A 144,179-nucleotide genomic window follows, 5' to 3' on the forward strand; every position below is an offset into this window, starting at 1 on the left:
TTTTGTACTTTTGACTACTCAAGTTGATGTGTCCCACGACTTAAGAAAACTTGATGCATGAGCCAGCGAGCCTTTGATGGGGCCTGTCCCTGGTCAGCATACTGCACAGTTTCAGACCTTCAGACCTGCATCTACTCTACGGGTAATTATAAATGTATGTGAAAATTCCAAAATAAAGCAAAGAATTACATTTAACGTGTCTTGAGAAAACAAGTGGGGGGTGTGAAAATTGGCAAAATTAGCTGTGCTCAAAAAAAACTAAAAGGAAATGACTGGAAATGACTGGATTTTAGTTACTGTCTTTGAAAGACGTAAAGATTACGAGGGAAGGAACGTTCTGACAGCCATCCAAATACAAAGTACATAACAGCTCATGTGGCGTAAAAGTGATTAAATCAGTGATGAATTTGTAAAAATCAAGTCTCAGTGCTGCTCCAGGTAGCTGTTCTGCTGCTCACTGGCATTCCTTAACACCCTGATATGAAACTAAAATCTTTTTTTCCTATTAAAAAAATAAAAGAATGAATAAAAATATACACTGATCAGCCACAACCTTAAAACCACTGACAGTTGAAGTGAATAACATTGATCATCTTGTTCCAATGGTACCTGTCAAGAGGTGGGATATATTAGGCAGCAAGTGAACAGTCAGTTCTTGAAGTTGACGTGTTGGAAGCAGGAAAAATGGGCAAGCGTAAGGATCTGAGCCACTTTGACAAGGACCACATTATGATGGCTAGATGACTGCATCAGAGCATCTCCAAAACGACAGGTATTGTGGGGTGTTCCTGGTATGCAGTGGTTATTACCTACCAAAAGTGGTCCAAGGAAGGACAACTGGTTACAGGGTCATAAGCGCCAGTGGGCCAGTGATGTATGTGGGGAGCGAAGTCTAGCCCGTCTGGTCCGATCCCACAGAAGAGCTACTGAGCACAAATTGCTGAAAAAGTGAATGCTGCTTAATAGAAAGGTGTCAGAACACACAGTGCATCACAGCTTGCTGTGTATGGGGTGTGTAGCCTCAGTCCGGTCAGTGCCCATGCTGACCCCTGTCCACCACCGAAAGTGCCTATAGTGGACACGTGAGCGGCAGAATCGGACCATGGAGCCATGGAAGACGGTGGCCTGGTCTGATCAATCATGTGGATGGCAGGGATAGGGTCCGATCGGATCGCGCATCTGTGGGATGTGCTGGAACAACAAAACCGATCCATGGGGGCCCCACCCCGCAACTTCCAGGACTGAAAGGATCTCCTGCTAACGTCTTGGTGCCAGATTCCACAGGACCCCTTCAGAGGTCTTGTGGAGTCCATGCATCGGCGGGTCAGAGCTGTTTTAATGGCACGAGGGGGACCTCCTCAGTATTGGTAGAGAAGAAAAAAAAAAAAAAACAGTCTTTATTCATCACGCAACACTACAACACAACACATGCTTGCACACACACACGCTTTGATGGTGGCCGGTGAAATGGATCCTCTGCTTTTGACCCATCCTGGCTTGTCCTTCCTCCGGGGGCACAGCCAGGATCAGTGGGCAGCATACGTGGACGCGCGTCCATCGCTGGTCAGACGATGATGGTGCATGTTTTTGGTGGGGGTCCTTACTGACGTGAGGTGGAGGAAACCCCATGTGGGCACGGGGAGAACATGCAAACTCCACACAGAAAGGCTCGTATTTGGGAGATAACATGCCCGGAGCACGGGGCCAACAGCGCCCCAGATGGGAATCGAACCCAGGACCTTCTTGCTGTGAGGCAGCAGTGCAATGCACTGCGCCACCGTGTAGTAATTAGTGATGGTTTTATAGTTGTGGCTGATAGGACTATATTTACACTTTTGTTTTTTTTCTTCTGCGCTCCACTTATTTTGTTATTTGATAGAATACAGCTCTCGCCTGGGGCAAATTCTAGCTTAGTTTCCGCCATAGCATAAATTTGTGCGCTGGGAAAATTGTGACAGCGTTACCATAATGCTTTGTTACTGCAATTAAAACCAATAAGATGGGTTTTGTGTTTTGAGTGTTTTATTATGATTCAATAAAATGCAAGTGACATAAATTAATTTCACTGCCTATGACTTAACTGTGACTTTGAAACAACTTCATAAATGTAAACATTTAGCGTATGCCATCTATCACAATAAGTGTTTGTTATAAATACCCTTTTATTGACATACAACAGAGCAGGTGTAACACCATACAGCACCTTCAGTGACATCAATTTCAAGCATTAAATCTCTTTTTAGAATACGAGAAGGTCACAATATAGTCAGACAGTATCTATGTTAATCCAGGGTGGAGAAGGCTGTTTATTTCTAGACTCTTACCATTTTGGCTACATCAGCACCAACGCGCGAGACTAGAAACAGGATGTTGTGCCGCTTCCTACTGGCAACCAACTGCAGCCAACCTCAACTGGAAAAAACAAGTTTAAAATAAATGTGATTGTTATCGTTCATGAATATAATATGAGTTTCCCAATTTTTTGTCAGCAAGTCTGCACTATGATCAGTTCAAAATGATGGGGAAGCGACATTTTAATGAGGCCATGGTTGAAAAAAGGGCCAACCTAGCCTTTAATGAAGATGAAGGCTGCCACACTCGTCGCTTCATGATCTCATTCCTCTCTGTTTCTTTCCATCTCCCTCTCCTTCCTCTCTTTCTCTCCCTCTCTCCTCTCTCCCACTCTCTCTCTCGTTCCTCCACCGTTGGTTGATGCTAAAGCCATTTCGCGCCCTGGCCAGCCCGTCCCTTTGCAGCTTTTATGTGTCTGTTTGCTGGCCCCCCGGGCGACGAGGAGGCGTCTGTGCTTAAGCGCATGGGGAGACTGAGACCCCCCTCGCCTCCTCAGATCTTCACACCCGCCCCCAACCCCCCCCTCCTCCTCCTCCTTGGGTCTCCCTGCGTGTGGTGCACCGCCACCGCTTCCCCGAGTCATCACAGGCGAGCTCTTTGTCCTTCTGTGAAGTATCAACCCCGCCCCGGGTCCCGCTGCTGCCCGCCACTCGCTTACTTCCTTGGAAATCGCACACCGCCCCAAACGAAAACGTCTTCCATTTTACCATTTCATCACGACAGCCCCCCTTCCTCCTCCTCCTCCTCCTCCTCCTCCTCATCCTCCATGTGTTTGGCACGTCGCACCCGGGGATGTACGGAGCTTCCCTGTGATGTGGTGGGCCAGGGGTGGGGTGGGGTGGTGGGGGTGGGTGTAGGGACTATGTGTGGATTTCTTAAACGTGCTTTAATGCAGGGGTCTCGAAATCAAATGACCTGGGGCCCCCGGGCCAGGTCATCGTCTCCTCATTTTTAACGGATGTCCCCGCATTGAACATCGGGGGACATCCGTTAAAAATGACACGACACTTGACCGTTAAATAAATTGTTATGTTGTCTACAATATTTTATTCCGTTTTTATATTTGGACAACATTGAGCATTGTGTTGTTACATTTTTTTTGTTGGACAGATTCAACTATGAGTTGAAATGAAATGTAAATATTACAATTAAACATGTGAATCGAAGATACACAGCTTTTTGAAATAACCATCTCACACATTGGACAGGTGGTCAATCTTCATCTTGTTTTTTTAATTTTCTTGGGACTATATTGGAGAAGCCTATGGTGTCCAAACTGGTGCCCACATCACAGACTGCTTAAGGGCGATGGAGAGGATGCGGCGCTCCCATTGGCTGCGGGCTCACTAAATGCCATCCGCTGTAGTCCAATGGCAAGCAAGATAGGGGCTGGAGGGAGAGAGAGAGAGCGAGAGAGAGAGACGGGGAGAGAGAGAGAGAGAGAGAGAGAGAGACCTGGTTTCCCCATCACTAATCTCTTCCTCCGTGCAGAGCAATTAGATTCAGTGCAATTTACAGTTGCGTCTGCAATGAGTCACTGAACCCCCTCCCCCCCGCACGCACGTACCCACGTACGTAGGACTTCCATCCATCCATCCGTCTGGACTGCGCTTCACTTTGGATTTTCTATTTATTTTTATTTATTTATTTTTAATTGGGGGGAGGGGGGTGGCGGAGTTGTTGGGAGTGTTTTTCTTTCAACCTCCTCCTCTGTGGCGTCCAGTGTGGGTGAAGTGTAGACCTGTAAATCGCGACAAGGTAAGTCTGCTTTTTTTTTTGGGGGGGGGGGGGGGGGTGTCTTTCTCTTTGGTGAGTCTGTCGCTGAAACGCGCGCCGCAGAATATTATCGCCCCTTTGGAAATAAGGTTTTCAGACGCGCTGCCGGGTCCGGACATTTTTACGAGATGTGGGACGTGATCATCCGTAAAAAAAAAAAAAAGCAACGACTGAGATCACAACGGGTAGATGAAAGCTACGGGATCGAAATAACATCTGACCGAGCTGACCGGGGGGGGGGGGTGTGTGAAAATAAAATAAGCCCGCAGCAGCCTGTCATTACTGCGCACTTTAAAAACAGCTTCATGCCAGCCCACTTTGGAATATCATGTTTCTTTTTTGTTTCACCTTAAAGGTTTTTTTTTTTTTTTTTTAATAATGCGAATGGTCATCACAGCCAAGCGTGACCTCTCGTCTCGGAATGTCACACATCGTTTCCCCTTCGTTGCATTCGCTTTGTTTCCCGTGCGCGCAGTGTCTTCTCTCCTCCTTCGTTCCGGCGGAGACCAGACCGGACGCCGACGCGCAGTTTCAGCAACAGCTCGGTGGAACTTTGATGCGACAGGAGGACAGTGCAGGACCTCTCACTTATGTTCTACCACGCCCCCAGCCCACACACCACACACACCCCCACCCCCACCCTACCCCACCCCAAAACCCCGCATATTCTTTACTCTCGAAATGGTAAACGTTTTAAACACCATTTCACACCTGTCTGACCCCCCCCCCCCCCTGCTCCCTCCAAACGAGGTGCTGCAGGGACGTGCGAGGCATCCTTCCTTTCCCCAGTCTCAAAATCATCTCTATCCAGTTCCCAAACAGCCACAAGATGGTGGTGTGGATGTCTGACGGGGTGAGGGGGGGTTTAGTCATGTCTTCAGACTTGCTGGGAGAGTGGGAGAGAGGAGCTGAACTGAAGGGGGATACTGGAGATTTGTGGTCTGCTGGCCGCCTGGGGTTTGGAAGTGACCTTGTGTGTGTGTGTCGCGGCTTCACATGTGATCATGAAGGCAATAGCCTGAGACCGAGGAAGACAGGACCCGAGGAAATTAATGTACGAGAGGTGTTGGATACTGGGTGTGGGTGTCTTTTTTTCCTGGGGTGGCGGAAAGGTTTGGAAGTCATTTTCCAGGTAAAAAAAAAACCCCTCCAATATGTCTTCATGGCGCCTGTCTGGTGTGTGTGCGTGTTCGTGTGTACTACACATCAATCTTCAAAACTATACTTATAACTTGCCTCCGACCAGCGATAGGTATATATATACATTTCGGTCTCCAAAATGGCTTGTCGTTGTCATCATCTTTGGCCAAGAATGACTTGGCTCCCCCCTATAAATGATTCCATGCTTAAAGGTCCTGTGTTTTCTGATTCATTCTCCAAATGCGGTGTCAGAAAGCAGCCGGGTGATGCAAGGAGAAGGCTCTCCCTTCCCGTCACGCGCCGTCAGTCGGCCCGTCAAAGAGTCGTGGTGACCGCTTTATTGTTCGATGCTGACAGTTGGGAAACCAGCAGTGTTGATTTGGGGAATTCTCTGGAGCGGTGCATGGGCCGAATTGACAATCGCTTAACCTTGAAGCCTCTAATGTCTCTTATTTTTTTGAAAAAATGGGCTATCTCTAAAATCCCTTTTAAGGGATTTGTCTTTTAGAATTTTTCTCCCAAATGGGGCTTGCATACGTTCAGGATGTAATGCAGTGATTCAATTGATTTATCAATTGAAAGCCATAGTCTTAGATGTACAATATACCAGAAATATGTTTTCTTGCTTCTTGGGTGTCAAGAAGAATTTCAGACCTACTTTGTGTGAGGTGCTAAACTCCCGCCTAAACTTAGTTACAAATAAACTCGGTCTACAACTCTAAATACAATAACACAAACAATATTTATTGAGATCTCATGAGAGTTTCTCACGAGTCTGCGGAAAGTCAGAACATTATAGGCAAAAAAGTTGGTTATACAGAAGAGGCTCCTCCTTTGGGGAAGTACCGGTGTGTGTGTGTGTGCAAAATGTATGTCTTGTTTATGTCAAAGTATTTCATTGTGCAGGCCAAAGGTCAGTCAGGTAGTTTTAGTGTACAACTAACTGGATGAGTAAGACATCACCTTGGCATCTTTTCGGTTAAATATTTGTTCCTTTGAAGACCAGTGATTGACCTGTGTTTACAAGTCTAATTTCAGGTATTTTCTTCGGTTCTTATGTCCGCATAAGGGATTGTACTTATATGAGTCGTACGTGCTCCAGCTACCTACCACAGTAGTGTGTTAGCAGTACGTCAACCCATTCTTAAGACACAGCGAGAGTGCTCCATGAGGGCACTAGCGAGCATCTGTTTGTTTAAGGAGCCGTGCAAATCCGCGCATGGAGAACAGTGGCGGAGTGCATCGGAATTAGTGGAAAAATAGCTCCATTTTGAAGCTCACGGGAAGCAGACGATAATAGCGGCCATAGCGCGACACAATTTCTCCTCGTAGCAACCACTTCAAACAAATGTTTCAGACGCCTTTAATTCGATGGGTCAAAATAAGCGTTTGGAGTGCTTTAGGGTTGTAAAGGAATTGATTGCGTGTGTCACTCGAGTTCGCCACAAGATTAAAGGAAGGCTTAATTTTGGAGGAGGCTCAGCGGAATGAAACTGGACTTCAAACCCCAAACTTACCTGAGTATTAGCGGAAAGTCAGCATCAAAGATGGCACCTGGCAGTTGGATTTGCGCTAGCTGATAGGGTGCCACGTTCACTTTGAATCAAATTAAGGTATTGTAGAGCCAAATAATGCCGCTCCTTTTTCATAGTCACTCAAACTCTTGAGTGATGGCGAAGCCCTTCATGAGCATCGCTAGGCTGTCAGAATTTCTGTTTGGAAGCTGCACGCTGTGAAGATCACAGCGCTGTTACAGTTTCTGTTGTTACTAAGTGGCTGCATATATATAGACAAATAAATCATGGATCATATAACCAAAACTGCACATCCTACACCTCATATTCACTGAGGATGACAAGGTAAATTCAGTTCTAGGTTCTAGAAGAACTACAAATCCACTTCACCCAAATGGTCTTTGGAGAGTTCACCAACTTTAAAGCAGATCTTTTATTTATGTAGGCGTAAGACGAGTAGACATATGTTTTTAAAAATATATTTTTGTGTTATTTAAGATGGCCTTGTGGCTCGCATTGAAGGTAGAGCAAAATGTGTCATTGGAAGCTGCTTATGAATCAATAACAATGTAACACTGGGACTTGTTTTGAAGAAACACCATCGATGGGAAACATTGTAGTGTCAGTCTGGACCAAAGCCCACATGGGTTTAAAGAAAGATCTTTTGAAAAACGCAAGAGTTGACGATTACAATCTTTTGCTTGTGGCAAAAACTTTTCAAGAATCAGTACTATTTACCAGCGTGGCCTGAATATCTGATCCTATTACACAAAACAGGGCCCTAGAATTGGGATAATTCTGGTATAATATGGTGTCGTAGAGTCTTGCATTTATTGGCACTATGTGCTATTGATGTTTCATTTCGTGTAAGAGAGGCCTCTGGCTTTCTGATGGAAGGGATTAGCCTGGAGTAAGTGGGCCCATTTTGTTTCGATCCCGTACTCCCACGCGATTCCACGCTCATTACTCAATCATTTATTCCAGGCTTGTGCGTTTCTTCCCCAGTAACTAGCAAAGAGCTTGTAGACGCCCTCAAAGCTGTGTTCCAATCACTGTGGTGATTCAGTGGACTAGCTCGCCAAATCCCCTGGTGCTCAAACATCCATATTTGATTTTGCGGGGGGGCCTGTTGCTTGTACCATCACCTAATTGGCTTTCAACCTCCTTCCCCAATCAAACAAAGGGGCACTTTATTTTTAAGATTCTGTAGAATAAGACATCGATATGTTGTGCTGTTGCTATAGGCCAGAGCCATTCAAGTGGCACTCTGCAGGCCAAATGTGACCCACGTACTGTATTATTGCAGTTTGGCCATTTGACTACATTTGAAGGTCAGTTACCTGTTGTTACATTAATTTCAGATACACTTTTTGGGCTTAAAGTACCAACCACCACACAAGTATGCAGAATTTCCATGCATCTAAGAATAACACGAGAAGGTCACTACCAATTTTGTTCCGTCTGTCCCGATAGCGACTGGCTGCAGGTAACTGTGTTAGCTCAATTGTGAGGCGGCAGAGGGGGGCTCCTGTGAAATTTCCCAAAAAACTAGAGTGTCCCTTCAAGGTTATTTTTTGGAAATCGAAAAAGATAATTAGAAAAATATAAGGGTGGTTTTGCCTCTTCTTTTTCTCGGTTCTACAAGTGTTTGTCAGGGTCCCTGAGCTGGGAACACGTTGAAAATCTGTGCTACAGTATAGACTTATCTGACTCACTTTTGATGCCTGCCGCAAAGATTGCCTCTATGAAATGAAATAGTTTGCTGTCAAAACCTCCACTTACACCAGTTGTTTCTGTGAAGATTATTATTTATTTTTCCTCTCCGTGACACGTACACTCTGAACTTACCGCTGGAAGGCAGTAATTGTGTGCTTCGGTCGACCCTCAAGCGTAAACTCAGCGGACTCCAATTGACAAGCTTTTCCATCCAGGCTGTCAGCATGATGCTCCATGAGAGCGGTGGTTAGGTGCGAAACCCGACATCCACGGGTTTGCCCGGCTCGACCCCAAACCTTGCCCTTGTGAGCCGGGGTGTTAGATGTTCCTGGTAATAAGATGAAGATTCAAAGAATGGAGCTAAAGGGATCATGAGAGGTACGGTGAACACAAACTCTTTAACGGAAAATCATCCTTATTCCTCCTCCTCCTCGAAAGCTTAGCGCTTTAGAATTGTTATACATTCAGTTAGCCTTGAGGAAAATATGTCTCAAAAGATCTTACGATGAAAAATGAAATATTGGAATTTATTTAAGTGAAATACGTAACTTTTCTTCAAATACATCCTTATTATAACCTATTAACTATAACATCTATTCCTATATATAACATTTATTTTTTAAATAAAAATGTACTCATTCAATAGCATATGCTGTTGCTAAATTGAGCATTTCTTCCCCCAAAAAATTCAGTGTTATTTATAAAAAACGATTATAGGAACAAATTGTATAGACTATATAATTTTTACGAAATATAAAAATATCTTTTGGATTTCAGATTTATTATTCCATCATCTACTTTATATATATATATATATATATATATACACACACACACACACACACACACACACACACACACACACACACACACACACACACACACACACACACACACACACACACACACACACACCGATCATATGCACACAGGTCCATATATGCATAGACACACTCAGATGAACACTGCATAATAGCACCTGCAATAGTTCAAAAGTGTCAGTGATGTTCTTCTATGCCAGGGGAACTGGGAGCCTGTGACGGGATCATTTTATTATAATTGAAATGCAAATGACAGAGACAGCCTTCATTGATATTCAGAAGCCTTATCTCTTGTAATTATTAAGGGCCAGAACAATGTCCCCAATCTTCCTCGTGCTGTCGCCAAGGAGAGCCTGAGTTCTCCTTTGCATTCAGTCCAGAGCCATAGGACGGGCGGCTTATCATAAGCCATCCCATTGGCACTCAAATCAGCGGTACTGTGCTTGGTTTTATCCCAAAAAAACATTTACCGTTCCTTTATTTCCGACAAATTGTCGGACATTAGCGGGTTAAAGCGGCCACCCCATTGGGCCGTTCTGTTCCATTGTTTCCCCCATGGCTTTCAGAGGAACATTAAGCCAGCATAAAATGTTACATCTATCCAGGCAAACAACCAACGAAGAATAATGTCAGATTATAACTGCACTTTGCCTGGCCATTAAAAGGAAAAAAATAATAATTTGTGCGGGTTTGTGGGAAGTTTGAGTGAGTGTGAATGTTAAAACAAATCACACACTCGCCAATGTTGTTGCTCAAAGAGCGATTAGTAACGGTAGTCTATATAAAGATTAATCCAAGTAAAGAAAAAAAAGCTTGGTTCTTACAGTACCTCCTTCTGAACATAATGATAATGAATTAACAGCAGTGAACTTCTCGACAAGCGCTGTGGAGTTGTAAGCTCATGTCGGTAGAAGTGTCCACCCACTTGGTCCAGAGCAAAACTTTAAACCAGTGGTTTACACAGTAGGTCACAAACTACCCCAATTTACAGAATAGTGTGTTGGCTATAATCTGGCGATATATATGTATCACAATGGAGGGGATTTACGTTTCACAACTGGCTCTGAAACCAGTACCACATGTTTTGTAACACATTCTGAAACTAACTACTTAAATGTCAAAGTTTGGTCTGCAGACTGTTTTGATACACATTGGGTCACATTTTGATTAAGGTTGCTGTTCTTTTTTGGGAGTGTTTGTAGCACCCACTAATGAAATAATTTTCTGAAAATGTAATACAATTTTCACTTTACTTGATCAAAAAAAGTAATAAAACCCAATATTGTAATAAAATGTCCTGACTGTGATTGTCATAAGATTTTATTGGAAATTTTCAAAACTGATGATATAATAATTTTAACGAACATGCAACTTTCAAAACATAGCATGGGCATCAAGCACACTTACACTGATTTTTTTTCTTACCACATCTAATTAAAAGGCAAATGAAGGTATGTTTTGAGCTGGCCCTTAAACTTTAGGGCCCGTTACACACCCTAAGCCACAAATGATACACAGTTTGCGTGACCTTGCGCAACTCTTCAGCTAACATATTGTACAAAGGTTTTGGGGCCCGACTGGAGTCATAAATGGCTAATCCTCAAGGGGACACCAAAATTACTCATTTGGTAGGAGGAGGCATTGAGCGGGGTATTTACAAATGGCTACTGAGGAGAAATGTATAATTCTAAATATACTTAAACGTCGCCGAAAAATAAAAAAAAGAGAAGATGCTCAGTGCACAGCGGTTCAAAGTTTGAACGCGTGCTTTTGCTTTCACAAGAGTGTTAGAAACGCCCCCTTGCATTTCTTATTGCGTCGTTGTGCACACTGTCTTGCGTAGGGTATGCAACCGGCCCAGGTGGAATGTGAGGAACTCTAGAACAGAACCTCTACCTGTACCTTTCAGACCCTCTTACCGACTTTATTTCTAATAAGCCACTACACTTGGCTATTATTGCCTGCCCTGCCAGGCTTTCTTATCTATGTACTCTAAATTGATTTGCATTATGGATATCGTCTTTTTGCGTGAATTTATACCCCTTGAATGAAGAAGACGAGATTTAGCTCTTTTTTCAAGGGGTAGCAGTGTAGAAGTTAGTGTGGAAGTGAGTGAATAAGTGGGTGTCATTTTCAATAACCATAACAGCACAAATAATTGACATGGAAATGGATTATTGAGCTAAAAAAACTGTTTTTTTGATGTTTTAAAATAACAGCCCAAATATATGTCAAATTGTAGTAATATTAATAAGTAACTGTAATACAAACTAGTGGATTGAGTTTAGGAGATAATGACGAAATTACCTTTTTTTGACAAATACATCGAAATTGATAATTCACAATATTTTGGGGATGGCCATTGGTGATTCCTTAAGATATTTACTCACAAGAAATATTTGTGAAGCAATTCTTAGTAATGTGGATGTTATGACCAAGCAGGTAGCAGCGTTGATTAGAACAGCCTATGAAGTTCAGAAAACTGTGTTTCTTTACTGTAACGCTGCCTTAAAGACAACTTAATTTTGCGATTTAAGTATATCGCGATATTACGATTACCAAAATCCTAGACGATATCTAGTCTCATGTCACGATATCGATATTATATCCATATACTATATATCACCCCAGCCCGAGAATGGAGGCAATATTGTTAAGGCAAAGACAACCAAACTGTGAAGAATAAAAGAATGAACAGGGAATTTCCAACAAAACCGATTTGATGCTCCTTACTTGGCAGCTGAATCAATAGATTAAGTTATTGTCTGCCAAACCTCCACGGTAATCCTCAACCTGGAGATTTCACCACACCACAACGACAATGACAAACAAGGACAAAAACAACAACAACATGAAAGGTTGTTCACCACACGAATGAGGAAAATGTGCGATTATTGATAGGGTACTCCCTTATGCTGCTGTCATGGCGTTGATAAAGCTGCTCTCACATGCTGTGAAAGAGTTGCCACACAAGGACATCAGATTATTAGTTTTGCCTCTTTTGTGGATTTTTTCCTGCAGATAAATCAAGTCAAATTTATTCATAAACCCCTTTAAAGAAATCGAAACAAAAAACGTTTGTCACAGAGTGCTTTGGAGCGTGACGGCGGAGTGACTGCTGCTGTGTGTGCGTGTGTGTGTGTGTGTGTGTGTGTGTGTGTGTGTGTGTGTGTGTGTGTGTGTGTGTGCATTTCTGTGTTTGTGCTTGTGTACGTTTGCACAAGAGCTGAAATCGTAGGAGTAGTGCATAAAGCTGTGGGGTAAAATTAACATAACATAACAATATTACGGGTTGGTGTGAAATGCCTCCCACAGAAAAACACTGAGGGGTGAATTCACAAAGAAATGCGGCTGCTAGTAGCACCATGAATTGCGGATCACTTGCGCCTGCTATCTGCAGTGTTGTGGCATCCGATTCACAAAAGATATTGCGCTAATAATATTAGAGCAAACATGTCCTTAACATTTTGCATCTGATTGCATTTATCCGTGTGGCAAAGTAAGTAATCCATGCATCCATGCGCCGGAGAGTCATTACGCATTTACACCACTGCTCTACGCTTGCCTGTTTAACAAATTATCAGTCTTAAATAAATATACTGCTTAAAATATTTGGGGGACAGTAGTTATTTTGATTTTAAGTGTTTCATGAAAATGTAAAATTGTAAGGAAATCCTTGGAGGGGCTGCGCCGGGGCTCTGCACAATCCGATAGGTAATTGGTGAAGTTCATCAACACAAGAAGGCAGGACAACGTGGTCTTCCGTGCATCTTGCATGCACATACTCCGGACCGGCTCTGCTCCCACTCCCTTCCTGGTCCTCTGTAGTCCAAAACCACATTATTTGTGTTAAAATGAACATGTTAAAATCAATGTGTTAAAATGACTTTTTACACCGTTAACGGTGCACCCCACCATATGACCGTGACATGCCAGATATGAGATGAATAACCCCCCCCTCCCTCGCCAACAATGTTGTTTTGTGCCACCCCAACATTTTCTGTCGTACCATCCAGCCCGCCCTTATGAAATTTGTGACACCACTGGTAGAACTGTCCATGGTCCTATGAGGCTCGATGCCATCTGTGCTTCAATGTCATTTTTGACCACTTTATCACTTTTCCCTATAACTTTTAATAGTTTTTTTTTCAATATCTTTTGAGTTTAATACAAATTGTCTAACCGTTTTTGTCAACATTTGTAACACCTTTTTTCGTACGATAAATTATTCAAACTTTCAAAAAGTTGCTTTTGGAGTGTATTTTGAAAGCCACCACAGGCTGTATATAGGGGCTGTGACATATGAAACGTTGCTTTTCACTGTGGTGAAAAGCAACGTGAGGTTTACTGACAGGGGGGGTACATTTTTTTATCGTTTGTCAGTCAGTGTGCATTACAATAACAAGATAAAACAGATAGAAATGTACACAATGCACAGGGATTACATTTCAATGTGAATTATAAGCAAGGGGAATCGTAAATACATATTTTATATGCGCTAGTAATGTGAATTAAGGCTCTTTGAAGGGAACTGGATCTTATGGCCCAGTTAGTTTCTGAGAGCTGTTCAAAATAATGTCTCTTTAAATAAATCATAAATAACATGTAAAATATATGATACTTTCCCGAAGTATGTTATTTATCCATTTTTTGTTAATATTCATTCATTTATTAAAAAAATAATAATAATAACAGAACAACTATAGTTAGTTGTTTTTGTGTGGAACAGGTATAAACAGTATTTTTCACACATAAATAATAATAGTAAAATAACTTTACAGTCAGACCAGTGTGTGTGTGTGTGTGTGTGTGTGCCTTTGGTTGTGAACCTGATGTGACAGTGGGTGCGCTCCTTTTCAGGCGCAAACGGTGAAATGCACCGCTAACTGTACTGCCACGCAAATAGCGACTCGGTGCACTGGTGCTATTTGCGGTGCTTTGCAACCAGGAGGCGAGGCGCTAGGGGCATCGAATGCTAACGCGTTGCAGATAATGTACACAATTGATGCACAATTCATGGTGCTATTAGCGGCCGCAATCCATTCTTTGTGAATTTGCCCCTGAGCATTCCAGTTATTTTTCACAAGTAACTAGTAATGCTAATGCTAATGCTTATAGTAATGCTGGTGAGTATTCTTTGCTGTTTTCACGATGACCTCACACATGAGAGACATCGTCGGTGTGTGAAACGTTCGCCGGGACATGGCCTCAAAAACACAAGTACTTTTACACTTACTGACCCAAACAGGAAAGTGATGCATCACTACTTTAAAATCCAGTCAACATCGAGAAAGGGCCGTGGAAAGAGACGGATCGCAGTGGCTGCTGTGGACTCGCTGACGTGGGGAACAAATTGGTTTGATTTTGCTCGTTTTCAGGCAGCTGGTGGCAAAAAAAAACAAAAAAAATTGTAATCAGTGAGTCTTAAAAAAATCTGGCACTTGCAAAGATTGGCATGTACTTTGACTCCATTAGTCTGTCGTTTATTCGTTTTTCTGTTCATTCATATTTGATATCAGTGAAAAGTCACTGACGGTCAGCATGAGATTTAATAATTGATTTAGCCGCGACTTTGAGTGGCACGCAGTGTTATTCAAGCGGGAGGATAATTAATCAACATTTTGAAGCACGGAGACGCCACGGCCAAGATTTGCTCAGACTAAAAACCAGTCGAAATAAGAAGAGGGGAAAAAAATTGTCTCAGGACCTCGGGGCAGTGAAATGAGGCAACGGTTCCAGCAGGAAATTGAATTAAGGGCTCACTTGCCATCTGGTTTTGACGCAAATGGCCAAATACACAGGCCAGATCTGTAACTCATGGTACTTCCCGTCAGCTCCGCAGCAGAGGAAACTTCAGGGTTGATTAACATCAAATCGTTTCAGCCTAATTGCAAGACAGAATGGAATCATTGTTGTTAAAGCTGATATTAGTGGTTGAGATTGACGGGGTTTTAATGCGGCCAAGAGTCACAGTGTTTGAGATAAAGGTTGAACTCACTATAAATAGGTTGCACTGATGTTGGTTGATGTGCCATGTAGATTTTTTTAAGACGCCATGAGAGGCTCGGGCACTTAGTAGTCATGAAAAGTTTGTCTGTTTTTGGAGACTTTAAGAGTGACTCAGTAAAAAGAATAGTTAAATTTACGACTCCTTGTTTGTGTGGTTCAGTTGGTATAACTAGAATCAGGAGAGTCAGTTTGGCTCTGAGAATCTCCAGAAACAGCGTACATTTTCCCTGTTCATTGTAAGCTTTGGCGGAATGAAAGATTGGTCGCTCTGAATGAATAGCGAACAATCGTTTGCAAGTCTTGTATCACTCGTGCCTACGTCTGCAATTTCCAACACAACTTTCAATAAATGTTTCTGTTTCCCGGCGTCATACAATTGAAAGTGGAGGTAGTCACAACTACTTAGGTTTCTTCTTCTGCGATTATCCGTTAGGGCCCGACCGATATATCGGTAGACCGATGATATCGGCAAACATGTTGGTGCAAATGAACTATCGGTATTGGTTAAAATCTTACTGATAGAGTGGCAATAAAGGTTGTATCCTACCAATGGTAACAGTGTCACTAAATCTTGAATCAAGTCAATATTTGTCTGTGGACATTTAATTTTAAAGAAGATTAAATGTAATCTTGTAGAATATTAAATAATCATTAAAGGATTGTCAGTGTGCATAGTAAGCTAACAAAGACTGCGGAGAAATGGACATTGGGGATTAACCTACTATAACATTGTATTCATCCTTGCTGAGGTTTTTAGCCTAAAATGTAAATTTTGACATACCTTAATCATTTGTTGAAAACAAATTCCGTGTTTGTGTCCTTACACATGGAGTTTACTTGCAGCTCCAGGGCAATGGGTCTGAATAGTCCGTTTTTGTTTTAGTCCCAAATGTTTATAAAGTTGATGAAATGTGAAAAGGGAAAAGGGCCTCCACATGTAGTGTTTAGTCCGTTTGAATGGAACCATGTTATTGGGAACTTCCACCCTGAGTGATTTCCTTCCACAGAGACAACGCAAGGCAGTACTCTTTGGACAGCTATGTTCTAACTTTTAGAATAAAGTAATAACGCACAACAAGTGAATCGGCTCTCATCCGCGATGTCGCCGTCATCCTCCTCTTCCACTCTCGCCATGGCTCCTACATTACCCACAATGCAATCTCTTAAGGTGATAGGCCCCATCGCTACCGATCTGTGCTGGAATTGTTTTTGAAAAGATAGGCAAAAATACAACACTAAAAAATTTCAATGAGGGATTACATTTTTTTTTCTAAAATGCAATTTTCATTTTAGATTCATTAAATAAATGTGTGCGTACTATGCCATAAAGGACACTGGACAGGGTTCCAGTGTTTTTTATGATAATAGTCATTTCTGTTACTGTTGTTTGAGTTAATTATATAAACCGGTCAAACTGATTTTTTTTGAGTTAAGCTATTATTAGAAATATTTATTATGTTATCATACATTTATTTTTATTGTTCAATAAAGCAATTTTTTTCCTCATCGGCATCGATGACAAAAAAAATCCATCTTGGTTAGACCCTACTTTACATATGAATATATGACTATCTAATACTTTAGTAAAGGGGGGAAACTGAAGCTCATCTGATATCTGTAAATCTACCATTGCACATAACCGGATTCAAGCTTATTATCACTGAAGCTGCAGTGGATCAACTCATGGTTTATCACTGTGTAATGTTGTTTTGTTTATTTTATTTTTTTCAGGATTTTCCATCAAGCTGGAGATTTTCCCCCGGGCAACCAAACACCGTCTGGGGCTTTCTCCAGTTCCGCAGAGGACCAGAGGAGGGTGGAGGAGGGGTGCAAAGGGAGGCGAGGAGTCCCGTGCCGGCACACTGATCTTCACCACAGGCTCTCCGGATGGGGGGCGCTGAGCAAGCTGTCTTGTTTGGCCGGGCCTCCGTGTCACTTCCCCAGGCCTGAGGAGGAGCGAGGAGGCCAGAAGGGGTGGGGGGGTGGGGGGGTGGGCGGGCTTCGCCGAGTGACCCACCCGAGTGCGGACGCTAACCGCAACCTGCCAGGCCCAGGCCCGGGAACTGGCCGATTCCAGTGGGAGCATGTCCGTGTACGGAGCCCGTTTGTGGATGTCTTGTGCGAGGGCTGGGAGGGCAGTCACTGCAGTAGGGGCCGTGGCCACGGCTAAAACCATTCTTTGGATAGGTCTTGTGTTCTTCTGTCTGGCTGGCGCTCAGGCGCAGCAGCACCCCGTGGTCACCACTAATTACGGGAAATTGCGCGGGGTGAAGGTGACGTTACCCAACGAGATCCTGGGACCTGTGGAGCAGTATTTGGCGATTCCATACGCGTTGGCCCCTACGGGGGAGCGGCGGTTCCAGCCGCCGGAGCCGCCCATGTCCTGGCCGGGCATCCGGAATGCTACCCAGTTTGCACCCGTTTGTCCTCAGTTCTTGGAGGACCGTTTCTTACTCAATGATATGCTCCCCGTGTGGTTTACCGCCAACTTGGATACCGTGGTGACTTACGTGCAGGAGCAAAGTGAGGACTGCCTTTACCTGAACATCTACGTCCCAACAGAGGATGGTAGGTCAAATCAAATCGAATCTTCTGTCTTTTCAACTGCTGCGTTCTGCTTCTGAATTTTCTCTTGTTATACCTTCTTTGTTTTGTTTTGCTCACATCCAACACCTCTCTCTGCAGGTACAACTTAAAGGTTTCATCCAGCCAATTTTACTTCCTGCTTTCCCCCTCAGCAGACAATGTCCCACTCAACAGACAAAGTGAATCTAGAGACCACTCAAAGATCTTGTTGATAAAGGTATAGACTTCATCAAGCGGCCAATGTAGCTGAGTAGCAAAGAGGCAAATTAAGTGAAAATAAAAGGTTTTATTTCATGATGAGTGAGTGTGCCAGGGGGGATATTCATGTGTTCCGTTTTCCAAGTACCATTTCAAGAAAAATATTGACCATTTTTTTACATTTGGAGCTTAAAAAGTCTAGAGCAGTGAGTGGAATCAATGGTATGTACATGATAGTATGTGTCGAGTGGAGAAAACGGCAAATTTTATATTATTATAAAAGTTGACATTTGGACACATTCGGACATGGATAATAAAAAAAAAACCTTGTCCACTTTTTTGCAGTCCTACTTTCAGAGCACATTTAATTTTTTGGTAGATAAAGTCAGAGTAGAACCCCAGAGGCTTTCACTGAATGCGTCAGCTTTCAGCAAAGGACATAATAATGGAAAGATAAATAATTGGTTCCGCTGCAGGTCAGGTCCTACCATAGTTTGAAAAAAAAGAACTCAGCCTCCCTTATAAATCACTGAGAGCTCGTGCAAAAGTGCTCGGAGGGCTGTTGGGTAACCGTTATGTAAAATCACCGAAAAGGATGGCAGATCTTCGTGAGACCCTTTTCTAAGGTTGCTTTCTCTGCAACGTTTGGCGAGGGGCCACGTCTTTGGAGTGTGCCCTCCTGACTCGAAGTAGGTGCGAGTCTCACCGTACAAGTTGTACAAAGAAGGCATCCCTCCCGCCCCCACCTTACCCGTGGTCTTTTAACAGCTACCATGTACGGAAAAGCGTCTCAGGTATGAGCCCGCTGCGCTTACTTAACCCGGTATTTTTTTTCACTTTTTCTAGTGCTATTTCAAATGGAGATGGGGAATCCATGTGTGTGTGTGTGTGTGAGTGGGGGGGGGGTAGCTTGTTGGCGCTGGCTGTAAAAATTTGACAGCCTGATGCTAAATTTAGCCGGAGGCCATGGCACGCACAATAGGTTAAAGAGTGCACAAGGATAGGGGATTATCATGCAATCCCCTGGGGGCGGCGATGCACACACAGCCGTCATTACGAAATGTTTCCTTATCTAAATCAAACGGACAAAGCCGTGCTACGTCCTCAGCCGCAGACCCTGGGACGCTGGGTTAGTGTATAGAGATATAGATCAGAACCCCCAAACTTTTTTGGAGGAGGGGGTGGTTGGGGCGTTAAAAAAAGGTCTATAGGCCTTGGCTAAGATCTGGATAAAGCTTTCTTATTTGAATGTATTTTCAGTGGCTTTTAATTTACTTTTCCATCCTTAATGTTTTGGTGGTAAAGGCAACAACAGAAACAATCAATACGACTTAATTACTTTACGTGGAATTAGCCAAGCCAGCCTCCTTAATGACATCCATGTAGAAGCTATTCAGTAAAGTATCTAATCAGAGTGGCGACACTTGACTTTTTGATCATCATATGAAGGCTCTTGAGGTTAAGAGCGGTGCAGGGCACTTTCCACAGAAATATATATTCATATCTTTACATAAATATTGTATCTGAATTGATTAGGATGTAATGTTGTGTCATTATGTAACCTTAACCATATGACCACTCATAATCTAATGGTAGCCGAGTCACATAGGCTCACACTTTACTTATGTAACTCAAATATAAGTAAGTTGGGTCTCTACAGACACTGCCCAGAAAGGTCGTTCACCTGTTCAAATGGCGTCGCAGATAATCATGTTGCTTTGAATTGCAAATGGCAAAAATAAGCTGCAACATGGAATAAAAAATGGACACCCTGCGCTCTGCCCACGGCAGCCGTCAGCTTTGCTACCCCCGGAGGTCGGCCTTGATCCCGCTACCCGTATTCATGCTGTAATTTATTTTTACGGAAGGAATGTAAGATCCTTGGAGGACTGGCGCGGTGCGACGCAGATGGTTTAATGCCAGTTAGGGACGAGGTGCTGTCTGACCAGAGGCTGCTGGAGACCCTCAAAGCTGCTTCTGTGTGTGTGTGTGTGTGTGTGTGTGTGTGTGTGTGAGAGAGAATATGGGAGGCTGTGTGTGAGTATGTGAAGGTGTGTGTGAATATGTGAAGGTGTGTGTGTGTGAGACAAAGAATTATGGAGAGAGATTCTAAAGCACACAGAAAGAGACTATCAGACAGAGCATACCTCGGTGTGTTGAGGATTGAGTTTCACGAGTGTTGCATGACTGTGTGTGTGTGTGTGTGTGTGTGTGTGTGTGTGTGTGTGTGTGTGCGTGCGTGTGTGCGTGCGTGTGTGTGTGTGAATGGAAGATGGAAAGGGAAACAGAAAGAACAAGATTCCTTATTTTCCTTACTTTCCTTATTTTTATTTTTTGTGTGTTAGAGAGCATAGAGTCATATTGGGAGAGAGACAGCGAGAGAGAGAACATTATTATGTAGATGTGGTTTTCTGAGGGAGGTATGAGGGTTGATTTGTGTGTGTGTGTTTGTGTGTGTGTGCACGTGCGTGAGCGCCTGCAAATGAGATGAATCCAGAGAGAGAGTCAGAGAGGGAGAGAGAGAGGGAGAGAGAGAGAGAGAGAGAGAGATGGAGAGAGGGAGAGAGAGATATCATGTGTGCACCAAGGTGCGTGTGCATGTGCGCGGTGGAGCCAGGCTGTATCAGCCTCTGCAGCGAGCACACGGACCTGCTGGGGTGGCAGCGGCGGTGGTGGCGGCGGCAGCGTGCAGCTGTAGACTGAATTAATCAGGGAGAAGATGTTTCCTCAAGGGGGAGTGGGGAGGGAGGGTGTGAAGAGCACTGTGTGTGTTTGTGTGTGTGTGTGTGTGTCTGTGTGTGTTTGTCTGTTTGTGTGTGTGTGTGTGTGTGTGTGTGTGTGTGTGTGTGTGTGTGTGTGTCTGTGTGTGTGTGTGGGGAGGTGTCTCTGAGCAGGTGAGACAATGGCACCAGTCGCTCGTCCTCCATTTTTTAATTGTCCACGTCGCTCTGTCGTTCGGCGATATTACACCCTGTTACCTTCACATACCCTTTGCCTGTGTGTGTGTGTGTGTGTGTGTGTGTGGGTGTGTGTGTGTCTGGGTGTGTGTCTTAAACGGCGGCCGTTATTTACTTCGGTAAGGTGCCAAAGAACATTGATGCTGCTCATTTGCTGGGAAGGTTGAATCAGGCAGACATCTCCATCTTTTAAAATGCATCACGTGAAACAAGGGGGGCCGACTGCGCTTAGAATGGCTATCGGAGCCGGTGCGTCCGCGTTGCTGCGAGGAGGGAGGGAGGGAGCGAACGGTGAAAACACTCCACACCAAACAGGAGATGACACATCACATCAGGAGATGAGCAGTAGCTTTTAGGTGAAAAACAACCACCAGTTTTCCTTTCAGGGAAGTTGGACTTGGCCTCAGTTGAAAACTGCTCAATTAAAGACATCAACGGGTGTCGTTTGAAAGCAAAGAAACCACTTTAATCCCATAATATACTTCTAGTCCACTATGTTTGTGAGCAAATATCAAACTTTTTACTCTAATGCCTGCACCTCTAACACCTGCGAGCACAGGTACTTTCATTGAAAGACTTTTTGTGTTTACAGTTTAAATTTCAGCCTGCCAACGATACGAGGAAACCATTTTGATCCGTGACGAATGTACATGCAAACTCCTTCTGTCTCTATTAAAATCCAACGAGGAGCGAGCAGATAAATAGGCGTGTTTTTTACCAATTTTGGGATCTATAAACATCAAATGTAATAATAAGAGCTGGCTACTACCTGCGTCCATATCCTACGTACGTGAGAGTCCTGACGGCTGCCTTAAAGGGAAGACATGACATTTTAAACACTTGTTCGAGGATAGAGACAAGACGTATTCTTCTGTGTTTTGCAGCCACCGCTCCCTTCTGACCAACCAACGTAGCTGTCGAAAAAAAACCCCAAAAAATTGCTTGTTTGTTTTTTCAGATAAACGAGGTTTGGATAAAAAGGGTACACTTCCTACTACTACTACTACTACTACTACTACTACTACTACTACTTTTCCTACATGTTAATATGATCAATTGTGCTTTCGTAAATAGTCATTCCTCAGCCAGTACAGCATCAACATGTTGCTGTTCCAGACAGGCACATACTGTGGAAAAAGGGCCCAGACAATAGACAATTTTCAAGAATGGAAAGCAAGAGGCCTCTCCTTCGGGCGGATGCTCTTTGGAACCTTAAGTAGCAACAGTCCTAAGTGCTTCCGCCAGTAGCTGCCTCTCTGCCCCTGCGTCATTAGGCCTTCAGCTCCCACGGAGGGGCAGAAGGAACCAAGTTGGGGACAGGTCAAGACACTCAACGCTTTCCTTTAGACAAAACAGGCAAAGGGGGAGGGAGCGAGATCCCCTTTCGAAAACTGCCCACGGTCCCTGAACACTCTTTTGCTGCATCAAAGGCGGCCATTAAAGGTCCCCGGGCCCATCTCATTAAACTTCCTTCCACCAGACGGAAAACAGCGGTGCCAGTCAGTGATTGAGCGCCGCGTCTTAGCGTCGCCGTGGCAGCCAGCGATAAACAAAGCAGATTCTCACTGACGCTGGGCTACTAGCTACCTTTGTCAGTACTGGAGTGGAGTGAAAGCGAATGGCACGACCACTCCAAAAAAGCTGTCGTCTCTCACTCACAAATGGTTGTGGAGAAATGGTTTTATTTCATGGTGAATGAGCGTGGCATCTTGGATAATCGCTTTTCTGTTTAAGCACCGTTGTGCCGATCTTGACACTTTTGACTTTACCTGATAAAATCAGTTATTTGCTAAAAACGTATGATTTGTCATGGAATGGCATAGAAAAGTATGTATTGGAGTGTAGGCGTGCATATATCTATCTATCTCTATAGAGCATTAGAGATGGTGTGTGTGTGTGTGTGTGTGTGTGTGTGTGTGTGTGTGTGTGTGTGTGTGTGTGTGTGTGTGTGTGTGTGTGTGTGTGTGTGTGTGTGTGTGTGTGTGTGTGTGTGTGTGTGTGTGTGCGTGCGTGTGTTCACGCGCACATGCACGTGTCACACTCTGCCCCAGTGTAACCCACATTCCTCCGGCATCTTGATTCTCACTGCTTTGTGTCCATATATGAGCAAACGCACCATCCATTCCTTGCATCATGGCCGACTGCTCCACTCTGCACATTTCAAATGAAAATCCTTTTAGGTGACTTAGCTTCGGCATCCTGCCCATTTGCTCACGTCATAATAAAAAAAATGACAACCTTGAAATGGACTCGTTCTATACATAGCCGCTATGGTTATTGCCTTTACGAGAATCGATCACGGCGAGTGTCTGGAGGGCCGGTGCTGAAATGAAATACCCATGGATGCTGTGTTCACGTGCTGCTGGTATTTGTTTGGTCAGGATATGTGTTTCCTGGGGAGTACATCTTTATGTATTTGCTCTGATTGCGAAAAGTTGTGACCATAAACGACGAGTACGTTGTCAGGCACGAGCAGGGAGGACCTCGACAAACTACGACCGAGTGTCTTCAGTGAGGTCTACCATAGGTTTAGCCAGCGTTGCCTATTTCCTTTCTGTCTGGAGAGCTGGTGTTGAATTTGAATGCCGTCTCTGTCTTATAGAAATAACTGCTTTCGCGCCCGACCGATGTCACGCATCCGGTGTCGGGGAGTTAAACACTGTCGCACTTGAGTCATACCGCTGTGGGAGATTCTCGGCACTCGGCAGGGGGAAGAAAAAAATGTTGCCGCGGTCAAAGTCACTTACATTGAACATGATCCTGTAACATCTGACGCTGGCCTGAAGACAGTTTGGTTATTGCCAGGACTCATAAAACCTGTTTTCTAGGACATTCAAGCTCATTTGGCGTCCTTTGGGGCGGCCATTTTGAAACATTTAAGAACGGTCACACCATGGCCCACAACGGACAAATCTCCTGTCGCCTCCTTATCCATATCTTTTCATGATATACCTATACAACTACATCTGTGCCAAATGTGGTGCCTTTTCCCAAAATGAGGAATTGCTATCGATATTTAAACCTGTCTGCAGCAACTACCAGCACTGCAGCAAGTCTCCTGTAGCTTTGAATGGGAAAGTCTTCTCTATCTAAAGTTCTGTCGTACATTTCACCATATTACATTTCATATTTTCGCCAATGAATCGTTTCCAGCACCACAACATCCAAGCGCGAAGGAGCGCCATCGGATCGTTCGACACAGTTTGAACCGGGCAGCGTGATGGTTGGATTTTCTTCACCGTACGATAGACACATAACAAAGTGCGCCGATTGGCCACGTCTTATGCTGTTTTTAGCTTTTCAGATTTTCCCTGCTCTAACAACACTGTAATCGGTTGGGTCCCTACCAGGTCTACATGGTCCTTGGTCCTCGTAAGTGTTTTCACCAAAGTACCAACCTTGTTGGTACAATTCGAAGTGCAATGAATATGTCCAATTTCATTTTTCTTCCCAAGCCTATTCTTAAGCAGCCCAGATTTTCAGATTTTTTCAAATGCATTTTTTGATGCCTTTTTTCCTTTTTATTTTGGGGTAAAACCTTTTTTTTCTAGTATCATTTCTCTTTCTAAATACTTTTTTATTTTTATTTTTGGTGAACCTGTTTCCCGCTTACCCGTTGTACTTTTCTCCTTTCGTTGACACCAGGGGCCAACACAAACAGACAAGGCGCAGATTTCGACAGTAATGATGGTGCCCATGACAAAGGTATTTTTAACATCTTTTTTTTTTTTTTTTTTTTTTTAACCTTTTTTTGAAAAAAAAAAAAAAAAAAAAAAAAAAAAAAGAGCGAGAAATACCAAAAAAAGCCTGACATTCGTGCATGAACGAGAACCTTTTTTGGGTTTGCTTCCTTTTTGACCCTGCCACCTTCCCTCTTTCCCTTACTTTTTGATCCAAACCCCATCCCCTTTTTATCATCCTCTTTCCTCTTTGGAGATCCCAACCATTGTGGTTGGTCAGCGGCCCCCCTAAATAAGGGCTTTTCTAAACAGGAAGGAAGTGGAAGTCAACGTTCCACCAATCATCGTTAACCAATAGGAAATAGGGAAGCAACCATGACCCACCCCCCCCCCCCCCGTTTATTTTCTATATTTGCTTTTTTTTTTCTCTTTTTTTTTATATTGAGATTCCACTCGACTCTGCATGTGATATTGACTCCTTGGATGAATGGAAAAAAAAATCCTCCTCCTCCGTTTTCTTCCATTCGCTCTGTATGGCATGAGCACCACTAACCCTAACCCACAAGCCTTTTTGTTTTTTCTTCTTTTTTTTTTTACGGTGGCAAATTGAGTCATTGTTGGCGCTATGAAAAAAAAGGAAATCTGTCACCTACCTTCTTTTTCTTCTTATTAAAAATTCCGTTCCTCAAATATTAACACCTTTGCTCTTGTGCATGGTATTAACCTATGGGTTAGGATGCTTGGATGCTTGGTGGACAATTCGTCGGTGGAGGGCGTTTTGGGTTTGGCAGTGTGGTCGCCCGGTTGTGTGTGTGTTGGAGGGAGGCATTGTAGTGAAAGGGCACTGTTTTGTTTTTTTTCTCTATTCAGAGTTTTTTGGGGGGGTTGGGGGGGTGTGGTGGTGGGAGAGGTGGGGGTGGCACTGACATTTCCTGATTAAGTTGTTGTGGAGCGATCGATTCGTTTTGAGTGATACTCGAAGAGGAGGTGATGTTTTGACACATTCCTTCGGTCAATTGTTTTATTTTTAACACACAATGCAGGTTTTTGTGACCCCCTCCAGGAACCTGGTTTCACCCGATGGTTTGGATTAGTTGGAGGCAAATAAAACATGACGTATAGGAAGGGTGAATAGAAACGGAAGACATATGAATTGGGAGGTGAAAACAATAACTAAGCTGTGCGGGATGAAAAAAAACATCCTAGCCCAAGTACGAGGCATCCAACATGAAGACAATTGAAATCAATATTATATCGCAGTGCAGACAAATACATAAAGGAACCAAACGAAACATAAAAAGTGGAAGGAAAAGAGAGGTAATGGGAGATAGAAAAGGAAAGGAGTCGACTTAATTGCCATTTGTGACTTGATGGACTTTCCGTCGAGCGCTGAAAGGTTTTACTCATGTTTCAGATTCGGTTCCCGGTGAGTCGCTCCGTAAAAAAAAGAGTCGTTCCATTTTACGACTTTTACTTGGTTTTATGTAGCCGGTGAGGGAGAACTCGGTAAGAGTCAGTTTGGCTCTGTCCGACGCGATAATAAAAATACAACACTTAATTCCGTTGAAATGATTCGATTTAGGCAGAAGAATGTAACGTTTGGATCTCAGGAACCTTTTTTTTTGCCTTGTTCTCTCAAAGAAATATAACGTGCTATTCACAGAAACAATTCAGCTCAGTGTGTTCATTTTGGGGGAGTGCAGTGTCTATCGTTTGCCTTCATGTTGGCCTTTTTCAACAGTCCTCTGTGATTGATCTTGGTCTGCGAGTCGGAGACCCTCTCACCCGTCCCCCTCGCCGAATCAAAAAAATCAAGGAATTCCGTGCGGGTATGTTGTTCTTTTCATTGGCGAATCGAGTTTTAGTCTCTTCCAGAGTTGTTCACCATGAGCGAAGCGTTTGCAGCTCTTGCCTTGTCCACCAGATGCTGTTTGCTGTGTGGGAGGGTTTTTTTCTCCGGGGTTGTGAGTTGTGCTACGTTGGGTAAAATAACTTGGACACTGGTCAATGACGCCCCGTGTTCGCCTGATCCAGTCTAAATCGGACATTTTTTCCAACGATTCAGAATCCATTCGGGATTTTCTAAATGGATTGCAGGAGTGATTCTACATTCTAACGTAAGTCTTGTCACCTGTTTCTTTTTTTAGAACAAAGAAGAGATTTGGGATAAGGGGACCAATCGTGGTGGGACTGCCCCTGACTCTGGCTTATTGTAATTAATTCGACCACACGGATGAAGACATCGGCTCTTTTCCCGGTTTGAGGGCAGGGGGCTGTGAAGTGACCCTCTCTGGGACGGCATTAAGGAAAGTCACACCGGGGAAAGGATCCACCGGGGATTTTTTCTTTAAAGGCCACAGCTGTAGTCTCTCAGTATTTTATAACCTTAATTTGAAGAGAGAGATCTCCTTAATTGGTGTGCATAAAGAGAATCCTCTCTCAGCGCTTTTTTTTTGTGTGATACAAATGTATTATTCAGCCTCACCATTAAGTAGGTTACTCTCTGCCTCGGCGCTTAAATATTATTCGCAACGGTTCCCTTTTCTTCTCAGCTTTCGCTGGTTAGTAACTTCCATCATGTGTCGGATTAACCCAAACCCTACTCGAAGCACAATAGGCATCTAGCCTCTTACACTGCAGCAAATGAAAACTGAACAAACCAAGAATAGCCGAACATTTTTCATTCGAGATAAGTTAGATTCCAATTTGAGAAAAATTGGGATCTAGCATCTAGGATCTTTAATCTATATTAGAATAAATAACTTAATTATAATTCTCTCCGCTGTGATGGAAGAAAGTTCAACACCTTTCAAGAATATTTGAAGAATGCAATGTGTCGCAGAATGTTCTCTAAGATAGAAAATAGTTCATTTTTCTCGTTTAGATTTTTTGGTTTTGTCTAAAAGCAGCACTATTTAACTTTGGGTATTTTGGATTTGGCGCCCCTACAGTTTCTGAGTGCCACAAGCTGCAGGAGCTGGAGCTCAGCAGGAGCGCAGCGTATGCGTTCTAATAATTTAAAGAAATTGTTTAGTGCGATTCAATAAAATATGATATATTTTACAATATGTCCAGTTGACTTGTCCACTTCAGAGGGCGGAACAGAGACAAGTGCCGGTAGGTACCTGTACGCGCTCCAAGAGTAGTTAACCTTATGGATATGATTTGGATTGCGATATCACGAATAAGATGATAATGTTCAACGGAACATGTTGAACGGTGGGCGGAGGAACAGAGACGCATTTGTAGTTTGTTGAAAGGTTTGTCTCTGTTCAATGAGCCGGACGATCCAGCTCATTGAAGAGAGCCGCCTCCTACGGCTCCCAAGCATTTATTTTATCTATGAAATTTTATAAAATTTTTTGTTTATATTTATTCCACCACAAAAATATAAAATTATTGATAATGATTTAATGTGACTGGACTCAAAGTGACTTACTGAAAAACAAGTATTTTCTTTACAAATCAAACTCGATAGGGTTAGTGCTGAACAAAAATACATGTCTAAATCCAATCGAATAGTGTATTGAGAGATACAGACTTCTCTACAACAACGACTGTACCTCGCTTTATTCTGAACTGGTTTTCATAAAATTTAGTTTGTTATAAACGTGATAAATTGAACATGATACTGGTTACTGTTACTGTAATTAAATTCAGTAACTGGGGGCGGATCTAATCATATATTTTTTAATTCACTACCATGTTTAAAGGAAGAAGGTATCATGGGTGCCTCATACTGCACTTTAATTTAACAATTAAGTATTGAAACATTGGACATCTTGAATTTGGTTTTCATTTAAGACCATGGGCTAAATTTCCGTGCTTTAAGTGATTTACAGAATAAATGGAAAGCAAAGTTACATTTGTCTCCCTTTTTTTTTTCTTTTTTTTTGCCAACCCGAAAAATGAACCATGGGTGTTGTGATCTGTTGCACCTCCACCTCCACCACCTAGGTTAGAGTGTCCCTTGCACTGACCTTGCCGCCTCACAAAGCTCCGGGGGATCTGCAACGAGCAAGTGCGCGGGGGCGGACTGGGCTCCCTGCTACCGGTGTAGGTACCAGATGTGCTCAGCCTGCCAGATCGGCTCGCAAGCACGAGTCAGAGGGAGAAACAAACCCCGAGGCGCAATGAAGCTGAGGTGAGGTGGGATCCCGGCCCTGCGGGTGTCGGGAGCACCACTGGCCCGTCTCGCCTGCGCTGTCGGGGAGGTGGAGCGGCTACGTTTTGTATGAGCATTACTTCTGGACATTTTGACCTGCACGTTTATAATAGATAGGTTTTTTTAATGCATTATACCAGCAAGTGACACAGTGCCATAAAGCATATCCCACTTTTCCTGCAGTTTCGAACCCGAACACCAAAGTTACATAGTGCGAGAACAGGTGTTCAGGGGGGTGGGCGTGAATGAAAGAGGTGCCATTCGTTAGTCTACCATCATTTTTTTTTTGAAGCTGTTATTTTTTCAGGTTAAAAAAAGTTACATAGTGTTGCTTTGAAGCATCAAGTAAAAACATTTTTCTTTAATCCTCTCTTTTTCGACTTGACTTTGCAACGTAATGAGAAACAGCACGGTACATTTTTCATCAAAAATGCATCTTCTCAGGAAATTGATCAGACCAATGCAAGAGACCGCTGCATCCCGTGCCCTTGGTTTGTTCTCCAAACGGAGGCGGAAATTCACATTTCAAGGGCCGTGAGCTGCTGCTGCTGCTTCTTTTTCTTCTTCTTCTTCTTCTTCTTCTTCTTCTTCTTCTTCCTCTTCTTCTTCTTCTTCGTCGGGCGGGTCTCGTCTGGGGTGCGATATGGATTTCTTGTCAAAGTGTATACAAGGCAAAAAAACAAAACAAGCTGCCTGTAATTTTTTTATGAGGCTTTTTTTTGGTCTGTTGGTTTTCGTTCTTGGTTCGTCCTCCGTGTACGATATCCAAACCCTTAGAGGAGGAAAGATAAGTGTGCGTGCGTGCGTGCGTGCGTGCGTGCGTGCGTGCGTGCGTGCGTGCGTGCGTGCGTGCGTGCGTGCGTGCGTGCGTGCGTGCGTGCGTGCGTGCGTGCGTGTGTGTGTGTGTGAGGTCTTAAAAAAGACAAACTAACAGTATTTTTGTCTTTTTCCCAGAGACCACCACAGTGGCGATCGATGCCTTCGAATGTTCCAAACATCTGCAGTGGCAATTAATTACATCCCCACTCCCACTCGCAACCCCCCATCCCGCCCCCATGTGGCTCACCTAGATCCAGATACACCCCATCCCCCCCCCCCCCCCCCCAGCTCCCTTTCAGCACTGCAGACAACCACCGCTCATCCTCTGCTCTCGTACGCCACGTTATTCCTGTTAAATGAGTGCAGATTTTGTGTTTTCTTTTTTTTTCTGACAAGATCAAGATCTTATTTGTTTTGGGGTTTTTTTGGAGGAGGAAGTGCTTCTCTAAAAGGACAGGGCAGATTTTTAATTTGGGGACGTTACATCTCCTGAATGAAGGCATTTTCTAGGGTATTGCTCCAATTGCTTTTCAGTCGATTTTTTTCCGCCTTGATTTCCTTGGTTCTCCTGTTCTGAACGGTAACGTATTGCTTGGCCACTACGTTTAGCTACTGTCTCGTCCGAAAAACCAGATTTAGCCAGAAGAAGAGAAGACCTCCGTCCTCCGTTATCTGTTGATGGTGTCGCGGGGTAAGGGGTGGAGGGGGGGGGGGGGGGTCTGTTGACAGACACGCATTACGCCCACTCCATCCCCCAGCCCCCAGCACCAAAGCCCTCCATTAGCTTCCATTTGCATCTGTCCCGGAAAAGCGCTGAAAGCCACGGGAAACTCGCACAAGGGGCACGTATGAAGATGAGTGATGCGGCCCCATTGAGGAATATATTATCCCCCCGGTTGGGCAGTGGGTGGGGGTGGGGGTTGGCACTGATAAATGTTGGGTATGTGGTGGTGCACTGCCGAGTCACCCAGGCAGCTCTGGTGGAAGATAGAGAAAGACAGAGAGACAGAGAGAGAGAGTACTTGAAGCACTTTGGTTTCTTGGGCTCCTAAGTGCACTCCACGGTGACAGGGCTGAGGTGCGGTAGCCGGCGACCGCCCCATAAAGTAAGTAAAGTACGACTTGGGACCGCCACATCAAAGTAGCCCTTCACCAATGAAATAGGAGAAGGGGGCGTCTCGGTCCAGTTTAGTCCCCCCAGATAGGTACCAGTTCCCAGGATCCCGGGCGACTTAATGGCTGTCCTTTTAGTATGTGAGTTCTCCTCCCCCGGTCAAGCAAGGTCGTTTCCTACTGTCCACCTTCCCGCCCCCTGCAATAATCAGGGGCCATATTTAGCCAACTTGATCCATCCACAGGGTGAGGGCATTGGACCCCCCCCAAACCTCCCCTCCCCGACCACCTGAGCTCCCTGTTATCGAGTGCCGGCTCGGTTACAGGTGAGGAGTCATGAAAAAGATGCGGGCTTCTAAGCGAGCACTAGGCACCCACTCAGAGCGCAGCGGAGATTAATAACCTGTCATCGTGGGTTGCGTTTCCTAATTAGCGAACACTAGATGGTTGACTCAAAACACTCAGGGCGTAGTGGGTGGGTGGGCGGGAGGGTAGATAGTCTCCCCTGAACGCCAGTGAGGGCAGTGCACAGGGCGAGAGGTATAGTGAGTGACACTGTATGAAATGCCTGATGCATGAAAAGGTCAACAAAAACAAAGCTGAACTTCTCACGTGCCGCTGTGCAGAGAACGTTCTATGTGATCCTCACTCTTTCGCACCACAAATGCTGCCTGTTTCAAAGCAACGTTGTCCCTCTTTCCTCCAACGTTTTTATTTATTTATTTATTTATTTTTTCCTTGGGGATGCTCTCATCCCCTCGGAGACATTTAAGAGAGGGTCCTCTGCGGACCCGGCCGCACTGTGGACAATGGCTTTGCTCGGCATGTTAATTTCCAAGGCAGCCGGAGCCTCCGTTGCACCAGTTGCAGATCTGACGCAGTGCCACACACGACGATTATTATTATTATTTTTTATTATGAATATGTTATTTTTATTATTATTATATAAAAGTAAATTAGAGTTCCATGGCCGAGGAGAAAGAAAATTGGCTTGGCTGCTGCAGGCTGATTTATAGTTCGCACTGGCTGGCTGTTGTGAGGAATTTATATCTTCCCATTCCATCTTCTTTGATGCTAAGCCCCCCCAGCTCCTAATTTATAATAACCACCTACACATGTACTAATCACCGGGCTTAATCACAACTAGAGAGCCTCGCAAACAAGGTATTCATCTGCCCTAATTGCAGCCTTCCCCGCATTTTCCACAAGAACAAACGAAGTGGGTTCGCGAGTTTGGAAAAAATATAAATAAAGAAATACAAATCTTCCGTCTGGAAAATTCAGTAATGTCAGCTTGATGGCGGAGCTAATGTAAACAGCTGTGTGTTTGCTTTGGTAAATGGTCATTTTCTCCATATCCCGCGACGGGCCATGTTTTTTAAAACAATCACCCGAAGCAGCACCCCCACCCCCACCCCCACCCCGGGCGCCCCGCTGCGCAATTTGAGGGACGAAGATCACAAGCAAATCCATTTGTTTTGCAGCGCCACAAGCTTAAAAAGGTCAATCTAATCTTCATGTAATCTCATGCGCAGACATTGATATCCGCAGTGCTTTACAGTCAAGTGATTATTAAAATGTCAAGAAGGTTGCTTAACATGGAGGGTCACAATTAAGTGCACAGTAAAAACAATCGGCTATCTCGGTTACAGCTGTTCCCCGGTGATGTATTCATGCTGATCTGATTCTTGACGTCTCTTGTTCTGTCTGTCTCATTCCAAACAAAGAGCTTTCAGAACTGCCAAATTGTGTTTATTAATAGATAAATGAATTTGCTGTCGCTGATGATGTCCCCACAAGGACAAGATGATTTCATTGTTTTTGAGCCTTTGTGTGTGTGTGTGTGTGTGTGTGCGTGTGTGTGCATGTGTGTGTGTGCATGTTCGTGTGTGCGTTGCGTGTGTGTGTGTGTGCGTGTATGCTCCACTTCACAGACATCCATGACGAGAACGGGCTGAAGCCCGTCATGGTCTACATCCACGGAGGCTCCTACATGGAAGGGACTGGAAACATGATCGACGGCAGCATCCTGGCGAGTTACGGAAATGTCATCGTCATCACCATAAACTACCGCCTGGGAGTCCTGGGTGAGTCTGCGCTGAGCTTCATCCGACCCATGCATCGGAAAACTAATCGATCAGTCAACCGATTGTGCATGGGATTCAATGAGCATTTAAACGAGCGATTAATCAATTTTAATAATCAATCGATTGGATGGAGTGCTGATGTCATCACAATCAACTGACTCACCCTGGAGTCCAGGGTGAGTCAGAGCTAAGCCAATAATTTTTTTTGGTAAAATAATTGGCCCATTAGCCGATTAGGTGTGGGAATTGAGCATTTAAATGAGCGATTAATCGATTTTAATAATCAGTCGATTGCATGGACGTCATCGTCATCATGATCAACTACTGCTTGGTTTACCCTGGGTGAGTCTGACCTAAGCTTCATCCGACCCATGCATCGATAAAAAAATGTATCCATGACCGATTGTGCATGTGATTCAGTGAACATTTAAACAAGCGATTGATTTTGATAATCAATCGATTGGATGGACGGCTGACTTTGACACACCGATGAGCAGGGTGATTTGTTCAGTTTGGTTGGGTAAAAATGCTTGATGTCATCATGGATATGTGAGGCGAGGGAGTGTGCTAGCCAGCGGGCAGAAATGTGAAAACTACACTAAGCTCTTTTTGATTGCATTTTTAAAACCCTACCCTCAGAGGGTGCTAATAAAACTAATAGTCCGATCTCACATTGGCATTGATTACCGGCCCTGCACATTTAATTAACACAAGCTTGCTATGTATGTACGTACACTTTTTCCCAGCCTGGGAAACAGCTAGAACTTTAACAGTAACTTAAAAAAAAAGGTCATCAATAATACCCAGGTACATTTGCAGTGGCCAGAGTTTCAAGAACATAGCAGTAGGCTGTTGAGTTTTGTTCTTGCCTTTTTAATGTTGTGTTTTACTTCTTGGAAAAGTAGCATTTATATGCAATCTTGGACTGGGCCACTGCAAGAGATAATCACACGCCCAGGGACAGAAGATCCATCTGCTTCTATTTTAATGGCTTCAGTCATTTTGCCGCCTCTGTATTAGGAAAATAGAGGTGGGGAAACACAATGATTGCTGCAACGCAACCCTATAGGGTGCATCATCAGATAGAAAGGTAGATAGATGGATAGATAGATAGATAGATAGATAGATAGATGGATGGATGGATGGATGGATAGATAGATAGATAGATAGATAGATAGATAGATAGATAGATAGATAGATAGATAGATAGATAGATAGATAGATAGATAGATAGATAGATAGATAGATAGATAGATAGATAGATAGATAGATATGTAGATAGATATGTAGATAGATAGATATGTAGATACCTAGATAGATGGATAGATGGATAGATAGATAGATAGATAGATAGATAGATAGATAGATACGTAGATAGATACGTAGATACGTAGATGTGTAGATAGATAGATAGATAGTTAGATAGATAGATAGATAGATAGATAGATAGATAGATAGATAGATAGATAGATAGATAGATAGATAGATAGATAGATACGTAGATAGATAGATACGTAGATAGATAGATACGTAGATAGATAGATAGATAGATAGATAGATAGATAGATAGATAGATAGATAGATAGATAGATAGATAGATAGATAGATAGATAGATAGATAGATAGATGGTGATTTCACGCATGGTGATTGCAATGGTGGCCATTGTTGTGGTGGTGATTTTGACTGCCAGTACACGTTACTCCTCTTGCTTTAAACATTTAATTCTGATTAGAGCTGAATAATACTGAAATAAATGGAGTTTATCTACAAAAACAAATGTCCTTCCAAATCCTCAGAAAATTGCTTTTGCTTGCTACTAAGGCAATCGTCCTTTCCTGGGCAAACAACGGTACATTGGTAGCTCTCGTGGCATGGCTGAACAGATTCACAGTAAAACAAGACTTCCAACCTTTCTGTGTACTCCATTATTCTTTTGAAGTAACAAGGGTTAAGGGAAACTATAGCTCCTCCTTAAAGGGATTGGAAATAGCAATACTCCATGTCAATAATGTGATTTCTGTATGTTGTACGTACCGTTTCCGAGTATGGAACGAAGCAAATCTGGCGAGATAGCTCACGGTACATTCTTATTCACACGCCAGTACCTTCGCTGCTCTGCTCTGCTTATCATTTGTTATAAGGCCGAGCTGTCTGCACCAGTCACTATATTTAGTTGCCTGAGTGCCAGGGGGGGGAAAGGTGTTCTAGAAAAAAGTGTGCACTGCGGAAAGGGACTGAGAAAAAAAGAAAAAGAACTGCACAGGCAAGTGAGAGAGAGAGAGAGAGAGAGAGAGAGAGGAAGCCAAATACAACAAGAACAAGAACGAGTACAGAATGAGATAGAGGAAGACAAGAGGTAGGAAGATCACGTGTAATGGAGAGGGTTGTTGGAGTCCTTACTTTTAAACGGTGAGATGCCGCCTTGATGACGTCTCGCAGACGGGGAACAATGAGGCGTTTTCAAAGTAGACAAAGGGCGAGAGGCGGGGTGATATGAGTGTGATACAGGGAGAGGAGAGTGGAAATGGGGTGCGACCAGTCATCACACACTCACCACCCTTTACCACATTGAAGCCTCAGAGAGCCTCTGTTCGATGTCTGACTGCAGGGGCACAGTTGCTTCCAAATGTTGTCACCTTTTTTCCGAGATTCAATCTGCAATTACCATTGGATGCTATCACCTTTCTTTGGACAAATGTATATGTATGCATATGCAGCTTTTTTCTGAACTACCACCCTAATAACTATCTTTTGAAACTAGACAGGACAGTTTATCAGAGTCTGGGCTATATACATAAACTTGACTTGAGTTAATACCTTATCAACTCACACTTACCACGATTTTCTGCTACCCTCATAGCAGAAAAAGTCTGCTTAAGACGTCTGTTAAATGTTCCCACAAAATAATTTTGTTTAAAGTGTCCAGTGACTCAGCAGTGGGTGTAAAATAATATATTTGCCGCCAGTTACATAACCAGCCGCCGCAAGATGGAATGTACTGTAAAACAGGCTGCCTCGGGGTCCGTTGTCATGCCAGAAGCCAGCCATGAGCCCATAAGAGGCGCATCACTTCCAACAGACTGCAACAGAATCAAGTGTGGTGGGTCGCCTTAGCGCCAACACAGACCTCCGTTCTGGCAGAAATAGGCGTGCCAGGCGCTCTCCACAAGGACTCACGGACTGGCTTCTACAATGCCACATTGCCATCTGCCCATTCAGTAGGCGGTGGCATCGTGGGCCGCTGTGGTTGTTTCACTGTGCGGGTATGTGTTAGAGGCACATGGTTCTCTTCCTCCATAATCCAAACCCAAATTGCCAATAATAACTTAGGACACAAGAATGCCTGATAAAAACGCACTTCTCTTCCCTCTTTGCTTTTCACAGGCAGAAGCTGAATATATATACTATATATACAAACTCAAGCTTACCTCAAACAAGCTCACCTCAGTGGGTAGGGCTTTTGTGATGATTGTTCACATGATGCAGAATGACAAGTATTCAGGCTGGGTCCCATGCTGTTACGCTTTCCAAATGATCCTCAGCCCCAGTCTGTTTCAGAAGTTACTACATCAAAGATGTGATTCCGCCATCATGGTTTCAGCATGACAAGATGAGATTGGTTCTTCAATATTTAACGATGCCCTTGATTTGCAACCCGTTTGTTTGTTGTTATTAGGCAAAAGATTTACACATGGGCCTTCTGTTTGCACTGATGACTAGTGCCTAATGAACCAGTGCCAATAGAAGTCAACATGATGGTCAATGAGAATTAGTTTGCCCTTAATGAAGATTTTCGACTAAAACTCATTGCAATGCATTATGTCTTCTTGGGGTTCTAATTATGTAGGCAAAGTAGCGTTAACAATTTGTGGCAATCACATGTAACCACCACCTGTGCCTGTCACAAACTATTAGAGCCACATCATAAACAGTTCAAAATGTTTACACGGTGTTGCAGTGAAGACCACCCATGACCTCCCCTATTCCCCAGAACTGTCCTTTGGGTGGGGGGGCAAAGTCCAATGCCAAAACACATCAAGTCAAATCTGAAACCAACATAGTGAGTCTACTCAACACTTAAGACTTGAGGAAAACCACCAGAACATTGTGAAATAAATTAGTGGAATAGTGTGGGTACTTTATAGCCAAAGAGAGAAATAAAAACAAATTTATAATTGATGTATTTGTTTTGTCTTGAAATAATATTGAGTGTCTGCACTCTTAGACTGAGTAAAGAATAAGACAGTGAATTGACTCAAAGTCAATTCACAAATCAATCCCCAAACATTACAACTCTGTATTTTTAAGCCCCTAGAGAGACAAAGTACTTAAAGAAGAAGAAAGAGTGATGTCAAGGGCAGAGAGAGAGAGAGAGAGAGAGAGAGAGAGAGAGAGAGAGAGAGAGAGAGAGAGAGAGAGAGAGAGAGAGAGAGAGAGAGAGAGAGAGAGTAATTGAAGCACTTTGGAGTGTTTACATGTGATGAAAAGAAAAGACAGACACATTAGATATATTTTTTCTAGCCCCCATTGGGAAAGTCCATCAAAGGGAAGAATTGAACAAAACTCACAGTAGAAAAAGAGAAAGAAACAAAGAAAGAGGGAAACAATGAACGAGAAGAAGTGGAGCAAGAGGATAGCTCGAGAGTAAAAGCAACTTTCATTTAGAAATAGTACTGTAGAAGGTCATTTAGCCAAACCCTGTGGGGATGAGGGTTGTTCCCACAGGTCAGTCAACATGGCTGTTCATAGGGTAGGTGCCAGGTCAGTGAAAACCAGGTGAACGGCCAAATGGCGACGTGAAAACCCTCTTGATGAACATCACCTTCTTCCTTTCTGTATTTTTTGGTCAACCTGGGACCCACTTAGATTTTAGTGCTGCTAGTTTCCATGGCTAAGTTCACCTTGAGGTATGAGATCTATCTCAAGGGGTGAAGTCAATCTGCTCTTTATCCTTTTATCACAACCGTAGACCCCTTACAGCTCCTTGTCAAAAGCCTAAGCCAACATAGCATGCCCACTGTGCCAAAAACAATGAGCAGGGATCTGTTTGTAGCTGTGTGCAGTATAGAACATGGACTTTCTTCTGAGACTTTTTAGTTACGCAATCCATGGGTTTAGTAAAATCAGTCTTAGCGAAACCAAGATGCCAGATGTTCCATTCTGATTGGTAAACAGCATTTTGTAGGCCCCTTTATGATTGAGTGTTATCATGTGTTGTTTTCAGAGAGTTTTTCTTTTGTTTTAATGGGTGTTTGGCTGGTGTTAAATCTGCAGTTATCGTACCATGAATGAAAAACATCCACGAAAGGTAACATTCCTTCTCAACACGTTAATGTAGGTGAAACTCTTCTTTTGTAAAGAGATTTCATGGAAGACAAATGACAAATGGCCTTAATCCAGAAAAATAGACCAACAATTACTACGGGCATTGTGATACAGCACGCTTGAAGTAAGTCCATAGCAATAATTTATACTTTATATACCTATACCAATTTATCCTGTTCATAGTATTGCACTTTGTATATTCTGCATTTTTATATGTTTGGCTATTTTTGCTATCTATTCTTTGGCTATTTATTTATTTATTTATTCATTTATTTATTATTTTATTATAATAAATAATTAAATTGATTTTTATTTTATTTATTTATTCTTATTTCATTTTATTTTTTCAGGCTGTTAAGCTTTATTAAATGCTAATTGTCTGTACTGAAATGCACCAATCCTTAGCATATGGGGATGGTGGCTCAGGCGGTAGAGCTGGTGGTCTAGTGATCTAAAGGTTGCTGGTTTGATCCCAGGCTCCTCCTGCTAGCATGCTGTAGTGTCCTTGAGCAAGACAATTAACCCCTAATTGCTCCTGATGGCTGCGTCCGTCGGTGTTTGAACAATTGTAAGTCGCTTTGGATAAAAGCGTCTGCTAAATGTAATGACAAATTCCGTTACTTAAACTGATTACGTTTTGGATTCTGTTTCTAAATACGTTGGTAAAACTTTGAAATAACTATTAATCTGTAACCATGGATATTATGCTATAATATACAATACCATACTGTACTGTAGTAATCTAGACTAGATCATATTCTATTCTGGGCTATACTATACTACCAGAAACTAACTAGCTACTACTACTAACTGTAGTATTTCATACTATCAGATTCTATACTGTACTATTCTATCAGATACTACACAATACTGTACTGTAGTATACAATACCATCCGATTCTAAACAATTATAATGTAGCATACTATACTATTAGATACTACACAATAATATACTGTAATATACAATATAATAATTGTATCCCAAACAACCCCTTTCAGAGTGATACAAAAATGGCATGCTGTTGTAACTATTTTAAGAAGTCTCAATGGCAACATTGTTGTTCAAAATCAACGTGTGTTTTTGTTATGATCTGTGTGTTTTGTCTTGTATGTCATTGTTGCTGAAACGCTGGAATTTCCCTTTGGGGATTAATAAAGTACCTCTATCCTTTACCCTTTTCCTTATGAAGTTGATTATGTAAATAACTGGAGTAACCCCTGGGCCACATCAGCAGCAACACCGTCACAGTCACATCAGCGACACGAAAGCGTCGCATCATTTGACGAGTCGTCAACGTCATCCGGGTCTGTCTTCATTCAGTCTCGTGTAAGCAGCATACTCGAGACTTTCTCAATCTCTATAATTCAACATTTTCGCTAAATACATCTTTTGCGTGGACCTCTGTGGGAATCTATGCTGCAGTTTACTCTTTGTGCTCGGAAAAATAGAGCAGAGTCCTAAAAACACGCAAGGGGTTTAGGAGCCTTGCATCATGCCGCTTTCATGACGCTGATGCTTCTGCTTGGTGTGACCTTCCACATTGATTAACATGGCAGCGTACACAGCGTTGCAGTGCCGCTTTCATGACGCTGATGTTTCGGCTCGGGGGAAAGAAGTTCTTTGACAGCAATAATATTGACAACTCTTCACCACTTATTTGAGAAACTTGATACATCATCAATCTTCATATTGAGGAAGACAAATTATTTCAGTTTGTTATACACAGATTTACTGTATATCTGAGAGGGAATTGAACCAGCCACCTTCACACTTTCACTTTCAAAAGCCCCCATGGCTTTTGAGTCCTGGAATACTCATAGAGTGGCTTATCGCTTTGAGCCACTGAGTCTTATTGAGTGTGGTTGTTTCCTCTGATGACCTGGTTAAAGGAATCTCAGTGGGGACTTGGATGGCAAAAATGACTTGAACCTGCAATGGCAGCGTCAGACCACAGTCCTGCTTGAGTCCTGCTCGGTTCCAGCTTCTCTGAGATGATTTACAGTTTTTTGTTGAATGAGCATTACTTTTAAGTCACAACCGTGTACATCTGCTACTGTAATTGATGCTCTGCTAATCTAGATCACATGATAAGTGTGTGTAGCAGAGTATGTAGATCAATCTACACATTTTACCAGGCATGAGTGGGACTGTGTTCACACAACTATGTGAACTTTAACAATATTGAGAGTTTTGGTTGGATGTGTGAAGTCAGGATTCGAACCATTCAATGGACCATTCCTTACTGTACTCCAGCTTATGACGCTGAGTTAAGCCCGTTGTTCTCTGCAAACATATTTCAAAATGATTACTAGTTAAAATGATTACTCTGGATCCCATGATTATATCTGATCAAATGGGGTCTCTGGCCATATGCGGATCACACTGAGGTTCCTTGATATGAAAAAGGTTGAGCTTCACTGCTCTATGGAAGTTATGATCCCCAAAGCTAAGAGTTTGGAGGCCATTGGAGTCCACAGTACTCATTGTCATGTTGGTGGAAACAGCTTGAGATAATGTGCCCTTTTTGACATGGTGTGTTGGAGTACGGTGTAGCCATTAGGTAGATAGCTATGATACACTTTTATGCTGCGGAGTTGCATTAATGAGCAGGTGTACAGGTATACCTAATAATGGACACTGAGGGGCGAATTCACAAAGAATGGATTGTGGCCGCTGATAGAAACATAAATTGTGCATCACTTGTAATCACTATCCGCCCCCTCTTAAGGTCCAATTCATTGCGCTAATGATATAACAGCGCAAACATGACCTTAAAGATTTGCAGGTGAGTGCAATTTGCCCCTGTTTTGCATCTGAAGTATAATTTGTGCCTTTGCACCAAGAACACAGTAGGCAGCACAATGGCAGAGGCATTCCTCCAAGGCAAGGAATTTAAACATCACAGAAAGAAACTGTATTTGGGATTTAATATCCAAGTCGGTTAGTGCTGTTGGTGTTTTCAAACACATACCTTCAGGCTGTAAAAGAAGATTTAAGCATGATTTAAACGGACGCGACTGGAGAGGGGTCAGACAGTGGCCGATATTTAATTTCACTGTTGGGGGGGACAATAAACTGAAAAAATTCTCAACAGCAATACCTGAAGGGGACGCCGAAGGGGCCACCAAAGGTACTGTTATATTAAATGTATAGTCCATAGAGGAAACCCTTATTACTAATATATATACTGGATAATTGAAAGGTTAATACCTTAAGTGTTGTACATTATGCAGGTTAATTACAGTAGTAGGAGAGAAGCAACATTAACTGAACAAAGCTAATAATTAGATATATCGAGTTTTTTGGAAGAATCAGATCTCTGTTGTTTGCTGTCAATGTGTAAACGTCCAGAACGCTCTGAAGCCTGCCAGAAACGTACTTAATATTTAACTTTAGTCTTTGTTGTAATTATGTTTTTTATGAATTAAGTCTTCATTTATTTCCAAAATTATAAGCAAAATGACATCATTGCAACCATTTTACATGCAGTAAAAAATACAATATATTTAGAACCTAATTATGTAGGGTAAGTTAATCTTAAATATTATATCATAGAAATATTACTGTTGCCATCTACAAAAGATAAAGTATTTTGGTATGAAAACCCACATTTTTAATTTAACCCAGTACCCTGTATCAAAGTAAATACACATCTGGCATTTGTAACAAACCAAACCACTGAAAATTGATTTAAAATTTAGCGAATTATTATATTATACCCCCTGTCCCCCCCTGCCCCTGTGGACAGAGCCCCGTGTCTGGGGAGGGGGGCTCTGTCCCCACTCCTACACTAATACAAAAATAATTTATGATCTCAATGTAATTGTGCTGTACTCTAAGCTACTCTTGTTATACCATAATATACTGTATTGTACTACTATTGTGCCGGACTCCTCCACTGTACTATACTATACTATACTATACTATACTATAGTATACTATCCTATGCTATAATATACCATAACGTCTTGGGTCTAGGTAATTGGGCGCAGGATAAGAGGTGGCCGTAAGCCTGTTGCTCTTCAGAGCAATCAACGGGCAACACGTAAATCACCCATTCCCACACGCACACGGTGAGAGTCTGTCATGACAACAGTCCATCTGCTCCCGGCTTGTTACATCTTGCCACCCTCTACAATAAACGGGTGTGTTTGCAACATCTCAGCCTGTGTCTCTGTGTCGGAAGTACCTGAAAACGCCACCGAGTGGAACATGTCATGATACGGGCTGTGTGTGGGGATGGATGATTTCCCTGTTGCTCGTTGTTGAGCTACCTCTGATCCCGTGCCCAATTACCTAGACTCAAGACAGGCTTGGCTGCTTAAACCACACCACCCCCAAACCACACTATACTATACTATTCTATACTACACTATACTATGCTATCCTATTATACACTATACTATACCATAATATTTTCCAGGGGGTGTAGAGGACAGAAGGTGACAGCATTACCAAGGGCCCTTCTTCCAAATGGCTCTCCAGCCAACAGTCAGAGCAGATATGTGTCCTTCCTCCATCCCCTGGCAGGCAAGTGACTGAGAGAATGCAGCAAACAATGGGAGGCTGAAAGAGAGAGAGAGAGTGGGTGTCGCTATACGATACCGGTAGCTGTCACATGGCGTGGCTACCTTACTGTGGACAGAGGTCGAGGAGAAGCCTTTTTGAAGTGACAGAGCAAAGAGACACAGCTGCAGTACATCCAAACCCAGCGCTACCTCAGGCAGTGCCGGGCGGCCTGTCACGCAAAAGAATATAAAAAAATAACGGGCGCTTAAGCATGCAGCCACATGTGATGTGGGCATTGGGGAAGAGGGCTTTGAATGGTGTCAGCTGTTGACTCTTGCAAAAAAAACGTCATTGCCGTGACAAATGGTGTGCCATCTGAAAACGCTAAATACTCTCTCTCGCCATCGACCAATCATTTTGGTTTCATGAAGCCCTATGTCATTAACATCCCTTCAAATTGCACATGAAGCTCAAACTGTTTTGCCCCCTTACATTCTGGGAAAGGTTTTTTCAGAACTGTTTCTTTTCATACTAAACCTTGCAGGTGGTCAAGCTTGCTTTTAAAGGTCACTGTTATCAAGGGCCTCTGGACGGCCTTCATTGTGATTTGAAATAAACAGCAAAAAAAAAAGCCTTTATATTCTTATATAAAGGCTTTTCAGTATCTGAAAAAAAGCTAAAAATCATGGCCTTTCATCGAATTAAGCAGAGAGAGCCTTTGATTACATTTATTTTTATTAGCTAGTGCTAATAATCTGTTACAGCAGAAATGCAACAGATGCACTGATACGATTTTGGTAGCTTGAGAAATGCCCAGATGGTTTTTGCCCCGGGAGGAGAGGGGACATCAGCATTGGGATCTGGGCACATTAGGAGGCCAGAGAAGAGAAAATTGCAGCTGATTGCAAAAAAATGACAGGGATTTATTGCATTTAAAAAGGTTCTCCTTTTTCAACTTTTCATACCTTTCCCGCCTAATTGGCCTTTCACAATGCACGTTGCCTTTGATTTGAGTGCTTTGGTATCTGGCGGTCGGCGAACATAACATTTTCAGAATTTTCAATTTTTCAAAGATTCAAGATTAGAGAGGTTTATTTGTCACATACATATACATACGTTCATACATATATGCAGTGAAATGTCTTTGCAACGCACACCCGGAGATTATGCACAATAGTTTCTAAGCCGAAACATAATAGCTAACCTAATTACTACCTAGCTAACTAACTGAAACAAACTGATTCCTAAAACATAATGCAGTTAGTGAATAGAGTACTATAATAAAGATAAAATAATAATAAAATAACACTCAAAAAGGTAATACAGAGTTGGGGTACAAAAAAGAAGTAAAGGGAATAGAGATGTATATATTGGATAGGATATTTGTATATACAGAAATGTGCAGTAAAGTGCATGTGAATAAAGTGTGTATGGAGATATACAGTACAGTATACAACAGTAAGGGGTCCTAACTGAGCCATGCACTAGGCTCCACTACCTACTGTACTGTATGTAGCATACTGTACCGCATACTGTATCACTGTTCAGGGTTGTTCGTGATGCCGTATTGCTGCGCCGTACTGTTGTATACTGTGCTGTATTATCCCAAACACTACCTCACACTATTCACATTCACATGCCACTTTAATTCACATGCCACTTTAAATGCACATATCTGTATATACATAGCCATATTCCTTCAACCTATTCCATTTTATTTCAATTTATTTTTTATTGTATTTTATTCTATATATTTTTTATCTTATTCTATAAGTATTCCACTTACTGTATTACGTTTTAGGAGTCAGTTAGTCGGTCTATTAGAAAGGAATTTTCTACTTTTTATTTTATTTTATTTTTGTACTTTTTCCTAGGACTTATTGTGTGCTATCACCGGGTGCGTTGCATTACATTTCACTGCATATATGTATGGAAGTATGTATATTTATGTGACAAATAAAAATCTTGAATCTTGAATCTTGAATCTTAAGACACAGCAATACAGTAACACTGAACAGAACAGCAATACAGCGCAGTATGCAGTAACCCAAAACAGTGATACAGTAACTTGCAGTAGAGTATGCTACATACAGTACAGTAAGGCAGAGGGGCCTATGTGAGTGTCTCAGTGAGGACCCCTGGTGAGGTCAGCATTGACAGTTCTTATGGCTTGCGGGAAGAAACTCCATCTCAGTCTCTCTGTTCTCGTGTGTGGCTGCGGAGGCGCTTGCCTGACCGCAGCAGCTGGAACAGTCCTTTGTTGGGTTGGTGAGGATCCTTCATGATCCTGCGGGCTCTGCTGCTACACCTCCTGGTGTATAAGTCCTGCAATAAGTGGAGGGTAGTTCCAGTGGTACGTTCAGCTGAACGCACAACCCTCTGCAGGGCCCGCCTGTCGTGAGCAGAACAATTCCCAAACCAGGCAGTGATGTTGCCTTTAAGGATGCTCTCCACCGCTCCAGAGTAGAAGGACTTGAGGATCCTCACCGAGACCCTGAATTTCTTCTGCTGCCTGAGGTGGTAAAGACGCTGCCTCACCTTTCTCAACAGAGTGTCTGTGTGTGTAGTCCGTGTTAAATCCTCCATGATGTGGAGTCCCAGAAGCCCCATCAAACACCAACGGCACATGCGTCCTTGGTTGTAATCCCCTCCTGAAGTCCACAATCAGCTCCTTAGTTTTGCTGACGTTCAGGAGGAGGCTGTTGTCCCGGCACCAGGGTGACAGGTCAGCCACCTCCTTGCGGTAGGCCTTCTCACTGCATATACAGTATGTATGGAAGTGTGTACATGTATGTGACAAATAAACCTCTTGAATCTCATCGTCGTCATTGATCAAGCCCACCACGATGATGTCGTCAGCAAACTTGATGATGGTGTTGGAGCTGGACCTGGCCACACAGTCATGCGTGTACAGGGATTACAGTAGGGGGTTGAGGAGGCAACCATGGGGGAATCCTGTGTTCAGGGTGAGGGAGCTTGACATGTGCCTCCCCACCCTAACCACCTGGGGCCTAGGTGAGAGGAAGTCCAGGATCCAGACACACAGCGGAGTGTTCAGTCCTAGCTCCTGCAGCTTGACAGCCAGTCTGGTGTGGACTATGGTATTGAAAGCTGAACTATAATCGATGGACAGCAATCTCACATAGGCCCCCTTCCAGCCATCAAGGTGCGTGAGGTGGTAAAACAAAACAGATCCACGGCAAAACAGATCCACGGATGACGCGGTCTCCCAGGTACTGCACACCACGCTCACACATCTGGATGGCCAGAAGGGGGCCTATGTGAGAATGCTGTTCATCGATTATAGTTCAGCTTTCAACACCATAGTCCCCACCAGACTGGCTGTCAAGCTGATGGAGCTCGGATTGAATGGTCCGCTGTGCACCTGGATCCTGGACTTCCTCACAGGCCGCCCCAGGTGGTCAAGGTTGGGAAGTACATGTCAAGCTCCATCACCCTGAATACAGGATCCCCCCAGGGCTGCGTCCTCAGCCCCCTACTGTACTCCCTGTACACACATGACTGTGTGGCCAGGTCCAGCTCCAACACCTTCATCAAGTTTGCTGACGACACCGTGATCGTGGGCCTGATCACCGACTGCGATGAGAAGGCCTACCGCGAGAAGGTGGCTGACCTGTCACTCTGGTGCCAGGACAACAGCCTCCACCTGAACGTCAGCAAAACTAAGGAGCTGATTGTGGACTTTAGGCGTGGATCACAATTGAGGACGCACGCGCCCTTGTGGATTAATGGGACTTCTGTCGATAGGGTGAGCAGCTTCAGATATCTGGGAGTCCACATCACAGAGGACTTAACATGGACTGTACACACAGACACTCTGGTGAGAAAGGCGAGGCAGCGTCTCTACCACCTCAGGCAGCTGAGGAAATTCCGGGTCTCGGTGAGGATCCTCAAGTCCTTCTACTCTGGAGCAGTGCAGAGCATCCTGACAGGCAACATCACTGCCTGGTTTGGGAACTGTACTGCCTAGGACAGGCGGGCCCTGCAGAGGGTGGTGCGTTCAGCTGAACGTACCACTGGAACTACCCTCCCCCCCTTGCTGGAGCTATACACCAAGAGGTGTAGTAGCAGAGCCCGCAGGATCATGAAGGATCCTCATCACCCCAACAACGGACTGTTTCAGCTGCTGCGGTCAGGCAAGCGCCTCCGCAGTCACACAGCGAGAACAGAGAGACTGAGACGGAGTTTTTTCCCGCAAGCCATTAGAAATTATTTTTCAGATTGTATCTTGGAAATATGCGTTTAACAAGGAAAACTAGCTAATTCTTGTGATCTTGAAGTGAATTTAAATCACTTTTACAGAACAGTACTCTTTTGATGCTTACCATTCTAAAAGAAGTAATTTGAATTTGTTTACGTGCTAATCAGTGATATTCCTTAAATTATTCATCCCATATCTGATTCATAACTATACCTTTTTGGGAAATTAAAAGTCCATTCGTGACTTTTCTGCCGCTATTGCTGTACACGTGCCTCTACTAAGCACACTACGACTCAACAACAAGCGAAAAAATGAAAACGAAACAAAAACGAAACTAAAAAGAACAAGCTAACGTACCTTTGCTATGTAATTGAATATTTACTGAAGCTCAACATACTCAGATATAGAGGATTTTTTTTCTTTCTGTTACGCTACGGCCGTGGAGTCTTTTGAACAACTGCATACACAGTCCTTAAACAATTCCCACAAAATCCACCATTGTGCTATTGAATGCTAATCTTATTGAAGCGCCATTCAGTACACTACACAATACATACAGTGTAGCGTGCTGGCACATAAAAGTTTTCACCCTGAGAGTTGATTGTGTACTAGAAATGTCAATAGCAATTGCTTTTTAACATTCTGCGGGTCGCATTGGATACGGTCCGTTAGCGCTAATATTGGACTGCATTTATCAATACAGGCGGTGGACCTTCACTCACTACAGCAAGTCCTCTGATTTTAACGACAACCTAATCAAAATATATGCATGTAAAGTTGTAAACAGTGTTTCAAAACAAGGTGCAGACTTCTGCGGCAGGACTTCCCAGACTTTCTGAATTCTTTCGCCAGACAGAAGGTCAACTTTGGCCCCCAGATAGACATCTATCCTAAAGCCCCAACCCCCGTGTCTCCCGACATGGTTTACCTTTTTCTTTGACTACATCAAAGACGCCACTTCTTATATCACCGGCGGGGAGCAGCGCACGCTAGCGTCTGGGGATATTACCGGAGCGCTCTTATCTGCGCGCTGTCATACCTGTGTCGGAAAATGGAAACAGCGTGGAAACGAGGGGGAGATATTAAGACTGACTAGAGGGGCGGACATTGCTTTCAAACAGCCGCCGCTGAGGAATTATGTGATCGGACAGGGAAGCGAGCATGTGATTTCTTTTTTTTTTTTTTAGGTAATGGCACAAAGTAGGTAGAGGAGACTTTTCAGAGTACATAGAAAAAATCGGCCTTCTGTGAACAACCCAGGCGTTGCGGCTCAGAAAGGTTTACCTTTCAAACACTGTTTGAAAGGTGAACAGAGGGCAGGTAATGGTCCAGCGCTAATTGCGGTGCGAAACTTTAGCGGCCCGTTTCTAATTGAATGAGCGTTATTCTGATCAGGATCCTTTCTGGATGCCTGGCCGGGGCGTCGGAGCTGAACTAAACTGCAGCAAATTTGTTCCCGTATGTTACGGAACGTGGGATTTTAAATTTGCCTTCCAGAATGCTGTGGGATTTTATTTCCTTTAAAAGGTTAGAAAGGGACTCTGAGAATCAACGTGGAGATTTCAATTCCCGAAGTAAACTATGAACTTTTTCATTATGCGGCAAAAAAAACCAAAAGAACCGGGAAGTGTCAAGGGTATATGGAAGGATTCATACTTTTGTTTGCTGTAAAGAGTTTACTTTCTCGCATGCTGCATTAAAGGCTGACCTCTCAGATTCAGTTTTAACACGGGCAAGCGCCAGGTGGAAAATTGTACATTACTCTGAGAAACAGCAGTCAAGAAATGAAATAGGTATACATTAAAAATGTTCTATTTTAAAATGACGAATATTGTGATTCACTTAGTCAAAAAAGAATGAGTGAATTAATGAAATGTGTTCTGAGAAGAGAAGGAATGTGTTGTTTTTTTACTTGAGTCTCTTAAGAGTCCCCTTCCCTTGCTATCTCAGAGTCTCTGCATTGTCTTTTATGAATGCATGTGTTTTTCTATGCAAATTCCTTATAAGGTGCACGCAATTTTCTTTTACAACCTGATTGGGATTCACAACACTCAAAGGCTCATTTGCTAACAACTTGCTGACTTCCGTACTGTATATGTACATTTAAAAACTCAAATTAAAATCATTATTACGAATCAAAGTTCTCAGCAAGCAATAACTTATCTTAAATTTGTTTTTGAGGTACTAACAAATTCTCAGAAACACACATATACATGTATATGTATATGTGTACATGTACATGTACACATGTACCTATATTTACTCAGCAAGTGATTCAAATTCATTGTCTTCACTTTTTTCAGATTTAGCCCAAATGTTGCACAGTTTTCTGTGGATTTAGCAAAATAACACTCCACAAAAATACACTACACTTTACCTTTTTACCATTACCTTTTCCACATAAATAGATTCAAGAAATCTATGTTAAATCCAAATGTTGAATCGAAATATTATATCTGATATATAAATTGTAAATCTAAATGGATATATGAAATATTAAATATGAATATAAATTCTATGTCTTAAACTTAAATAAAAATCCTTAATCAAAATCTTTCATCAAAATCTAAATCTGATATCGATTTCACGTCGAATGTATTGTTGGTGTTGAACCACAAACCAGAGCATTTTTCCGTGCCACGTTTCCCAGGGTGCCTTTGAAGAGTCTCCTTTGCTGTCTCAACGGGTTCATTCAGCAACGGGTTTGACCTTTTGATTCGCCCCCTTAGCTTTATGTCTCAACTTCTCCTGGTCTCACTCCTTATGGGGAGAGAGGGTTCCTCAACTTCACAGACTGTGAACGAGCCCTCCGAGAACACAGGAATCGCACATTAAACGCTCAGATGGAATCACTCTCTTCACTTTCACTATTATTCCAAAATGCCACAGTACAGCATACTATCTAATGATTTTTCCTATTCATATCTACCACCTGTTTTTCTCGATAACTCCAGTCACTCCATTTATATCTTTTACTTCAGGACGGTTTAAATATAGCCTGCTGCTGTGTTGCCTTGACCTTATATTCCCCACTCTCTGTGTGTTTCATGAAAGCATATATAGGATGGTACTCCAAGTACTGGAACTCATTTCGCAATTCTTTGTCTATTTTCTAGCCCAATTTCATGAGGTGGTCATGTTTGAAAATGTGTTAAAATTTGAGTGTTTGTTTTGTGTCAAATGAATAAGTTTGAACAAATAAGTTGGTGTACTTTTTACCGCTGATATAAAAAGGGTTTGATTGTGAAATTACTTTGTAGCTTTTTTTTATGAACCCGGTATCACAATTATTAGACTAGATGAACTTGTTCAAAACCCATTCATAGTCTGGAAAAGTTATCATAAAAACACGAAAAACATGAATATCTGCCAACAGAGTGAGAATAATTCACTCTATGATTTATTTTTCTTTGAAAAAATCTTGGTATAGAAATAATATTTTGGTCTTAAGAAAAACTATCCACAGGACACTACATTCTTAAAATATGTCAGAGGGTAAGCATCAAACATTGGCCGTTCTCTGTACAAAGTTAAAGAAAATCTCTTGAAAAAAATAATTGTTTATTTTCAGGCTTGTTAATATTTAATTTTTTGGTATTTTTTCATTCAGTGTATTTTTTGAGAAACGATGATGCTCATGAGAATGAGAAGAGCAAGCCAGAGCCACTGTGTGCTTCTCATGAACAGAGAGAGCAGGGGTCATTTTTTCAGGTTCATCCATCTAGGGAGTGCACAAAAACAGCTCCATCATTGCCAAAGCTCCTCTATGTGGAGGTAATAATAGGTAAACTTCAAAAAAGTCACCTAGAACTATGGCAGGGATACACCAAAATACTTTGAAAATACTTCTAAATGTGTCAATCTCAATAGTGCACACACTATAGGACATTGGTTCTCAATAGATCTAGCCTCAGGACCCACATTTTCCTTAGTCATTAAGTCACAAATTTCTGAAAGTTTTGAACCACTCTGTGGTGTGGGAATGGGATGTCTTGAGCAGCCACACCTGACCTGGATCTGGGTGATTGGGTCAGAGTGGCTGCGTACCTGTTGCTCGTTGGTTGGGCTAACGAGCAGCAGGTTAAAACCCCCATCCTCACACTCACTCAGGATAAGCCCTGTCATGACATTTTCAATCTGTTCCTGGCTAATTCCACCTAGCCTCCTCTCTACAATAACCTGTCGTCTTCTGTGTCTCTGTGCCGGAGGACCCTGAAAATGCCCTTTGGGTGGTGTGTGGCAGACAGAACTGCCACAGTGGCACCTGAACAGGGACTCCCCGGTACAGGAAAGGGACACAGAGGGGCCGTCCGAAGGCGCTCTGGAGCCACCAGCGGGTCAACAGGCAGCCCCAGCACCAACCCTCTCCCAACAGGCAGGATCAGCACCTAGGGATCCGGCAAAGGACCAGGGGAGAAGCAGCTGCAGCAACCACGATGGGTAACGTTTTGCGGCTAGCTCCTCCATACAGCAGCCACTGCCGAGACCATCTAGCAGCCCAGCAACTAGGTCACCCCTCCAAGCAGCCCCCGCAGCAGTGAAGTCCGGCCATGCCTTCAGCTCGAGGCCCCACACTCCGGAAGGGAGGAGGGGGCAGTCTGTCATCGCCCTGGGGGAAGGAGGCCGATTAACCGTGCTGCTCCGGGGAACCAGGTCCTCTGGAAGGGGACCTGTACATTTTTTTTGGACTTTTGTTTGTATAAGGTATGGGAACCCTGTTTCAGAGTCCGGCGTTTTTATTATTTAAGGTATTGTAAATACCAAGTTTCAGGAATCCAGATTTAACTGTGGCAGAGATTACCCTAACAGGGGATACATAGTGAACAACATTGTATTACGAAGAATTTTCTAGTAGCACTTTACTTCAACCCTCAATCATAATACTGACATAACAGACCTATGTTTGGGGGAACTAATGAGATATCAGGGGATACTTTTTGCTCCTGACAAGAGTACAAATCCATTGTACTGAAAATGTCCGCTGCAGTTGCAGTGGTTGCAAGATCTCTAGTGCAGAGAAATTCCTCCGGCTAGTCCCCTTCCCACATATGCTTCACATAAACAAGTGAAAGAGGAGATGGTAGCCCAGGCGGTAGAGCTGGTGGTCTAGTAATCTAAAGGTTGCTGGTTCAATCCCAGGCTCTTCCTGCTAGCATGCTGTAGTGTCCTTGAGCAAGACACATTGCTCCTGATGGCTGCGTCCGTCGGTGTTTGAGCAATTGTAAGTCACTTTGGATAAAAGCATCTGCTCAATGTAATGTAAAATTGCATGGTTAGCCATGTCTGCGGATTATTTTGTCAACAGGCTTGTATAAGAGTTATATGTTTATAAATGCCATCTCAGTTTTGATGGCTTCATGATTATATGTGCCAGTACTTCACAGCACACAACACACTGAGGTTTTGGTCACTCCCTTTTTTCCTCATTGTAAAAAAACCCATATTTAATATAGCCTGTGTCGTATTTGCATTTCGCCATGTTTACAAATGCTGAAATAAGCACAATACTGTCATGGCAATGCTAGCAGAAAATGCTACTGCACACGTGCTGCATCATGGGAAACGTATGTCCTTCAAAATTAAAGCACAGTATCAGAAATCTGGAGACTTTTTCCCTCTTTTTTTTTCAGGCTCACATCTGCGACCCACTCAAAATGGCCCCAAGACCCATTTTTGAGTTGCGATCCACCAGTTGAGAACCACTGCTATAGGATTTAGCTAGGATGGTGATCACATAGGATCCCACCTCTTAGGATTCTAGCAAACAGTATAGGAGCCAGGGATGGAAAGGCTCAATCAGTGTTTTATGAAAAATTAGCAACAAAGACCAATGTTACCAAACGTGACGCTCCTAAAAGAAGCTTCATAACAGAGGTGTCCTGCAACGCTTGTCCTCAGGTCGCTAAATGTTGGTCCATGTTTGCTCAGACTAAAATGAAACCAGTTTGGGGATATAGATGTCATAGTTCCGTGATGGTCCTGCTTGTTTTCAGAGCTTGAAATCTCAGCAGCCATCAAGGTAACAGTGGACTGAGTGGCATCAATCAACAATATTTGTGAGCCTGCAAGCTATATCATGGTCAATTTGCGCAACAAGCCAATATTGCGCAAATATTACTGATGGTACTTTGTACCTGTACACACCTAACATTTTCATAACAGACTACTAGAATATAGAAGAGTTTGTGGCGAGTGACTGGTGCACGTTTACTCATGGTTTTCTTATGATATCAAAAATATGTCTGGAACTCGAAAAATCTCACTAAAGTCCTTTGGTATATACTTATTAGTACATACATACATTAATATTTATCCAGGGGAAAGGTTGAAGGGGTGGACATGGGCCAAATCTAAGGCTTACATGCACAACAACAACACAACTCAACGTCAACGGTGTGTCAGACATCCATTTACCTGACGAAGCTCGTCCGTCGTCTTACAAAAATCAATGAACCTGGGGAGCAGGGCTCATTTGCATTATATCTGTAGGGCGGAACACTCCCCAGATGCAAGGCTGATTAAAGAGCTGTGTCGCTCCAAAACTGGAGGGCAGAGAGAACGGGAGAGATGGCCGACCACCAAACGGGGGCAACGGCGCTTTGATGTTTCCAAAGACACAAGCCGTGAAGGCCTCTGATGTTTGTTCTCTCCCTAATTAACCCGTCTGAATCATAATGAATGTGCATATGCTCTCAGCCCCAGCGTCCCCCTCCGCCATGTTCAGATGGATCTGGAACACCCAGCGCGTCCGAATGAATTCTGAATTCACGCCGTGGCTCCGCCTAGCCAACACAATTACGTATGCAGCTGCTGTCTGCACTGCGGCCCGGAAACGAGGAATTATTTGGGTGCCCTCATTCATTCAAAGGGGAGGGGGGCGATCTCTAAAGTTTGTTCAGAAACGTCCCAACTGAGCATGATTCATTTGGATGACGTCGCCTCGGACTTTGCTGCATCGGTCCCCCATCCCTCCCCGAAATCTAGCCAGGACACATGGCGACCAAGCCAGGGAGAAGATGTGGTGTTGCTGTGGAATATTGCATCCCCTGCATAACAATAACGCTGGTAACTCAAAGAGAGAACCTACCTTTCATCCTACTGGTTAGTGATCCACTGAACCAAAGCTATGTGTAGCAATAATGTAGGGGTTGTAGACATCCTACTATTTACAAACCTGTGAGCTTTAAAATAGTACTGAGCATCCCAGAATGTGTTTGTATATGTGTCGTAGAAACAGGGCTGGTCTTAATATGTCTGTGGTGTTATTCGCTCTTCAGGAAAGAACCAGGAAAGCTTCCTGGGGACCATCTACTAGGGATGGATGCCTGTGATCCAGCCAGTATTGGCCCTTTATTTCTGCTGACCAAAGGGTATTTTCAACCCAAACATTGACCATCAGTCATTTAAACATAAAACAAACAAAAATGTATATAAATAAAATGTTTATATGTAAAGAAATACATAAAATATCATTCTATAAATATTCATAAAGATATATTTATATATTTTTTAAATAATGGGTTTTTTCCGTCGCTTTGATGAAATCTGTGAAAAACATATAGGCCACCATGGGCACATTGAATAACGCTACCCAGTTTTTATTTTTATTTATTTTTTGGTCCCTTCACTCTGTGCAGCCTGCCTACGCCACTCACGGATTTATGGCTAAGGTGGTAATGGTTTCACATCTACTAAAAGGTGGATTGATTTTCTAAAGTTGTCCCTGTCCCAAACATTTTTAACTGCTTGGGACAGTGGAGATACAGAAGGCTCCGGCAATAAATGTGTAATGATCGTTGGGAATTCAACCAGCTTGTGCTTTATTTTTCCGCCTCGCCCTCCACCTCCATCAGCGGTTGTCATACAGTTGGCCACAATTATTATTATTATTATTTTTTTTAATATTGCATAAGTACAGCACTTTTCCTTGACTCCCTCACCGATATCCATTTCTAATACCCTTTTACCAGTTTTTTGATATGGACAGATATTCGTTTCCTGCATTGTGTGGCTGACGGGCCATTGCCAGATAGTTCGACAATGTTCGTGAGGCACTCAACCACCACTCCTCTGTCTCCAGGCTTCAAGCACCCTCAAAAAATCAAAGTGGGGGGAAAAGAACAACACCAAAAGCATTTTTGTCACAATGGCTGTCCGCCGAATTTCAAGCTCCTCCTGTGATGTCTTAAATGTAAAACAAAGCGTCCCCATCCCCCCTCATTTATTTTTTTATTTTTTATGTAGGTGCTGCCGAAATGAAAGTCAGCCTGTCAACGTCTTTGACGCCGACAACAAAATGTTTTGAATTCAGTAGAATCAGCGCTTCAATGGTGCTGCAAGTCAAAACAATCAAGTGACTATCCATATTTATGTTCGGAGTGAAATGTTTCTTTCAAATTAAGTAGGGGCTCCAGTAAAATCCACCGCCACCAAACAGAAATAAAAGCAAACAGGAATAACAGTAATCAAGTCCGGCTTCCATCCAACACAGAGATAAGGCAGTAGCCTTTTTTTTCCTAATATCGCCGCCTTGTCAAGTGGACCACTCCTATCGACATATTACAGTGACATTGTTTGACACTGTTCCCCTAGTGATTTGCCCCCCTGGTGATTTCCTCCAGTTTTTACTCCTTCCACCTCCCGAAAGTTTTCCCAAATGTATTCTGTTTGTCCTTTCTTTGTCACTGTTTGATGAATCTGGACTATTTGAGTTGTTGCAACGTCAGCGACGTTAGTGATGGCGGTGGTTGAGATACTTGCGTTAACCCTCTATAAAAGAAAACTCTGGTATCTTTTAACCGAATTCTAAAAGTGTTTCTAGCTCGCTGGGTGCCAGTCCAGTGTGCAAAGTGATGGCATGAGAGTAAAATCTTTGAAATTGATCTGTGGATCCCCAATTTCCCCATGCGAGGCACTCCGGCTTCGAATGCCTCTAATGACTACGGTCGACTCCCAATGATCGGAAAGTAGAGTAAGAGAAAAATACTGTAGCTGTCTTTTAAGAGTGGGGATTTAATCTGCTCCAGTTATATATATATATTTAATAGGCCTTTCAGAGGCCTCACCTCTCACCGCTGACATGGAGGTGGGTTATTGTCTGATGCCTGGTTCACGTGTGCTTGACAGACCCGGTGGAGGGCAACCCTGCGTGACCCTTTTAGATTTGATAGCCTGGCTTTTGGAGGACAGATGGTGCGTATTGAGGTGATGGCAGTGTGTTACGGAGCACATGGGCGCTTATGTGTACGTGGTGTGCATGGGGAGGGTGTGTGTGTATGTGTGTGCGTGTGTGTGTGTGCGTGTGTGTGTGTGTGCGTGTGTTTGTGTGTGTGCGTGTGTGTGTGTGTGTGTGTGTGTGTGTGTGTGTGTGTGTGTGTGTGTGTGTGTGTGCGTGCGTGTGTGTGTGCGTGTGTGCGGGTGACGGAAGGGCAGCTTGATGAACAAGGGGGATTTACTGCCTCGTGACCCAGATCTAGGGTAAGCGGTGATGTGATGCGTGCCCTGGGGTTTCACAGCGCCCGTGTGTGTGTGTCTGTGTGTGTGTGTGTGTCTGTGTTTTGTACACATGCTCATGTTGGGGTTTCATTCATGTGGGCATGCACGTATCCAGCTGTACCTTTTGCATCCTGGCATTATCTGCTTTTAGTGCACAAATCCCTCATCTGCCACCTGGTTTTTCAAAACCAGTGTGAAAATATTCATGGATGGGGACAAACTGGGGGAGAGCAAAGTGTGGGACACTGTGTTTGTTTGTGTGTGTGTGTGTGTGTGTGTGCGCTTGCTTTCCTCCATTACTGTCACCCAGCTGTCCCAAAATCGGCGGCCCCGACGAGCTGTCACACCGGCTGTGATCACCCCTTATCCCATCCCGTCCTTCCTTCCCTCCCCTCCATCCCTCCATCCCTGCAATTTATTCAACCCACACCCCACCGCCGTCAACCACGTGACATGTCCGCTTGTCACACTGTCAGAACCCAGGAGGATCAGGAGAGATAGGAGAGTCCACCATGGGGGGGTAGAAACTGAAATTTAATTTCAGTTTCTATTGAGCTGCTGGGTGAACTAATGATCTGACACTAGCTTGAGGTATTTGGTCATGGCGTTTATACTTCACATGTGCTCAGAACTTGTTTTCATGCAAAAAATACCCAGTGTGAAAGAAAACATCAAATAAAAAAAAATAAAAAGTAAAAAAGCTGTTTACAGGTACACCAGCTTGTAGTAAGGAAAAATAGATTGGCATGTTTAGAAGAATAGGTTTATGTGTATCTATTGGATTCAACCAGTCGAAACGCCAAAGGGTAAGGCTGTAGGCAAAAGTTGTCTGACGACGGTTTTTCAAAATGATACTGATGCTCTTCCTGTTTAGTCATGTTTGTTATTAACGTTGCGATCAATACTATTGTTTATTAAGTACTGCCCACAGAGGCAAACAAAACAGTGTTCTGGAACCCAAGCGCCACATCTGCGAAACAAATCAAATCAGCCTAAACGCTGTCGTCCTTAAGCTTCGGCGCAAACGTCCTGGAGGTAAAGAGCGCTATCTGCGGAGGAAATCCTTCTCCGCCGTTTGAGGAGTATGATCTCCACAGAGATCATCACCCCCACCAACGCCTCCCACCCTCCAAAATAACAAATTGCTGTCGTTCTGACTGACACTTCAAACGCCTGACACCTCCTCCGAATGCAGATCAGCCACGGCTGGCTGGGTTTCGGGAGCGAATTGGGTGGAAAGGTAAAGGTAAGCAGTGAAGAGAAGGGAGTCATTTCAGAGAAGGGAAGAAACACACCCCCCCCCCCCCCCCATTTAATTTCTCCATTTCTACGTAACGAGACTCCTGATCAGTCGGGGACAAAGACGCGTGATGTGGGTGGCCGAGCATCCTCGGCTCTGGCCAGGGCCTCGGGGGCATGGAGATGGGGGTGGGGTTGGTAGATGGAGCGGAGCCGGCTCGCGACTCGCTCTGACACATGTTTGGAGTCCGACTCCGCCGCTGACGTCCGCAAAGTGACAGGGGACTCGGCAGCGCCCGTGCCCCGCGGAAACATACTCATGTGCGGAACGAGACGGAACGGACGAACAAACAAAAGCGTGAATACAAGCCGCCTCGCTCGTCCCGTCAAGGTCGCCTCCCGAGCTCCACGCACCTTAAGTTGTCGTTGTTGTCGGGGGTCACCTTGGAGTTGTTTTTTAAAGCAGCTACAGCTACATTCCACATACAGAGATTTGTTAAAGGAGTCAGATACCGCCTGCCAGACAAACTTTACGGCCGGACGGTCCCTCCAGGATTGTCCCAGGAAGACTTATTCCTCTCTTACAGTATTTGTACTTGACAACTGGCTTATCCCATTGAGAAGGGAGGTGGAATGACACAAATTCAGATTGTGGTAGGGATGTGGTCGGGCTTGGCGATATTGGCTACTTCACATATCCCGATATTTTGTGACGAATGCCTCGATAATGATTTGACAATATTTTGTGGATGGCTATTGCCGCTTATTATCCATAAGACAATTTGGTGCTTTGATAAGATTTAGATTCTCAACAAATTGCATTTCTTCATTGTAACGCAGCCTGTAAGACGACATTTTACTATATCGCAATATTATGACCAAAATGACAAAAATCCCCGGTCTCATGTCATAATAAATACCATGTTTGAAGTCATGTTTCAGTCAATTTGTTTTTCACTCCATGTCAACAGTGTTGCCACACTGAGACAACGTTGCCATAGTAACCAGGCTGACCCGCCTTGCGACTTGATCAAACTTGATTCCATGTGCACAAATGCAATAGCTCTGCCGAGGTTCATCTCCCGCACTTCCAGTTTCCTGCTGCTGCTCCTTCTATCCAGGTCTAAGCAAGCCATTTCTAATTTGATTCAGAAATTAAGCAGCTGATTCATTCAATTATCACTATTACACAGTTTCCATCCAAAGGTAGGTCTCCAGCGATGAGAAAAATATCCAATGTTTATTAACTCTCCTACCCTATATACTGTATAGCCTTTCAGAGGCAAAACGCATCAAGTGCCCCCCCTTTAAAAATAATTACAAGGTTAATTGGAAAGCCATTATATGTGCCTTTGACGGCTTTATTCCCACAAAGTAAAAGAGAGTTGAGCATTTAGTAGTTATCAGGAGAAGACACCCATGGGCAATATATACCAAATACAAAGTCACGACTTGAAATTCTGTCCTGTGTATTAATGAGGAGGAGTCGGCAGCCACGGAAGACAAATGAACAACAATAAATATTGGATTCCTCTTATACTGCCTGGGGTGGAATAACTATCTATAATTCTTTTCATTTCAGACATTTCCTTCAATAGGGTGGAGTCGGCGGGCCAGCTTATTGTTCACCTGGCACACTTGTTTATTTTTATGGGGCGGGGGGGGATTTTTGTTTCCCTTTCTTTTCTGCAGCGTGGAGCGATTGTGCACGGCTGCTTGTGCTGGTGAATTGTTTTTGCAGTTCTGCAAGCTGTGCAAATGTCCTCCCGGCGGTTGTCAAATGGATTTTAATTAGCTCTGCGGAATTTAAAGAATGTGCACGGGCGGATCACCAGCGGTAGTAGGAGCCAAGTGTAGCCAAGCTCACTTTTTTCCGATTGCACAGTTTGGACACATCACATACACACAGACACATATAAACATACGCACACACACGCACAAATACAATAATACACATGCACAAACACAAACACACAATCACAAACACACATTAACGAAACACTGGAACACACAGACACACAGACACACACAAAAATACAAACACATAAGCATACACACTCGCAAAACACGTAAGAAAACAAAAACCAAAACACAAACACACACAAGCAAACTGTTGTTTTCTTTCTGGCGTTCACATTCTGCCCCGACAGTCCCTTTGTCGGACTGCAGTCAGATGAATCTGATATTCTAATTTAAACTAATTTAAAACATTGGGTAGTTCAAGACCAGCGGGATGCCATGCGGAGGGGAGGGACGCTCTTGTGCCCAAAGCGAGTCGTTCTGTGCGAACATAAAAAAATGATCCTGTCGCCGTTGTCGTCACGCAGTTCGATGCCGTCGAAGTACGAAGATATGGCTCGTTGTTTCGGAGACACAAAGAGAGCTTCCAATTTAAAATTTTTGGGGAGAGAGAAGTCTCATCAAAACAAAACCTGACTGGTCTTGCAACTCCTCCTCCTCATAATTCAAGGCAGGGAACATCATGCGTGTGTGTATGTGTATGTGTATGTGTGTGTGTGTGTGTGTGTGTGTGTGTGTGTGTGTGTGTGTGTGTGTGTGTGTGTGTGTGTGTGTGTGTGTGTGTGTGTGTGTGTGTGTGTGTGTGTGTTTATATACGCTCCACTTCTTCTCTTTTTGTTTTCCATCTGACTCCTATAGACTCATTGCAACGCCCCCAGAGATCCCCCCGTCTGTGCACAGCAGCTTAGTGAGGCCAACTGGTGGTCATTTCCAGTGGATGTCTGTGTGTGTGTGTGGGGTCTGTATTTATTATTTCAAGTCACTATTAGAATGCCATTTTCACAGCAAGTCACCGTCATCCAAAAAAACATCTACCTGCCAGATAATATGACCCTGTAATGCACTGATGTTGGAGGATGCACTTGGACAGCTCTGTTTGTGGGTTGTTTGTTTGTTTGTGTGTGTGTGTGTGTGTGTGTGTGTGTGTGTGTGTGTGTGTGTGTGTGTGTGTGTGTGTGTGTGTGTGTGTGTGTGTGTGTGTGTGTGTGTGTGTGTGTGTGTGCGCTGCTCTCATTCAGGGGGGGATTTGACGTTTTACACCAGTCCCATGTTTTGCCCCAATAGTAAGATAGTAGGTATAAGATCCAAATCACGGCAACAAAAGGACAGAAATTACACCCTGACGTGCGTTTTTGCTCCATCCTTTTGTTTCCTTGGTCATAGAAAGAGAGAAAACATTGGCATGACTCCACCCGGGGGTATTTACATCTGACGGACAGGGATCTTTGAACATTGTGAGCTGCCATGAACCGACCCAATCTCCATTCGTTATTCCTGACATTCCCTTTGATAATTAACATTTTCATCCAGAGCCCAGGGTGGGATTATCTTCTGGACAGAGAGCACAATTAAGCACTATAACTGTCACGCTATCTTTGTGCTTTAACTTTTTTTGCGAGGATAAGACGATAAAAGACTTGAACTCGAAGCTTAGCCCATCTTTTTTTCTTTTCTTTTTTTTTTTTTTTTTTACTGATAGGAAGCATATAACTGATATGACAGATTAAGCAAAATAAAAAAAGAAAAACTTCCACTTAAGGTGGAAGAATCCTGGTTTGTTTGATTGAGGTGTTAATCGTGAGCAATTAACTTGCAAAGTTGGAAACCGGAGAAGCTGTAGAGCTTAATGCAAGTAAAGATAAGATAGGATGTCATTGGTCCCCAGGCGGGAAAATGAAAGCATTACAGCAGGAGAGCAAAGAAAAAAAAAACAGGCTACAGCTGGGGAAAGTAAGAATTTATACAGAATATATACATTTTGATATACAAAAAACAAAGATATATAATTATTAACATAAATTAGAATAATAGTATGGCAAGGTGCACCAGTTCTCCAGTGCAACCAGCGGCGGCACGTACTGTATTAGAGCAGTGGTTCTCAAGGTGGGTTCCGGGGACCACCAGGGGTCCATCAAGGGGTCCCTAGAAAAATGCTCAATAGTTAACTTTTACCATTATTTCATTTACAAGACATTAGCATTAATATAATACTTAAGTACAGCCACTTTGGTACAGCCTGGACTGTCCTAGTCTCCATACTTTTGTCCTCTGAACCCAGCACATATAGTAACAAAATCATCGTCAATATCGCTAATTGCCAATATTTTCGTGTGCTTTTATCCAATATTGAACCACAAGAGAATCAGTCATTACTTATGTGGATATTATGACCAAGCAGATACAGATGTTGATGAGAACAGCTAGAACAGGCTAAGTATAAACAATTAATATCACAATATTAAGATAATCAAAATCCCAGACAATATCTAGTCTCCTATCACAATATTCATGTTATATCAATATTTTATACTGCCAGGCCCTATCCCCAGTTCCAGCCTTCTTCTTTTGTCTGGACTGCTTCAAATGTCAAAGCTTTTACTATCTATCGTTGTGGCCAATTCCGTTCTACTAGTACTGCTTTTGAGTCTGAATATTGTGGTACATCTTTAATTGAGTTCAAAACTTACTGTACAAATTCACAGGATTGATATTCGTTTTATCAACTAGGGCTAGGCCGGTTATTTCATAATCGGACAATGGACAGTCATCGACGGTCACTGACGCACATGCAAAAAGCCCTGTCATAATAGCCAGTTGTTAATGTTTTTCTAAAGTATATAAAATAATCGACTTTTCAGATAAATATACATAAATAGTTTTTTGGGTTGTTTTTTTTTCTAGTGCCTTTATTCGGGGAGTGCAACAGGCGGGAACTAACCGCAGCCTACCCTATGCCTTTTCCCCTTGTAACCGATTTCGAGCTGGAACATCGGATACATGTGAATATCTCCCGGGTCGAACCAGGTGTTTCTGGATTATCGTCTGTGAAGAGCCTGAGTCCAGCAAAGCCTGACGTCCACCCCCTTGTAGCCTTACCAGTACTTGGAAGGCTCCTTCCTGAGCGAGGGAGGGGCCTGGCGACCCGGACCACCTGGCTGAGTTCCATCCCGGGGCAGTCCCGGCGGTCATACCTGGGCCGCCCACAGTGCCCAGACGTCTACGCATGTCCCTGATTTCCCGCGGCGGCACCACACTGGAAGATGACGTGTAACAGAGAGGGGACAGCATGGGAGACTGCATGGGAGACAGCGTCCCGCGGCACCACAGGACCTGGCTGGTAGACATCCACCCTCCCCCGGGCCGGCGGAAGAGGGATCGTGTGGGAAGAAAAGGGGCGCCTCCCGACACCTATGGATGCAGCGGAGCCCTAGACATTCATCTCCAGGGCGCAGGGACTGGCTGGGGGCCCGGCGAATCCCGCGTGGGACTAAGGGTCGGATGCAGAGGGCCCCCGGATAGTCTCCTCAGGGGAATCAGGATGGGCTGGGGACCCAGTGATTCCTGTGTAGATCCTGGGGTTGGACGAGGGTCTGGTCCTCTGGCCGGCTCCCGGTAGGCAGTGGCGGGCCAGTGGCGGCTCATGGCATGCTCCCGGGAACTCACACAGAAGAGGAGGTGTCCAGCTGACAGGTGGGGATTTAGAGAGGGAGATGAGGAAGCCTTTCTGGCCGTGGTTTGCCAACATGGTGAGAGTTTTTATTAGAACGTTGAACAAAAAGACTCGCTGGCCACAAGTATAAATGATAAAGTGGAGGAATGGCATTCTGAACTGGCTCCTGGTTGGCTGACGAGCCTGTGTGCCGATCCCCTCTGCAAGACAGACAAACATTAAGAAAGCTCCTTGCCCCCAGTTGGACCAATCACCACCGCACAGGCACGGTAAAGTTTGCCATGCTGCTACTAATGCTTCCACTACTACCACTACTACTATTACTATTAATAATACTAATAACAATAATAATAATAATATGCATAATAATATGCATAATAATAATGCCTCGAAACGGGTTTTTGGCACTGCTTGAAATGTAGCCATACCCCCACACTCATGCCTCAAACTGGAGAAGGTGAACATACTCGTCTTCTTGGCACGGAACCTTGAGTCAACTAAAAATCAAACAGGCCAGACATTTTGATTTATTGTTTGTTTTTTTGCTCGTTTGTTTGTTTATTTAACAAGGACAAGCAGAATAAACAGGGACTCTCGCAGAAAAGTGCATTTTGGCATAATCCAGCCAGGCTGATCTGATCTATTTGATTTTGTTAATTTTATTTAACAATACCATACTTAAATGTTATATTGTTTGCTTACTTTATTTAATATCTGAGAATGTTAAGAAAGGCTATTTAATTTCATTTGACTTAGCAGCAAAAATTTCATGACCGGTCCAGCCCTGGTACCAACACTGAACTGGGGGAGACTGTATATCATCACTATGCACCTCACTCCAGAATGCACAACCGACCTGTGCTTTTATGTGGCCCTCCATGCGTGACAATGCACCGATTGCGCTTTTTTCTTTCAATTACAAAACTGAGGGACATACATGATCGAGAATCCCTTTTTCCTTTGCTGTGTTTGGGGAAATGGGAGGAAATTAGGAGAAGCAGCGCAAATTGGCACAAAGGAGCTGAGAGGAGACGTCACACTTATTGTTTCAAGATTCAAGATTCAAGATGTTTGTTTATCACATACATATAGATATGAGCATACATACTGTATATGCATTGAAATGTCATTGCAACGCACCCAGAGATTATGCACAATAAGTATCAAACTGACACTATCAAAAATAATTTCTGCCTAACTAAACTAACTGATTCCAAGAACATAATGCAGTTGGTAAATACAATAAAATAAAATAAAATAAGATCCAAAAGGTAACATACTGAGTGGGGGTACAAAATAGAAATAAAAGGAATCGACTATTGTGTATATGGAATAGGCTATTTTGTATATACAGATATGTGCAATAAAGTGGTATGTGAATAAAGTGAGGTAGTGTGTGTAGAGATATACAGTATAGTATACAACAGTTCGACACAGCAATACAGTAACACCGAAGAGAACAGCAATACAGCACAGTACGCTAACCCAGTACAGTGATACAGTATGCAGTACAGCATGCAACATACAGTGCAGTAAGGCAGTGGGGCCTATTCTAGTGTCTCAGTGAGGGCCCCTGGTGAGTTCAGCGTTGACAGTCCTTATGGCTTCCTGGAAAAAACTCTGTCTCACTCTCTCTGTTCTCACTGTGTGACTGGCGCTTGTCCGACCACAGAAGCTAGAACAGTCTGTTGTTGGGGTGCTGAGTATCCTTCATGATCCTGCGGGCTCTGCTACTACACCAGGAGGTGTAGTAGCAGAGCCCGCAGGGGGTAGATCCAGTGGTAAGTTTGGCTGAACACACCACCCTCTGCAGGGCCCGCCTGTCCTGAGCAGTACAGTTCCCAAACCAGGCAGTGATGTTGCCTGTCAGGATGCTTTCCATTGTGCCAGAGTTGAAGGACTTGAGGATCCTCACTGAAACCCTGAATTTCTTCAGCTGCCTGAGGTGGTAAAGACTCTGGCTCGCCTTTCTCACCAGAGTGTCTGTATGTCTAGTCCAGGTTGAGTCCTCTGTGATGTGGACTTCCAGGTACTTGAAGCTGCTCACCCTGTGGACAGAAGTCCCATTAATCGCCAACTGCGTGTGCATCCTTGGTTGTAATGCCTTCCTAAAGTCCACAATCAGCTCCTTAGTTTTGCTGATGTTCGGGAGGAGGCTGTTGTCGTGGCACCAGAGTGACAGATCAACCAGCTCCTCATGGTAGGCCTTCTCGTTGTCATCGTTGATCAGGCCCACCACAATCTAGGCACACAGCGGAGTGTTCAGTCCCAGCTCCAGATGGTATTTAAAGCTGAACTGTAGTCGATGAACGGCAATCTCACACAGGCCATCCAGGTGTGTGAGCGTTGTGCGCATTACCTGGGAGACTGCGTTGTCCGTGGATCTGCTCGGCCGGTATGCAAATTGCAGCGGGTCAATGGTGCAGGGGAAGGAGGCGCTGATGTAACTCTTAATCAGCCTCTTAAAGAACTTCATGACTATCGAGGTGGGAGCCACCGGATGGTAGTCATTCAAGCAGGCTGGAGAGGCCTTCTTCAGCACAGGGATGATGGTGGACCTCTTGAAGAAGGACGGGACCACCGACTCAGCCAGGGAGGCATTGAATATCCTAATGAGCACCGGGACTAGCTGGTTAGCACAGATTTTTAGTACTTGCCTAGATATACCATCTGGACCCGCAGCTTTTCAGGTGTTGACATGAATCAGAGCCCCCCTGACGTCATGCACAGACACTGAGAGTGCGGCATCATCCCCAGTGGTGTAACTTTAACTAGCTGACGAGCTAGCGGTGTTGTTGCCAACCTCAAACCGTGCAGAAAAGAAGTTCAGTTTGTTGGCTAGGGAGAGGTCCACACCAGTGGAGGAGGGGCTGCTCTTGTAGCTGGTAATGGTCCACAGCCCCTGCCACAAGCGTCTGGTGTTCCGTTGCTTCATCTGTAGCTCAACTGTGTCCTTGTACGTCCGTTTAGCATCTTTCACCCCCCTCCGCAGCTTGCATAATGCCGCTTTATAATTGTCCATGTTGCTGGATACAAGACAGATCAGAACGATGTTGTCCGCTAACGTAGCTTTGAAGCTCGTAGCTACTTCTGTAAACTCGCTGACGTCACTTGAACTTGATTGGAACATGTCCCAGTCGACGTCACTCAGAGTGTCCTCTGATTGGTCTGACCACTGCTTTACGTCCCTCGTTTCTACCGTTCCACATACGATGCACAGAAAGTAACAGAAAGTTACGAGATGGTGGTGTTATCGGATTTCCCGAAAGCAAGTCAAGTCAAGGCAAGTCACGCTTTATTTATAGAGCGCATTTCATACCAGGGCAACACAATGCGCTTTACAAAGAAATACAAAAAAAGAAAGAGAGAATGTAGTTGTCAGCCGGTCATTACAAAATAATGCCCCTGAAACAACAGCAACAACAAAAGCAACAACAAAGACAACAAAAACAACAATAAACAACAATAAAAGCAATTCCAACCACAGTGGCAGCAACAGCAATAGAAAACAACAACAGCAGCAACAATAGCCACAGAAACAACAACAATGGCAGCAGCAACATCGACACCAGCAGCAACGTACACGCAAAGACGTCACCGGAACCGGAAGTGGTAGCTCTCACCGGAACCGGAAAGGTCACTCAGGTTAGAGATGGTTAAGTTGAGGTATAAGGTAAGTGAGAGTTAAGTTTAGGTATAAGGTTAGCAGGGTAAGCAGGGAGCGAGACGGTCTTGTATCCGTTGTTGTACGGTGTGTAGCAGTAGGCCGAAGTTCTATCTCCCCTGGTGGCACACGTGTGTTGGTGGAAAATAGGCAGAGCTTTTTTCGCACAAGGTTCGCCCTGTTAAAGTCCCCAGCCACCACCATAGCCGCGTCGGGATGTTTATTTTGAAGTCCGCACAGCAATATAGGTCCGTTAGTACTGTGTCGGTATCCACTTGTGGTTGAATATAAACGGCTGTGATGATGACCGTGCTCAATTCCAGGGGAGGTAGAATGGACGGCATGAGACGGTCAGCTGTTCCAGGTTCGGCGAGCAGGTGTGAGAGAGAGTCTTGATGTTGTTGGGGTTACACCAGCTGCTGTTGATCATGAGACAGGCGCCTCCACCCTTGGACTTCCCCGACTCCTCCAACCTGTCGGTGCGAAACACAGAGAAGGCAAGGACGTATTGCCTGATCCGGCACCAGCGGGTTCAGCCATGTCTCCGTCAGGCAGAGGATGCAACAATTTCTCATATCCTGTTGGAATTTAATCCTCGCTCCAAGGTCTTCCATCTTGCTCTCCAGGGACTGGACATTGGAACGAAGGATGCTGGGCAGAGGAGGACGGCAAGGTTGCATCCTCATTGTGATCTGAATGCTGCCTCGTATACCGCAGTGTTTCCTCCATCGGCCCACCTATGGAACAGCGACTCCATTGGTGACTCCGTTGTTGATGTTTTCCTTGTTGAGAGTCTCCACTGGCCACCCTAGATGGCCAGTGGAGATAAATTATCCAAAGTTTTTCTTTCAGGGAATTTTTTATATCCACGAGTGCAGCATAGTCATAGGAGATCACTGCCAATGAGTTTTTGACAGACATAGCGATGTAAAACGAAACAAAATACTAAAATATGCGTAATCGACACGGAGCGTCTGTGCAGGTGACCGCAAGGAGTGACACCACAATTGCATGTGACCCCTACACTGATTGTGTGGCCCCCCTAGCGTTTGTGACCCTAAACAACCGCACAGAGTGCTTATGCTACGGCCAGCCCTGCTGGAATGGACTGCAAAGAGTTTCAAAGTCTCTCATTCATTAAAGTCACTCATTCCCCTGGATTTCTTTTTGTTATGGATATCTAATTTGCTGGAATATTTCATCTTTGTTAATATTGTCTGTGAATTGTGGTTCTGAGCCATGCGACTGATCTGCAATGTTTGTTATTTTATATCTACAATTTGTTTTCATTTCTCTCTCTGTACCTGATAAAATACGAAATAAAATAAATATTAACATTATTACTGCAAGAATACGCAGTAATAATGTTACTAGCAAACGCTCTAATGACGAAAACTCACCGAGTCTTGTGGCAGTGGTTGTCTGTGAACATGTTGTCCTCAAAGCTATAGTGCATGGCACCTTACCAGGGCACTGTTTGTCCAGGACCTCACTGTACCTTTGTGTGTTATTTTTGCGGTTAATGCAGACAGCTGCCATTGCCTTAGAGCGCTGGTGTTGGCGTTAAATTGGGTTGCATACGGCTGTGCTCGGCGTGGCATTTCAGACGGCTGTTGGTATTTCAACCGCAAACTTGTGGAAGGAAAGAATTTTCAATATTTCAGTTGGATTAAATAAACACAGCCCTGGCCTTGGAGGTGTGACACTGAGGCGTGAGTCATCGATAAGGTGCCACGGTAAAGATAAAAACATGTCATGTCCTGTTTTAACTGTACTTAACACTCAAAGGCACACACATACACACACACATACACACACACACACACACACACACACACACACACACACACACATATACACACACACACACACACACACAGAGTAAACCCTGAGTAAACTATGAAACCGACAAATCAACAGAACTGTTATTACGAGCACATTTTTTCGAAGTGGGCTTAAAAATAGATAAAGTGCATTGAGATGTGGGGCCTCAGGTCCATGCCACTCAAAAAAAGACAAAAAAAAAAAAAAAACTTGGCTCTGCTGGCTGCCTTTGTGTGGAGTGACCTACATTAAGCTGCCCAGCCCGTGCAGAGGATGCATTAATACAGATCTCAGGCTGGGAGGGCAGGGGCTTGAGGGGGCTGGATTAATGCATCCCCGGCAGTGGGAGCGTTGTGCCCATGATGAAGGTCTGGAGAAAGGGTCCTGAGGGGACACCACAGTGCTCAAGAACAATGCAACACAAAACCTTAATGGGATTTTTTTTTTTTTTCTTTTCTTTTTTTGTCTCTGAACCATTTGGGTGCTTGCATTTCAATAAATGCCGAAGAGATCTCTAGAATAGTAGAAGTAGTTGAAGACTTAAAACACTATCTTGTTAACAAGTGGGGTTTTCAAGTGGAATTATCTGTATTGGGTGGATTAGCACTACCAATTCAGGAATTCCATTCAAAACTGCAACATTTTTTTTTTTTTTTTTTCCAACATTCAGGTTCAACCGCCTGCTCTAAGGCAGTCGCTTTCTTTTGTGGAAAGTTTGCGTCCTTCTGATCGATTCGGATATTTTTTCACCCCAGGGTGCTATTCTTTTCGCAAATGTTATCCATATCGACTGTTTGCTGACCACAACTAGTGATGTCGCTAGCGACGCTCACTTTTTGCCCTAAAACTGGCAAAAAAAAGTTTCTTAATGAAAGCCAAATATGGGATTCACTTTCAAACTAAAAAATCTCATGGACTACCACTTTAACAGGGGTGTTTTTGTGTCAGCTTGGATTATCATGTGTGTGGAAATGTTTTGATATGGTATCAGTGGCCGATGCTTTAAATGAGTGAATGAGTAGAGAACCCGTGAGTTATTTGGCCATGACTGCATCCCTCAATTTTTCATTACCCGCTCTTTGATATACAACAGGGGTGGAAAAGCCCTCTCATTTCCACATGGAAAGTCTAAAATCCAGGCAATATTTCACTACAGCTCTCCAGTTTCTTTGGTGTATCAAAATGTTATATGACGCAGGGCAATTTTTTTTTATATATATAATCAGTGTTCTGGACATAGTGCTGCTTACATCTCTGAGCAACATGAAAACAATGCATCGGTTCTTGTTCTCACACACTCGTATCTGCAGGTTGTACGAAAACACTCCCTTCATTCTCGCCGGTCTACGTATTGCAAATCTCATTTACACAGGACATTTATACGAGTCAACGCGATGTTTGCGATTTGAATTGAAACAGCCTGTGAAGGGACAGAAGGTCTCAGAAAAAAAATGACAGGTATTCCTCCAACTTCTTAACATGTAGACTGAAATGCTGAGATTGGAATGACATGGCGCCCTAAGTTTGAAGGTGCTGTTAGTGGGTCTGAGTTGGGTTGCCATGTGAAATGACCGCTCACAGCAGAATGGCCTGGTAGAGAGGCAGGCCCGGCGCCACGTGGGGGCAAGAGAGGGGGCGGGAATTTTTTTCTAGAATCGATCTTGTGATGGCATATCAGTGCCAAAATCAGGGAGATCCACATGCGAGGCTGTACAGTAGAGGAGCCGCGACTGCAAACTCAAACAGGTGGGCAGCCATAGAAGAATATCTCTACTCGCACAAGCAATATTGTAGCGCTCTGAACAATGGACAGACGAAGCAAACTTTCATTACATATATACATTACAGATACATTTTTTTCCTCAGAGTAGATTCATTTCACGATAATTATTGTCTTGAATGTTTGTTTAAATTATAATTAACCTAATTTGTTAACTTATACACATAATACAGAGAGGCACATGGCTAAATTATTTTGCGGAATGACGTCATCGGACCTTCCCCTCACTTTGCGCTTGCTTGCTGCCTGTCACCGTTCACATGGTGAACTGGAGATCTCTTCCACACGCAAGTTACGTGAACAGCCGCGCACAATTGTGCTTCCCATACCGTGTTACGCCTGGCAACTTTACCCCCGCCCGGACAGCCCTGTAGTCTATAAACAGATTTGCCCCCTTGCCATTTTTAACCGCCCCCTCAGTCACTTCATCGCCGAGCCTGTAGGGAGGGAGAGGGAGAGACGGGGCTCGTTGGCGTTGGGGCTCGAAGAGAAGCCGCCAGGGGGCTTGTAATCCCCCCCAACGTCCCCCTCCACGCCCCCGGCCCACCATGACAAACTGGCTCAGCTTTTGATCAAAGGGATCCGTCCATCCATCCATCCATCCCTCCCTCCCCCACCCCCCATCCAATTTGTCCTCCCTGCTGACTCTGCTTCCGTTCTCTCCTCTCATCGGGGGAGGGGAAGGCAGGGGGCCAGGAGAAGACAGGGGGGGGTTGGCATCCCTGGGTGTCACCGGTGCCAGGCTCCTAGGCCCTGGCAGTTAGGGTGGTGGGGGTGGGGGCGCTGGGAGCGAGGCGCTGGGAGTGGTGGAGGACAAGCTACTCCCCAGCGGCAGTATTTAGGAAGCCACTCATTGGGTTAAGGCACATTGCTAATTTGTCGACAACTTTCAAGATTTCGAACGCCCTGCCAAGAGGGTTGGGAGGGTGGGGCCAGAGGAACGGTTTTGGTTTCAGTTTCCCAGGGTCATTAAAGGGACAGTTACAACCATATATTTCCCGTATTGAGGCCTTGAGAGAATAGATTGAGACTGAAGAGGCGTTCCAGCTCCCTCGGAAACTGGGAATTACGACCCTCCGAGTGGAATGTTTCCCCGCATTGGAAGCACAAGACGCCGAGTTCACATGAACGCAGCGCGGTTTCAAAAGTTTCAAAGCTTTATTTGTCAACGCTTAACAGTACAGCAAGTGTCATGTTAGCGCTAAAATGCTAACATGCAAAACAAGTAAAAGTGATGACAAGCGAAAGTGCACTCAAATGAAGTTTTATAGGAAATATACAAATCTCAAACATTTGGAAAAGCAGAGAGAACATGTACGACATTTGGAGTAAAGTGAGCAAAGTGAACCAAAGTTAAGGTAAACATAGTTGTACGCTTATAGCGTATCCTAATTTATGTCTTAGGTTTATGGGGGTGGAATCGGTTCATTGTCAGTGTCATGTCATTTTAGGCTTTTTCTCCCCTGTAGAAGTGACTCACTCTTTCTTTCTTTCCCTCTCTCTCTCTCTCTCTCTGTGGCGGCGGATCCAGGCTTCCTCAGTACGGGAGACCAGGCGGCCAAAGGGAACTACGGTCTGCTGGACCAGATCCAGGCTCTCAGGTGGATCAAGGAGAACATCCAGGCCTTCAAAGGCGACCCCAAGAGAGTTACCATATTCGGCTCGGGCGCCGGGGCTTCCTGCGTCAGCCTGCTCACCCTCTCGCACTACTCTGAAGGTACGTACCAGATGTGTACCTGCGACCAGGCACGCGGCCACATGAAGAAAAATGGGGTTGAAAGGGTAGGATCGGTCTTCTTCAACGCTCTGTAACTAAATAATTCATCTCGAATTCCGGCAGTCCTCTTCTAAAAGGGAAGCCCTTCCGAATTTGCAGCGGTCACCAGAAGATTCTACGCAGGTTACTTAAGCTCAAGGTTTCAAGTCTGCCCCGTTTCCGGAGAGTCGCGGAGGCATCATACTGAGGAGAAACTCCAGCGCGAGTGGCAAGATGCTTGCAGATGACGATTTTGTATTTCCGCACTGGCCGGTCTATACGGCCTTGGCGATTGGAAACCTCTGCAGAAAGTTTGTCTAAGTATGTTGGGTGTCCAGACAGGATGTTTTAGCTCGTCTTCCCACGGGCTATGGGAAGATTTTAATTCATAAGCGCTGGCTGTTATCACTCCTTTGGTAGCAATTATGGAAGAACGAGTTCAATTCCTCCATGGTAAAGGGCATCGCAGCTGCCTATGCTGGACACGACAAAGAGACTGACCGTGAGGAAACATTACGGTTGTATTTGGATTTCCGGAAACCTTTGTTTCTTATTCAACATGGAGATATGGAAATATTCCAATAAACCATGTATCTTCAAAACAGCGGGTGAGATTTTAAGTTAGCTATTCAAATTCATTATTTCATTAGACTTCAACACAGTACAGTCACTCCACAAATAATATAAGTTGGCTCCTGGAGAAAATAAAATAAAAGAACAAAGAAAAACAACCCTCTGCTTCCCCCATCCTCCAATCCCACTTGGTGGAGTCCAAAACTGCCAACGCCTGGTATGGGAGTGTGAGGCGTTGAGGTGCGCTTGTTCATGAGAGTACTGTCTCAGCCAGTAAATGGACCATGATTAGCAAATAAAGAAACTATAAAAATATATTATATATTGGACAAGATCTATTTTTATACCTAAACAAAAACCCTGAATAAAGAAAATATCAACTGAATTGGATATATAGAGATTCATGAATAAATAATGAAAAAGATAATTATCATAAACTTAAGCACAAGGCGCAGTCCAACAGGGGTAACAGGTTTAGCCGGTAGCATAGGCTGAATGAAGTCATCACATGGTACATTCTTGCATGTTTCTATGTTCATATTTACGGACATATTCATATAGAAAAGTAATTATAAGAATAGAGAATGTCACGATGAGTTGTATTTGGGATGATCAAAAACGCATCATGATTTACACTTTATGTATGCAATATCTAATTTGACTCCAAATAAAAATGGATTTCGTAAAATATAATCTCCCATTTGACAAGACTGTTTAAAAAAAGAGAGGCGCGTTTTTAATCCTTTACTGAAGGCGAGTGGTCGCCCCATTTGACTGTAATGGCACGATTCCTAGCCTCTCGATATCAGCGCCATCAGTTTAGAAAGTGTTCCGTGAGACTATAGTTCAGGTTAGACAACATTTTAATGAGTCCCGGGCTGACAAAATAGAGCCTTTAATCTCATTTCTCATCAGTCGTGATCCACATAAACAAGCCATTTGCACAGCAATTAGTTTTGTGTTGTTACTGAATTATATTATCGGGCACTTTGGTTGCATTTAAAGGTCAAAATAAAGCAAAGTAAACACTTCTCATCAGTATTCAGAGACAAGAGATGTGGAGAGATACTTTATTCATCCCCGGAGGGATGCTGTGTTTCAGCAGCTCACATCAAAAGCAATAAACAATAATAATTGAAAAAAAAGTCATTAGATTTGAAATAGAAAACAAAATAAATAAAGAATAGAAAATATGAAAAAAATAGGAACAAAAATGGCAATATGCAATAAAACTGAAAATGTACAATAGATAAATAATACAAGAATATGATACATAATGAGAAAAACAGTCACTAATATTAAAGCAATAGCAAAAAAAACAACTAATAGCAATATATGGACAAGTTTGAAAATATGCAATAAACCTAATAATAAACAAAAAAATATAATCTACAAAATGACCGCAAAAATGTTGGTCATATACAATAACTGATGAAACAGTGAACCAGAAAGATAAGCATAAATATCGGCGGAAAATGGTCATGTACAATTAACCTAATGACAAAACATTAAATATAAGCCTAAATTTATTTTTGAACCGTAAACAAAATGGCAACAAACCAAAATAATTGAAAGAGAGCTAACATCTCCTTATTAATAAATTCACATTATGGAAGTTGTCTAATTTGTGCGTTGTTTTTTTAGAAGTTAAAAACAAAAATAAATCTAAAAGTAAACAATATACAAGGAAAATAACTCAGAAATAAACTACCGGTACTCCTCACTTAACGACCAAGTTTCGTGCCTAGGACCAGGTTGTTAAGCAAATTGGTCGATAAGCAAAGACCCGTGTTATTTCACCGTAAGGGGGCGTGGCGATTGCCAACGCTAGTGAATACTCACAGAGTGCGGGAATGAGAGTGAGACTGAGAACAATGTGGTCCTTTTCAAAGTCGCTCAGATCCTTACGCTTGCCCATTTTTCCTGCTTCCAACACATCAACTTCAAGAACTGACTGTTTACTTGCTGTCCAATACATCCCACCCCTTGACAGGTGCCATTGGAACAAGATGATCAAAGTTATTCACTTCACCTGTCAGTAGTTTTAATGTTGTGTGGTTGATCTGTGTATATATATATATATATCACAGTATACAGTGTGTGTGTATATATATATATATATATATATATATATATATATATATATATATATATATATATATATATATATATATATATATACAGGGAGGGGATGCTGAGTGCTCCCTCTCAGTACACGGATGCGACGCTGGGATAAACGACGGCCGACAGCTCTTCCCCACTCGCTGCCACATCTCTGCTGCTCAGCCTTTCACCTTTATTCCGTTTCATGGGATGACATGTGGCATCGCATTTCATCACTACATGTGGTGGGATAACAACCCGAGTGCGAGTCCTGGCCTGCTCAAGTGTAAATAAATAAATAATTACAATTCTGCCTCAGTCACTAGATATTAGTGTGACCATCCACAAGGGAAAAGAGGTGGGCGAAATGGGGGCAGATAGCGGGGCCATCGTAATGCATTTACATTAAGGGCTTTTTTTATTTCCCATCAGAGGAAATGGGCTCTGTGGATCTCTGAAGCAGAAGATAATTTCACAACAAAATCAAAGGTTGGTTTTGTATTTTCACCATGAAAATACAAAACCATCAGCAGACGATGTCTGGCAACTGAATAACAAATGTGTCACTTTGTTATTTATATACATTTTTTTTTTTTTCAAGTTCTTTGCCCTGGGATCCAATCTTCTGGTATAAGTTGAAGGCTTGGACCTTAGAAAGGTCCAAGCCATAAATTGACATTTTCTTTATTCTTATCTTATCTTTGTTGACATTATACCCCCATCTATGATCTTTTCCATCACTAACACATAGTTATTAAGATGCACTTCTGGGATCGGAATTGTGCGGTACATTTTTTGGATATATTTTTTTTAAAGGAATATCCGACACATATTTCAACACTGTAAGGGGTTTGCTACCCAGGTTCTTACAAGGACACGAGACACAGAGGTAGAGGTAAAAAACCAGTACCCTGTCTCCCGTGAAAACTGTCTGTCGCGCCCCTCTATAATACAGCTGCCCCTGCTGTTCCTGGACCTGGAGCAAATTCTCACGTGATAGGTGGCCCAGCGTGTGGAGTTTTTCTCAAGGTCCAGAACGTCAAAACATTCTTACTGGTGCTAGGCCCTTCCTCCCAGTATTCCTTAATAAGGTCCAGCACCCCCCGGGGTCTTCTATCAAAAAGGAGTTCAAAGGGATAAAATTCCATGGAGGCCTTCGGAACCTCCCGTACATCAAACAACAGAGGGTCCAACCATTTGTCCCAATTACAGCTATCATCGTGCACAAACTTACGAAACATGTTCTTCAGCGTCTTATTGAGCCACTCCACCAGGCCGTCTATCTGGGAGTGGTACACGCTGTTCCAGATTGACGCCCAATAGCTCATAAAGTTCCCGAAGTGTGCCTGACATAAAGGATGTGCCTTGGTCGGTCAGGATTTCCTTTGGAATCCCGACCCGGGAGATGACCTGGGACAACGCTTGTGCAGCACTTATTGCAGAAATATTGAGTAACGGCACTGCTTCGGGGTATCGGGTTGCGTAGTCCACCAGGATTAACACAAAGTCACGTGCACTGTGGTCTAATGGCCCGATGAGATCCATGTCCAGTCTTTCAAAGGGGATCTCCACCAAGGGGAGGGGCCTCAACGGTGCTTTTGACGTGGCCGGCAGATTAACCAGCTGACACTCTGGACAGTCTGCACACCACTTTCGAGCGTCAGCCCAGATGCCCGGCCAATAAAAGCGTCCCATTATCCATTATCCATTGGGTTGCTGTTTGCCGCCTGGGAAAGCATTTCCCGGTGGCTTTTGGGTACTAACAACTGGGTGAGCTCCTCTCCTAACTGGGTGTCGCGGCTCACCCGAATAACCTGTCCCTAATCATTGAAAAGAAGGGGTGCGCAAGCGCAGCACCTGGGCGCAATGCCACCCCATCAATCCTCTCTACCCGTTCAAACGATGCGCAGAGTGTCATCTCAAGACTGTTCAAGGGGAAAGTCCCCTTCAGGAAAGCACACAGCAGAGGGTGTGACAGGCGGGAACTAACCACGGCCTGCACCAAATGGTATTTCCCCCTGTGACGAATTTGCAGCCGCTCCATCGGATACATGTGAATGTCCCCATGCAAACACTGAATCTCCACCCGTGTTGCTACCACCAAAGCCCGGGATCAAACAAGGCCTTGCAGGACCATGGTCTGCAGGTAGCAGGAGTCCAGCAAAGCCCAGTGTCTACCCTACCCTACCCCATCCTCTTGTAACCTTACCCGGTACGTAGCAGACCCCTTCCTCACCGGGGCTGGGGCACGGCATGCTGGCAACCCGGACAACCTGTCCGACCTCCATCAAAGGGCAATCCATGTGGCAGTGGTCGAGCAGGCCCCAGCCCCAGCACCCCTGCCCGAGCGTCTGAGCCATCTGGGGGCCCATCTCCATGCCAGGCTGGGAGGAGGGTGGGGAGAAAAAAGGTTTGATGAGGGAAAGGGGCAGGGCGTCCCGCGGCCCGGGAAGGGGTTAGTTCACCGCCCTTCTCCGGGCTGCCGGAACGGTCGACTACCCCGGGAGCAGTCGAAGGGCAGTTTCTTCACTGGACCATCCACCCACCACTGCCGACAGTTCAAACTTGGCGAGGAAGACTTCTGCGTCATCCTCAGCTGCCATCCGGGGAGAGAGCCTCCGGACGCCGCTCGCCGCGGGCTGGTAGCCGTCCCGTAGCAGTTCCTGCAGTGCTTTGCGATCTGTCTCCTGCATTCGTGCTATTGCCTGGAGCGTCTGGGTCTGCTGTTGCAGGAGCATCGACTGCGCCTCCTGCATCTGGAACATTGGCTGACCAAAAAGACACAGAACGTTAAGTATGGGTTCCAACTGGGACTCCTCCGGTTCCCTGCCGTACTCTCCTCACTGCAAGACAAACAGACATATAAGAATCCTTTCAAGCTGCTGTGGTCTGCTGATAGGCCAGTTAGTCCAATTGGTGACAGGTGGCACTGAGGCGGGGAACGTCAGTCTACCACTCTGACTTCCCCTCGCCTCCCGGAGCCCGCTCGACCACGGCCACGAGTCTGCCACAGAGACCTTATCAGTCGTTTTAAAGCTTCACTGTCAGATGAAAACCTCAAAGCTCTTAATTTTGTTATTTTCCAATATCTTTCATTTTAGTGTACCTATAGCTATTCAACAGAAAGTGTTCAAAACAAGAGAAATGGTTCATTTACAACTTCTGGTTTTCAAAAATTGGTGTTCAGGATTAAACTAAAATGTGTGTGCTGCCAAGCAAAAAGGTTCACACTAAATTTGACATGTTGTCCTTTTATCTCAGAAGTGAAACCTTTTTGCTGGAAACTCGTCTGCTTTCCAGAGTTAGGAGATTTTCTGGAAGATATGTATCTCCCCGCGACGTGTAGCTTTGCCTGCAGTAGATGTAAACTCACTGTGTAGTATCATCTACCCGCGTTCTCCATGCATCAGCAAGCAGGCAGGCGTCATAAATAAAACACTGAGATACTTACATGCTCAGTATTTAATTCATCATCTGAGTCACGGTTTAACTGATATTCCTCATCCAACCAACAGCGGGAGAAGCAAGAGGGGGCTTTGCTGCTAACTAGGCCTTGTGGGAGACTGCTGTACGCTAGAAACATACGTTTCAAGTCGTCCTGGTTGAGTCACCCCTGTGTGTTTGCTAGAGTATAAATAGAAAGCTCTGAATAAAAGAAAAAAAAAATAATACAAACACACTGGCATTCCTGGTGCAATGTGACCTATTTGCTTAGTAGGGTTCTTGCAGCCCAAACTACCAATTTTTCTCAAATTTTCCAAAAGCACAAAATATATACTCATATATACCCTCCCTTTGCTCTCAAAACAGCCTCAATTATTCTTGGCATGGATTCCACTAGATGTTGAAAACATTCTCTTTATGTTCTGGTCCATGTTGACATGATTGCATCACGCAATTCCTGCAGATTTGTCAACTGCACATTCATGCTGCGAATCTCCCGTTCTATCACATCCCAAAGGTGTTCTATTGGATTCAGATCCAGTGTCTGGGAAGGCTACTAAAGAACATTGAACTCATTGTTATGTTCATGGTGTATTATCATATTATCATGGAAGTAGCCATTAGAAGATGGGTAAATTGTGGCCATTAAGAGATGTACATTGTCAGCAAGAATACGCAAATAGGTTGTGGCATGTCCATGGATTAATGTTGTTGGTGCCAAATTCTGACCCTACCATCTGTGTGCCTCAGCAGAAATTGAGATTCATCAAACCAGGCTACGTTTTTCCAGGCTTCTACTGTCCAGTTTTGGTGAGCCTGTGCCCACTGCAGCCTCAGCTTTCTGTTCTTGGCTGACAGAAGTGCGACTCGATTGGGTCTTCTGCTGTTGTAGTGCATCTGCCTCAGTGTTCGACGCATTCTGAGATGTTTTTCTGCCTACCACAATTGTACAGAGTGGTTACCGTAGCCTTTCTGTCATGTCAAACCAGTCTGGCCATTCTCCGCTGACCTACCCCATCATCAAGGCGTTTCCACCCGCAGAACTGCCGCTGACTGGATGTTTTCATGTTTTTCACACTATTCTTAGTAAACGTTAGAAACTTTTGTGCGTGAAAATCCCAGGAGATCAGTAGTTACAGAAATACTCAAACCAGCCCTTCTGGCACCAACAATCATGCCCATTCGAAAACACTGAGGTCACATTTTTACCCATTCTGATGGTTGATGTGAACATTAACTGAAGCTGCTGACCCGTATCTGCATGATTTTATGCATTCCACTGCTGCCACATAATTGGCTGATTAGATAATTGCATGAATATTTATGTGTAGAGGTGTTCCTATCCTATTAAAGTCCAGAGTGAGTGTATGTTATCCATTTCCTACTTTTGTCCATTAGAGAGAAGGGAAGATGTGATGTTTATACTTAGTTATGTATAGGTTGTCTATGTACAGTATATGTATATGTTATATGTGTATATGTGTGATTATATATAGTAGGAATAACTGGGCTGCTTTTTACTGTCCTTTGTGGGTTATATAAACATTCCTCCCTAATATTCTCCAAAAGATCAAGAGTATACCCACCGTTGCCATGGCATTGTAATGTTGACTACTGTGTTGAAAAGACAAATAAATATATAAGTAAAAATCACAGAGGCTTAATTTGGACCTATTTCAATGCTTTTAGCCAAAGTACATGTTTGTTTCTTGTCACCTAAAGTGAAGCATAAATACCTCGCCAGGGGTTTCTGTGTGAGTTGTGCATCACTAATGCAACCTCCCTTCTCAGATTTGTTCCAGAAAGCCATCATCCAGAGCGGCACGGCGCTGTCCAGCTGGGCGGTCAACTACCAGCCTGCCAAGTACACGCGCGCCCTGGCCGAAAAGGTGGGCTGCAACATGCTGGACACCATCGACCTGGTGGAGTGCCTGCAGAACAAAAACTACAAGGAGCTGATCGAGCAGTACATCACACCTGCCAAGTACCACATCGCCTTTGGGCCGGTCATCGACGGCGATGTCATCCCGGACGACCCACAGATCCTCATGGAACAGGGCGAGTTCCTCAACTATGACATCATGCTGGGTGTTAACCAGGGCGAGGGCTTCAAGTTTGTGGACGGCATCGTGGACAGCGAGGACGGCGTGTCGGCCAACGACTTCGACTTTGCCGTCTCGGACTTCGTGGACCACCTGTACGGCTACCCAGAGGGCAAGGACACCCTGCGCGAGACCATCAAGTTCATGTACACGGACTGGGCCGACAAGGAGAACCCAGAGACGCGGCGCAAGACCCTGGTGGCGCTCTTCACTGACCACCAGTGGGTGGCTCCGGCGGTGGCCACGGCCGACCTGCATGCCCAGTACGGCTCACCCACCTACTTCTACGCCTTCTACCATCACTGCCAGAGTGACATGAAGCCCAGCTGGGCCGACTCTGCACACGGCGACGAGGTGCCTTACGTCTTTGGGATCCCCATGATCGGCCCCACGGACCTTTTCAACTGCAACTTCTCCAAGAACGATGTGATGCTGAGTGCGGTCGTCATGACGTACTGGACTAACTTTGCTAAAACAGGGTACGTTGGCCTTTTTTGAACAAGCTTATTCATTTTATTTTACAATAAACATGCTCTTGAGGAACCGTTCTTATGTCAGATGCTCAAAGTGATTCTTTGTTTTAGATTGCCTGAAAATGTATTTCTTGACTAACACAATTGCATTGGGGTGAGCCAAGACATTGGGATGCTGACAGACATTTTATTAGAATCAGAGCGAATTGGAAATAGCACAGCAGGACCCAAAAACAAAATAAATCCCAATAACTTTGGTTCCACAGAGGATCTGAAAGTACCTGGATGTGTTGGAAATGTATTTAGCTTTGGTCAAACGTCAAATTTACACTATGGAGCGTAGCCATGATCCTCAAAGCCACATACATTTAAGGAGGCAATAGATTAGATATGAAGAGAAACCTGCTCTTCTCCGCTGTCTTGATACTAAATATAAAGTGTCACGTATCACGGTTCTGCGTTGTGGGATATGAGCCGGAAAAATGTCGAACTCAGCCACTCACAACAACAGGATCGGGGGGGGCGGCTGGCGAACTGTTGATTAAGCCACGAATAGTTTGCTCTTGTTTTCAACATAACATTTTCCTAGAAATAAATCTGTTCAACCCGAGGTATTCCGCCGCCTCTATTCTTTGTCAGCAGTCGCCACCAACTCCGATTGTCATCCTAGTTTTTTCTATCCCAAAATGTTATGGCTTGATATTCCAAGCCATCCTTAATGATTCTCCCAAATTAGCAACATTATAAATAATTGAAAGTTAGGGTTGGGCGATATGTCAATATCTTCCTGCCACTGTCAGCCCAACAACTAGCAATTGCCGATATATTTGCATGTTTTGTGAAACATTCTTACTTATCGGACAAAAAGCTGCCAAAACTTATGCTGGTCTGAAGCGTCAACACAATCCAAAAGTTAAACATGGGTTTCAAGCCGATTGGATCTGTCCAAGAATCTCTCCTCTGATAGGTCAACTGTAGTGGATAGTAATCCAGCTTCTGATTGGCTGAGTGTGACATCACTCATTGTGACACAAAGCAACGTGGTTTTCCAAAAGCGAGGACTATCCAATAAAATAAACAGCACATGTAATTTCACCAGGTAAAAAATGACAGAGAAGCGATGCATATCATTGTCGGCTGCGACACACTAGTTTTTAAAGTCAGGTTTAATGATTTGCCAAGTTGAATTCTCGATGAGACAGACCATTAAATTAGCAACATAAAATGACAAAAACTGCACAACCCCTGACTGGCAGGTCCGGGTTTGGGGTTCTGGCTGCCTTCTAGTCATCTTGGGGAAGGCTGCCTTTCCTTTAAGCCTTCCCGTTCCCAGCGGGCCTCAGATAAAGCTGTGGCTGAGAGCAAATTCATCAATGAGAGCCTCTCTCCCTCCGTTTGGAGAACGCCCCTGTCATGAATCACGGCAGATTGATGTTTTCACATCTTTCCCTGATTTCTATACCAGCATGAGTGGGCCGGATAGGGATACATGTGTATAAAATGACACCACCCCCTAGTATTCCTTAATGTGCTGTGTGAGTGTGTGTGTATGGCCATATGCACACGTCTCCTTTGTCGCTGCCATATTTTATTGACTGAGCGGATTGTGCAGCGCTTAATTGTACATTTACCAAGGACACAATGACCACAAAACAGTCTATAAAAGAACGACTGTTCGTATGTGTGCGCATTGGTGTGTTGCTGCATGTGCTTTTTCTCCTTTTTTTGAAGACATCAGGCAGTACTTCATTCCTGCCGGTGCAGTGAGGCAGCACTGAAACGCATTACGGCTCGTCTGAGACGTAGGAAAACATCCTCTTGAGAAGCCGTCCTCTTGAGAACGGCTGTTTATTCCCTGTGCGAGTGCGCTTCTCTTTTCATAAATCTGTAAGACCGAGACTGCTTGGAAAGACAGAGAGAGAGAGAGGGGGGAAAACAAGGTAGAAGTAGCGCCTGCGCATGTCAAAGTCTGTACTGTTTGAAAGTGCCAGATTATGTGGCAGATTGCGCGCTTTATGGAGGCATACGCAGGCAGAGCATGGGTGTAGCCGTCCAATAAGCATGGCATCATCTCTTGCAGGGGGAGTTTGGTAGCACCAGAGTGGACATATTGTTCTGGCATATGTTAGTGCTGAGACGTCAAGCCGTGAGTGGAGCTCCACCGCATGTTACCGCGCTTGTGCGACGTGCAACATACTGTATGCAACAATGTGCAACAATGCGCTACCCTTTTAAAGGCAACTTCACGAGTTAGAGACCACACCACAACAGATTGATTGATTGAGTTAGAATTTTACTGAAGATATGATGCAAAATACCAAGTATTATGACATACGAGATGAGGATTATGATGATGACTATGATGATGATGAGGATGATGATGATGAGGATGATGGTGGATGAGATAGAGATGGTAAAGCTATGATTTTGGTGAATTGGGGCTTTTGAGATGATGGATGGCGAGCTTGATGAAGGATGGAACACCAGGAGCCTGAACTCTGGGATGGGAATAGGAGTCTTCAGGGCGTCAGGCCTCATCTGGGTCTTCAGATCCCCCCCTCCCTTCCTAAGGGAAGGAGAAAAAGAGAGGTGGAGACTGGGAAGGCGGTTGGTTGCGAAAGCCAAAACAACCTAATGATGGGTGGATCTGACAGGTATATGTATGTAGATGTTGATTGGTAGTAGGTGTGGTTTCCATCCCCTGAACCACAATTTGTGTAAACAAAACAAAGGAATGACTCCTATGCAGGAGTGAATCCAGACTCCTGATTAATTTCAAAGATGTGTTCGCTCTGAACGGCTCGTCCATGAGTCTTGCATCACTGATGTGCATGGATGTGCACCCCTGGAAGTACATGTGCTCAGTATAGGAGATCCCTGTAGTCTCCTGAGATCTGTTGCCCACAGTGCAATCTGAATGCACATATGAGCTTGATGTATACATACACGCAAAATCATTTGCGGCCGTTGGCCCCCTTCGAAGGCACTGGGTGACGAGATGAGTTGTCTCTTTGGTATTTCCATTGGAGACGCCTTCCCTCTCTCACACACACACACACACACACACACGCACACACACACACACACCCACACACGCCTCCCTGGATATGCAACAAATCAGAGCTAAGTGAATCTAATGGACACTTTGTGTTACGCATCATGGCCTTTTAAGATTTTAAACGAAAAGCCCAGTTTGAAGATTCCAGAAAAAAAACGGACTGGTTTTTGAAAGTCGGGCGATAAGGTAATGGCCGTTGATTTTGAATGTTAACTCTGTTTCAGGTTTCCAGGAGAGCAGAAAGATAATATCTTTGTGCCGTTTGAGTAGTCTTCAAATTGTGTGGTCAGTCCTTACACAAGTTGCTCTGATAGAAAGCAGAAACTGAGCTCCGGCAGTTGGTTCTGGAAATATTTTCCTCCATTGGAGACTTTTTTTTCCACTGGCATCTTCAAAAAAATCACACAACACAGAATCCCACCGTCTCTTGCTTTATGAAACTATTCCATCGGGTGATGCAATCTTTAACCACAGATAACTCGGGTATTTGGAACCTACAGTATGTAACCATGGCGATGTCTCTGGAATTTGATTGTGTCAAGCAAAATCAATCCAGTGGCGAACAAAAGGAAAAATATAATCAAAACAATATAAAAAAACAAATTTTTAGGCTTGAATTTTGAAATTGAAATACTACATTTTGAGTTTTCAACACATTTGCATTCAATTCAGAATTTTTGTAGATTTTCGCTGATACTGCAGGTTTTAGACAGGCACAGCTGTTTGTGTTTGATTATGTCGTTGGGTGCTGTTAGCATTTTAGAATGTTTGCGTCACCTTTGAAATTGTGCTTCCAAGTGGGCATCGTGTGTGCGGAAAGGATCTCCCGTTCACCATGCGAACAGTAGTGTACAGTGGTAGTACACAGTAGAACAGAAGTAGCAGTCATGTGTCGGTTCTATGAACCGGCTTCTTTGAACGATGGGAGAGGCCTCCCGTCTGAGAGCCCATTTCTTTTTTTTTTTCTTTCCTGTAACGTATTTGTTAAATACAACCTAGAAACATCTCCCTTTGGTAATAACATTAAGAGTCAAGTATACTGAGACTTTTGTAGGTTGCGCTGCCCCCCCCCCCACCACCACCACTTTGGAGCCCAAATTTAAATTGCGGAAAAATAAATGCATGACTAATAACAAGGATTATAATAATAGCAGAATGGAACAGAGCAGAAATATTTCTTGTTTCATATTATATCATACAAATTAAATTGAAAAATGTGTCTGAATAGAGTCACGTAATTATTTATTAACCATACTATTTCATTAGTAGTGTATTTTTTTTCCTATCAAACTAGGGTAGTTATTCTTTAACCATCAATATCACGAAAAATGTAAAAAATGTTGTGAAACATTGTTTAATGCATTCTGGAAATTATGGGAACTTAAACCTCCTAGTATCATTATCGATATCGATGATTCTGCCCTGGGATTACTTAAAATCGGACTGAAACCAAATTCTGCGGTATCGACCACCCCTACTTATTTGATCACTTCACTCACAACACATACAGCATTATTTCAGCGCAAGAGAACATTTGTTTGCTACAATTACAATTGTGCTTTTAATGTTGAAATGTTGCCTTAGGTATTTACCATGCAGATGATGTAAGCCTAAAACAACATTGTTTTTCCAGAATTACACTATTGTAATTGTGCTTGTGGATATACCATTCTGCAGTGTTTCCCAACCTTTTTTCTCCCAATAAAAATGGCTGAAACATGCCATAACTGTGCTCATTTTAAGGACCTATTTGCAGATAGTGATGCAAGACTCGCAAACGATTCGTTCATAGCGAACAGATCTTTTAAATGCCTCGGGAGTCACTCGTCAGTCAGTCGAGCGAGTTAAACTTCAACTCACAAACTGAAAAGAACTGTTGAGGACTAAATAAGTCCAAGGCAAAAACAGAGGCATTTGTCACAATTCTTATAAAATGTTACTGCCTTGCTCTAATCCTACTATTACAAATGTATGTAATTTTGACAGAAATGAGGTGTAGCTTGTGGAGCTAGTTCTGTCAGACAACTTGGCGGTGCGTCACACTTGCACATAATTATGGCAGTTGTCTGTTAGAATTGTATTATTCTTGGGAGAATTCCATTCACAACTAAGAGTCAACTGACTCTGTTCTGACTGTCGCTTGCCGTGTGTTACACCAACTGAATCAAAGGAACGGACTTGGAAAATCAAACTCTCTTTTTAATGAGTGACTTGTGAAGAATTGAATCTTACAAAAAAAATGATACATCCCAACTAATTCTCTTTTCCGAAACAGAGCTGGTAACCTGACTGTGACGGCATTAGCACAGCCTTGCGGTTGTTATCCTGTAACACAAGAGCAAATTTCCATTATTCTTTTGTGTGTTATTTGACGGCATTTCACGGCACACCTGCCGAGCCGTACAGTAGTTGAAAACCACACCACTATAGTGTACTAAATACTATTAGGTTATGTCTTTAAGTGTATAAATGCGTTGATGCGTCGTACCAATGATAATGAAAATACATTGATAGCTATAGTTGTAGCATTTGTAGCCATACATTTATAGTCATTCCGGGTATACAATTACTCTGGTCAGATAATACCTAAACCGTAGCATAGTGGATAAAAAACACCAGTCTATCATCATGGTTAACTCATGTAAATCTATTAAAGTGGATTTTTATTGAAGATATTTTTTATCTAATAGTTAATAAATGATTGCAGAGCATAAGTGAGCATATTTTTTAAACATGAAGATTGTTTAATTGAACTCAAGTCAGTATCGGGTCCCCTGGCTGAAAAGTTTGTTGCTAAATGCAGTGGATTTGGATTAAGATTGTTTAAAATTGCTCCAGGCCTCCAGGACTTTGTGATTTGAAATATTCCCTGTTCCCTCCACTATGGTAGACGGTGATACTGGGTACTATATTGTAATTCAGGGTTTTTAAGGTGTCAAAATTGCACAAGCCAATTGTGTGCTGTATTGTTCACATATTCCCTGAGATCAAACTTTTCATTTGCAATATCTTGTTCTCCTCTCTCAGTCATGAATTGATTCTTTTTTACTTGAAAGTTTTTGTTTGGTTTACTGTATTTATCCGTAGATGAATTTTGACAAGAGCTTCTTCTCTTTTATTATCTTCCATGCTTAGAGACCCGAATCAGCCGGTCCCACAGGACACAAAGTTCATCCACACCAAGCCCAACCGCTTTGAGGAAGTGGCCTGGACGAAGTACAACCCCAAGGATCAGCTGTACCTGCACATCGGCCTAAAGCCACGTGTCCGAGACCACTACCGTGCCACCAAGGTGGCCTTCTGGCTGGAGCTGGTTCCTCACCTGCACAACATCAATGAGCTGTTCCAGTACGTCTCCACCACCACCAAGATCCCCCCGCAGGACACCACGCCCTACCCCTACACCAAGCGCTTCCCCGGGAAGAACAACTGGCCCTCCACAACCCGCCACCCAGGGGTGCCGCCCGCCAACACCAAGCAGACCACCGACCAGCGCAAGAGCGGTGACCTGACGGACGAGTCGGCTGTGGTCATCGAGACCAAGCGCGACTACTCCACCGAGCTGAGCGTCACCATCGCCGTGGGCGCCTCACTCCTCTTTCTCAACATCCTGGCCTTCGCCGCACTGTATTACAAGAAGGACAAGCGGCGACATGATTCCAACCGGCGCGTGCCCACGCCACAGCGCAACTCCACGCCGGGCGGCGTCAGCGGCTGCGGGGGCGTGGGGGTGCTCCCCACCGCTTCGGCCGGCACCAACGACGTGGCGCACCTGCAGAGCGATGAGCTGATGACGCTGCAGATGAAGCAGCAACAGCTGGAGCACGAGCACCACCACGAGTGCGGCGAGGTGCTGCAGCAGGCACACGATGCGCTGCGCCTGGCCTGCCCGCCTGACTACACGCTCACCCTGCGCCGCTCGCCCGACGACATCCCCCTGATGACGCCCAGTACCATCACCATGATCCCCAACTCCCTGGCAGCCATGCAGCCCCTGCACAACTTCAACACCTTCAGTGGCGGCGGCCAGAACAGTACCAACCTGCCCCACGGCCACTCCACCACCAGGGTATAGCTCCCAGGCTCCCAAGGTTTTTATAAAGCCCTCTCTGGGGGCACGGCCAGGGGGCGCAAGAACAAAGTTTTACACGGATAATAGGTGTGTGACTGACTCCGTGACGACTCTCAGTAAATGAGATTTTTTATTTTGCTACAATGCCTTCTCAAGAAAGTATATCTAAATCTTAAATATGGACTTTTACTGCTAAAAAAAAATAAATCCAAGTGAATGTTCCTATAGTAATAACAGTATTGGAGCTGAACGAAAAGGGTTTAGGAGAGTTTTACCAAAAGAATAGGCAACCCGGGGGATATGCGACGATGAACTTAGAACAAGTGGACATTGGGACCGTTTCGACAAGAAAAGTCTTTTCTGAGGCATTTTATGCCATAAATTATCACAATGGTGGAACAGTGGCAGAAATTTGCTCAACAGAAACAATCGAACATCACTAACTAAAGTGATACACCATCCCTTCATGAATCCTCCATATTTGATGTATACAGCTGACTTGGGCACAGAATTTCAAACAAACCCCCAGCCTGAAATGTATTTATGAAAACTTTATAAAAAAAAAAAATGAACATAGATTAAAAAAAAAGTATATTGCTGTGAGTGGAAATTGAACAAAAAAAAAGAAGATATTAAAACAAGCTTTTATGGTTGTTTTTATTTTTTGGTTTATTTTTTTTTAGCTTGTGCTTTCTGTTGACATGCGTGTAAATACCATAAATCAACCATTCTTCATTTTTTTTGCGATTTTAAAGGGCCAAAATGCGAGCGCAATCCCAGCCAATGACGGTTCACATTTTGCGTCTCTATAGCAACCATTCCATTGCTCTTTCCTCCGCTCCTTTGTTTCCGTTTCCAGAGACATCTGCACGTCCCACAAAGAGCTTTATACCCGCTCCATTGTCCACCATTTTGTTCTAGCTGGATCCACCACCTGTTACCTACCTCCATCTTGTTACGCTTTTAATAGTTTAATTTGTCGGCTTTTTATGTCTCGCAATCTCAACGCTGCCTGAGCTTACAATGTGACCAGCAATGTATGATTTAGAAACAAAATAAAAATAAAAAGGCAGTGAATTTTTTGGTATTAATATTAGTTGGATATGTTTGTAAAGAAGTATATGTTAGATATTTTAAATTGTCATATGCTAGCAATATGTAAAGTATTGTGCCGGGCTTGTGATATTTTGGGTTACAAAAGCAAGTGAATGAGTGTAAATATTAATGATATTATTATAAAAAAAAAAACTACAGTAAATTGAAAAACATTAACCCTTTTTCCAGTTCTGCATCCTATTACAAAATAAAAAAATAATCAAAATGAAGTACGTAAAAAAGGATTTTAAGCAACATTTGTAAATTCTATAAAACATATATATATTCTTGCCATTGGTCCCTAAAACAGTCATGATACCAAGGGTTTTAATGTAGATTTTGAGAAATCCTTAGTTTGTCTTATATTTGTTTTGCGGTTTTGCCTTAAGTGATAGAGATAATATTTCTGGCTGGACACCTGTATAAACTTTTTCTGCAGCATTTTTAATAAAATATCACAGTATTTTCTAAAAAAAAAAAAAAGAAAAACGAAAGAGAGAGAATGAATGCTGAACCTTATCGGGTCCATGATATGGTCGTGCATATGTAAATTTGCGCGTGTGGTCGTATGTGACTAGGAAGTATTGTGTGCATAATTCAAATAAAACTGAACTGCTTTGCTGCAAACACAATACAAAAACACAGCTTTGTGCATAGCAGTTAGACCTAATTTTGGCAGCTTCATTGCAGATTGCTTCTTCTGAGCCTAAAAGGAAAAAAAGGGAAAAACCTCTTGAATTTCTTTTTTATTAAACCACAACTCTTAGATTTAATTCAAAAATGATCTTTGTTCATTTTGCATCGTTTGGGGTTGGGGTCTGGGCTCTACTGCTCATCACTCCCGGCCAGGTGTACAACAAATATAGACATACTTAATGAGCTAGAAATATAGGAGTGATTAACTTGAATCCCCCCCATTGGATAGAAGAGTAGAGCCCAAAGGGTGGATGCATGGGAGGCGGAGGGAGCGCAGCAACACAGAAAGCAAGCAGACAACAAAGCAAGTAGCTATTATGAATTGGTTGCTTAAATAGGCCGCCCAAATAAGGGCGTGGAACCATGTGGTGCCGTCAAGTTTTATGACAGAACTAGCTCCGCAAGCTACGCCGTATTTGTTTGCTCTTCAGGTGTCAACCTGAGTGATTGGCATTAAAATATTTTTAATTTATTCAGTATTGAGAGGGAAATAAGATTGAAAAATAAGGTCTAGGTTACAAACTACCAGAGTCTTCCTTTAATATGGTTCAGTGGTAAGCCATGACATTTCCAAATGGGCAACTTGAACACCAGTGGCCGGGGGCCTCGTCAAATTCATGTTTCTCGTTTTCCCCTCATACCGATGAGGCCGACTAATGACTTCCAATAAGCCACCACTGCGGGCGGGAAACAACACACACTGACCATTTAGTAACTGTTGGGTTTGTGTGACACACAGAAGCCTTTAACATCACACCTCCAGAGAAATCATTTGCATGATGCTCCTCCTTCAGGGGGCAGGAAAGTTGCTCTCCACCTGCGAGTTCCTCGATACCGGCTGTGGAGCATTCGCAAACTTAAAAAATATTGAATTCAATTTGCAAATGCCAAGCCTGCCAGCTCAGCCGATTTCTGTAACTCTTTTAGGCTTTCAAAAGACGCACTTCTGGGCTGAACGGTGAAGTGGTTCTTCTGCAGTACCAAGGTCTTCCCTGACATTTGCATACCGGGGCTAAGCCCCACCACCATCACCACCACCCCTCATCCACCCCATCTCCCCTTTCACCGTTCAATATATCGATCCGTTTTGCAACGAGCAAAGCCGAGCAAATTAGCTTTTGACTTAAAACTGAAGTGACAGGGGGAAAATTGAAATCTTTAATAGTAATCTGCCATCGCTAAGGGACAGCGGATGTCTCTATACAATCTCCTTTGACGCTTGCCAACGCCCCAACCCCCCACCCCCCTCTCCAAAGGCGCAAAATGCAAAAAAAAAAAAAAACGAAGAAAACTTTCTTTCATTAGCAAAATTGTTTGATCCATAATATATTATCCACCAAGCCAAGCCCGATGGTTGCTCAAATGAATATTTATTTCCAGACTTATGTGCAAACAAAGCAGTGCAGAGGCCTTTAATTGGCATGTTGTTTATGCTTAGGGTAATGCAGTGTGTGTGTGTGGGGGGGGGGTTATGCAGAGTGTATGTGTGTGTGTGTGTGTGTGTGTGTGTGTGTGTGTGTCTGTGGGAAGGGGGTGATGCCGATTGTGTGTGTGTGTGTATGTGCGTGTGTGTGCGTGTGTGTGTGTGCGCGCGTGCGGGTGTGAATACTCAAGACTCGACTGGAAGTTAATTAAGCTGGCAACAGAGCTCCATCACTCAAGCACGGTCCCAGAACTGTCATTCAAGTGCACCGCTCTCCAGGCAGCCATTATCGTGGCATATCGATCACCACGGCGACAAGGTAGCACGCCAAATGGGAGTTGGTGGAGGGAATGGGGGGTGGGAGGTAAAGAGGTCTAAGTTGCTACCCCTAAGGACAACACCAGACAAACCCTACCACTCCCCTCCTCCACCATGCTTTTCGCCAAACAGGAATTAAGATGCAGGTAAATACCTCGGCGGAGAAGCCAGTTGATTGCATTCCCTCCCTGGGTAGCAGCAGCCCTTAATAGATGAATATGAAATCTTTACAGCCAATATATATGCTGAACAGTCAAGTGGTGAGGAACACATTCCTCCAAAGTCGGGCGAAGGTAATGATAATGGCCTCCAGAAGCCCCGTACCCCACCTCTCAACACTTATTTTGTAACTTTTCAACAACGGAAAAATGCTGTTGACAATTCCCTCACTTCTCTTGTTGATGCCTCTTTTCATCAGCCTGTGGCTGAAGGAAGGTTTCCCAATGCGAATTGTCGTCCATGTGAATGTATGACTCAGAGGGGACGGCGACAGAGGGACACGGCACTTCAAATTAAACAACTTCAGTAAAAATAACAAAGTATGGAGTCCATTGGTACTCGAGTTCAAGTTACTATCCACCCAGTGTCTTTCAATATTTCTAAATCTGAAATCAGTGTAAAGTCATGGTGAATTTTTTTTTTCCACTCACAATATGTTAAAATAAAATGAATAGATGAGGCCGCTCAATGACCGGAGCAAATTGAAACTGTTTACTTATTCAAAGTAAACACAGCGGTTTCTAAAAGCTTCTCTAAAAGCTTGTTTAAGCCTTAAGCGTGTAGACATATTGTTCCTCTGCTGATTTTTGTATTTAATTTGTTATAAACAAACAAAATGAGGTATTTTGATCCACTTTGAAGCAGTAGGGTGAAAGTATTGATGAGGTTAATTCGTCAGATATAAGTAAAAAGCAATGTGCTCAAAAACTACTTTGTGTACTGAGCTTATTAGTATTAGTTACCTTTAAAGCACTTTACACATCATGAATTCAAAAGAAAGGGCAGTGCCTCTATACTAAACATTTGAGTCAAAGCTCAAGTGTTAATCAGCACGTTTGTCAAACAAAGACATTCCAATTAAACAAAATTAATTATCGAGTACAGCCGGGAGTTAGACCGCTGTTATCTTATTCACTGGGTCTTATTTTTTTTTTAGCATACCTCATTTTGTGAAGTGCGGCCGAGATAGGAGATTGTGTTTGCCATTCAGCAAACGGGAAGACAGCTCACGGCAAGACAAGTCGCCATCATTTTGTGCTGCTGAAATCCAATTTGTCCTTTTGCCTTAAGCTTTGTGCTTGTTTGCGGAATTGTGAATCAAATGCAATGTAACATGTCATCTTGTGCTAGAGATGAGACCGATCTTCCAATATTGGTATCGGGTCCTGATACTGACGTCATTCACTCATCAGATATCGGACTGGCGTTGCTGATCCACGTGCCAAACCAAATTCCATACCAATATTCTGCTAATTTAATGGTCTGCCTCCTCGATAATTCAACTCGGCAAATATTTAACCTGTAAAGCGCAATGTGCAAATAGGAACTGACAGTTGGAGTTGGGCAAACCGTCACGGATTGAAGAAGCCATTCAGCTGCGTTAGTCCTCAAAATAAGACGTCACAATTCTGACGTGTATATAATATACACTGCCATAGAGCTACTGGGAGTTGTAGTTCTATTTGTGCAGCACCACACTGAAATAAATCACCGGATGAGAATTAAAAACCGCACAAAGACGTCCTTCGGCTTGCCGGTTGCGTCCAGTTTTCACTTCCAAATTTCACTTTGAAAACCTACACATGTTTGTATGGGAAGGTAATATGTGGTAAAAAGCCAACTTAACATTCTGTGCAAATAAATTGCTTTGGAATACATTTCAATTTAATAGATTTGTGCATACTTTTGGCTCTTTTAATAAAAGTGCTGTGTGGTTTACTACAGCCTCATGTTACCCTAGGCATAATACCAAAAATAATAACAAAAAACAGGTCTGGTATCAGCTCTGGTATGAGAATCAGTATCGGTATCGGCACATATTTATCAGAATCGGATCGGAACTGAAAAACAGTGGGATTGGTGCCCCAAAAATTGTTGCAACTTATGAAACACTACATAGAGTAGTGTTTCGATTTTGGGGGCGAAGATTTTATATAATTATGACATACACCGTCCACAACATTTTAAACATTGACAGGTGAAGTGAATAACATTGATCATCTCATTCCAATGGCACCTGTCAAGGTATGGGATATATTAGGCAGCAAGTGAACAGTCAGTTCTTAAAGTTGGTGTGTTGGAAACAGGAAGGAAGAAAGGAAGGACAACTGGTGAACCGTCAACCGGGTCATGGGCGCCCATGGGTTCATTGATGCGCGTGGAGCGCAAAGTCTAGCCCGTCTGGTCCGATCCCACAGAAGAGTTACTGTAGCACAAATTTCTGGGGTTGTGTGGGGGTTATATTGAGCTACGTAGCCACAGACCGGTCAGAGTGACAATGCTGACCCCTGTCCACCGCCAAAAGTGCCTACAATGGGCACGTGAGTGTGATAACTGGACCATGGAGCAATGGAAGAAGGTGCCCTGGTCTGATGAATAACGTCTTCTTCTACATCATGTGGATGGCCAGGGTTAGGGTCCACTTCGATCGAGCATCAGGGGATGTGCTGGAGCAACACCTCGCAATTTACAGGACTTAGTGATCTGCTGCATATACTGTATGTTGGTGCCAGATACCACAGGACACCTTCAGAGGTCTTGTGGAGTCCATGCCTCAACGTGTCAGAGTTTTTTTGCTGTAGAAACTAATTTGTTACACTACTCATTAAATTACTTTTGCTTTACTCCGCAACATTGCCTGAGGTGCATTGTCATGTAATTGCCACACAGTTCGGACCTCAGGGGTGGTGTAGACCACTGTGGTGGCCCATGGCGTTGTAGACCACCCAGAGGGCGGGGGTGGCGGTGGGAGGAGCTCTCCGTGCTGTGGGCAGTGGCGGCAACGTGGAATTTAGCAGCGCACCACTTCCATGACGTCTCACTTCCGCAGGACTGTCTGACGGGCGGTATAGCACTCAGCATTGTGCCTTCTTGTTCCCCACCATGCAGTGTGTTCAGACATTTGAGGTTAAGTTATAAGTTTTATTGTTAAGTATACATTTTAAAGTATTATGCATGATTGTTCCGTGTTGTTAGATTGTTTGTAATTGTTTCTGTTTATGTTCTGTACCGTAATTGTTTTGGGGAATTAAGTACTGAAACCCTGATGGACATTGCTGTTTGGTTTAATGACCCCAGCGTTCATTTTTGTGCTGCCTTAATTTTTGCCACTCAGTTTGGTTAGCTAATTAAAGACTCTTGAAGCAAACTTTGTTTAACACTTCTAACAAGTAATGACATAACTGTTTGATTCCCAACTGTAATGTGATTACTTTGTGTGTATATGTATGCACTCATATATGTATGACTGTACAAAGACTTTGGTGTTTTCCATATTGACATTCATTGCTTTTTTTTTTTGGAGAACAGTGGTTACCAGGATCGGTTTGCCTATCAAGAGGGTAACAGCACGACTTGAGCTCATTCCATCTCAGCACACCAGGTGAAAATGTGGTCCCAAAGGTGGACAATTCTGGGTTTGGAAAGTTACGATCCTGCCGTGTTGCTTGACCCACCCACTGAGCCAGCTCATTACTCTTACTTAGTACCTCTGGTCTATGCTAATTCCCGAATCCAAGATGGCTGACTCAAAGTACTGCAGCTGATTGTACTTTCTGAACCTGGAGGTTACACCTGTGTGCGAGACAATGTCACGATGGGAACTTCTAGACCGTCTAGAAAAGAAAATTGACTCAAAAAAAAGAAAGGTGACCAGGGTTACTTGCTCCTATTGAATGCTTTTCTGAGGAAGTCTGCGATGTACCATCAATTTGAATACTGATGACAAATTCGTAATTTCTTAATTTATAAGTCCCTTTTTTTTACAAATGTTGCAAAACCAGTCTTTCTGAACCTTTTTTCTGGCATCACACACTTTTTTTTTACAATTAAATAATCCCACGGCACACCACTATCCATTTTACCACTAAAAATGTCAACAAATACATAGAATGCATAGAACTGAGCTTATCATTATTGCCTGCTGATAGTTATTGATGTACGACTTGCGAACGATCCGTTCGGAGCGAACAAATCCTCTAAATGACTCGGGAGACGGGAGTGTCGGCATGAGAGTGGGCAACCGAGTAAGGGAATGAATTGAAAATAATAACTGAGGACTAAATTAAAGCCAATGGTAAGAAAGATCTCGGTATTTGGCACAATTCATATTGAATGTGACTCAATTACACATTCCACGGACAGATTCAACTGACAGAATTAAATGATTCTTGTGAGAATTCCATTCACAACTCACAGCTATCCAACTCTACTCACTCTCATTCATCGTTCACCGGAAGTCCTCTCTCGCTCACCATGCATTACATCAACTGAATCAAACAAACTTTCCTTTACTGAGTAATTTGTCAAGAACCGAATCTAGACAAAAGGCTAGTAATAGTTGAGCTTGAGGAACTCATAATTGACTTCTCCAATAACCCCACTGCCCCATCTTCACCAACAGCAAAACAGTTTTTAGATGGCGTGGAGCTTCAAATACCTTGGAATCACACTTGCCAATAAAATCCACTTTGAGCAGCACACTACCACCCCAATACACCTATAAAAGCTGCCAAAAGAGGCTCTTCATCTTCGCCATCCGCAAACTCAGGGCACTCCAAGGCAGACCTCACCTCCAGCTCCTCATCATAGCATCGTCATAGCATCCACCGCTACTGCTCCATTTTCTACGTCACCAATGCTCACCGTCTCTAACGGAAACAAACTTCTCAAAACCACACACAGAGCCTCCAAGATCATCCGTCTCTCCACCCCAAACCTCCCAGCCCTCATTCACACTGCCATCATAGCACCTGATCCCGACCAGGCCCTTTACCCCTCCCATCAGGCTGCAGATATACATCTATGATCAATACAAAGGCAGGTTTTGGAAAGACCTTTGTGCCCTGGGCCATCACTGCCCTTAATAAACTTTATATCTCAGTACTTTGTTCATATGATTGGTAGTTGTATGTGTCTTTGTGTTATGTGTTTGTCTATGAACTGACTGTGAAAACAAGTTTTCTCTGGGGGACAATAAAGTATGAATGTGAATGTGAATCTGATGAACACAGAGCTGGAACTGATTAATTCATGAATTGGTGCAGCCTTGCAATTTTGATATTGCAACAAAAGAGCTGGTTTACATTATTTCTTTCAAGTGGAATCTCAAAATCCTTCACAGCGCACCTGATGAGCTCTCCCGGCACACCAAGGAGTGAAGCAGGTGAGAAACACTGCACTAAACGACTGAATGCAATACAATGCAATGACTCAATTACAGTTCCTGTGCGGTTGACTATTTCAGTTCGCTAAACCAAAGCCTGTCCTGCTCCGAGCGGTCCTTTAAAACATGCTCTCTGATACCGTGGACATTTGAAGTCCATTGTGTGACTTCAAAGACATTTCACGTCGCTTTTTCGAGTCGCCTGGCAACCAAAAAATTTGACTTTGATCTCGTCCTTCCACTGCCTCAGTTCCGATTTAACTTTACCTTTCCATTCCTGCAGGCGCCATATTCCTTTGAAATGACGCCCGAGGGGAAGCGGGGAAGCAGCTGGGTCTGTCTAATGCCATCGTTCCTCCTAATGTCGCTCCGCCTGTCGACCTGCCACAGCACCGTTTAAGTAATACTACCCAATTAAAAAACTATACATCCAAATGTAGGGGGGTTATGGGTGAAAAAAATAGTCTCCATTTTGAGTGGGGGGAGGAAGCGGTAATTATCCCGGTGGAAGTGTCAGTGTGATTGCCAAGCAGATGAACCGTCATCTTGCCCGTGCTAAGCCGTGTAGCCCTGGATCCTGTCTAACTTCACATCTCAAATTCTGGTCGGAGATGGTTTGCGACAACTGAGCAATTATTGGCCTTGGTGTTCGCTCCCCCCGTTCAAGGAATTCGACACATTTTGAAGATTAACATGACACCGTTTCGCACAGCGCCCCACACACTTGTGGATTTGGAGGAATTTTAAAGATGTTAAGGCATTAGAGTGATGGCCAGTTTTGGATATTCCAGCAATAAGTCCAAAAATATCCATGCTCCTAATCACAAATTACTGAAGATTTAATTCAAAAGTTTTCCTGGGTTGGGTGAGTAGCAAATATTACTCTTATTTACTCTACTGCAATATTAACCCGATGTAAATTGATCCTGATTGTAAATCTTTAAGCCAACATTTTGTTGTTATGCCAGCATTAAAAGAATGCACTGTAAGTCATCACTTTCTATAACTATTCGCTCAGAATATCTACCAAGCCATTTCGCTGCATCACCCATCATTCACTCAAAAACATGATTATTTATATCTTATGTTGCTGTGATTTAAAAAAAATGCAGAGGACATATATCAAATAGATTTTTTGTTTACCATTTTGTTGTTTATTTATTTATTTATTTATCTATCGATTTATTTATTTATTTATTTATTATCTAACCGAGTTGTGAACCGTGACATTGCTTTATTGGTGTCTGATTGGCCACCACATAACACACATAAACGGATATATAAACTTGGGGTGGGTGTTGATCATTTTTCAGGTTAGAGCAACAGCCCCTCAAAATATCTATGCACGTCCCTGCTCTCTGCACGAGCTGATATCAGCCTCTCATAGATCATCTTTATAGGGCAGATCTGTTTCACTCAATCCGCTTGTTTCTCCAAACAAAAACAATAAAAATAGTGGGCTTTTATTGTAGATGCATTTTATTTTATTTTATTTTATTTTATGACACTTACAAATTGAAAGAAACAAAACATCCCTGCATGTCCTGGTACGGTGCCCGTGTCTCACACAAGCTTGCAGCATTACAACAAAAGTCAGGACAAACTTTTAAATGTCGTCTTGTAGATTTCATATTGAGTGAAGATTCAGCAAGATTCAGATGTCACAAACATCTCGTGGTTCAACTTTCATCCAAATCCACATACGGAGAAGAAATTAATGAAAAACCGAGTCATTGAAGCCAAACTATCTATAACAGGGTTACAACTATCTGGATCACAACAATGACAGAAGTTATGAACACGGTTGTGGTGTCATTTGAACCGGTATGTCCCAAACATCTTGTGGTTTAAGTATGATCCAAATCGATCCACATACAGAGCAGAAATTTATGAGAAACTTACCAAATCGGACCCAAAGTATCCAGGTGGTTGTGCGTCGCTGAAATGGCAACCTTCGAAAACAAATGGAACGAGATGAGATTTACAGTAAGACGCTTTATGACGTCATTATGCTATATAATATGAATGGGCCGGTTCTGGTTCAGAATGAACATTGGCACCCAATGGTGTGCAGTGTAGACTGTCGCTCAGTAATTAAAGATTACAAACTAGGCGTGTATGTATACCTTTGTGTACCTTCTTACATGGTAGATGCCTGTGGATCTGTTCGATTGATAGTTTATCTCTCTTAATTAGTCCCCATTACATTGCCGGATTCATGAAAAAAATACGAAAAAACATAAGTTCACAAAAGCTCATGACCACGTTGAGTTGAGTTCACTCCGCTGTGCGAGTAAGTGATGAGTTCAAGATCCAGCGAGGTGTCGCAGAAATAGAAGCCGCGATATGGTACTTACTCACAGAAATACCACAATGTTTTTTGAATTTCATGGAAATGTAAATTATTGAAAATTTAATCCAAGGAAAAAAGTCATCACTAAAATTACTTTCATTAGATTACTTTTGTAAACCTCTGTAAGTCACTTCAAACATGTGACATGAACAGCAAATCGTACAGCAGGAGCAGCACGCCTAACCTTGCTGCCTGCTGCCCGACCGGAGAGCACTGCGGCCGGGGAGAGAGCAAAAGAAGCACCGGCGCTCCTGCTGTGTGATCGGCTGTTTGTGTCCTGCCCGGCCAGAGAGCTGCCTGCTCAATGCCAATTTGAACTCCAACTCGCACTCCTCCCAACCCAAAACCAGGTGCGGCCCCCATCCCTGCAAAAAGAGAGCGATTAAAGAAAGAATCCGTGGTGAGAGAGATGAGGAGGTGAGGAGAGAGTCCCTGGGTTCGCTCCAAACGTCCCCGCATATAATCACAGAGCACAGATGAAACCTCCAGAACCTCTAATACATACCTAACATGACTAAACTGGACCCTGTGTACTACTGTCTGCAGCTATATTTTCTTGCTTATTATTTAACTGATTTTGGTGGACTGCTAATGTGAAGTCAGTGAAAGTTTCGAGACTAACTACAACGGAACACGGAAGTTATGCTCAAACCCCATTGGCTTACAGAGCTAGACGCCTCAGGAGGGAAGAACCACCCACTGAAACAGAGCATTCCAGAACAGGATGCCCTTGAGGCATGTTACAATGGCCAGAATGCATAATCTGAGTGGTATTTTCAGCAAAACAAAACAAAAAACATTTATTGGGGACCTCAGAGACCTATATTAACTTGTTGGAAAGGAGCAAATCACAGTTCACAGTTATTTGATTTTATTTGATCAAAGATTATATCACACATTCTTTGCAATGGAGCAGTTCAGGATGTATTGGGCTACATCAATAATAATAATAATAATAATAATAATAATAATAATAATAATAATAATAATAACTAAACTTTATATATTGCCCTTCAAAAAACCCAAGGTCGCTTTACAGGAGAGGGGCAAGGGGGTGGCGGGGGGAAACAGATTAAGATCACCGGAGGAGGCCATCCCCATCTCCAGGGCGACAATCAGGCGATCCTGTTGGTTTCACCTGCCGTAGGGTACCCCCTATAAACACTCATGTTACTAAAACATCTCCTCACCATATATAGGGAGGCAGGGTCTCTGAGGGACAAGGTGCAGGAGTGAGTGAGAACAGGGTGTACCGACATACACCAGCAGCTCCACCACTGTGTGTCCCAGTCCCTAAGCTGCTCGCTAGGCCCAACCGAGATGCAAGAGTGACCCCCCATATGAGCCGGTTCTTATATTCATGACCTACGGGGGTCCCCAACCCGTACAGCAGCCACTCGGGGCCCGAGATGACAGGCGTCTGAAGCCCCACGGCGCTGATGCAAAACGGCACGAGCGAAGGTGAGCCACCCCGTCTGCCCCCGTTGTCCTATGCATGCCGGCCATGTGCCCAGGAGACGCCGTGACCCCCACCACCCTGTGACCCTACCCCCCATTCCACAGGGCTAAGGGACCGACTGTCTCCCTGTGACCTCGAATCTCTCTCCACCCACCGAGTGGTAGAAACCCGCGGAACAGCTGTCGCCCGAACCGAGGCACACGCAACCCCCCCCCCAGATTAACAACAAAACAAAGGGATAGCTTAACTAACTGAAACTAACTAATGGGGAAAGGCCATGGTGAAAAGATAGGTCTTGAGGGTTGATTTGAATGTGTCCAGGGTCGGGGCATTACGGTTTGGTTTTTGTGGTGGATGGTGTGGGTTCTGTCTCAGATAAATTCATGACAAATTCAATCAATTCACAACAAATGCCCTTCCTTCCGCCCAGGTCATTTTAATACCGGTGGATTACTCAGCTCCCCTTGCAGACTGAGACACGGCGTAGCAGAATTCAGCTGCCTCTTTAAGAGAGGTAGAGACATACGTTTGTCCGAAAGATAGTCTGCGGCCACCATGGCCATCCGTGAGCGCTTCCGCTCCTGTAGAGGATGACATCCGAGAAATGAGGCAACAGTTAGTGTTAGGTTTGGTTTAGAGTAAGGGGTTAGGTTTACGGTTAGGGTTAGCATCAAATAAATCATGTAACTTGGCCGAAAAAGCCTAGGATTCATGTTTCCTGCTTTTTGGTCCAAACTGGTTCCCCAACAGATAACTTGTGATGTATCCAAACTGTCTTTCTTCCCCTAAAGCCTGGCTGAGGGCCAAATAGATTATTCCTGCCGGAACTAATCTTAATGAAGTATGTCAAATGAACTACGGCAGCATCGGGTCACACCTCTTCGTTCCTGAGGCTCAGTATGGCATTGTGGGCCATGACTACTCGCATCAAAATTGGTATTTTCATTGTTATATTATACTATTATACTTATTACTGCACCAGTATAGTCAGGTTTTCCCCATGCTTATTAATGTATTCATTTTCATAATATATTTTCATTTGTACAATACATCAGTGCAAGCTTTGACAAATTCTTGTTGACATTGATATGAGCTGAACTCGGCTTCTGCCTGCTTATCACTGGGATACGTATAGATTACCAAGAAAAGTCTTGGTGATGCTATTAGCCCAGATAAGCATAGATGTCCCAGCATATACTTTCACATTTGAGCCAAACTTAGCAAGCTCTTACCCTTGAACTGTAGAAATCTTTTCAACGTAATTGAGTTTGACTGCGGTCCTCTGTCCGCTACTTTCTGAAGGTGCATTGTACTTCACACAGCCATTAAATTCTGACACTTCAGTCCAGTGAGAGTCATCAATAACCAAAAAAACCCACCAAAAATAAAAACGGGGCATTATCCTTCTGAGCTGCTCATTGGCCGCACGGGACCGGCCGTAGGACAACACTAATGGGGTCTCCTGTAATTATCACCCAAACAGTGTACCCCACTCACCACCTCTCTCCTCTGCACTAATAAGCTGGGGGGAAAAAGCAATCTTCATTTCCTAATGTGGAGGTGGGGGGATGGGGGGGCTGCTTAACTTGCCTCAGGATCTAATCAAGGCACACGTAAAGTCAGGCGGGAAGAAGACACCGCAAGGGTGACAGCCGCTAGAGATTGCATAGATTTTTGGTTTGCCGCCTCCGCTCGGCAATTTAATGTACACACAGGTACTGTATTATGCATTAGGCAAGGTAAAGAAAAAAATGTATAAGGCAGCGATGTGCTTCTCTAAGCACGAAAAAGTGCTTATCAAACAAGAATCCAAACACCCAAAATTAAGGGCCATCGAGTGCTATTTTCACTTACTGCTTATTTTTCTCCCCAACGGAAAATGGGGGAGGGGTTCGAAATGGAACGTCACACATCAGCAAAACCATGGCAGCCAGTGGTTGAAATTAAAAATTTAAATTTCACAATTTACTCCAGAAAATTGAGTTGACTCGTGCGTTCTTGAGATTTTTCTATTGTATGAGATTAAGATAAAAATGCATTTTTTCAAAAGTACAAAACTTTCAACAAAAATCTAAAACAAAGAGGATGATTTTGAATCAGTCAATCAGTCTTTACAATCCATACGATTTACAGGTCAAAAGGGGCCTCCAGGACCACACCGTGTGAGGGGAAATGAACTCTCCCTTGAGATTTTGGAAGGCTCGGCTGTCAAGTATATTCCTCGTTTTGACTCAAACGTAACAAGCATTCCATAACTCATCGCTTTAACACAATTTTTGTCTGCTCTAGCCAATTAATAGCATTGCGATTTTCCACATTGTTATACATTGCTGAAGATCTCTCTCTATTCAATTCCAAGGGCTTTATTGGCATGGGAAACACACGTTTACAATGCCACAGCAAATGGAAAACAAGGGAAGTGACATCAGTCCCGGTTCAGGCGCTTGTCATCTCCCGTTTTGACTACTGGAACACTGTTCTGGCTGGACTACCTCCCTATTCTGTCAGACCTCTACAGCGCATCCAGAACGCAGCAGCCCGTCTAGACTTCAACCAACCAAAATGCACTCATGTCACTCCCCTCTTTTGATTACTTCATCACCAATTCCAAAAATTCCATTGACAGCATATCTTCACTCCTATTAGGCTGTTGCCCGGCACTGCTCATTTGCATAAAGTTGAATTATGCTCCACTTTCCTTGTCGTCGTGAAGCTCCCAGCTTCTCACCGGTCATCGCTCTGCCCCCTGCAGCTGGATAAGGCCGAGCTCCATTTGAAATACAATGCAGCGTGTTGCTTTGCAGTGGCCTGTTGCCAGTGTGACTGTACCATTAGTACATTACATTATGCAATTTGGACGCTTTTGTCCAAAGCGACTTCCAAAACATTCATTTTGTTGGTAGTACCAAACAAAATGTATGTCACAGTCACAGCCAGTTAATTATACTCTCGCAACACGAAACACTACTAGAGTTAGAGATTTATATTTTTATATTATTTGTATGTATAGCCATCCATTCTCTCTCTCTCTCTCTCTCTCTCTCTCTGTTTCCCAGACATGAAAGATATTAAGCCAGCGTTTGCATTGAGTGTGTGCGCTGAGTGCACGCTGCACAGCCACTTCCCACCACAGTAGCTCAAAGAAGGCTAATATTTGCTTTGTGGTTATAAAAATACAGTTGCAAGTTGCAGACTGTTTGGCCTTCGGGCAGACGGGCGCTTTTATATGAAGCCTAACAAGACAGTTTGCACAGCTCCAATCTTCATCACCTCTTCCTCTCTTCCTTCTTGTCTGCTTCTCCTCACACCTGCACCACCTTTGTGTTGTTTTTTGTTTGTTTTTAGCCCTTCTTCATTTATAGACGCCATGTCAGCATTTTTGTGGGTAAAAACCCACCGGCAGCAGTTTCTCAAGCAGGGGGGATCAGAAGTGAATAGTTTCGTTGCAATGTGGTGCGACGGAAGTCATTTCAAGTTCTTGGTCGTAAATGTACTCAAAGTAGTTAAAATAAAAGTTCTCATCGTATACGTATAGTGTCCTGATATAACTCTTTACAAGTCTATTATGCATATCATAGCGCTGTATCAAGTGCTGTAGCTTTTTTCTGGGAGGAGAGCTCCTTAATTGTGATTTACATTACAATAGTATATAGTTTAGTTAGTCATTTACCTTGATATGGACAATGAATAGTAAATAATATATGGGAAATGTAGTTGAGTAAAAAGTATAGATATTTGCTTTAAATGTAGTGGAGTGAAAGTCAAAAGTCTCAAAAGTCTCCAAAAATGAATATACTTAATTAAGTAGTAAGTAAAATACTTGAAAAGAGAATACACACAGTCGTCCTGCTGGAGGGTCGTCAGCATCTTCATTGTGTACGATTGGCCTTTCGTCACATGTTTAATTTGGTCTTCCTAAAGGCTGAGCTTCATTACCATCGTCATGTCACCGACGTAGCACTCCAGCAATTCCCTGTTTTCTCCATGAACATTCACAATTTTGGTTGACAATGCCGTCTTCATGAGTTTTACGTGTATTTCTCCAACCTGAGAATGACATCATTGATGGTTATTACATTTTTCACAACAAATAGGCCTTTAATTTTAGTGAAGTACATAATTTATAGAGGCTTGAAAATACACATGTGACACATACACGTGAATACAAAATGTAACGTACATGTCTCTTGTCTGAGGCCTGCAACTTTGTGCAACGTAAGTTAAAATCTGAAATGGGAGGTTTATGCATAGACTACAATTCCGTTGGGTCATGAATTTATATCCTGCATCGAAATTTAGAATTGTTCAGATATAATCTTTATTTGCTAACATTTATCAAGTAATCCTATTATTTTACCCTACCCTATAAATACCCTTCACTACAAACTGAACTCTGAGTCGAGCTCTAGTGCTGAGGTTGCTGTGTAGTGTATCACTGCTCGTATTGTAGTATTGCAACTTGGACTACTGGTTTGACTCTGCACATTTCACTGCTATTTGCTGATCTGCCAACAAGCTTGTGTTCCAGATACACCCCCTATTCAGGTAAGTCCTCTCTTATGTGGGCATGCTCTTAGCCAGGTGCAACCCTAATCACATGAGCAGCTGTATTCTATCACCTATTTATGGTCCTGCCCTTGAAGCGTTAGCTTCAAGCGTTGGCCCATTTGTAGTCGCTCTCGTGTAAAGACGCACGTCTACCTCTGCACATCAACCGAAGCAAGGACACTGAACAAGGCAAACCTGCCTTCTTTCTCTCCCTCCATACTAAATGTGCTACTACCGCATCCCTACAACTTCAAGGTCACCCAGAAAGCCTCGTTATACCATACGCCGATGCAATCCGGGTAACCTCAGGTCCCTGCAGCAAACATCTTCTGCAAAGACCTCCTTCTCTGTTGGCTTGTGGAATTGTCAATCTGCAGTTAACAAGGCAGACTTCATTTCTGGTCATGCCAACCACCTCTCCTTGGAGCTCCTTGCTCTCACTGAGACATGGATTAAACCGGAAGATAGCGCAACCCTGGCTGCAGCCAATTCACTAAACAACTTACTCACAACCTGTCTTCTCCAGCCCTAGGCTCATCGTTCCCTGGTTTCACCCCCCTCGCTGAAAGTGAGGTATCTAAACTACTAACATGTAGCCGTCCTACTACCTGTCCGCTAGATCCGATCCCATCTAACCTCCTTCAAGCCATATCACCGACTATCACCCCGGCAATCACACATATGATTAATTCTTCCCTAACTTCCGGCGCTTTCCCTTCCGCTTTCAAAGCGGCTCCGGTCACACCACTGCTCAAAAAACCCTCACTCGATCCCAATCAAGTAGAAAACTATCGGCCGGTCTCTCTCCTCCCATTCCTTTCCAAAACCTTAGAGAGGGCGGTCTCTAGACAGGTTACAGAGTACCTGTCAAGAAACAACCTTCTTGATACACTTCAATCTGGCTTCAAAAGTGGTCACTCCACCGAAACAGCCCTGTTGTCTGTGACAGAGGCCATAAAAACTGCTAGAGCTGCTGCCAAATCCTCGGTTCTCATTCTGCCAGACTTATCAGCTTCTTTTGACACTGTCAATCATAGCATACTCCTGTCCATACTCTCAAGTATGGACAGGAGTGGACTGGTGTGTTCAACCAGCCAAAGAGGGCACATGTCACTCCGCTGCTCATCGAGCTCCACTGGTTACCTGTAGCCGCCCGCATCAAGTTCAAGTCTCTTATGCTGGCCTACAGAGTGATTGCTGGGAATGCTCCCGCCTACTTAAATGCTCTTGTAAGAGCACATGTTGCCCCCCGGATGCTGCGCTCCTCAAATGAGCGTCGCCTGGCTCTGCCGGCCATACAGCCACGGCAATCCAGGCTATTCTCATTTGTAGTTCCACGTTGGTGGAACGAGCTGCCAAAAATGACCAGAGCAGGGACCTCCCTCTCTGTCTTTAAGAAGCACTTGAAGACCCAGCTCTTCAGTGAGTACCTCCTGTCCTGACCTACAATTACTTAGCACTGCCTTGCAGTATTTATTGTTACACTAATGTTGCTGTTACACTAATCTCTGTCGCAATGTAGCTTGAATGTTATTCTCCCTTGTAAGTCGCTTTGAATAAAAGCGTCTGCTTAATGACTAAATGTAATGTAAAAAATGTAATTATTATTTTTTTATCTGTCACAGCCTTTTCTCAAGGAAATTGACACATTGGACACAACTTGATTAATCTCAGATAAATATTGTCCATATAAAATATAATCTATATAAGTTTTTGGCAAATCTACCATCAGCATTTAGAATTTGTGCATTTAAATATCTTCTTAACCGCGATATTTATTTTCTAGTATCATGAAAAGCACCAATTCCTTTTGGGAAAAAAACTGAGAAACATTTTGCTTCATTGGTTTCATCTATTAATAATCATACAGGGTTGTTCCCTTTGGCAGGTGATACAGACAAAATGTCATCAAAGTGCAGATCCAACACTTCCTGTACAATATCAAATCGTTGTCAACATGTGTCCATAAACATACCGTGCTGTTGTTTATTCGTTAATGATTCATTAATGTTTTCGTCTTCTAAACTTAATTCTGGAGTTTCAACCTTATCAATGGACATATATTCATTATTGTTGTTTGTGTTGTTTAGATGTTATTTAATTTTGGTAAGAGGATTATTCCGTTCACCGTTAAACTGTAACGGTTCATGACTGGTCCATGAATGCTATTTTGTCCACCTTTGGCAAAGCTAGTATTTTCTTGAATGTCATCTTCCTTGCAATTAAGTACTGTTCCACTGAGTTTAGGTGTTTTATTTCTAGTCAGCTGAAGTCAAATTTTTTACAAAACTTTCCTCAGGAACTTTTCCTGAAATAATTTTGCAGTGACAAGTGAAACAAATCCATAGCTGACCAGAAGGTCCATATTTTTCAATACAATTTTCATTAAAAAATGTTGTGCATTTGTGAAAATATGTTTCTGTTATACATTAAGTAGACGTTGAAGCAATTTATTTTTTACTCTTTTGAGATATTGTTCTTTTTGACATTTTGAAAAAGTTGTCAATGGCATACTTGCACATACATATTCTGGACCAATACTTTTGTCGAAATTGTTCTCTCTTCTTCATCTTCTCCTTTCGGCTGCTCCCGTTAGGGTCGCCACAGCGGTTCACCTGCCACCAACACCTTCCGTTCTGCGCATCTTCCTCCCTTACACCAAGCGCCTGCATGTCCTCCCTCACCACATCCATAAGCCTTCTCTTTGACCTTCCTCTTTTCCTCTTGCCTGGCAGCTCCATCCTCAGCATCCTTCTCCCAACGTAACCCTCATCTCTCTTAATTGTTCTCAAACAAACATAATTCATTATTTTTCTTTCTTTCTGTTTCTGTTTTTTTCTTTTTTTCATAGCTTTATATTTTCAGCATAAGCTTCAGAGGTCTTGAATTTATTAACTTCATATTATATGACTTTTTTTATGTTGTTCATTATTTGCACATTTGTCTATACTTTACTTTTTTACATTTAATTTATGATGTTTATTATTTGCATTTTTATATTTGCTTTGTTCTTTCACATCTGACCAGTGTTATTCATTCTTTGTTTTTGCTAGATTTGAGTAATTGTTCTTTGTAATATTGTTAAGTATTATATTTAACAACAGTGTAATGTATTTTATGTGTCTTACGTTCATTATTGGAATTATATCTTATAATTATTTTTTGTTTAAATGATTTTCTTCACAACTACATCATCAACTACATGGTAATTTGAATATTCAAGTCTGAAGTCTTGTTTTTTTCTTTACTGGAGGTACAGGAATTTATATTCCACAATGGGCTTTGTGCTTTTCAGATTTAATAGATTTATTACACATTATGAGCACCATCTTCCGAATTTCAAAACTCAAATATTTCACAATGAAATTAATTGACATGGTTTAAGTCAATTCCTGTCTACATTTAAAAATGTGGCTTTGATACACAATATTTTCACAACTTTTTTTTAAATAAGTATAAATATAATCCGCAATTCAACTTCAGTAGCCAAACTTCCAACATATTTGATTTGTGATACTTGTAAACAATTTTCAACAGATAAGTAGTCATGTCTTAAATAATCACTATATACATTGGAGTTTTCTTTCATATGTTTAACCACCATAAGTCACTCTAATTGCTGATAATGCCCGGAAGAAGCTGTTACCATCGGCCACAATCGATTTTGTTTCAAAATTGTCACTAGCTTTATTTATTCTAACATAATTATTTAAATGACATTTAAAATGTTGCATTTTAAACAAAGTTTCTTCTGTTGATATATTGTCAAAAGAAGAAATTGAAAACTTGTATTTTCATACTCTTGATGATAATAAGATAAGATAAGATGAGATAAGATAAAATAATATAAGACAAGATAAGAATGGCTCCATTCCTAGTTCCAAGTTCCTAGCTCCTAGTGCTTGTTTCAAGTCCCTAGTTAATGTCTCTTTGTTTCGTCTTCCACTTACCTGCTTGTCTCCTCTCGTCGACCCAGTCTGTCCGTCCCTCTCCAGCCAGCCCGGTTTACCTGCTTGTCTCCACTCGTCGACCAAGGCTGTCCGCCCCTCTCCATCCAGCCCGATTCCCCGTCTCTCCACCCGGATCCTGGACCCCTCCTCCCGGTCATCTTCATCCCTGCCCAGACCTGCTCCATCCCAACCTAACTGGGTCCCCCCGGCCAGCTCCACCATGTGGGCTAATAAACAACCTTCATCTGCCTCCCGTCTTCCTGTGTCGTGCAATTGGGTCTCTCCTAGCCCTGGTCGTGACAGTACGGTCTGGCCATAAAACATGGACCCATCAAACACAGAGGGGCTCCGCCACGCACTCCAGAACCAAGGAGTGTGGCTTGGCCAACATGACCAGGCCCTCCGGACCATCTCGGCGGCCGTTAGCAGCCTGCAGGTTCCTCCGGCTCCCGTGGCCCCCCGGCTCCCAGAGCCTCCCTCGTCCCCCCTGGGGCCCACGTTCCGGCTCCAGCGCCCTACGACAGCGATTTCGGCACCTGCCACGCCTTCCTTATGTGGTGCACGGTGGTTTTCCAGCAGCAGCCATCGTCGTACGCCTCCGATGGCGCCTGCATCGCATTCCTCATCTCCAGCCTGAGATTGGCGGCTCTCGGCTGGGGTTCCGCGGTTTGGAGTCAGGGGGGCCCGTGAGTCTCTCCTACAATCTGTTCACCCCTGAAATGAGGAGAGTCTTCGACCACCCAGTTTGCGGCAAGGGGGCCGCCAGAAGACTCCTCTCCCTTTTCAGCAAGTAGGGCGTGCTATCCCTACCACCTCATCGCCCCTACGACTGCGCAATCAACCTGCTGCCAGGTGCCCGCCTCCCCTGCAGTCGCCTGTATAACATCTCCTGGCCCAAACAGGAGGCCATGAAGACCTACATCCATGACTCTCTCGCTGCCGGGATCATTCGCTCCTCGTCGTCTCTGCTGGGCGCAAGGTTCTTCGTCGCCAAGAAGGACAAGAGCCTCCATCCCTGCATTGACTTCAGGGGACTCAACGACATCACAATCAAGAACAAGTACCTCTTGCCCCTGATGGACTCAGTCTTCGTCCCCATCCGGGGTGCCACCCACTTCTCCAAACTCGACTTCTGCAATGCTTACCACCTGGTCCGCATCCGCGAAGGGGACAAATGGAAAACCGCATTGAACACCCCGCTCGGACACTTCGAGTATCTGGTATTGCCTTTTGGTCTGTCAAATGCCCCAGCGGTCTTCCAGGCCCTAATTAACGATGTCCTCCGGGACACGCTCAACTCATTTGTCTTTCTGTACCTCGACGACATCTTGATTTTTTCCAAATCCCTCTCCGACCACGTAAAACACGTACGCCTGGTGCTGCAGCAGCTCCTGGAGAACCGTCTGTTTGTTAAGGCCAAGAAGTGTGTCTTCCATGTTCCGTCTGTTTCCTTCCTAGGATTGATCATTGGCCGAGGGAGGCTGGGGATGGACCCCAAGAAGGTGGCCGCCGTGATGGAGTGGACAACCCCAGCAAATAGGAAGCAACTCCAGCGCTTCCTCGGTTTGCAAAATTTTACCGGCGCTTCATCCGAAACTTCAGCTGTATCGCCGCTCCCATCTCAGCACTTACCTCCACTGCAGTGGGCTTCAAGTGGACCCCCGCGGCTAAGGCCACATTCCTCGACCTCTGAAGTCCCTTTTCGCCGGCCCCAGTCCTGGCCCAGCCCGACGCCAACCTCCAGTTCGTGGTAGAGGTGGACGCTTCGGACACGGGGGTAGGAGCGGTACTGTCGCAGTGCTCTCCAACTGACAGTAAGCTCCACCCCTGTGCCTTTCTCTCCCGCAGGCTCACCCCACCCGAGCGCAATTATGACGTGGGCAACCGGGAACTCCTGGCCGTCAAACTAGACCTGCTGGTGGCCGAGGTGTTCTGCCGCCCTGGCATCCCCCAGGGCCTTCTGCTCGGCCCTGGGGGCACAGGTCAGTCTCTCCTCCGGTTTCCACCCCCAGACCAACAGCCAGATGTAGCGGGCAAACCAGGAGGTGGAGGCCATGCTCCACTGTCTGACGACCACCAGCCCCACCTCTTGGAGCGACCAGCTGCCGTGGGCCGAATATGCCCACAACACCCTGGTCAACGCTTCCTCTGGCCTGTCACCCTTCCAATGCTCTCTGGGCTACCAACCCCCGCTGTTCCCTGCCCAGGAGGTTGAGATCGCCGTACCCCTCATCCAGGCCCACATCCGTCACTGCCGTAGGACGTGGAGGAGGGCCCACTCTGCCCTACTCCAGGCCTCCGCCAGGTCCCAGCGGCACGCGAACCGGCACCGTGCGCCCGCACCCACATACGTCCCCGGACAGATGGTATGGCTCTCCACAAAGGACTTGCCCCTCAAGGTGGACTCCCGAAAACTCGCTCCCCGGTATGTTGGTCCCTTCCCCATTGTGTCAATCATCAACCCCTGTGCCGTACGCCTCCGTCTCCCTCCCTCCATGTACACCCCACCTTTCATGTGTCTCTGCTTAAGCCAGTGGTTTCCAGCCCTCTCTCCCTCCTCACCAAGGCCCCACCATCCCCCTGCACCATCGACAGTCACCCGGCCTACAGAGTGCGGCGCCTGCTGGATGTGTGGCGCTGGGGGAGGGGCCTCCAGTACCTCGTGGACTGGGAGGGGTACGGTGCGGAGGTACGCTCCTGGGTCTCCCGGAGACAGATCCTGGATGCCTCCCTCATTGTGGGCTAATAAACATTGTGGGCTAATAAACATCCTTCGTCTGCCTCCTGTCCCCCGTGTAGTGCGTTTGGGTCTCTCCTAGCCCTGGTCGTGACAATACATGACAAAACACACATAATTTACAAAAACACATGTTGTTTTGAACAACGTGTGTTATAATACATATAAAAGAACTAAATAAAAAATATAAATTATAATAATATAAATAAATTGAATAAAATTAAATCTACTGTAACTTAGTGAAAGAAAGCTTAAAGTGGCAGTCAAATGTAAAGTAAAAATATGCCTTGTGCATTGCCATTCAGAGGAGTTTCGTCTCCTGGCACAGAGGGGACTCATTGTAGGTGGCTATTGCGGTGGGCGGGAATGATCTCCTGTAATGGTTCTAATTGCAGCAGAGTTTCTGGCTAAATACATTCTGTTTTCTGACCAGTAGACCAGTTTGTGTAGGGGGTGTGGATTGATGTCCATTATGCTGAGCAGCTTATGCAACATCCTTCTCTCCACAACCAGCTCTAGGGGCTCCAGAGCAGTCCCTAGCAAAGAGCCAGCCTTCCTTATCAGTTTGTTCAGTTTCTTGTAGTCTCTTGCTCTAATGCTGCTGCCCCAACAGATGACTGTAAAGAAAATTGCACAAGCCAGAACAGACTGGGAGAATACATGCAACATCTTGCTGCACACATATTAGGACCTGAGCTTCCTCAAGAAGTAGAGTCTGCTCTGTCCCTTACTGTAGTCAGCCTCAGTGTTGCATTTCCAGTCCAGTCTGTTGTCCAGGTGAACGCCCAGGTACCTGTAACCCTCCACTACCTCAACCTCTTCTCCCAGGATGGGAAAAAGTGTTTGGCCTAGTCCTTGTCCATCTCTTTTGTCTTGGTCGCATTTAAGAGGAGTTGGATGTTTCCACACCATGCTACAAAGTAGTCCACCAGTTCCCTGTACTCAATTTCCTGTCCGCCAGTGATACACCAAACAACTGCAGAGTCATCCGAAAATTTCTGCAGATGACAGGACTCTGAGTTGTATTGGAAGTCTGAGGTATACAGGGTGAAGAGGAAAGGTGATAGTACAGTCCCCTGCGGTGCTCCTGTGTTGCTAACTACCTGCTCAGATAGGCATTCCCTCAGCTGCACAAACTGTGGTCTGTCCTTCAGGTAGTCAATAATCCAGGAGGTTGTGAAGGCGTCCACCTTCATCTCTCTGAAGTTCTTTCGCAGAAATGCAGGCTGTATCGTGTCGGGAGAAATCAAAAAACATGATCCTCCATAATATGAGTTGAATTTATATTCTACTTGATAATTGCTAGTTCTATTAGCAATTTTTGAAGTATTTAAAAATCTATCTTGTTTTTTAGTTGTGTGTACTAAATATAAATTGTTTGAAACCTTCTGGTTTTTCATTACACTCACTCTGTTTACTCTCACAACTTTTCTCTCTATTTCTACAGGATACAAAGTACTGTCAGTATGGCCAGTAAAGACACTAAATGAGTGACTCTTTACATCTATTTTAAAGACACCTAATCTTTATCCCTATGTTCTTAACAATTTTAGGCCCATTTCTAAACTTCCATTTGTTTCAAGGGTTTTAGAGAAGGTAGTAATCAACCCGGCTTTTGACTTTTATGTTGCATAATAACATCTTTGAGAAATTCCAGTCTGGTTTTAGAGCTTTACATCGTACAGAAACTGCCTTCCTCAAAGTAACCAACAATATCCATTTAGCAGCTGACAGGGGTGCATCAACCAAAAGTCACTCTCTCACCTCCAACTAGTTCCAAATGTGACTTCTCTGCATTGGCTTCCTGTTCGGTTCAGAATCAATTTTAATGTTTTAATGTTACTGAGCAGTTTTAAAGTTTGTCTGGGTCTGAGTCCAAGCTACATAACAGATATGTTGACCCCATATTAGCCAGTGAATTATATTGCAGACCTTAATCCGACCAGTGCGATAGATCCTAGTCGGTCTAAGCAGCTTGTACTGGACTACATTTTCCACAAAGACAGTCAGTTCTCTGACGTGCCACTCTGCAAGAGGCTGTGAAATGTGCCAAGTTGAGGAAGCAAGAGTAACATCTGCAGCTTGTGCGCTTGTGTGCAGGAGGTCTACAATTCCATGATCAAGGACTCCAAGATCACCTGTGAGCATCCCAACTTCTCTTTGGGTGGTCGTGTTCAACCTGTGGGCAACCACATCAAGATGCATTACAGTTTTGACTTCACTCAACAGGTTAGTACATGGTCTAAAAAATGTAAACCGGGGATGTAAACTTTGTATCTTCATCGTGGAGAGAGTTACATGAAAGGGGTTGACAAAAGGCTAGAGCAGAAATTAAAAATGGGTTGGTCAACTATTAACATTCCTAGGAGATTTTGGCTATTTGGCATATGGACATTTATATATTTATTGACACACCAAGGTTAATTGTGACAGTTTTTCCACCACACACCACCCAAGTGACGTTTGCAGGGCCCTCTGGCACAGAGACACAAACGACAGTGTGTTGTTAACACCAGTTTATTGGAGAGAGAAGGCTCGGTGGAATTAGCCAGGAGCAGATTGAACATGTCCAGAAGCGGGCTCCTATCCTGAGTGTGTAGATAGGGTTTCAAACCTACTGCTCGTTAGCCCAACCAATGAGCGTCAGGTGTGGCTACTCAAACCACCCCATCCACACACCACAAACCCCCATTAACAAACTGAGACCAGGAAGAATTCCTGGCCAAAGCCTACCCCCCACTACCAAGCAGAAAACAAAAATGAAATAAAATATTTGTAGAGAAATGTACTGGTCCCCTGGAACACCATCATCGACCAGCTTCCCAGAGCAACGATGCAGACACCCCTCCTCTCTTCTGGAGCGTGGGACCTCGAGCTGCTGTGTTGGCCTGTGAAGGCGTGGCCGTTCTGGGCCTTCCGGAAGACCTGGTGCCCCGGAACATTGCAGTCAACTGGGTTCCTTCCCCTGAGCGACGATGCACACTCCCTTCCCCTCTTCCTGAAGGCCTGGCCAGTCTTGGCTGTTGCGAGTGCTACTTGGAAGGGTGGCCTGGCTGCGGGGCTGCTGGATGGTCCTGGTGCTGGGCAGAGAGGCTAGCTGCCAGTGGTTACCTGTGGTGGTTGCTGCGACGCCTTTCCACCGGTCCTCTACCAGACCTCCTAGGTGCTGCTGCCGCCAGTCGAGAGAGGGTTAGTGATGGGGTCGCCCGTTGAACGGTGGCTCCAGGAAATCTTCATGCAGCCCTTCTGGGTCCCTTCCCTGTGCCGGAGAGTCCCTCTTTAGGCACCAGTGTGGCAGTTTCTCCACCACACATCACCCAAGTGGTGTTTTCAGGGTACAGAGAAACAAAATGGTTAACACCAGTTCATTGTAGAGAGAAGGCTAGGTGGAATTAGCCAGGAGCAGATTGAACATGTCATGACACGGGCTCATATCCTGAGTGTGTGTGTTGATGCGGTTTTAATCCTACTACTCGCCCAACCAATGAGCATCAGATGTGGCTGCTCAAACCATCCACACACCACATTGAAATACAGAGACTAATATTACTGACAGACTGTACATTTTGTTATGTTGTCCATAATTTTAAACTCCCAAATAATTCCACTTTTATAAAGCATGTATATTAAAAACAAAGATGTTGTGTGTTGATGACACTGTTCAACATTCCCTATAAATACAAGAACAATGCAGAGATTGCCCCATTCAGCAGGGTGTCAAGTGGCCATGTGGCAAGTAGCCATGTGGCTTTGTTGGTCCTCCAACCATTTGCATTCTGGGAACTGGCTGAATGGATCCAAGTGTTGGGGAAACATTGACGGTGATTATCTCAGTTACACAGTTTGCCGCACTCTTGTCAATGACAAGCCATAGCTTTAAAAAACATTTGCTTGATTCGCACAAGTGACACCTTGTTGTATGCCAATAATATCTGTCTGTAGTCCAGTGATTTCAAATATCAGTTGACATTGACTGAAATAATTATTGGTATCACAGAAATGGCTATAGACAGATTCCATCTTGTTGTATTGAGGTGGCGATAGTGGCGCCGTCCACCTCTGCCAAGCATCCTTCTTGCCAACGTCCAGTCCCTGGAGAACAAGATGGATGAACATCGAGCGAGGATTAAATTCCAGCGAGACACGAGGAACTGTTGCGTCCTCTGTCTGACGAAGACATGGTTGAACCCACTGGTGCCGGATGAAGCCATACGTCCAGCCGAGTCCTTCTCCGTGTTCCGCGGCAACAGAACGGGGGAGTCGGGGAAATCCAAAGATGGAGGCGTCTGCCTAATGGTAAACAACCGCTTGGGTAACGGCAACAACACCAAATTCCTCTCCCACTCCTGCTCGCCCAACCTGGAACAGCTGACCATCCTATGCCGTCCATTTTATCTCCCCCGGGAATTTAGCACGGTCATTAATACAGCCGTTTATATCCCACCGCAAGCGGACACCGACGCAGCTCTGTCGGTCCTGTACGATGTGTTGTGCGGATTTCAGAACAGACATCCCGACGCGGCTGTGGTGGTGACTGGAGACTTTAACAGGGCCAACCTTAAAAAAGTTCTGCCTAATTCCCACCAACACATTACGTGTGCCACCAGGGGAGATAGAACTTTGGACCATTGTTACACACCTTACAAGAACGGATACAAGACCGTGTCGCTCCCTGCTTTCGGGAAATCACATCACGTCACGATCTAACTGGTTCCTGTTTACAGGCCTCTGATCGCGCAAGAACTGGTGGTAACGAGGGAAGTGAAGCAGTGGACGGACCAATCAGAGGCTGGGCTTCAGGACGCTCTGACTGATGTAGACTGGGACATGTTCCAATCAAGTTCAAGTGACGTCAGCGAGTTTACGGAGGGTGTAGTAAGTTTTGTAACTACGCTAGCAGACAACATTGTTTCCACGGTGAAAGTTCGGAGATTTCCAAACCAGAAACTGTGGGTTGATAAATCCATCCGCTGCGCTCTGAATGCTCGCACGGCCGCATACAACGACGGTCTTGTATCCGGAAATATGGACACTTACAAAGCACCGTCGTACAATCTGCGGAGGGCGGTGAAGGACGCTAAACGGACGTACAGAGAGACTGTGGAGCTACAGATGGAGCGGGGGGACACAAGACGCTTGTGGCAGGGGCTGCGGACTATTACGAATTACAACAGCAGCTCCTCCCAAGCCACGAGGGTGGACGCCTCCCTAGCCGACTGAACTCCTTTTATGCGCGGTTCGAGTCTGGCAACAGCACCGCTTGCTCGCCGGCTAATTGGAGTTATACCGCTGGGGATGAGCGCGCACTCTCAGTGTCCGTGCACGAGGTCAGGAGGGCTCTGATGCGGGTGAACACCAGGAAAGCTTCGGGCCCAGATGGCATATCTTGGCGAGTACTGAAGACCTGTGCTAACCAGCTGGCGCCGGTGTTCACTACAATATTCAACATCTCCCTGGCTGAATCAGTGGTCCCGTCCTGCCTTAAGCGGCCCACCGTCGTTCCTGTCCAGAAGATCACCTCTCCTGCCTGCCTGAATGACTAACGTCCGGTGGCCCTCATCTCGGTGGTCATGAAGTGTTTCGAGAGGCTGATATAGGATTATATCTGCGCCTCCCTTTCCCGCACCTTGGACCCGTTGCAGTTCGCGTACCGGCAAAACAGATCCATGGATGACGCGGTCTCCCAGGTACTGCACACCACGCTCACGCATCTGGATGGCCAGAAGGGGGCCTATGTGAGAATGCTGTTCATTGATTATAGTTCAGCTTTCAACACCATAGTCCCTACCAGAATGGCTGTCAAGCTGAAGGAGCTCGGACTGAATGCTCCGCTGTGTGCCTGATCCTGGACTTCCTCACAGCCTGCCCCCAGGTGGTCAGGGTGGGGAAGCACATGTCAAGCTCCCTCACCCTGAATACAGGATCCCCCCAGGGTTGCGTCCTCAGCCCCCTACTGTACTCCCTGTACACACATGACTGGGTGGCCAGGTCCAGCTCCAACACCATCATAAAGTTTGCTGACGACACCGTTGTCGTGGGCCTGATCACCGACTGCGACGAGAAGGCCTCCCACGAGGAGGTGGCTGACCTATCACTCTGGTGCCAGGACAACAGCCTCCACCTGAACGTCCGCAAAACTAAGGAGCTGATTGTGGACTTTAGGCGAGGATCACTATCGAGGACGCACGCGCCCTTGGTGATAAATGGTACTTCTGTTGACAGGGTGAGCAGCTTCAAATACCTGGGAGTCCACATCACAGAGGATTTAACATGGACTGTACATACAGACACTCTGGTGAGAAAGGTGAGGCAGCGTCTTTACCACTCTCGGTGAGGATCCTCAAGTCCTTCTACTCTGGAGCAATGGAGAGCATCCTGACAGGCAACATTACTGCCTGGTTCGGGAGCTGTACTGCTCAGGACAGGCGAGCCCTGCAGAGGGTGGTGCGTTCAGCTGAACGTACCACTGGAACTACCCTCCCCCCCTTGCAGGAGTTATACACCAGGAGGTTTAGTAGCAGAGCCCGCAGGATCATGAAGGATCCTCATCACCCCAACAACAGACTGTTCCAGCTGCTGCGGTCAGGCAAGCGCCTCCGCAGTCACACAGCGAGAACAGAGAGACTGAGACTGAGTTTTTTCCCGGAATATAATTTCTTCCAGGGGACATTATCTTTTATTATACCAGACTTTTCCGATTGAGATTACAGTAGTTCCTTTAATCAAAACCTGGTCGAAGTTAGTTTGTCTCCAAAATGTGCAAATATTCTTGATCTTGTTTTTAAATACTGCTGTTAAACTGATGTCCTTACACTGCTTGTTCCTGGAGTCTCCAAACTGTGAATCAGCCTAATAAAATGAGCCTCTTAATACCGGTACGTATGGGAAATTAACACTTTCCTTTTATAAATTTGTGTTTCAAAGGTTTTTTCAGTTTTTTTTTTTTTTAGTATTTTCCTTTAGAACTCAGCCCTTTCTTTGACACTGAAATCTAAGGATGGATGTTTAGAGAATTGCTTCTTTATTGCATTTGGCCATTCTTTAACATCTGGAACAAGTATAAACATAAACTTTGTAAATATTTTATATTACAAACACAATATATCCATATTATTTCACAAACATAATACATATATGTTACTTTCAGTTTTTACTTTGTTGCACATGTTGTGCTCACAATCTACAATGTATATGCCTGTAATGTAATACAGACAATATTTATTGGACATTTACCTTAGTTTTGAATTTGACTAATTTTGGAAGGACTCATCACTATTTAATGCCTTTTCCCTTTTCATTTAAACCTGCTATGTGTAACCTGCAGGAAGCTGCATGTACATGAAATTTCTTTAAAACAATCATTTATGTTTTTCCCTAAACGAGAACTTCTCATTGCTCATCATATTGTCTATGGAAATAGAGCTACACTCTCAGTGACAGACTGGTGACGTTTGGTGTTGTGTGGAGTGATAATGACGCAGTTACGGAAACTTGACCGTTTGATGCTATATGGGCATCAATGAAATAGTGAAGTAATGACATGGTGACACCTTTCTGTGGATTAAATTTTCCGATGGATTATGGTTCCATGAAATCCGAAAAGCCTTGACGTCTTTTTGTGATTAATTAAATTTTTTTTACAATACTAGTTTAGAAGCCTTCTAAGCACATGAAACACATCATGGACTCCCACAGTAGGGGTGGATTCAACTTGAGGTGGTGATGACTTTCCGTGGATACATTTATTTTCGTGGCCAAGTTTTTCGATGGGTTACGATAGTATGAAACCCAAAAACTACTATTTTTCCAATTTGTCTTGAGAATATGAAACGCATGATGGCCTTGCATATTTTTGTATGTTACGACTTCCTGGAATCCTGCAAAGTAAGGGGGGACACAACATTGCATCTAACACGTGGTTAAATGCGAACAGAATGCCTTCATTTACAAAAAGACCAACAACATAAAATATCAATCAAACAGCCCCACTGACGTCAAACAGGTAAGTTAGTACACAGACACACACACATACACACAGTTTGTAACAGTTTGACACCTCAACATTTCATTTAAAGCACCTTTCACATAATCCAAAGATGTGAAAAAATAAGAAAATAGAGATGTCACTCTTCTAAAAACAAAATATATTGTAGCGTGTTGGGGAATTGAGGGGGGCGGAAATTTCCCAGCATGCTTTGTTTGTGTGTTTTGGGGTTGTGAGGGAAGGGGATTGTTTTAGTGTTAGATAGCCATGTTACATGTGTTATGATAGAATGTTATTACTTTTATGTGTTAAGATTGTTGCACCCGGAGTGAGCGTGTGTGTGCCATTACTGACCTGCCTGCCGTGATAGCAGTGTGGTAAATGAATGCTGAGCATTTTGAGTAATAAAGCTGGTCCTTGGTTGTGAAATCAAGTCTTCTGCCTCTTGATTGCTTGCATGAAGTAGCCCTAGCTCGCTTTGTTGGTGTCAGAAGTTGGATTCAAGATAGCTTTGCTAGAAGAACTCACCATACGCCTGCTAAATATTGAGGGTGCTCCGCTGAAGGAGAGACACGAACCACCAGCGACAGAACCCTGTGTGCAGAGAAAACGCTGGGATGCTAAGAGATCTCCACTCGATCAGCCAGCGATCCTCGTCAGATGGTGCGAGACCCCGCCGGTGCAGCCAGCAGGGAATGAGTGCCTCTGGTCTGCCCCCCGCTCACCTAGCAGCCGGCAACAACGCCCCTATCGATGCATCATCGCCTCCCACGAGCGCGGCATGGGGAGCCACGAAGCTGCCTCGCTACAACGGAGAAATGTCGCCGGAGACCTACCCTGTCGTTGGAGCCTGCTGCAAGCTTTCGTTCTGGCCAGAGCGGCTCAGGGAACATGTACCTGGACTGTAACCTGAACGGTACACTATGCAGAGCCCTGGTGGACACTGGTTCCACCATTTCTATCGTCCGCCCCGGGACACTGCCAGGCACAACCAACCTGAGACCACAAGGCTGGGAGCCCACCAAGCGCCGCATCATGACTGTCAAAGGACAACACACCAGAATGCGGGGAAAGAGAGTCCTTCAAGTGACTGTTGCTAACCGTGATGTCAGCCTCGAGTTCTGTTTGGCCAACATACAAGACACCTGCATTATCAGGCTGGACTTGCTGATCAAGTGGGGGGCTGTGGTGGATGTGCCCAGAGCCACACTCTACTTGGGTACTGAAGCCATAGCACTCCACACCATTGGTAAGGATGAACTACGCGTCGCTTCGCTGCCTGAGCCCATCGCATCACCGGCAGAGGTGGAGCAACACGCACCTCCCAGCAGACCTGTTTCAGCGCCCTCAACGGGAAGGGCCCCGCTGCCTCAACCGCCATCGATCGAGACCCAGCGAGCCATCGAAGATCTGTAACACAGAAGCTACAAAGGACTGGATGCAGGCCAGAGAGGTCAGCTCAAAGAGTTGCTGGACCTGTCTGCTGACATCTTTGCGGCCAGACACGAGGACTGCACGCACACCAACTTGGTACAGCATGACATTGAGACTGGCAATGCATGCCACATCCGCCTCCACGCCACGTCGCCTGCCATTCGCCAAGCAGGCTGCAGCAGAGCAGAAGATCAAAGAGATGGTGGAAGCTGGCATGATCGAACCCTCTACGAGCCCCTGGGTGGCGCGTTGGTCCTGGTCGTGAAAATGGACGGCACGTGGTGGTTCTGCGTGGACTACCGCCTGCTCAACGAGGTCACCCGCAAAGACTCTTATCCGCTACCTCGAGTTGACGACGCCCTCGATTGCATCAATGGTTCCCGCTGGTTCAGCTCCCTCGACCTGCGCAGCAGCTACTGGCAGGTGGAACTGGTGCCAGAGGTACGCCCAAAGACCACCTTTTCCATCGGCCAGAGACTGTGGCCGTTCAAAGTAATGCCATTCGGGCTTTGCAACGCTCCAGCCACCTTAGGGCACCTGATGGAGAGGGACCTTGCTGGCATCCCCCGGGACCGCTGTGTCGTCTACCTGGATGACCTCCTCGCCCATACTGCAGACTTCGAAAGTGCGCTGACCAATCTGAGGAACGTCTTCTAAGCCATCCCCCAGGCCGGGAGCCAGGCATGGACTATTTTCAACCCCTTCTGGAGGGGCTCGTGGGGGGGGAGTGCATGAACTGACCAGGCAGGCTCTCGCCAACGCTGGGTCCCGTAAGAAACAAGCTTACAACCAGCGCGCCAAGGAGAAGGATTTTTCCCTCCGGGTCGCAGGTGTGGGTCTAGAGCCCGGTGAAGAAGAAAGGCCTCTCCCCGAAGCTGATGAGCCACTGGGTGGGACCCTGTACGATCCTAGAGAGACTGTCTGATGTGGTGTACAGGGTGCGGCTGATCAAAAGGAACCGGGTGGTGGTTCTTCGGCTTGCTCCCTGTCGACCCTTGGCTCCGTCTGAGCTTGAGTCAGGGGCAGAGGGGCAGCCTCCAGTCTGTGCCTTGCCACGGAGAGCAACAGGGCCCGGCGGCAGCGTCAACTTCCCCAACACCTCAGAGACTTAGTGGTGGACACATGGGTTGCTAGGGACAGCTAACCAGCTAGGTGGGGGAATAGAGGGGGGTGGAGATTTCCCAGCATGCTTTGTTTGTGTGTTTTGGGGTTCTCGGGGAAGGGGATTGTTTTATGTAATGTTTATTGTTAAGTAATGTTAATTGTTATGCCATTGTTAGTGTTAGTAAACCATGTTACATGTGTTATGATAGATTGTTATTACTTTTATGTGTTACATGTGTTATGATAGATTATTACTTTTATGTGTTAAGATTGTTGCACCATGAGTCATGTGTGCGATAAGTGACCTGCCTGCCGTGATAAGTGTGGTGAGGGAATGCTGAGCGCTCTGAGTAATAAAGGCCGTTCTAGGTTGTGAAATCAAATCGCTAGCCAGCTTGTTGCTCAAAGAAGGCCTAGTTCGCTACAATATTATAAAACCCAAGATGACAATGTTGATAATGATGGTAATAAAAGGTAATAATAATTTTTAGGTGATTTTTCATGAAACCCAAAGACAAAATACACAAAAAGTGGATGAAGATCTAGTCAAATTTAACATTTTAAAAATATATAAAATGTTAAATTTGATTTATTATATATTTATATATATATATATATATATATATATATATATATATATATATATATATATATATATATATATATATATATTTATACCAATGAGCCACAACATTAAAACCACTGACAGGTGAAGTGAATGATATTGATCATCTCTTTCCAATGGCAGATGGTGCATCGCAATATCCTTTCAGTCATTTATCATGTTCACTATGCTATTACAGTGACTTGTTTTTTGCACGGAAATAACTTTTTTCCATTTGTTGAAAGTATAATATAATCAAGAATGTTGCCTCATGTTGTTTGTTGCTTGAGATTCCAAAGGCTCTCAAACAGTCAAGATGTCTGTACACAATCAGCTGAGTCTGTCTGTCGGTCAAACCTCCTCTGGTGATGCTATCTCTGTCCAAAAGGGATTGTGTTCTGGCTAAAGTCGTACAAAATTTCCCGGCGTGCCTTGTGGAAAAAAGCTTCTTTGGTATCTCTGCATTGCCGTCGGCGGATGCTATTGGTGCTGGAGTCACTCAAGCCCATGGAACGCAAAGTGAGTAAAGAACGCCCCTGGGATGACATCTCTCTCGCGCTCTGAAGAAGAAACAGACAAGTAACTAGTCCCCATCCTCTCTTTTCTGGTCTTTATACGTCCTCGGCGAAGACCCATCTCCAACGTTCCCAGCAAACACAGGCGAGTCTTTTTGAGAGGACAAAAGCCTGGGCCTCTCATGGAAGATGTAGCTTCCCCCTCACTAATTCAAGGGTACAGCAAACAAACCCTGTTTAGCTCAAACAAGCCCTGTTTAGCTGCTTCGTTCAGTTGAGAGCCCGAGGGATCCCTGCAATGCATCTCAAATTTCTTTGCACAGCCAAGCCACCAGCATTATGTTAACGACCAAACAACAATGGATCTAGCTTCTGGAAAAAGTCCCAAACTTGGTCGCAACCTCAAAGAATGAGCTTGGATATTTGAAGAATTCATATGATATTGATATATACAGTATATACATTTTTATGTACATTGAAAATTGGGGGTTTAGTTTTTATTACACCGCACTTACACTTGTTGTTTTTATTTGAACCCAATGCCATATGCATTTCAGGTAACTGTTCACCATGTAGCCTTTCCACTGAAGTGTTGCGGTAGGGTTCACAGAGGACCTTCCTTCTGTGCTAATAATTAGGATCTTAGTCGAGCCAAACATCAATACACTACACTACACTTGTGTTTAGAATGCAGCTGTTATTTTGTTGTTTATTTTGTTGGAATACGACCATATTGGTAATATTTGACCCACCACATACTTAAGGCTCATATGGCAGCTTTCGAAAAAGAAACATTTGAAAGTGGAGAATCAGAGCTTCCAAACAAGGTGTCACTTGTGCAAATCAAGCAAATATTTTTAAAGCTATGACTTGTTAATGACAAGGGTGTGGCAAACTGTGTTTCTGAGATAATCACCTCCAAAGTTTTACCCACACCAGGTTCATTCAGCCAGCTCCCAGAATGCAAATGGGGTTGGCGGACAAACAAAGCCTCATCGCTATTTAACATAATGCTGGGCCAATCATGAACAGCTCAACAACACACAACTAATAAAAAAAATAATAATAATAAAAAAAAAAGCTTTTATTTAACAGTAAGAATATACATGTTTTATAAAAGTGGAATTATTTTGGAGTTTAAAAGTACGGACAACACAACCAAATGTAGAGTCTATCGATGTAATGAGTCTCAGAAAATCTGAAATCTGAAAATCTGTCACCAACCTCAACAGACTTCATCACGTCATCAACTTCCACCGTTGTAACACAACGGGCGTATCGTCGGTCTCCTCCGGTGGTTCTTGAAAATATTCCGTTTCATCATCACATTAAGTTTGAAATCCGCTATTTTAAATGTTCTCCAAGTCCAGGATAATATCAGATTCAATAGCGCTGTTATTTTCCGAGTTGTTGTCGGAGAAAAGACTATCATCGCGGAAAATGAAGTCCAGTGCACGCTGCTAACACTGACTTGGATCTATCGCACTGGTCAGATCAAGGTCCGAAATATGATTCAGAGCTTTCACCACCCGCTTCGCATAAGCCATAACGATACAGAGAAGATCGTTTTCACAGACAAGTGAGACCGAAACACCCCCTTGCTATGCTTTAATTGTCTGTATACTGAAGTGACGTAGGTGCGTGACGCGAAGGGTTCTTCTTCTTCGCCGTTTCACAACAATGGCTCCGTGTGTGTGAAAGTAGTACGATTTAAAGGTTAAATTCTATCAAAACCGTTGCACATTGTTACTTCACATCACATGGAATATGGAGGAATGACCTTCACCTGGACAGTCGCTTTAAAGGAAACCATCGATCGGCGTAGTTCAGCGCTGATCTGCGTCTCGGTAAGTGAACTGCATTTCCCCATGTAATCTAACAGGAATATTTAACTCGACGGTTTAACATTTTTCTACTATTTATAAACCAAACTCGGTTTTGAAAATACGTTGAGAGGTAAAAAAAACCCCACAGGAACACGAATCTGGAAAAACTGAATTTTCCTTCAAGAAAGGTTTTTTCAACTTATTTGGCTGCTTCTGGTGATTTTAGAAATGCACAAGATGTTACTTTTTCTGTGGTGGGTCACGTATGGTGGTTATATCAACAAGACCTTACTGATCCATAATGATCCTTGTTTTCTTTATGAATTATTCTAAAAAGAGCTTCTTTGATGTAGCCCAGGTGGCTAATGGAGAGACACCTTGCTCATACATCATTTGGAAGCATTCATAAGGGTATTTACATGACGTTCAAATCTTAAAGTACCGGGTATTTTAAGAAAGTAAGTAAAAGTCAGGGTAAGGCTATAGAACTCAACAGTGACTGTGGCCCACTTTTAGAACGGCTTTGTTTCACATTCCAACTAACAAACTTAATGGGTGTCATTGAAGTTATTTAGGGGCTGACTAGAAGTGACTTTCTCATCATTCACTCAATTTATGTTTCAGAAGGCGCTAGTGTAACATTTGTATCCCACCACAGCAAAAGCGGCCATCTCGTGCATTTCTAAAATTGCCAGGAGCAGCCAAATAAGTTGACAAAAACCTTTCTTGAAGGAAAATGAGATTTTTCCAGATTTGTGTTCCTTTGTGGGTTTTTTTAATCTCTCAATGTATTTTCAAAACCGAGTTTGATGTTTGTGAGCTGTCGTTAAACCCCAAAGAAGGTGTAAATAGTTTTAAGCCTGGAACCAAGCCAACCAACTACAAGATGAATTGTGACCATAAAACATTTTATTCTGATTAAAAACTATTTGGAAAATGGAAAAAAAGGCAAAGGTACAAGACTGTACATCATTTTTTTAAGCATGAAGGAACTACTCATCCCATCCCATCCCATTGCGAATGATACAGATGAGACATTGAATACATAAATATATGTGAATTTGTGATCCAGTTACATTCACCTAGCTAATGTTATGCTAATATTATATATTTTAATATTATATAATCATCACAGCTGCATAGGTTAAGCAGCTAGCAAGGTATGTTAGTAGCTAATGTTACCTAGTAACAATATTTAGTCGTTTAGTATCTGTATATTTCATTATTTTATTATTATATTGATATATTTATTTATGTGCTTGTGTTTACTTAGCGAGTTACTTTTACGTACCTTAGCTAACTAACATTCCTCTACTATACAGCCGGCAGAAGGGTAAATGTGTGTTAGGCCCATGGCCTCCCAGCGCCACTAGAGGCCGCTAGTCTCCAGCTTCGTCATTCTTTTCCAGACCGTCAACTAGCTTACCCGAGTTGTACAACTACTGGCTCCATTCCTAGTTCGAAATTCCTAGCTCCTAGTGCTTGTTTCAAGTCCCTAGTTTATGTTTCTTTGTTTTGTCTTCCCCTTACCTGCTTGTCTCCTCTCGTCAATCCAGTCTGTCCGTCCCTCTCCAGCCAGCCCGGTTTACCTGCATGCCTCCGCTCCTCGACCAAGGCTGTCCGTCCCTCTCCATCTAGCCCGGTTCCCCGTCTCTCCCCTCCTGCCAGTCATCATCATCCCTGCACAGCCCTGCTCCATCTCTACCTGACCGGGTCCCCCCGGGTCCCCCCGGCCAGCTCCACCGTAAAGTCTGCCTCCCGTCTCCCCGTGTCGTGCGTTTGGGTCTCTCCTAGCCCTGGTCGAGACAACGTGTATCACTGGTTGTTGATAAACTATATATAGACGGCCTGTTATTCCTAGACTCCTCCACCACACCCTGGTTATTCTGATAATTATGTATGTATTTTGGTAATTCTGGTAATTGTATACTGCAAGAAGAAGAAATTAGCATGCTATCTCTGTCAGGATTTAAAATATTGATCACTCTCATCATCTCACCTTCCTAACCGCCCCCTCCCTACTTCTCTCATCATCTCACCTCCCTAATCCCTCCCTCCCTACTTCTCCAATCACTCTCACTCTATTCAGTCTCTCACTACATGTATCTATAACTCTGAAATATTCTATGTTTATCTTTGTCTATTTGTCATTTGTTTGTGTAGATATGTATTACTACAAATGTCCTGCAATACGAGGACAGTAAAAATGAATGTAAAGGAGGAAAACTCAGACTTATCTATGGGAAAACATGGGCACGGTAGTATAGCTATTGACTTCGATGCACTGTGCAATCAGCTCCTAAATAACTTCAATGACACCCATTAAGTTTGTTAGTTGGAATGTGAAAGGCTTGATCACACCAGCAAAATGTACAAGTCACCTTACCAGGATGAACCCCATCTTCTGTCTACTGCAAGAAACTCACCTCACTGCATCCGAGCACCTCAAATGCAAAGCTAAATGTGTTAATCAGATGTTTTCTGCATTATACAACTCAAAAATAAGAGGTGTTTCTATATTGATCAATAAAAGTATCCCATATCATAATAAAACCACAATATCCGACACAGAAGGGCGTTTCATAATGATTAACAGAATTTTAGGTAATATCAAATTAACCATAGCTAATATTTATGGCCCCTATGAGAATGACCCAAATTTCTTTCACATTATATTTTCAAAACTCTTAGAATTCTCTGACTCAATTATTCTAATGGGGGGAGACTTTAGGTTCCAACTTTCTGACTTTTTGGTTTGGTCAAGTTTAGACTGTTCACAAACCAGAAATAATCACAAATCCTGGTGTTTGTCAGACACTATAAAACAATATATGAGTGATCTTGCCCTTGGCGATTGTTGCCGATCAAATAATCCGCATAATAGAGAATACACATATATACACACAGATACATACAATACAAATACATTCATACAAACATACATATACATAAACATACATACATATATACATATATACATACATATATACTGTACATATACATACACATTATTCACCACCCCACCCAAGCTTCTCTATAATCGACTTTTTCTTGACAAGTAACTCTGTAATGTCCAAAATCACTAATCCTGAAATCCACAGTATTGTAATCTCCGATCATGTGCTGATTAATTTCAACCTCATACATTTTTAGAAGAAGAATGTTTTATTATCACACAACACACCACACTACAACACATGCACACACACACATGCACATGCCTTGGATGGTGGCCAGTGAAATGAGGCCTCTGCATTTAACCCATCCTGGCTTGTCCTTCCTCCGGGGGGGGGGGGGCAGCCAGGAGCAGTGGGTAGCATTCGTCGACGCGCCTGGAGACCTGGTGACAAGTGTCCATCGCTGGTCAGACGATGATGTATGCATGTTTTTGGTGGGGGTCCTTACTGACGTTAGGGGGAGGAAACCCAATGTGAGCAAGGGGAGAACATGCAAACTCCACACAGAAAGGCTCCTATTTGGGAGATGAAACCAACCGGAACCCCCACAGCAGGTGACGGTTTAACGCCTCACCTTTGACAGATAAAGAAATTAACCATTTCTCAAATGTTGCCTTAACATATTCCCATCGACACAATCAATTAATAAAGTAAATCTAACAATGACAAATACTAAACTGGACAATCTGATCACTACTGATTTACGTGGTATAATTCATATGTGGCTTTTGTCGACAGAAGACAGACTTAGCCGCACTGGTCTCCTGGTCAGCAATTCATGCTGGGACAGTCCTGTCGCACCATGTGATCGTCCTCGCATTCCCATCATCACCAATGACAGGAATGAAAACTCAGTAGAGCTTACCTTTACTGGGATTCTATTCTGAAAAACATGTAAATTATCACCAAACAATATTTCAATCATGACAAAGCGTCAGCTTGATAAGTCCACAATGAGGTTCATGCATTGTTCTAAGCGCAATTATTATGTTTACTTAATTCTATAATAATTCTATAATAATTAGTGGCATGGTGGTGCAGTGCATTGCACTGCTGCCTCACAGCAAGAAGGTCCTGGGTTCGATTCCTGCCTAGGGCGCTGTTGGCACTGTGCTCCGGCGGGTTGTCTCCCAAATAGGAGCATTTCTGTGTGGAGTTTGCATGTTCACCCCGTGCTCACATTGGGTTTCCTCCACCTCACGTCAGTAAGGACCCCCACAAAAAACATGCACACATCATCCGACCACTGATAGACACTAATCCACGAATGCTGCCTACTGCTCCTGGCTGTGCCCCCAGAGGAAGGACAAGCCAGGATGGGTTAAACGCAGAGGCCTCATTTCACTGACCACCATCCAAAGCGTGTGCATGTGTGACGATTAAAGATTGTTCTTCTCTAACTATATCCCTCCATTTTGACAAATGGTACCTACCATATGTCAAACAAGTAAAACAACGAAAAAACTTTTGGGAGAGATACAGTCAGTAAATACTGTACCAAGCGGCTCTGCCACTCCAATAATTTAGTGCAGGATACCTTTGAGTAGAGGAAAAAAAACAATGTTAGTGAGCCTGTGTCCTCATCTGTGGAGGAGACAGCCATCATTAGACAGAGAAAAAATTGGGTACGGCGGCTTTGTTGGCTGCATTGGCTCCAACATTTCCTATAGAGATGGGGTCAAGTACATTAATGCAAACAACACAAATAGGAAGATCAAAATGGGGGGGGGGGGGGTTATGACATCACAACATTAAACAGATGTTCTGTTTGTCTCATCAATCAGCCACACCACAATATATCACGCTTGCCTGTACATATTCATGCAATCAAAATAAAAACAAAAAACAGTTTACCACAGATAGAAACACAAACACAACCGGTTGTACAAAGATAGACACACACTGTTTTATACAAAAACAGATGACAGGCATACAAGCCAAACAAAAACCCTCCTTTTGTTGTACTCCTGAGTTTAAATCATTGTAGTTGTACTTTTCAAGAACTTCAATAGCAAGATCTGGGCGGGGCAAAGTTAAAGTAGTTAAAGTAATCCATGTTCGAAAAACAACAAAAGGTTCTACCGTGTAATGGCTTGGCAAGCATTGTCTCATTCCATGATCCAAAAACAACAATAACCACAACAGCCAAGAAAGGCCATGCCAGGGTGCGACCCTGGGGAGACTAAATTAAAATAAATGTTATGACTCAAAGAATGAATGTTCTTTTGTGCTGGCTGGAGTCATAAGGGAAAAGGAAAGAAACTGTAAACATCTTGTTCTAAGTATTTTAGGAATTCCTGTGTATCTACGACACAAGGAGATCAATAAACTACAATATTCTAATAAGTGTGCTGCCATTGATAACTTCAAAATCAGTCAAAATAAATTTCCGTAATGTGGCAGAAGAAAACATTACCAGAGGCTTCACATAACTTCAACAATGAGTTAAGCAACTAGAGAGGGTAAGGAAAAATGTGATTCACATACTAAAACATTTTAATATTTCGCGTTCAATACTATATTCACATTTTAAGTTATTACTTATTTATTTGTATAATTCTTACTTAAACCCTTAAAGGTACAATTAATAACTGAAAACAATAAGCCTGAGATGTCAGCAGTCACCAATCTAATAGAACCCTCACGTCATCAATATAATAGGAGCCTAACTGGTGTTGATGAATAACATTTGATAAACTATTGATTATCTCATGGTTAATTTATGTTACTCAACTCCTAAAAATTACATATATTATGTGCTAAGCTTTGAACTGCTAGCCTTACCTTTTGAACAGGGAGTATTCAACTATAAGTCCCATCATTCTGCAGTCTGATTAGAGAAAAATGGAGAGGTTATTCGGCATTCCAATCAAATTAACACCTTTTTAAAACAAATATATATGTATAAGACAATAACATAGCCAGCATTCAAATTGAGACCATCTAAAACCTAGAAGGACTAATAATAACATATTTGTCAATTAATGAAACAAATCACTTTCATCTATAATCTGTGTACTATCAGTATAGACAGATTGATAAAGCAATGGCTGAGAAAACACAGAAGCTGGCCTTATGGTAATCACACAGATATAATTTCCAGCAGGACTTCAGGTGGTCAGTCATTCCACAGCTCTCAGTTGGAGAAGAAATTCTAATTGCAGTCATTCAGTTTCATCTTGTCAGATGCAGTGACATCATCTAATCCAGTTCCAACGGAGCACAGTTGATTAGGCTGCTCAACTTTGCACAACATATTTTCCAATTGTGCGTCTGCTGTACTTGGAGGCCAAACACTTCATGTTCGTTGGTGGAGGGAAGGATCAGCAAGAGTCAAGGCTTGCATTTGATTTTCCATAACAGAAGCTTTTTCGTTGTTCAGAAAATGTCCCAAGTTATTCAGCCTGACGTTGGCCAAACTGGATCTCTGTATACAAGGTTTTCACAGACCTTCTCGTATATGCAGGAGTAGGCAAGTCTCTCAACAGAATATCAAGCTTTTGGGCTTGTGTGAAACAACCCTAAGGTGCTTAATGTATTGTTCTCATACATTATAATAAGATGAAAGGAGAGGTCTACCACTGTAAGAAGCAGTGTCATAGAGATAATCACTCCAGGGTGCTCTGACAACAGTGTCCCTGAGTGTTAACACAGTAATCCTTAAGTCAGCTTTTGAAGATTGTTTCAACAACTAGACTAGACAACTATAATGTCATATTAAAATAAGAACTAATCAAGAATTATTCTGGTTCTATAATGCACTCTATAATATCTGATGCTTTTATACATTTTAACAATGGAGCTCAATATGGGATATAGAGCTAAATTCAATCAAGGTCTCTCCATTTATATACTTGCATGCATATCATCGTAAAATAATTCCAATTGAGACTATTAAATAATCAAATTTGCAAATCAGTTAAATACAAATAGTAATAACATCAATCATTTACAAGGACCTTTGAATGCTGGACATGTTATTGCCTTACTCAATTGTAGAGCAATTCTCTTTGATCTGATCTCTTTGTCAGTCCTCCAAGTCTTCGCTATCAGACGCAGTCACATCTACACTGGTCAAAACTGCAGTCAGTCGATTCCTGCTTAAAACTACAGAAATAAAACATTGAATAGATGGGTTGGTTAATTCATCAATATATAATTACAACATTAATCAAATCACAAGATATTTTCAAGTTTAAACTTAACATTTTTGAATATCTAAATTCAAAAAACGTATTTCACATTTATTTAAGTGTTTCAATTTTTAGTAAGCGAACATACACAATCCATTACCTCTCTTGTTTACAAAACAAAAAAATTATTCCTCTTTGTTAAACTATTTGTTAAATGTTATACTGCATATCAACATCTACCTTATTCAATGTCAAATCTAGATTACTTCTAGAGAAGACAAAAATAAAAATTAATAGTATTAATAATGTTGTTCGATCAACTTAAACAATCACAGCCCTCACTGAGAAAAACAAAAAGTAATCGGTAAGGATTCAAAACGTACAAACATAGTTGTATACCACACCAAAACTAACAACTCATGCATGCAATATCATGGTTTTAATGTATAGTGTTTAATCTATATTATTTACTTATTTATCATTTCCTTTGATTTAGAACAACCAACTGACTAATTCTTTGTGCCTTCAATTTGTTACTTCTATAACACTGCAGACTATCCTCTGTGGGATAGATAAAGGATTATCTTATCTCAACCAGCAGATCACTTTGACACAAGAACACAAAAGGGAAAAATAAAGTAAATTTAAAAAGAATAACTCTTTATTAACCAAAAAAAATTCATTTCTGCTGCTACTATGCATCATATCTGCTCTCCGCGATGTCTTAAAACATATTTTTGAAGCAATTTTTTTTTATTTATATTGATCAATTTAGTTTTATCAATTTGGAATGCTTTTCCATAAAATCTATTAACAAAGCACAAACTATAGTTCTTAAAAAAAAAAACTCACCATACTCCTAACCTCACCAAAGTCGCATTTAATGAACCAAAGCAACTTAAAAAATGCTTCAACTCACCACAACACTATTATCATAATCATCTTTCTAAATACAATCCAACAGTTCAAACTGTGCAATATCTATTCATACTACCACAGCATAGACCTCTGTTGTATACCATTTGACTATTAGTTAAATAATTCAGTTCTGCAACTTCCTCAGCTGAACCAATATCCTACTTTAATGACTTTTACACGCACTGTCCTCCAAGTTTCATCCTAAACAAAGAATCCCAAATGCATCATGGGTAAACTTTCCCACTTTCATTGTCATTGTCTTCCACATCTCAACTTTCCTAATCCTTTCAGTCTATCATTACCTTTACAGCTCTCCCTCGCTTTGCATATATAAAAAAAAAGATATAACTGTTTTCCCAAATTCATTTAAAACCTTACGGTATCCTTTCTAGCAATCCTACCAGCTATTATGGATTATAATGCTACTTTTAACCAAGGACTCATGTGTGAAACTAGTTTGACATGTTATATACAGCACACATACCACGCTTATCTTGCATTTATACATTTGCTTGTTTCATTGAGATTTTTATCAGCCAGGAGGCTAAACAAAGCGCAAGAAACTGATAGAATCTCTCCGAACTCATCTCATCCATATGTGTTCCATAGTGATCAATCGGCCAGACACCAATTTGATCACACAGGATTCATGTGAAAGTGTATTATACTGCAAATAGAGTCACACAGTGGGCCCTCGAACTCCACTCTCCAAACGTATTATTTAAAACTTACTAAAACTAGTTAGAAAGTAAGGTGCATAGCTGTATAATCAATACCTCCAAAATGAAATCTAAACAAAATAGTGAAAACAATAAACAAAACAATAATTACAATTATGATATTAACAATAATTATTATTGTTTTTGATCTTATTTATATCTTATATATATTGATTTTATTGTATTTCTACAACACCAGAAGTTTCTAACCTTCCCTCAACACTTCTGCTAGGAGGAATCAACAATGCTCTATAATATTATGTATTCAATAATGTTTAGTTATTATTGAATAAAATATATATATAAAAAATGAAGATAAACAAACAAAAACCCATGATCCTCTTGATCGAAACAATATTACAATATACAATATTGGCCACTTCCACGGTCCTCCAGACAGATTATCCACTACCCCTTCCTAGTTGCGCCGCACGCAAACAGGCCATACGTCTATGTGAGGGGGGGATTTCTGAGTTAAAAAAGAAGTTTTACTCAGAGCTATTTTTTACACAATAGCTTTTCCTTCGATCTTCTCTGATCGGTACAATATCTCAGTTAGTCCTCACCTTAATTTTTCCAAGATCTCGTGTTGCTCTCTGCTGGATCTGCCAGTCATATCCAGATGACTCCTTCTCGGATGTCTTTACGGTTGGTTCCTGCCTGGCGTTGTGCACACAACCTGGGCATGAAGAGGTCCAACAGAGGCAAGCAGAGATCCTGCCGACAACGCCAAAACTGTGGAAGAAATTCTTCTTCAATGATCGGTGAGGTTAATCTGCCCGCTACAAGAAAACAAAACTGAGAATATTCAAGATTATTCATTCTGCAGAATAAAGAGAAAGGTTCAGTACTGTTCCAAAGCAGTGTTCAGACCAGTCTAATCTTGTTTCTGATCAAGAGGGCTTATACAACAACAGAGGGTGTGGCTTGGGTCAGAAGTCATTTACAAGTCTGTGTCCCTCAACTGTCTCCCTGGATGTTACATCAAACAGTGAATTCACAGGAACTCGTAAATGACCTGGCAGACGTGGATTCGGCAGACGTGGAAAATCCCTTACAATGCACCTCCAGGCTCCCCTGTGGTTATTCTACATCTCCATACAAAGTAAACAGGATCAAATGTGATCTTGTTCTTCCATGTCAAAATTGACATTGTAGAGTGAAAGAACATTTCTCTTTACATAAAGTTGGGGGGTTCCTGGGAAAACAGAGACAATGTTTTAAAAAACTCCCCCTCTGGAGGTAGAGGCCTTTGTCCTCATTCAATATAAATGATCGTAAGCATTTTTCTCTCACACAATACATTTCAAATAATGTATGAGTGAGGGTGTGGTGTTATGTGATAAGCTTTCAGCAGACTGTAAAATAGAGTTACACAGGAACAAATTCTATTACTTTTTATACCTTAAGGAGATTATCACCATTGTTTTGATTTCTTTTAATGTTTTAGATCATTAGCTGCCCTGGTCCCAGTTACTGACAGGTGGCGCAACGAGAAGGAGATCCATAGCCTCCCAAAATATATAAATAAATAAATTCATAAAATATAGCCGCAGGCAGCAATGCACAGGGTCAAGGTGAGTCAGTGTAACGAGTGTGACGTGGGTGACGAAACGATGTACAAGTCCCATTTGCAATACTGAAGTTAATATTATGACTATAACTACAATTCAAGATGACATTTGCAAATGAATTGTCCATAGTGGAATACACACTTTTCTTCTAATGGCACCAAATCTGGCTTTGACAATGAAATATAACATTTATTGTAGACTACTGTAGCGTTACCACTACAATGTATTTAATTATTAATTAAAAAATAATACTTATAATAAAATGTTATAAATTGTCAATAATGAATAATTTATAATTGTTTAGTTTAGGGCACCACCCCCATCAATCATTAAGGGTAGTTCATCAATCTAAGAAGGGTTTAGGAGTACTTGACCATTTACTACATTGACCGAAGTTTTCGACCAACAAGATAGAACAAGATAAGAACAAATTGACGTTGTGATCTGGGTTCTTGCGGTCCTCTCTGCGCAATCCCCTGAACCGAACTTTGGGGGTTGGGTTGTCTCCTGGCCTGAAAATGGCGGAGTAGGAGGAGTTTTTGGTTCAGTTCCATTCTAACTGCCTGTTGATAACTCCCTGACGAGTGAAGATAATTTAACTTCATACTCAAAAAGTGACATATCTTCACACAACACTATGTTCAAATCAATTAATGATTTCACAACTTAAACTCTTGTGACAATGTTTACTTACAAACAAATAAAAATAAAATGAAACATATGGTCCAATATTAGTCATTGTCGCAACCGAAAAAGGTCCAGACCTGGATGATGTTTTTCTTTATTCTGGCCTCAAAAAAACTTGGAAGAAAAAACACTGGAACCGAACAAAGTCTAAAAATGTTTATTGAGTATCTCAGAGTCAAGTACAACAACAAACAGTTAGAGGGACTCTGGAGTCCAACTCACTAACAAAACCTTTTGGGTTTCCTTATATCCCAAGATGTACCTTTCTCCAATAACATGTTCTGCCCTTCCAGCACCGGGAACCAATCACAGTCTTGTTGGTGTGTCCCACTTAAACCAATGGCAGTCTTGTTATCATGGATGTTTTAATTTTTGGGGTGGTATTTAAAGAACCAATTACATTCTTTGTGGGATGTGAGCCAATCACAGCCATGTCACCATGCATCCTCCCTTTTTTTGGAAGAGGGTTTTTTCTATTATTCCTAGAACTCCTAAGACATATATGGGCATATGGCTTTGGGCTGTTCCAGACAACTTCTTCTTTCCAGAAAAAAGCTGTCTATATTTTTCTTGGAACTCCTGTGCTATATATGGGCCTATTTCCTTTGTCTCAACTGCATTTGGATTTGCTCTTTTTCTTGGCCTGTTTTTGTAGAAGTCTTTCTGTAGAAGTTCTTTCTGTTATTTCATTACTTTCTTTTTTGTTCTTTTTAGCATACATTTTTAAAATGTTTTTTAATACGTATACCTTGAATATTTGTGGGTTTTTATAACATGTAATGAGTTTATTTTCATGTGGGGGTTAATAATTATGCACAACAACATTTTACACAACCATCCTCTTCGTATCATAACATTTCTGACTAATTAACTATTAAAATGATATCTAATAGTTCCTGAACTATTATGACATAATTTCAACACTCCAAATAAAAGGCATAAAATCCTCAACTCTGATTATATCACACACAAAGGGAACATTGTAATACTTTCCTTAGATGGTAATCTGGCAACATGGAGGTTAATTCATTTAAATTGCAATATTGGTAACCTTGACAATTCGTGTTTTACAGTTGATAACAGTTGGATCAATTTCCATGGAAACATCTGCAGAAATAATGTTGCTTCAATTACTGACAAATTTGACGTTGGTTCATATTACTATCAGACTTACGCTTAACACAATGGTAATGTTGCAGATTAAAATTATCCAGGTGGGTCTTTCATTTAATGACCTGGCCTAGAAGATCAGGGGTTCTCCATGGGGATTTGGATCAAACAAAAGAATGTGGGTTCCGGGTGGGGAGAGAGAGGGAAAGAGAGGGGGTGAGTTGGTTCAATCTCTGCCGGGCATCACAAACAGGGCAATTTAGCCCCACTGACACCTTCCTGCGTTGGCCTCCTGGGGTGGAAATCCACGTCCCCGGCTGGGAAGCGTCCAAATGGGGCATTTCAATTATTTGGAAATGCAGATAAGAGCATATCCTGTGGTCTCATGGGGGGGTCCGTACTGGAAAAAGCTCCTCCACTGCCTTGACCTTCTCCGATAGCACATCGGGCTTTTTCCACAGGAAATCAACATCTGTGGAGCTGAGGTTGTGGATGGCCCAGATCATCAAAGAAGCAGAGGCTACACTTGTACTCTCCACAGGGACACTTGGAAGAGGTAGAATGATAACTTCAGAGTCACCAGCGCAAACCTGTAAAGAGGAAGAAAGGTACTTTCAAAAAATCCCACTCACACGCTGTTCAACACAATGAATAGCATTTGATGTCATTGGACTTTCAAAAGAATAAAATAATTAATCCATAACAAAAGTGATCTTATTTGTGTATGTAGTGTGAACATGAATATTTGGAAGGGACATACTGTTCTTCCTAATTACTTCTCTCATTGTTTATATTATACCATTATAATAGTATATTGTAATACTTTTTATAATATTTTTACTTTTCTTATTATTCTTCACTCACTTTTTAAACACCTAAATTAGCTAATGTTAGTTATCTTCTCTTCCACCATTTCATGTTTTCACCATTGACAGCTCATTTTATTGACAGCTCACTAAACTTAGTTACAGTTCTCTAACTTAACATAAGACTTAGTTGTGATCGGCATTAACTTAGTAGCTAGACATGTATTTTGCTATGTTATATAGCTGTATTTTTACATTAATTGTGCCATGATAACGACATGATTTGTAGTTTGTGTATTCATGATTCATGATTCGTGTAGTTTCATGTAGACTCATATTAGTTAATATTAGCTAGTTAACTAGCCAGCCTGCAAAACTCGCACAACCATGTATGTCTTGCCTTCATACTGGCCCTGACAGAACCCACTAGCCGGCCCTTATACACAGTACACTTCAGTACATGGCCTGATTTGTAATGATTCTTGTCAGAAATGGAAATCATGGTTGCTCTGTGGTACACGTACCATAAACGGTCATATTGTTCAGTTGTGGCAGTAACTCACTTGCTGACAATGACATTCTTGGATGCGGTAACAATTTCCAGGGTAACAGCGAGTGCCACCAATCAGATATGTCGCCGTTTCACTTTTGGATTGTTGGTAGCGTAGTACTTCTCCATGACATCGCAAAGAAAATAAGGTTGATATCATACAGACTTGTGGATAATCCACCGCTCGCGCCGCATCGACTCACATACAAGCCCTTCTGTTATTTTATTACTTCCCTTTTTGAGGTTTTTAAAGATACATTTTAAAAGTTTTTTTTAAATACATATACCTTGAAAATTGGTGGTTTAGAACATGTAATATGTTTATTTTCATGCGGGTGTTTATAATTAACCACAAATACGACTACTTATAAGCATAATGGATGAATACTCTAGGCTACTGTCACACTAAAACAGATATTTTAAAAACAAAGCTTTGTTGCCAGCAGGCCACCACTGTGAGTATACAGTACCGTGATAGATTCAGGCAGTTAGTGTTCATGGATGTCTATATTTGAACAGGCTGTATAATTTACTGTATATCATCACGGGAAATAAGTCAGATAATACCATTGCCAGTTGGATAAGTTTAATCTTGAAACTTGAAGGACTTACTGTACTTTTCAGGGCAAAATAATATTAATATTAATATTAATATTAAAATTATTAATCATACTTTTTATAATATCCCAAATTTAACAAAAAATAAGTACTGTAAGTTTTTTGGCCTGCCGCTAGGGTACAGCCTATTTCTCCTGGATTGGGTATTGCTGGTCTATAAACAATAAAACAATATTGAAATAAGCAGACACCAGGTTGTATGTTTGGTCCATAAATTATAAATAATATCTCAAATGTATATTTCTGGTGCCTGATGGCAACACGGTAGCATTTCTGAAAGGCCTGCCCAACGGATTTGTCCCAGTGCTCCCAATGGCCAGTCTGACTATGTACTTGTGGTTTCTACAGGAGCATAAACTATTGTTTCAATTTTGTAGCTCGTGATTAGCCTACCTTGGATTGTTACGACATTTTGGCTAATAATCAAAATTCTCAATTCAGAATATGAATGAGATTTTCACATCCGGAAACTCACTTTTGAGCTCTATAAAGGGCAACATAGCTAATAGCTTAGCTTTTATTAGTTTACAATAAATACTCACACGGTTGGTGTTTGTGGCCTAATTGGGTTGATTAGTGTGTGTGTTTAATTTCAGTACTAAAACGGTTTAAATCAATGACTTAACTCAGCCAGTTTTAAACAGTTTTATCTTGAAAGTTAGTAGTAATAAATAGTATTGACGAGCTTTCCAGCACCCTTTTTTGTGTTCCCTCCATCAATTTCAAGCCATTTTTTTCTGCGACATTGCGAATGCTGATCCAATCCACATTCAATTTCAGGTTGCTTATCTTGGCTATTCTGCTGCCACCAGCTTTTATCACTTACCAGCTCCCCTGTTTTGTTTTTATTTCAAACTTACTATGCCGACAGCATAAAACCGGAACGACCCTCTGCCCAAAGTCTTCATTTCTTGGGAGAACAGAGAAATTATTTGAGAACCAGTGATACTTTGAGGAATTAAATGGTGTTCTGCCACGGAGGCCTCACTCTGCTTGGTGTTTAAGTTAGTTCATCCATTATACAATTCTTTTTGAAATTGGAAGTAATATGTAGCTAGCCATACCTAGACAACCCCATCAGCTGTTGTCGCCCCACCATCAGTTGAATGTAAAACATTCCCTTGAACAGTCCAATGATAACGATTATTAAACAAACCGATTAGGCATACTCACAAGCTACTATTAAACGGGTGATGTCAATCTAATATGTTTATAGAAAACCACTTTATTTCCTTTTTACAAAACAAGTGTGTTTACTCTGGCACCATATTGGTATGTTGTGGCTGACAGGACCATTCTCCTATGTCTTTGAATGGGGATTTGTCTATAGATCTGTGGTACATCCCCATTTACATTTCTTAATCAGATGCAGCAAGCAATTGTGAGCATTATTGCCTGGGCCGAACTACAAGACTCTTCAACTTATCTTAAGTTGAACATGTTGAAAATCTGAGAGACCCCATATATGTTGTGATGCATTTAACAGTTTTGTTCCTGTGGAGAACACTTGGAGAGCACTCATTTCACCGGCCACCATCCAAAGCATGCGAATGTGCGTGTGTGTGTGTGTGTGAATGTGTTGTAGTGATGTATATTGCATTATAATTAAAGTTTCTTCTTCTTCTACTACTTTACTACTGGCTAGTGCGCTAACAATAATTAACAGTCATTTGATTGATATTCCATCATACGGTTCTCATCTCGCTCAAACAAGAGGGTTGGGGGCATGGTAATCAGTGGAGATTTTATCTGCGAGACCTGAATGGAGTCTCTAAAGTTCTCATCTGTATATACCATCAGGATCTCAGCGCTGAAACGCTCCATACGGGAACCAGCATAGAAACGCTGGTGGGGGGTTGCTGCTGATGTGGCTTGAGTGGGTAGCCCTGTTTTGGTCTGACGGTGCAGCCAAACATGGCGAACTGACCTAAGTACCTCCACTAACCGCATTGTCACAGGCGTTTTTTTTTCTGGTAACAAGGCGAGCACTAAGCTGCCCAGCAGAACCCGCGATGTGGAGGCACCTGGCCTTTTTTTTCCCAAATAAAAATGAGCAACTTCGAGTAGAAAAATATAAATCGCATTATTTGTGCTTTCCCAAATAACCTTTTCAGCTTCAGGTACTACTACCTACTAGCTAGTTCATCCGCATAGATGTTTTCTTGTTTTTTTTTGTGGACATTTTAGATGTTATGTTGAACAACACAACAAATAAGGACATTATTTCCACGGCTGTACGTATAATGAGGTTGTCCCATTTTGACTAGAGGCATCAACTGCGATTCAATGACTTAAGGAGATGTGGATATATGAAAGATTGTTGATTATGCAGTATTATCATAACATAAAATCTTATTTTCATTTTCATTATTATTTTATTTATTATTGTATTTTTTATCGTGATGTAGATGGTGCCGCGCTAGTGGCTGCCTGCTGCAGTAGCTCTGGTCAACATCTTATGTTTTTTGTATTTTCTTGTGTTTATATTGCGCTTTCATTTCTGTCAAAACACTTCATAAACACTGTAGCATTTTTTAACGCTTATATGGAGACTGTGCGGCTCAACGGATTTCTGTTGATACTCCTGCCGCTTTTAACTTTTGTTGTGCCGGGTCACTATGCCAACGGGTGTGGGGCATTGTTTACCTCCGGGACGAGCTGATTTCGCTCTCCAATCCTATACTGCTGCCCGGAGTGAGACTGCAAATCCCTGACAAGTTGAAGAGAAGACGAAAGCAAGGAGGTGGAGATACAAAAATTTTCTTCCCTTAATTGTCATGGGGAATGTGAGGTCCCTGGGGAATAAGATGGACAAGCTCGGAGTGCTGACGAGGACACAGCGGGAATATTGGGAATGCAGTATTATGTGTTTCATCGGGACGTGGCTGCAAGAACATATTCCAGACACTAACTCCACCGTCTCCGGGTTTCAGATGGTACGTGCTGACAGAGATCGCAAAGGGAGTGGTAAGAAGAAAGGAGGGGGATTGGTGTGTTTGTGACAACGGATGGCGTAATCCCGGACATGTTACTGTAAAGGAGCGATTCTGTAGCCCAGACATCGAACTGTTACCAGTGGGTTTTCGTCCATATTATCTGCCGAGGGAGTTCACATGCGCCATCATTATTGCTGTTTACATCCCACCAACAGCTCTTGCCGACGTGGTGTGTGACGCCATCAGCTCAGTCACTGCCAGACTACAAATAAAACACCTGAATTAAATTATAGCAATTTCTGGAGACTTTAACCTTACTTCTCTCTCTGCTACACTTCCAACTTTTCAACAATTTGTCAACTGCCCCACCAGAGAAAATAGAACACTGGACTTTCTTTATGCAAATTTGAGGCATGCCTACAGCTCCACTCCCCCCCCGTCGCCCAGTGCCATGTTTCCGCCCTAACAAGCCCTGGATCACCAGCGACCTGAAGGAGATGCTGAATAATAAGAAGAGCGCCTTCAAGGATGGAAACAGGGAATTACTGAGGAGTGTGCAGAAGGAGCTGAAAGTGAGACTGTGCAAGGGGGCATACAGGCAAAAGCTGGAGCGCAAGCTCCAGCAAAATAATGTGCAGGATGTGTGGTCAGGAATGAAAAAGATCACGGGATTCAAGGTGAAGGGGGATCAGGCTGAGGGTAGCATGGAGAGCACCAATGAGTTGAACTTGTTTTTACCTACCTACCTACCTACCTACCTACCTACCTACCTATCTACCGACCTACCTAGACCCAGCCACACAGACCCTTCCCCACACCCTCCCTACCTCCACAATTGCTTCCCCCTCACACATCCCTGGTGATCGGACCAGTTGCCTTAACATCACACATCATGAAAGTCCTGGAGAGACTGATATTGGCCCATCTCACACCTCAGGTGAGCACCACTGTGGACCCGCTGCAGTTTACCACCCGAAGGTTGGAGTTGAAGACGTCATCATCTACGTGCTCCAGCGACCCCACACTCACCTGAACAAAGCAGGTAGCACTGTGAGGTTAATGTTTTTTGATTTCTCCACTGCTTTCAACACGATGCAGCCTGCACTGCTGCGAGAGAAGCTCCAAGAGATGAAAGTGGACGCCTCCACAACCTCCTGGATTATTGACTACCTGACAGATAGACCACAGTTTGTTGGGGGAATGGATGTCTGAGCGGGTGGTTAGCAACACAGGAGCACCGCAGGGGACTGTACTCTCACCTTTCCTCTTCACCCTGTATACCTCAGACTTCCAATACAACTCAGAGTCCTGTCATCCGCAGAAATTTTCGGATGACTGTACAGTTGTGGGGTATCACTGGTGGACAGGAGACTGAGTACAGGAAACTGGTGGACCGCTTTGTGGCATGGTGTGGAAACAACCACCTCCTCTTAAATGCGACCAAGACGAAGGAGATGGTTGTGGATTTCAGGATGACCGGGACTAAGCTGAACAAAATCTGGGAGAAGAGGATAAGGTAGTGGAGGGTTATAGGTTGCTGTGCCTTCACCTGGACAACAGACTGGACTGGAAATGCAACACTGAGGCTGTCTACAGGAAGTGTGCAGCAAGATGTTGCATATCTTCTACCAGTCTATTGTGGCAGCAGCATTAGAGCAAGAGACTGCAAGAAACTGAACAAACTGATAAGGAAGGCTG

The 144,179-nt window shown here is 43.4% G+C and overlaps 1 protein-coding gene across 2 annotated transcripts; it reads left to right on the forward strand.

Annotated features, from left to right (window-relative positions):
- Positions 1–17,765: 17,765 nt before the first annotated feature.
- nlgn4xa (neuroligin 4 X-linked a) lies at positions 17,766–88,069 on the forward strand. 2 transcript variants are annotated; one of them, XM_080024475.1, is made up of 6 exons: positions 17,778–17,896; positions 24,715–24,774; positions 32,781–32,933; positions 71,995–72,180; positions 80,131–80,920; positions 87,108–88,069. In XM_080024475.1, exons 1-6 carry the CDS (start codon positions 17,791–17,793, stop codon positions 88,045–88,047), a joined length of 2,235 nt encoding a protein of 744 aa, XP_079880601.1. In that variant the 5' UTR covers positions 17,778–17,790; the 3' UTR covers positions 88,048–88,069. The 2 variants fall into 2 exon arrangements, with proteins under 2 accessions (XP_079880600.1, XP_079880601.1); XM_080024474.1 differs by lacking the exon at positions 24,715–24,774 and having other exon boundaries at positions 17,766–17,896.
- Positions 88,070–144,179: the final 56,110 nt, after the last annotated feature.

This window comes from Zeus faber (assembly GCF_960531495.2).
Source record: "Zeus faber genome assembly, chromosome: 2".
Taxonomy (NCBI): Eukaryota; Metazoa; Chordata; class Actinopteri; order Zeiformes; family Zeidae; genus Zeus; species Zeus faber.

Excerpts from the sequence above, each read along its gene's own strand:
- nlgn4xa (XM_080024475.1), top strand. The coding sequence starts at position 17,791 with ATGCTCCCCGTGTGGTTTACCGCCAACTTGGATACCGTGGTGACTTAC. Across the intron at positions 24,775-32,780 it reads TGATGGTGCCCATGACAAAG|ACATCCATGACGAGAACGGG; the intron begins GTATTTTTAACA and ends TCCACTTCACAG. Across the intron at positions 32,934-71,994 it reads CTACCGCCTGGGAGTCCTGG|GCTTCCTCAGTACGGGAGAC; the intron begins GTGAGTCTGCGC and ends CGGCGGATCCAG.